We start from the raw sequence: 132468 nt of genomic DNA on the forward strand, positions 1-132468 counted from the left end.
GATTACTTCTTTAATGAATCCAGCCGCGAGGAGTTTAGCTATTTCCCGTTTGATAGCCTCCCGTTTAGCAGGGGCAAAACGACGAAGTCGTTGCTTCTTTGGTACAGCTTGTGGATACACATTAAAACTATGCTCGATCAGCTCCTTGGGCACCCCTTGCATATCCGATGGTTTCCATGCGAATACGTCTCGGTTAGCCCGCAGAAAACTGATGAGCGCGAGTTCCTATTTGTCACCCAAGCCCGCGCCGATGATGGCTGTCTTGGATGAGTCGCCTTCTTGGAGCTGGATCGACTTGAGAGCCACATCGCTTGTCGACTTGACGCCTGATTGGCTCGCCTTCTTCGTCGGGATGTCCAGCTCGGCTTGAGAAAGTTGCTGTGCGGCCGCGAGTACTTCTCCGGAAGCATCTGGCACGCGGGAAGTCGATGCATACTGGATGGCCTCTTGGTTGCAATCATAGGACTTCTTCAAGTCGCCTCGGAGCGTAAGCACGCCGCTGCGTCCTGGCATCTTGAGAAGTAAGTAGACGTAATGCGGCACCGCCATGAACTTAGCGAGCGCCGGCCTCCCCAGTATAGCGTGGTAGTAAGATTCGAAGTTGGCCACCTCGAACTTGATGAACTCGGTTCGGTAGTTCTCCCTCGTCCCGAATGTGACTGGGAGAACGACTGTTCCAAGCGGATGCGCGGCATTGCCAGGGACAATACCGTAAAAAGGAGCCTTGCTTGGAGCAAGCATGTTGGTCAGGTCCAGACCCATCTTCTTCAGCGTACTGGCGAAGATAAGATTAAGTCCGCTCCCGCCATCGATGAGAACCCGAGTGAGCTTAACTTCTGCGACCACGGGATCAAGTACCAGTGGAAACTTCCCAGGCTCGGAAAAGCTGGTCCACTGGTCAGTACGGGAAAATGATATGGGGATCTCCGACCATCGGAGTGGTCGTGGTACCGCCGGCTCAATGGATAGAATTTCCCGTAGCAGCAACTTCTGTTCTCGCTTGGAACAAAAATCTTCATCACCACCGAAGATAACATTGATGGTCTTGGAGGCATCCTGGAACTTGGCTGTCTCAGATTTATCTTCTGGGTCCTCGTCTTCGGGCTCTTTGCCCGTCGACTTGTTCTTCTTGCCATTCCCAGGGGAGCCAAAGGTGCGCTTGAGCTGAAAGCAGTCGATCGCTGCGTGTTTGGAGTTGACGCACCATGGGCACTTCTTCTGCAGAAGCTTTTCAAACTGCTCCTGCGTGGTAGACTTCTTGCCCCACGAAGGATGTTCCACAGCCACGACGAGATCGTCTGGCTTGCGTTTTCGGGAAGAATCCGAAAAGTCCCGCTGGCCTTTGGCAGCCCGGTTGTCGTTGTTGCGCTTCTGGTTGAGGTCGGTGCGTCTTGGAAACCTCTCGCGCATCTTTTCTTCTTGTTCGGACCAATCGTGCATCATGTCGCGTAGTCCTGTAACCGTCTTTGGCCTGTTGCGCCCAAAATCACGATATATACCTGGGTCTGTTAGGCCGTTGTAGAAGCAGTTGATGATGTCCTCCTCCATGATGTTGGCGATGGTGGCCCGCACATCGAAGAAACGGCGGGTGTAAGATCGGAGGAGTTCGTTACGCTCTTGCTTGCACTGAGCGAGGTCGTGTCGGGTTCCTGCACGGGTTATCGCCCCCTGGAAGTTGTCGATGAAGACCTTCTTGAGGCCCTCCCAGGAGTCGTTGGGGAGGCTTTCCAGCCAGGTCAGCGGTGCAGGTTCCAAAGCCATCGGAAAGTAGACGACTTTGGTAGTGTTGGAGTCGCCGGTCACCTCAATGGCGGTGGAGTAACAGCGAAGCCATTGTTGAGGGGTCTGCTTACCGTCATACTTGGTGATGCCGATCGGCTTAAAGCCCTCCGGGTACTTGTAGCCATTGAATCTCGTAGTGAACGCAGGAAAACGATCGATGCCGTCAGCATCGTCCCGCTCAGCTACCTCGCGTTCCCGTCTCCTCGAGTCGATGACGGACCGGACGTCGCGCCCGTCATTGATCTTTCGGCGAAGATCCGGTTGTTGACGTGGGCGGTTGGGCTGCCTCAGGTTGTTCGCTGGAGGTGGCTGCCACCTCCCTCTGGTGACCTGACTCCCAGCCGCACCGTCGTTGTTATTGCTGCGTTGGGGTCGCGGTCGATCGCCTGTTGCTCGACTTGGGGCCTGGCTCCAGCTGTCTCCGACGCGCTCGTCCCCGATGAGTGATGTCGGGGCCTGCTGATCCAGCTGGACATATGCCCGTTGGACGTAGCGGAGCGCTTGTCGAACGTTGGGATCGTTACTTCGCTCGAGTAGCGCTGCTACCCAAGCGATGTTGGCCACAGGAGTCCTGAAGCCTCGGTCATCTGCAGCGGCGAATTCAGCGTCGAGTTCGCGCTGTGCAGAACGTATGCGCTCGTTGGCCCGCCTTCTACGAACCGCACGAGCTCTGTTCCTGGCACGCCGCGCGTCGCGCTTGGCGTCATTCTCGTCGACAGCATCGGCAGTGTCTTCGTCTTCTGATATCCCGTCAAGTGTGCCGATGGGGATGAGGGCATCGTCGTCCCCCTCCTCAGCCATCAGCACCTGGCGGGTTGCGAGTTCTTCAGAGGGGGCTTCGACTAGTTCAGTCGAGCCCTCGGTGATGGTAGCCAACGCCCTGCCTTCCTGAAAAGGCAAAGGTTCAAGGTGGGCTACCAAGCGGTCTTCATGCCCAAGTAGTTCGGACAGATCCATCCCCTTCCAATGAACAATTCGTCCTTTGGAGGTGGTGGTGATCATCAGCCCACAAGTGGCCAGGTGATCCTCAGCCCCCGACATGCAGTGGCATCGGAACCCCCAGCCTGGAGTAGAGAGTCCAAGTCCTTCTCCAACGCGGAGAAAGGAACAGTAGTGACAGACTCTGCCTCGGTTTCCCTAGCAGAATCAAAAAACGGCAACTCGTCGAGATTATCGACAAAGTCATCGAGCCTTGCGGCGAATGTTTTTAGTTTGATGGTGTCGTCGACGATGTGCCAACGGAATCCGCCTACGCCGTTGGCAACGCAGACCCATGAGCCAAAAACGAACGTTGTGCCCTCAGGGAGCACGGGACTGGGGAACTTGAAAAGAGCCATCGAGTTCTCCAGTGGATCTCTGATGCGCTCACCTACCTGGCGCGCCAGCTGTCGGGTTTTATCCAGCTGCCCACCGAGAGGTATACCCAAGGTGGTAGGTTTTGGGTTGGGATGCGCCGAGATCAGGAACTCGAAGGTGCAGACAACACAAGATTTAGACAGGTTCAGGCCGCAATATGCGTAATGCCCTACGTCCTGTATGATGGTTTGTATTGCCTTGATGTTGATCTGGTGATCTCCTATTTTGAGGGGGTCCCTGCCCGCCCTTATATATCCGGGGGGACAGGGTTACATGAATACTAGCCTGATACTAGCTTAGGAATCATACTCAAGTACAACTCGACTAGCTTCCTTCTGTATCGACCAGTTCTACTCCGCATGCGGGTAGAATACAACATAAATAAGGTACAGGACACATCCTATCCCCTAGCCCAATACGGACTCCTTGATGTACACAGCCCCGTGGCCCCGGGTCTGACACCAGCCCAGCCGAGGGTGGCCCGTATAAAGGCCTGGTGGGGGAGCGGTTAGGGTTGACAACCCTAAGCCGCCGCCTCCTCCTCTTGAGCTGCCACCGGTGCCTACCTGATGCCCCACCGCCGGTGTACGCCGTATCGCCCATTGCAGCGCCACCACCACATCTTCCTTTCTGCACCGCTGTCTTCCTCTTCTCCCCTTCTCCTCTTGCCCTGTTGCCTCGGTCTGCCCCCCGTTCGCTGGCTTGCGTCGGCCGCCAGCCTCCGCCGGCTGGTCAGTTCTCGGAGGAGAGGCCCAGGGCGGTAGGGCTCCATGTCCCACGCCGTATTCTTGGCTGGCGGTCGATGGCCGCCACGCGGCCGAGGATGCGGGCGGTGGAGGTGGCGGCGGGGATGCGGGGACTGCGGGCGCCTCTGAGGTCATGGATGCGGCCTCTGCCGGTGGTGCGGTCGTGGAGGGGCCGCTGGCGTTGAAGAATGGGGGCGCATTCCGATGAGCCGCCATTATCCCAATGGTGAAGCTTGGGTGCGCCCCTGGAGCGGCGATTTCGGTGAAGCCGGGTACAGTGGCGGTGCCAGGGCTGGATTGAGGGCTGAAGCCGACGTTGCCGACCGCTGCTGAAGAGTTAGGGTTAGGAATGACCCCGATGCCAAAGGTTGTACAACCCGGACGGCGGAGGCGGAAGACCAGAGGGCGGCGAGAGTGCTCCTCTGGTGGGGTGGGTGTCTGAAGACGCTGTAACACTGCTTGCGTCGCCATTCTGGTACGCTCAGATGAGTCACTGGTGGTGCCTTGTGATGCTGCCGCAGCGGGCGTCGAGGGACCAGGCCACTGGCCTGGGTTCAGTGGTGGTGCCGAGCTTCCTCGTCGACGGCGAGGACTCTGATGGCGAGGCTTCCAGCGGCCTCGTTCACCAGTGAAGAGTCAGCCTCGACCACCATTGATGCGATGGCGACAACGGCAACATCGGCGTCCGCTCATCCAGTGGCGGCGACCATGAAGCGGGAAGATGAGGAAACCATCGTCAGTTGCAAAGAAACCTAAGAGTGCAGGATCCATTCTCACCTAGGGAGCGAGAGGCCTTCCGGCCTCTGTTTCTTGCTTTGCACCCAGTGGAGAGTCGTGTGCGTGATAACGTGTTGGAGTGAAAAGTGAAAGAGAAAATGAATGGAGTGAATTGTTGTATTCCATTGAAGAGGGGGATCACAATTTATATACATGCCCAAGGGGCCAAAGGGACCAAGGGATATACCCCTTCGGGCTGGCCCTTTCATGATTTGTAAGCAACTAGTGATGTCATTAATCACTGACTAATTAATTATAATAAAATTATCACTAATTCTAATTTTATTCATAACACCTTCCTGCTGCAACTGAAACTGTTTGTTTTCTTCTTTCGATCACGATGATGAGACAATTAGCTTGCATTAATTCCAAGATGGGCCTCTCAGCCTCTGTTAAGTCTGCGTGCAAGCAAGAAGAGAACATGAAAGTTAACACTCCATGGAAACTGTTGAATCAGTTCATGCATTAGTAGTTACAGTCGACACACAGAAAATGTTAATGATCTCTTCTGGGCTGCACTCTTGAATGTGCCGTCCTCCTGATGAGACTAACCGAGATCTATCAACACCGCCATCGTATTCACAGTAGCTTCGTACCAATGACACGTGACGACGTTTTCCCTATGCGATCACGTTAAATGTTACGGGAGATCATTGTTGTCGTGTGATCGAACCCGCCCCTTTAATTCCAGGGCTTAATAAACGTGCATGCTCTTCTCAACCCTGATAATTATTAACGCTAACCCCCGCGATTGATGGACAGCCGGCGAGGCCGACGAGCCATATGTAGTAGATCGATCAGCAGCGGGCGGTTGCTGTTGGCAGTTGGATTGGATCCCACGGGTTTAACAATACTGCCTGCATTCACCAAGGATGACGACAACAGTAAAAAAGGAGAGGAATAAAGTGGGGACGACGACACTCGGTGTTCGAGTCCACCCAATCCGTTTAGACTAGCATGATTTTAGTTTGATGTTCCTATCAGCCTCGAAAGAGACTATGTCCATTTTTCTTTGCCATGAGGATATTTCTTGAGTTTATCTAAACCATGATGCATCGTTGTCACAATTCGCTATCAAAATTCAGATCAACTCCTAGTAGTCAAAGAAAAACACTGCAACACTCTGACTTCTACAATTCTTCTAGCTTTTCACTCAAGTTCCCGAAACATAAGCACACATGTACACACTAAATTATTTTCTCGAGGGAAACACAATGCAAAAATGATGGTAGCTGATTGAGGTTTTAAATTTAATCCGTGCACAACTATTTATTTCTGTGACAGTACATACATGTGCAACTAAAGAAAAAAAATGCTTGATCAGTAATCCATCTCCCGTACCAAACTCTAAATTAACGTCTACTCCCTCCCTCCGTCCTAAAATAAGCAATTTTAACAAATTTTAGACATATATTTATCGTGAAAAATGACCATATTACTCCTAATTGCTCATAGTAATTGTGATGAAAGCCGCGGTGTTGGTTTGGTTTTTCTAGATCTTGAATAAATATGCATGCATTAGAACTGAAAAAGAATAATCATAACTTAATCTTAATTAGTATCATTTAATTGGCTCTATAAGCTTATCTACATTTTTTTTATTGGTCTTGATGTTGCTTTAATTAGATGAATACTTATAGGAAAAGAATACTTATTTTAGAGCACAGGCTGTAGTCTAGAAACATGAATCACTCTGCAATTGTAAGTGAAAAGACGAACTCGTCCTTGTCTAAGCTCCAAACTCGCTTTTTTTTTCGTTTCTGAAACTGAAGAAGGTTTATCCTCTTCTCTCTGTTTCTAAGTGCTCTCTGTATTCCCTTTGGTATCCAAGAATTCCCCAGGCAGGCAAGCGTACGCACTTAGCATCAGCACGAATGCACGATGCGGCTCCAAAATAATCCCTTCCCGGCCTCCTCTCCGTCTCCTTTCCCGCGTTGGCCTAGTGCGCTCTACTCCCCAACCAAACTGCTACCCGCGCTCACCAACCATAAATAACCTCCCTGCATCCTCTTCTCATCCACGCCCGCCACCATTTCCGCCATCCGCTCCGCTTCCCGGCGCGCCGAGGTGTCGCGGTTTCTTGGCCGTGCTGCTTTCTTCGCTCAACTTCTCGTTGTTTGTTGGAGAGTTGAGGCGTCGAGTCGGCAATGGGTATCCTCTCGAGCATGACCGGTAAGGCGGGCGCCAGCGGGTTCGGGTCGGCGTCCACGGCGGAGCAGGTCACCGACGGCGTCGACGCCAGCCACCTCACCGTCGTCATCACAGGTAACCCGTTAATCAGCCAGTAGATTATTCCTAAAACAATATTCCTCTTTTACGATGGTGCTTAACCAATGCTGATGCGAACTCGCCGAGCCTTGCGTTGGTGAATGAGTTTTGCTTGCTGCTCTGATGTTCTTTGTAAAAAAAAATGACTGTTTTCCTCTGTACGTGTTGTTGTCACTGGTTTTCTCTCACAACTGAACTGGTCGTCGTTAAGGAGACGTACGTGCATAGGCAGCCTCGTCTCTGAATCTTGCCTGTGCAATGATTATGTTGTTGAAAGCTGACGTCATGATGCTCTGCTTACTGCTGTTGCTTGGAATTCTACTCAATGTACTGATGCTTAGATTTCTACTGAATCTACTGAAGGACCGGATAGGCGACCAGAGGGGGGGTGAATGGGAGCCTTTTAAAAAAAAAATTCTCAAAGAGAACAAGGCCTATATCCTGAATTCAACCCGACGCACCTCTCTTCTAACCGTCACGGTGACACAAGCCAACTCGTGACGAGTTCACCATAGGAACGGTTTGAAAAAGCTCGACGCAAAGCGGAAGCACGCGAAGACCTATTTACTCGAGCTAGGTGCAATAGAAAGCGGAAGTACCGAATATCAGAGCGCTAAAAAGGTTTTTCCAATTAGTCTCGTAAAAGAGGCTTTCTCCAAAAATATTCGATGATTCAAGAACAAACAGTAAGGCTCAAAGCAAACACAAGCAAAGCTTGTTCAAATACTGACCAAACTCCTCACAAGAGAAACTAGAACTAAACACAACGAAAAGGACTAAGACTCTCTCTAGAAAGGCATGTAAAGATCTAGAACCAATTAGCAAGATCAAAAACTAATTAACTCAAGCTAAGCAGGCAGCAAGTAAATTATTTGAATTATCACCGTCACAAAGATCTAGATTAGCAATAGCAATGATTAGGCAATGACTAATGACTATAGCATGAAAATGAAGTTTGCAAGTGACTAAACAAAACTGCAGCCGTGCTCACCTTTGCCTGCTCCATTTAGGCTTGCTGATGCTCCACGCACCATTCAGGCTTGCTGATGCTCCACGCACGCACGCGCTGCCGTCGGCCTGCAATACAACCACGAACACACGCAAGTGCAAATAAAAGAGCTAGTTGGAAATTTTCTCAAACACCTTGTGTGCGTTGCTTGTCTCCAGCTGGTGGCCAAGGATGTGCCTGCTCTGTCTTGCCCGCGCGCGTGCATCTGGTCACATGCGCGATGGGGATGGCGCCCTGGGGCCTCGCTGCCGCTGCCCGCTAGCCACACGCATGCTCCTTCGACTGCCTGGGCCAAGAAACAGAAAGGAAATGAAAATAACAGCAGCAAGACAACACGAATCTCCTCAAATCAAAAACCCCAAGAGGGCATAGGAGAGTAGGGCCTCCATTCCCAGCGAATCCATGGTACAAGGTCTTAAATTTCCATCACAAAATCCTAACCCTAGGGGAGAAGAGGGAGGAAAAGAAAGAACAGAGACAAGGTTACGGGAAGAGCAGAGCACTTTTGTTCTTGCGTCAGGGGGAAAGAAAAACTGGCTGCCTAAGAGGAAGGGGGTGAGGGGTTTTTTAACCCCAACAACTCTCACCCAAAAAGACTACATTACCCCTGGACTCAAATAAACACTAGAAAGCCCGTAGGGGCAAAACCGGAAAAAGATACATGATCTCATCCGACGGTCGAGGTTCTTTCTTCGAGTCGAAGTCTTCTCCGCGATGCCGCCGTGTGGACGAAGATCCGGTCCGCGGTTTTGGAGGGTCCGCGAAACCCGGGTAGGTGGCCGGTTTTGAGAAAACCGCCAAAACTCCACGCGCGGGAAGATTCCTGCCTCCACGCCGTGGCCCTAGACGCCGTTCCCGCCTCGGCCTTCTGACGACCCTAGACGCCGCCCAACGCCCGTCACCTCCTCGCCCGCAGCGAGGCCCTAGATGCCGTCGACGCCCATCGCCTCCGTCAGTCCCGAGACCGACGCCCGTGCCTCCACGACTTGGCGTCTTCAACCGCCGTCAGCTTCCTTGGTTTTGTGGCGCAAACCAAGAAACCCGCCTTCCGTCGCCGCTTGCGTCCTCGATCCAGGAGTGGACGCCACAGCTGCCGCCCGGCCCGAGCTCCTCCACGGCAACTCTCTGTCGACACTCGACGCCCGTGTACCTGCAATCCAAAGACCAAGTGCACGATCACACCGCACGGTTGACAATTCACTCATCACAGGCAGGATAGAGTACTCAACATTCCTCAATCTCCCCCTTGATGAGTGCATTGTCAACACACCACCTGTAACCAAAAAAGTGATAAGATAGAAACAAGAAAGTGAAGAACTCAAGCAAGTGACAAAAAGCTCAGAAAGTCAAGAATAGTCACTTACTCAAGCACAGATCGATTCCCTAAGACAAGAGCAACGGCTCGACGCAATCGATCAAAAGCCAAAACATGACTCCTCAAAGACAGAGGTTACGCTCGACGCAGTCATGCTGGAAGTGGAGGGAAAACGAGGAATACCAGGAGACAGAAACAAAGCAGACACTCCCCAAGCAAAGCTTTTCCCTCTCACAAGTGCAACTCTCACCACATCAAGGCCTTTTGCGCAAAATGTTTCAAAAATCAACCAAGTCTCCCCCTTGGTCGATCACTTCTCCAAAACTTCTCCCCCTTGTTGGCACATGCACACATCAAGCCTAAAAGATGCCTAAAACTCCCCCTGAAATCATGCTATGCAATGAATGTCGTGCAGAGGGTGTACGTGAAACACTCAGGCATACTCAGATATGATCAACTAGTGACAGGCATGTGTGCTTCATAAACAGGAACTGAATCTAGCTCAACAGGATATATCAATCAATTCTAGAGCTAGCTAGTGCAGTTTAGCAAAAATAAAAGCATCACCCATGATCTAGCAACAGCAAGTAGGAGAAAGAAAGCAGTGCTGGTCAAACTCATACAAGGTGATCCAAAGCAGCCAATATATTTTATCATGATTCAATTCTGCATCTTAAACTTATCAAGCAAGTGATTTTGCCAGGGGTTGAAAGCTTGTCATGCTTTACTTAGCAACGAGGCCAAGCCTATGCCAAAGGCAGTCAGAAGCTTAAGGCACTCGCTTCAGTCATGCACAGCCTTGCCCGGGTTCTCACTAGTGCTATGTGAGCCGTCCCGAAAGCTCGATCAGTGCGACAAGCAATCCCACCTGGATCTTTTCATTCCATTTCAGACATATTTTAAACAAATTTAACAACTTTAGCTCATGTCAAAGATGACAAGCCACACTAGCATGAATAAGATAGCAAAGCACATCAACACATCCTATCATGCTAGTAGCCAAGACAGGGTGACAATGTTTTCAGATTTTTAAATCAAAATAGCTTAACTCAGATGATATGATATATACTGAGAAGCAAGCTATACATGATCGAGTCTAAGAAACTACACTAGCAAGCACCAGAAGATCATAACAGTGTATACAAGAATGCCAGTGCAGTGTAGCAATGCAAAATGCAAACATGTACAATGTATATGCACAATGCAACTACCAAACCTAGAAAACGAAGAGACGCAAATAAAACCTACAAAGCTAACCAAAGAAAAGTCAGCGATCAAAAGGGGTACCAAACCCCAAGCTCCCCTCGCAAGCGAGCAAAGGTGTCCTGCTCAAGCGGTTTGGTGAGAATATCTGCGGTTTGCCTCTCTGAAGGAACATGGATCAGGTCTATGTGTCCTCTCTCATGGTTATCTCGCAGGAAATGGAATCGGATATCTATGTGTTTGGTTCTGGAGTGTAGGACAGGGTTCTTTGCAATGCTAATGGCTGACATGTTGTCTACAAAGATGGGAACCCTACCAAAACTCAATCCATAATCCTGCAAGGTTTGTTTCATCCAAAGTATCTGGGAGCAGCAACTAGCAGCGGCAACATACTCAGCTTCTATGGAAGAAAGCGCTACGCTAGCCTGCTTACGAGAGGACCAAGACACCAAAGATGTACCGAGAAATTGACAAGTGCCGGATGTCGACTTGCGATCCAACCGACACCCACCAAAATCGGCATCAGAAAAGCCCACCAAAACCAGAGAAGAATCCGCAGAATACCAAAGACCAAATTCAGGGGTGAATTTCAAATACCTGAAGATGCGTTTCACCACCTGCCTGTGGGAGGTGCGCGGCGAAGCCTGATACCGCGCGCAGAGGCAGACGCCGAACTGGATGTCCGGTCGCGTCGCCGTCAGGTACAGGAGAGAGCCGATCATGCTCCTGTACTCCTTCTGGTCCACCGCCTCGCCGTCCAAGTCCTCATCAAGCGCCGTCGAAGTGCTGATCGGAGTCGGCTGAGGAGACAAGTCGCTCATGCCGAACTTCCGCAGCAAGTCTCTAGTGTACTTGGCTTGATGGACAAAGGTGCCCTGAGAAGTTTGCTTGATCTGCAGCCCAAGGAAGAACTGCAACTCACCCATCATGCTCATCTCGAACTCCCTGGACATCTGCTCAGAAAACTTGGAGACAAGAGCGTGAGAAGAGCCACCAAAGATAATATCATCCACGTATATCTGAACTAAAAGAAAATCAGTGCCAGATCGCATGAGGAACAAAGTTTTATCAACACATCCCATTTTAAAGCCCTGAGCCAGCAAAAAGGTTTTCAATCTATCATACCAAGCTCTAGGTGCCTGTTTCAAACCGTAAAGAGCTTTCTGAAGTTTATAAACACGGTTCGGAAACTTGAAATTTTCGAAACCAGGGGGTTGCTTCACATAAACCTCTTCTTCAATAAAGCCATTCAAGAAGGCAGATTTAACATCCATTTGGAAAACTTTAAAACCCTTGGAAGCAGCAAATGCAAGAAAGATTCGAATAGCTTCCAAACGAGCAACAGGGGCAAAAGTTTCCTCAAAATCAATACCCTCTTTTTGGCAAAACCCTTGGGCAACAAGACGAGCCTTGTTTCGAACAACCAACCCATCCTCACCCTGCTTGTTTTTGAAAACCCACTTCGTCCCGATGGGATTACAAGCAGGTGGAGGCTCGACTAAAACCCAAACTTGGTTTCTTTCAAAATTTTCAAGTTCCTCATGCATGGCATTGACCCAATTAGAATCAGAGAGAGCGTGTCCAATATCCTTGGGCTCAAAAGAGGCAACAAATGCTGAATGAGCAAAGCCAGCGATACTTGTTACCTTGGACCTAGTGACTCGCTCGTTGAGATCACCTAGCATCTGTTGAGGTGGATGGCGGCGCTGAATGTGTCGCGGTGCTTCCCTTGTTGAAGTTGCCTCCTCCTCAACCAACGCTGGTGTCTCCTCAGGTGCATCTGGTGAAGCCTGAGTCACCTGCTCGACCGGCCCCCGGAAAGTAGATGTAGTCGGGTCGGGGCCGTCATCATCGTCTGAGCTCGTGGCGGAAGCAACTGGGTCCACAGCACGCGTGGTAGCCACAGGGTCGCCCTCCGCAGCTTCTTCCTCCTCATCTTCAAAGATGGAGGTGCCGAGCTCATCATCTCCTGCAACTTCAAAGACAGAAGAATTGCACGGTGCAGTCTCGTCGAAAGTGACTTCACAAGTCTCTCTGACGATGTTAGTATCAATAATCAGCACACGGTACGCTCTAGAGTGAGAAGCATAACCGAGAAAGATGCCGTCAGACGAGCGAGACTCAAACTTATCAAGATTTCCATCTTTCAGCACAAAGCACCGGCAACCGAAAACTCTAAGATGGTCAACGCGGGGCTGGCGTCCAAATCGCAACTCATAAGAAGTCCTGTGCATGAAAGCACGCAAGAAAATGCGGTTGGACACGTAACAAGCGGTGTTAACCGCCTCAGCCCAATATTTGCGAGGAGTCCTATGCTCATCGAGCATCGTCCTCGCCATCTCCACCAACGTCCGATTCTTCCGTTCTACAACTCCATTCTGTTGTGGAGTGTAGGGAGAAGAATACTGGTGTTCAAGCCCTTGATCACTGCAAAAGGCGTCAAAACAAGCATTTTTGAATTCTGTGCCATTATCACTGCGAATCGCTCTCATGGCCTGGGGTAGCTCATTTTTCAACCTCAAGATCAAGTCTCGAACAAACTCGAAAGCCTCATCCTTGGTTCTCATGAAAAAGACCCAAGAATAGCGAGAAAAATCATCCACGATCACAAGAACATACCACTTCCCACCAACTGACATCACCCGAGAAGGACCAACTGTGTCCATGTGTAGCAACTCTCCAGGGTGAGCGGTCATCACCTGATTAACAGGCGGATGAGAAGCGGCAATCATCTTCCCGTGGCGACACGGATGGCACACAAGGTCCTTCTCACACTTCAATTTGGGCAATCCTCGGATTAGGCCAAGTGAGCTAAGTCTCGACAACAAATCGAAGCTCAAATGTCCAAGTCTCCTATGCCACTTCCACAAATTGGAAGAAGGACCAGCCAACAAGCAACGAGAAGGGCCAAGAGGAGTTCCAGAAAAGTCAACCAAGAAAACTCGATCGCGAGGTGTAATCCGGCAAACCAAATCTCCTCTGGAATCCAAAACACGCGAACAGCCCTCCTTGAAGCGAACCTCAAACCCCTCATCAAGAAGTTGCGAAACAGAGAGCAAATTAAAACCAAGATTCGAAACCAAAGCAACTTCTCTCAGGGTAAAGCGATCAGAAACTCGAACAGCGCCAAGTCCACGTACCTTTCCTCTTCCATTATCCCCGAACACAATGTACTCCTTTGAGTGCATCGGGGTGAGGCTGGAGAACCATTTGTCATTTCCGGTCATGTGGCGCGAACAACCGGAGTCCATGATCCACCTGTTCTCCAAGCCTCCAACCTGCACATCAGTAGTGAGACAAAGGGTGAGCAAATGTCTCAACACTGGGGTTAGCAAAGTGAGAAGCAAACCAGTGTCGAGCCATTTGCTCTACAGAGGGGTTAGCAAAAACAGACAAAGCGTATCCCCCGTCCCGTCTACCGCGTGACTGACGAACACCACCGTGAGGAAAACGTGGAGCCTCAAAACCTCCTCCAAAGCCTCGGTCCTGTGGTCCATAGCCGTACTGAAAACGACCAGGAGCACGACCGGCAAAGCGACCACTCGCTGGAGCACGGTAACCACCACCGTCTCCCTGACCTCCACCTACACAGCGCGCCCAAGCATCTTGCCTACCACCACACCGAGGAGGACCATGCACCCGAGCAGAGTACATGTCCGCGTTCCGTATCTCCTGCTCACGCCTCACAGCCCGCTTTCTTCTGAAGCAAAACTCCTCCAAGTGACCTTCCCTGTCACAGTACTCACAGTGGTACCTCACCTCACGCTTGGGAGGTGGAGGCCTAGCCTGCGGACGGGGAGAAGCAGCCCCCTTCTTCTGGGCAACCTGGGTTGCGGCAGCAGGGAGCGTATCGAGGGGATTCCTCAGCTCATTGGGTTTTGGAACCCAAACCTGCTTCTGCGGAGGTGCTTTCAGTGGTTCTTTAAGCACACCATCCGCGGGGTCAACAAGCGAAGGCTGCGTGCTAGTACTACCAGTGTTTCCAGCAGCCTTGCCGATCTTACCATACAATTTGTCAAAGTCTGACTTCGTGTATGTGTAACCGACCCCAAACCCATCACCACGCTTGAACTGCTTAATCATCATGCCCAACTGCGGCTCACTAGCAGAAACCCAACTAAGAATCGCCCTAAGATAGGTATTCTCATTCTCCAAGTTAGCTTTCTCTTCCGCAAGATTATCCAAATCAGAGATTAAACCAGGGCAAACAGAGCAGTCAATAGGTGGGCTAGACTCCACGACCTTAGTCTTCCCTAAAGACTTAACCAAGGCATTCTTCTCATCTAGCTCCGACCTAAGCGTGGGACAAAGCTTGCAAGCACCAAGCAGAACTGGCCTAGACTTCATCTCCTCTAGCTCGCACACAACAGTAGCAAACTTGGACTGCAACGAAGCTAGATCGGACTTAAAGATAGGACACCCATCACATTCAAGCACATCGCTAACAATAGGAGCGTCCTTAACCAGTTCTAGTTCATGCTTGGCCTTAGCGAGCTCATGAGACACGTCAGCAAGTGAAGTCTTAGCAACATCTAAGTTCGCGACGTTCTCATCATGCTTGGCACGGAGAGCAACAAGATCATTCATGTGAGATATGCAGCCAGCGCACTCATCCTCACTAGATTTCTCCCTAGCACAAGCCAGCTCAGCCCTAAGCTTTCTACGCTCTCTAGCTGCTTCCTTAAGCAGCCTCTTCTGGTTGTCGAGAGCGGCGTACAACTCCCTAACCTCTGTATCAAGCAGGTCGATCGTGGAGTTTACCTCTGAATCGCTCTCGGATCCAGGAGAAGAGTCGGCGTGCGTCGGTGTAGCATGTCCACCTGAAGACGCACGAGCCCCATCGACATCACCCGCCATGGTGCAGAAACCCTTGCGCCGCCCGGCCGCCAAGCACAGACCGATGAAGCTGGTGGCTTCCTTGTCCCGCTTCTTCTTGTCGTCGTCGTCGGAGGTCGGTGAAGAAGAGCGGTCGGTGTCGGAGCTCTTGTCAAGGTCGCTGAGCTGCGCCAGGAAGGCCTTCTCCCGCTTCTTGGCCTTGTACTGGAAGCGCTTCTTGAGCGACTCCTTGTCGAAGCGTCCTCCCCGATCACGACTGCGGTGCTTGTGGCGCCGACGCTCCTTGTTGGAGCCTCCCTCATCGCGGTCGCGGTGGCGGTAGTTGTCGAAGTGGTTGTTCTGGCCACCGCCGGACTTCTTGGGGCAATCGGCGATGAAGTGGTTCAAATCGCCGCAGTTGTAGCACCCGGGTTCTTCTTCCTCTGCCTGTTGTGGTAGATGCGCTGGAATTTGCTGATGAGGAGGCACAAGTCGTCGTCGCCTAGCATCTCTAGCTGCTCATCTGTAACAGAAGGCAAAGAGGCAAGAGAAAAGCCAAGAGCAGAGTTAGCGTTAGAGCTCGTTCCACCTGGGCCAGTCACAAGAGCGATGCTCTTGGAAAGAGGGGCACCATTGAGCTTGGCTCGTGTCTGGTTATCCACCTCCGTGGCCTTGAGCTTGCTGAAAAGCTCGTTCACGGTCAGAGTCTCATAGCCTGCAGACTCAATGATCGTGTTCACCTTGAGATCCCACACAGAGCGGTCAAGTGCGTAGAGCAACTTGAGGGCCTTCTCGTGCTCCGTGTACTCAAGGGCATCAGCAGATCTGTTCGCATTAACTTTGTTCACAATCGATTGAAACCGACTGAACATATCGCCAATGCTCTCACCCGGCCCCTGTGTGAAGTTCTCGTATTCACGCCGGTGTGTCTCAAACAGTCTAGCCTTCACCTGAGGTGTGCCCTCGTGGTAGTTCTCAAGGCACGTCCAAACTTTGTGGGCTTCCTGAAAACCCTGGACGCGTGAGAACTCCGCACGAGAAACGCCAGCGAACAAGGCATTGACAGCCTTGGCGTTAGCCTCGTGCTCGGACACCTGAAGAGGTGTGGTCCGAACGGCAAGCACCTCGTAAGCCTGGTTCTTGGTAATCTCCCAAACCTCAGCTCCCATGCTTTGCAAGAAGTCCCGCATACGCACCTTCCAATAAGCATAGTCCTCGCCGGCAAACACGGGGATCTTACCAAGACTTGCCATGGTCGCCAAGTGGTTTTCGAACCGGTTAAGGTACTGAAAACCTCAACCAAGCTCTGATACTAATTGAAGGACCGGATAGGCGACCAGAGGGGGGGTGAATGGGAGCCTTTTAAAAAAAAAATTCTCAAAGAGAACAAGGCCTATATCCTGAATTCAACCCGACGCACCTCTCTTCTAACCGTCATGGTGACACAAGCCAACTCGTGACGAGTTCACCATAGGAACGGTTTGAAAAAGCTCGACGCAAAGCGGAAGCACGCGAAGACCTATTTACTCGAGCTAGGTGCAATAGAAAGCGGAAGTACCGAATATCAGAGCGCTAAAAAGGCTTTTCCAATTAGTCTCGTAAAAGAGGCTTTCTCCAAAAATATTCGATGATTCAAGAACAAACAGTAAGGCTCAAAGCAAACACAAGCAAAGCTTGTTCAAATACTGACCAAACTCCTCACAAGAGAAACTAGAACTAAACACAACGAAAAGGACTAAGACTCTCTCTAGAAAGGCATGTAAAGATCTAGAACCAATTAGCAAGATCAAAAACTAATTAACTCAAGCTAAGCAGGCAGCAAGTAAATTATTTGAATTATCACCGTCACAAAGATCTAGATTAGCAATAGCAATGATTAGGCAATGACTAATGACTATAGCATGAAAATGAAGTTTGCAAGTGACTAAACAAAACTGCAGCCGTGCTCACCTTTGCCTGCTCCATTTAGGCTTGCTGATGCTCCACGCACCATTCAGGCTTGCTGATGCTCCACGCACGCACGCGCTGCCGTCGGCCTGCAATACAACCACGAACACACGCAAGTGCAAATAAAAGAGCTAGTTGGAAATTTTCTCAAACACCTTGTGTGCGTTGCTTGTCTCCAGCTGGTGGCCAAGGATGTGCCTGCTCTGTCTTGCCCGCGCGCGTGCATCTGGTCACATGCGCGATGGGGATGGCGCCCTGGGGCCTCGCTGCCGCTGCCCGCTAGCCACACGCATGCTCCTTCGACTGCCTGGGCCAAGAAACAGAAAGGAAATGAAAATAACAGCAGCAAGACAACACGAATCTCCTCAAATCAAAAACCCCAAGAGGGCATAGGAGAGTAGGGCCTCCATTCCCAGCGAATCCATGGTACAAGGTCTTAAATTTCCATCACAAAATCCTAACCCTAGGGGAGAAGAGGGAGGAAAAGAAAGAACAGAGACAAGGTTACGGGAAGAGCAGAGCACTTTTGTTCTTGCGTCAGGGGGAAAGAAAAACTGGCTGCCTAAGAGGAAGGGGGTGAGGGGGTTTTTTAACCCCAACAACTCTCACCCAAAAAGACTACATTACCCCTGGACTCAAATAAACACTAGAAAGTCCGTAGGGGCAAAACCGGAAAAAGATACATGATCTCATCCGACGGTCGAGGTTCTTTCTTCGAGTCGAAGTCTTCTCCGCGATGCCGCCGTGTGGACGAAGATCCGGTCCGCGGTTTTGGAGGGTCCGCGAAACCCGGGTAGGTGGCCGGTTTTGAGAAAACCGCCAAAACTCCACGCGCGGGAAGATTCCTGCCTCCACGCCGTGGCCCTAGACGCCGTTCCCGCCTCGGCCTTCTGACGACCCTAGACGCCGCCCAACGCCCGTCACCTCCTCGCCCGCAGCGAGGCCCTAGATGCCGTCGACGCCCATCGCCTCCGTCAGTCCCGAGACCGACGCCCGTGCCTCCACGACTTGGCGTCTTCAACCGCCGTCAGCTTCCTTGGTTTTGTGGCGCAAACCAAGAAACCCGCCTTCCGTCGCCGCTTGCGTCCTCGATCCAGGAGTGGACGCCACAGCTGCCGCCCGGCCCGAGCTCCTCCACGGCAACTCTCCGTCGACACTCGACGCCCGTGTACCTGCAATCCAAAGACCAAGCGCACGATCACACCGCACGGTTGACAATTCACTCATCACAGGCAGGATAGAGTACTCAACATTCCTCATCTACTGGTGCTGTGAACTTGTTCCTGAAAATACCATGCTTTGCGGTCACCAAGATTTTGCAAAGGTGGGTGTTTGTTCCATGGTTATATTTGTTTGTAATAATCTCTGTGGAATCTTTGCGTGGTTCCCTTTTTTTCTTAATAGAACTTTTTTTAGTCATCGAACATTTAGATAGTTGGGTTTAGAGCTGGATTTTTATAAGTTCTGTGGTATCTTTGTGCATCTGATTGACTGGTAACCACGTGTCGTCATTTCCATCTCTCGTTTTCTGGCAAATATTTTCTCACATCAATGCCCTTCCAAAAATAAAAATCACAGCAATGTTGTTCCATGTAACTCTTAAGCCATGGCAAGTGAAAGAGATCAACAATGCGGGATCCTTTCAGTTAGATGCCTATCATCTTCTATCCTTTTCATTTCACTATACTACCTTGGAGGCTTTAGTTGTTCCCTTAACTTCACAAAAAATGGGAAATTTATCCCTTTTCTAAGGTTGGTTGTATGTTAACTATTGTCATTTATTAAGAATAAATCTGAGTCAGGTTCAGCCTTACCTGGAAGTTTTAAGATTGTATAGGTTAATGTGCTGGTCTTCTAATAAAAAGATAAATACACATGTATGTATGATTGGAAATTTGTTTACTGATGAAGTTGCTAATATAAATAGTTGGTATATGAGGGATGTATGTGAAAGCTTTGATGATAGCAATTTTGACGCCACCTCTGTTCATCTGTGTTGGGATGTATGGAAGGAGAATAATTCTGGAATATGTCTAGGGTGTCGGAGTGGTCAGTAGGTCTAAGGCTGGATCAAGGGGGAAGCTGAATTGACATATTATTAGCCTTGCAGCATTTTCTTTTTCATTTTCTGTTTGATAGTGTTATTTTAGAAGCTTTAGATATTCTTCCTTGTTGGTAGTTTTGTTTTACGATTTTGGCTACAGTTGTTTACTGGTGCTAGGGTTCAGCTCACTAACGCCTTCATTTCGCTTCGTATTGTTAAATATCTTTCAAAGTGTGGTCCTATTGGGTTAGGAGTCCGAAAATCTGTAATTGGGATATTTAATATTGCTTATTCATGAAATATATTCAAGGTATATATATCTGAAATTGCAACCATTCCTCTAGGAGCAGAGTGCAGCTTTTACCACCATCAATTTGTTCGTAAATTTAAGTTAACCACAACAAGCACACGTTTTCAAGATGTCTAAGATCTATTGCTGTCGTAATTTTATTGAAATATGTAATATTTGGTGTTTCTCAGGAGGAGCTAGTGGCATTGGTCTGGAGACATCAAGAGTCTTCGCCCTTAGAGGAATCCATGTCATCATTGCCGCAAGAAACACTGAGGCTGCATCAAAAGCAATGAAGACCATCATGGAAAATAATCCAGCAGCACGAATTGATGTTCTGAAGCTTGACCTCAGCTCCCTCAAGTCTGTCAGGGCTTTTGCGGACCAGTTCAACTCGATGAAATTTCCTCTGAATATCCTGATGTAACCCTCTTCACCTCTCGTTATGCTTGCCTTTCTTTGACATGAAAACTTCCTGTGCTTCAGTTAAATTTATTTTCAGCAATGTATATCACTTGCACACCTATTTTAGCCTTTTCGTCATGTCTATATTACACTGAATTATGACTTAAAGTTTCCTAATCTGTTCTGCAGAAATAACGCAGGTGTGATGTTCTGCCCTTTTCAACTGTCTAAAGATGGAGTCGAGATGCAATTCGCCACCAATCATCTCGGTATTCTCTTACTGCCAACATGTCTTACTAGAAAACAGCTAAAATACTTGTCTCATTGTCTGGCACTGACATTTGTTTTACCAGGACACTTCCTGCTTACCAATCTCCTCCTCGATAATATGAAAGCCACTGCCAAGTCTACGGGTATTGAGGGTCGCATTGTGAACTTGTCATCATATGCCCACCACGTGACATACCCAAAGGGAATTGAGTTTGACAAAATCAACGATGAGAAAAAGTATGTGCCTTTAAGTTATGGTTCTTTGTGGGGATTGACTATCGATTGAACTGCAATGATCTTTTATTGGCAGATACAGTGATAAAATGGCTTATGGACAATCTAAGCTGGCAAACATACTGCATGCAAAGGAGCTTTCTAGACGGCTCAAGGTATTATTTTGTCCTCGTAGTATTCTGCTTTATTTTAATCTTTCGCGAAGGATAGAAACCTGAAGTGAAAACCAGCTGTTCATCATGGCCTATACATTATTATGAGCTGAAGGGGCCACTGGTAAGCAATAGCCAGTGCAAATTTTGGGAGCTAATAACTTTAAATCTTTTGGAACAGTGTTAGATAGCATTAGTCCATTACAGAGATTATTTAGACTACCTCCCTTTGATCTCGATCTGTATCATGCATCATGACCAATCTATATTACTCACAGGAAGAAGGAGCAAACATCACAGTTAATAGTGTTCATCCTGGAATGATCATGACCAATTTGTTTAGGCACTCCTTTGTTCTCATGAGTATGTTCTCTTGTTCTTTTTTTCTCTCAGAGAATCTATTTTTCTGGTCTTATCTAGGAACACTTAACTTCCGACAATGTTCTAAAACACCTTGTTTCTCTTGCAGAGTTGATTCAAGTTGCAACTTACTTGCTGTGGAAGAATGTGCCCCAGGTTGGAACCAGATCTTCGCAATTCATGCTTTTAACCAACTATTCTTCCGATAACAGTAAAAAACATTGTCATTGGGTAAAAGTAATCTAATATAATTTTGCAAATACTGTTCAGAATTCGATTTTATTTTTTATCATTTTATTTTCCAGGGAGCAGCAACTACATGTTATGTGGGACTGAACCCACAGCTGAGGGGAGTGACAGGAAAATACTTTGCTGACTGCAACGTGGCAAAGACGAGCAAACTGGCAAGAAGCGACGAGTTGGCGAAACAGCTCTGGGACTTCAGCGAGGAGCTGACCAAATCTGCGCAATGAGAGCCGTAGGATCTGGATCAGAGGAGTGTTCTGATTGTGCTTGGCATATGGTATTACTAGTGATTACTGGTTAATATAGTAGCAGTGGCTATAGGAACCTGAGCAGTGGTGGAGCTGATGGTGTTCAGAAATAAATCTCCATGCATGCTTTCCTAGATTATTCTGGTGTGGCAAAGATCAACCTGTGTACTCTTGTTAATACCTGTCCAATATATGTGCAGCTGAGTTCTGGTTTGAAGTTGAGATTTGTGTTTGCCTGAAAGATTCGTTTTCCTTCGGTGTTTGAAACTCTGAATTCTTTGTATTGGTGTCTGAATTCTGATGACACGTGTTTGAAACTTCTATACCGTGTTGCGACTGAAACATCAGAAACTATAAGGCAAGATCGACGATTCATATATGTACACCACACCCATTTCTGTTTCATGTAAACAGATCGAGAATCAGAGGCTGCTACACTTGGTCTATGGAAGCCGGCGACAACGGCTCGTCGCTGTGATCATCCTCCCACACCCCGACGGCCGTGGTGAACCAGACGGCGCCGGTGACCACGACGACGGCGAAGACGAGCGGGACGACGGCGTCGGGCCTGGCCCGGCCGAACATGCCGGCGGGCACGCAGACGACGTCCCACGGCGGCCCGTCGAGCGGCAGGCCGACGCTGAAACCCTCGCCCCCGCCGGCGCCGCCCTGGCACGCCCTCGACAGCGGGGTCCCGGGCCCGAGCGCCCAGACGAAGGCGAGCTCCGGCGCGAACGCGGCCACGGCCACGGCGGTGACCGCGACCGCCGTCCACGTGGCCGCGTACGCGAGCAGCGTGCGCCGCGCGAGGAGGCCGGCGAGGGAGGGGAGCGGGAACGCCATGCGGGGTGCCGGCCTGGTCGCCGGTTGCTGGAGGTTTATAGCGGGAGCTGGTGGATGCTGTGGTTTGGGTGAAGAGGATTTGGCGGGAGAGCAGGTGACCGGTGGCACTTGCGCAGTGCGTTCGAGCTGGTTGGTTGGCCGGAGGCTGAGGCTTGGAGGCAGCTGCTCTGCTCCGCAGGCGCGACCGCGCGACGGAAACGGATCGGTTCGGAAGCACGCGAGAGCGGGCATTCCGTGGCCCAGCCCATTGCGAACGCAACAGCCTAGCCCGTTCCCGGCACAGCCCATCCTCCCGTTCCCTTTCTTATCCGGGCTTGGGCCCATCTGCCGAGCAATGTGAGCCCAGCCCCCCCCCCCCCCCCCCCCCCCCCCCCGAGCACGTCTCCCGCGTCTGCTTCGACTTGCAGTGGCGTTCGTGTGTGTGTGTGTGTGTGCGCGCGCGTGCGTGCTGTGCGCCGTCTCGAACGCGCCGGCGGCACGCCGCCCGCACCGGTTCACTTGAAGCACCGCACCAGCTCTGCGAACCACCGAGGCCCCGGCCTCCGCCGCTCCGTGCCTCTGGCCTCCGCCTCCCCCGACTGTACAGTGGCGCACTGCGCTGTTCAATTGGACCGCGCCACAGCAGCGCTGCTACTGCTGTAGCACGATGCCGCCGCCGCGTCTGGGGTGTGCCATCCTCGCCGCCGCCTGCAGGTTCATCAAGCCCATCGCTCGTACGTATCACATCCTCCTCTCATTGCCTTCACATCCTCCTCTCATTGCCTGAATACTCTCCTCTCCTGCGATTCCACTACACGATGCAATCCTCCATCCAACAGCAAACGATTTTTCCCCATTTTTATTAAATTTCTAATGAAAGGGACTAACATAGAAAGGGACTGGCCGCAGGTACTCATGAACCATGTGCAGTACTTAGGAGCCTCGGTGTTCTTGGGTCGTGCCCGCCAGCTGTTCGACACAATGTCTCAGAGGGGCCACCACCCGTGGGCTTGCCCCCATGCTTCCGCCAAGGTGTCCTTTCACGTGGGCACGTGCTTGGGTCTCTGAGATTTTGCCATGCCAGTGCTTCGGAACGTTCCAGCGAGGTCCACGCCAGTGAAATCCTGAGAACTCTCAAGTCCATTGGTGGCAGCGACAATGCTGATCTCGGCGATGCTCTCCGTCAGTTTGCAGAAAAGATGGACGAGGACGTTGTCCTCAAGGTCCTCCAGAAGCAGCGGTCCAACTGGCAGGTCGCGCTGGCGTTCTTCAACTGGGCGGCAGGGCTACCTGGCTACGCCCATGGGTCGAGGGCCTATACTGAGATGCTGGACATTCTCGGGCGGATGAAGAAGGTCAGGCTCATGAGGCAGCTGTTCGATGAGATCCGGGAGGAGCGGCGGGCGGTGGTGGTAACTGACAGGATGTTTGCCGTGCTGTTGAACCGGTATGCGGGTGCACACAAGGTGCAGGAGGCGATAGAGGTGTTCTACTTGAGGAAGGACTATGGTTTTGAGCTCGACTTGGTTGGCTTCCAGATCCTTCTGATGTCGCTGTGTCGGTACAAGCATGTTGAGGAGGCGGAGGCGCTGTTCCACGAGAAGAAAAGCAAGTTCCCGCATGTCATAAAGAGCTGGAACATCATACTGAACGGTTGGTGTGTGAAGGGAAGCTTTAGAGACGCTCAAAGGATTTGGAACGATATCGTTGCATCCAAGGTTGAAAGGGACCTGTTCACCTATGGTACATTCATAAAAGCAATGACCAAAGATGGCAGAATTGGTTCCGCAGTGAAGCTGTTCAATAGAATGTGGGAGAAAGGCATTAATCCTGATGTGGCGATCTGCAACTGTATCATTGACCAGTTGTGCTTCAAGAAAAGGATTCCAGAAGCACTTGAGATTTTTGGAGAGATGAATGACCAGCGTTGTCTGGCAGATGTGGCTACATACAACACTTTAATAAAATACTTATGTAAGATAAACCGGATGGAGAAAGTTTATGAGCTTTTGGATGAAATGGAAGCAAAGGGCTGCCCTCCAAACACTAGGACGTATTCTTACATTCTGAAGACAACTGAAAAACCCAAAGATGTCATAGCTTTGATGCAGAGGATGGAGCAAAGTGGTTGTAAATTGGATTCTGATACATATAACTTAATATTGAACCTTTATATCAATTGGAAATACGAGAAGGGAGTGCAGCAAGTATGGGATGAGATGGAAAGGAGTGGATCTGGTCCAGATCAACGATCATTTACTATTATGGTTCATGGCCTTCATTCCCAAGGAAAGCTTGATGAGGCTCTGCAATATTACACAACAATGAAATCAAGAGGGATGATTCCAGAACCAAGGACCAAGATACTGGTGAAAGCTATATATATGAAGAAAGATGGGGCTGCCACAGAAGATCAGTCTGCAAATATGACAGGGAAGGATCTAAAACTGGATCCACGATCAAGACTATTCCATGTTCATAAATAGTTTGCTGTCAGATCTTGCTTCTATTACCTGAACGGAGGATTGCTGGGCACATATTTTGGGTTGGAAGAATCTCTTCAAATCAGTTTCCAGATCACAATGGCAACATCTTGGGCTTCAATAAATCATCAGCAAAGTGTGTTGGCATTATGGTATCCCAGAAAGTTTTGCTCAGACTTTCAATGCCAGGGTATTTTTTTTGTCTGATATGGATCAATTCCAAGTACTGTATTACATGCTCGTATTGTATAAGATATGTGAAATGTGTACATATGTTTGTTTATTCATATGTTATGCGTGGCTGTGTCTACTTTCTAGTTGTTGCCAACATATGCAGCAGCAGGTAGCTTCAACCGCTCAGAAGCCCAAATGAAGGATGGCCCAGGAACTTGCACCTCCGTTTTGTTCTGTTAAATTTATAGATCATACAGTGCCTGGCTACGCAGGAAGTCATATCTAGTACATAAAGAGTTCTGTTTGGCCATTTTCACAATGCTAGTCCTGAATTGTTCTCAGGTAAGCTATTGTTTGTTGCTAATTTGCTGCCTCTGAACTACTCCCTGCCACTTCTCTTGGCTGTTTGTTCACCGTCCTTTGCATTTTTTTTGATATAGTCAGCTATTCTTATTTGAAAATTACTTGGTTAAAGATAATAATTCTGTTTACACCCTTTAAAGAATTGTGTTGATGAGAAGGAATGGTGGGTTCTTTCTTTTCTAAGAGAATTGTACTGATCAAATCTGAAGTTGGAATGTACTCTAGGAAAATAGGTGGTTATGAGAGATAATCATACTTACAGCAGATACTTTTAGTCCTTCAATTCTTACAGAGAATTTCACTATCAACTGGCGTTCATTTATGCCACACTGCTCAGCTGTCAAAAAGGTGCAAAACGACCAATGTATAAACAAATAAAACCACACAGTTCAGACTGGTGGCATCTGTACGTTCAATGAGGTTAGAACGCCAACAGAACTCAGTTTGATTATGCAACAAGGGGAAAAACAAACTTGCTAACTCATCAGACTAGGAAAATAATATGGTAATGCTCGATATAGCTAGAACATGTTCCTAAACTAGTTTAAAAAATTCCCTGAAACCGGGGAAAAGGTCAAAGCCCAAACCAAACTTGGAAAGCGGCTAGCCTCCATGTCAAAAGTCAAAATCAGAAGCAGACAGCGACATCTCACCTGACCACTAATCAGATGCGATGCATGTGCATGTTGCATATATTTAGTCAATGTGCATACACTTTAGTTTGGCAACCGCACAAGAAGTCTCCGCATTCTTGCCACGATATACGTAGGGATCAGCAAGCTCCAAAAACCATTCCATGGTCATCGATCCCACAAGAAGCATCAGCAAATAAAAGCAACCACCAGCACATGGCGATGCGCCCGGCAAGCTTACTGCTGTTGCTGGTGCTGCTATCCGTCGCCGTCTCCATGTCCATCTCATCGGTACCCGTGGCCGCACAAGCCGGCGACGAGGCCGCGCTGCTGGCGTTCAAGGCCGCGGCGGTCGCCGGCGGCGCCTACGACGGCGACCCGCTTGCCTCGTGGAACAACGCAAGCGGCGCCGGCGGCCGGTTCTGCAGCTGGGAGGGGGTCAGGTGCGGACGAAGACTCCGGCGGGTGGTGGCGCTGAGCCTGCCCTCCCGCGGCCTCACCGGCACCCTGTCCCCAGCCATTGGCAACCTCACGTCCCTGCGAACGCTGAACCTGAGCTCCAATTGGTTCCAGGGAACCATCCCTGCAAGCGTCGGCCGCCTGGCACGTCTGCAGACGCTTGACCTGAGCTACAACACCTTCGACGGAGGGATGCCCGTCAACCTAAGCTTCTGCGCCAGCTTGCTGTTCTTCGACCTCAGCAGCAACCGGCTCCATGGCCGCATTCCTGCTGAGCTCGGCCGCGAGCTCGCAAACCTTCAGAAGCTCTCGCTGGCGAACAACAGCATGACCGGCAGTATCCCAGCATCACTAGCCAACATGTCATCTCTGTACCATCTTGATCTGGGTACTAACCAGCTCGAGGGCCCCGTGCCGCCTGAACTCGGCAGCATTGGAGGCTTGCGCTTCCTCTACCTCAACATGAACAACCTCTCAGGTGTGCTTCCACACTCTCTGTACAATCTGTCCATGCTGCAAGAACTGTCCGTAGTTAACAACTCGCTGTCTGGAACCATTCCTGCAAATGTTGGCGAAAGGTTCCCCAACATCGAAGTTCTTCACTTTTCTGCCAACCAGTTCCATGGAGCTATCCCGGGTTCACTCTCCAACCTCTCTGCTCTCAAGGATCTTCAGCTCGTGCGGAACAGTTTTAGTGGACGCGTTCCTCCTACTCTGGGGAGACTGAAAGGTCTCGTTTCCCTAAACTTGTTTAGCAACAAGCTGGAAGCAGATGACAGGGAGGGGTGGGAATTCATCACTGCGCTGGCAAACTGCAGCCAGCTTGGGTTCTTGGATCTTGACGACAACTCCTTTAGTGGAAAACTTCCTAGTTCAATTGCAAACCTGTCGACGACTCTCCAACTTCTTGGTCTGGGAGACAATAGGATTTCTGGGTCTATTCCATCCAACATCGGTGATCTGGTTGGTCTGCAGTCACTTGGGATGGAGAATACTTCCATATCCGGAGTGATTCCAGAGAGCATTGGTCGGCTAGAGAACATGGCAGTGTTAGAGATTTACAGCACTCGCTTGTCAGGCCTCATACCTTCATCACTAGGAAATCTCACGCAGTTGAATGTGCTTGCTTTATACAATTGCAACTTGGAGGGGCCAATTCCAGCAAGCTTGGGAAACTTGAAGAACATGTTTGTCCTTGATCTCTCAGCAAATCGACTCAACGGATCGGTTCCAAGAGAGATCTTTAAACTTCCTGCACTTTCCTACTACTTAGATTTATCATACAATTTGTTGTCTGGGCCACTTCCTAGTGATGTTGGTAGGTTGGCAAACCTTAACCAACTGATTCTGTCAGGAAACCAGTTTTCTGGCAGCATACCAGATAGTATCGGAAATTGCATATCGTTGGAACGGCTGTTGCTGGACCAAAACTTGTTAGAGGGAAGCATACCACAATCTCTGAAAAATGTAAAAGGTCTTGCTCTATTGAACCTGACAATGAATAAACTGTCTGGCAATATTCCTGATGCCCTTAGTAGTATTGGTGGATTGAAACAGTTATATCTAGCGCACAATAACTTGTCCGGTCTGATACCCTTAGGTTTACAGAATTTGAAATTCTTGTTGAAATTGGATCTGTCCTTCAATGATCTGCAAGGTGAAGTGCCAAAGGGGGGTGTTTTTGCAAATGCAACTTACATGTCGATCCATGGAAATGATCAGCTTTGTGGCGGAATACCTCAACTTCATTTAGCTCCATGCTTCATGTCTAGTGCAGAAAAGAAAAAGAAGAATTTGTTGAAACCCCTTGTGATCACCCTAACATCAATCAGTGCAGTTATATTCTCAGTTTCAGCAGTAGCTCTTATTGTGTTGATTCGTAAGAAGCTTAGGAAAAGGCATGAAAGTCAACTTATATCCACAATTGAGGAACGATATGGAAGAGTTTCTTATCATGCATTGTCAGATGGGACAAATGGATTTTCAGAGGCCAATTTTCTTGGACAAGGAAGCTATGGCATGGTTTATAAATGCATTTTACATGATCAGGGCACTACAGTAGCCGTAAAGGTGTTTAACACACAACAATCTGGGACTACTAGAAGTTTTGTAGCTGAATGTGAGGCACTGAGAAGGGTGCGTCACCGTTGTCTGGTAAAGGTTATCACCTGTTGCTCAAGCATAGATTACCAGGGTCAAGAGTTCAAAGCATTAGTTTTTGAGTTCATGCCAAATGGTAGCCTAAATAATTGGCTTCACCCAGAGTCTGACACGCCCGCTCGGACAAATTCTCTTAGCTTAGAACAAAGGCTACACATTGCTGTTGATATCATGGATGCTTTGGACTATCTTCATAATCACTGTCAGCCACCTATAATTCATTGTGATATCAAGCCAAGCAACATCCTCCTCGCGGAAGACATGAGTGCCCGAGTTGGAGACTTTGGAATATCAAAAATCCTTCCAGAAAGTGCCAGTAAAACCTTGCAAAGTTCGAATAGCATAGCTGGAATAAGAGGCACCATTGGTTATGTTGCTCCAGGTAATTCAAATAGTTATTTTTTTGGTACTTGTACATTATTCCTAGTTCTTATATAAACATGGTATCTGACTTTTGGTTCCTTGCACAAAAATAGAGTATGGTGAAGGTTCTTCTGTCTCAACTCAAGGTGATGTTTATAGCCTCGGCATATTGCTGATAGAGATGTTTACTGGAAGGAGCCCAACGGATGAGATGTTCAATGGTTCTTTGGATTTGCACAAGTTTGCAGAGAATGCACTTCCAGAGAAAATATGGGATATAGTTGATCCGACAATATGGATGCACACAAATGGCTATAACAGCACTATAAGAAGTGGAATTCAGAATTGCTTGGTTTCTGTTGTTTCTCTTGGAATATCATGCTCGAAGAAACAACCTAAAGAGCGGATACTGATACAGGATGCAGCCATTGAGATGCATGCTATTAGAGATTCGTATCTAAAGTTTGCCAATTCTCTTTTGGTGGAGAATGGAGTAATAGCACCAAACCACAATGATTTTCCGCAACAGTGAATACATTGGACTGAAAATGGGCAAGATGCCTGCAGGTGATCAGCTAAGCTTACCTGAAATAACTGAAGATGTACATGACGCTTCAGTTTTATAATTCTTCCCTGCATTTGTTTACATCAGATATATGGAAGAATAAAATAAATTTAAAAAATGTGTCAAAATGGATTAGATCCAGAGGTTTACCTGTTGTCTGTATGACAAATTTTTGTAGAGAATTCAGCAGCATGTATGAGTCAAAATACAACCAATGCTCTGCAAATTCCAGATAGCATGATTGGAATAAAAGCTCCTCCATTGGTTATGTATTTTTTTTCTTGAACATGCGTCCATTGGTTATGTAGCTTCACATAACTCAACTTATTGTGTTGTTCCCTGTAGTTTGCACCATGGTCCAAATGACATTTATGATCTGCTATATGTGTGCATTTTGTAGCATAAGGGGTGGACTCTGAGGTGTTAACTTAGAGGCCTGCTGGATTTGCATGAGTAGTAAGTTTGCCAAGGATGCCCATAGTGGGAAAATACCCTTGGATATAGCAGACCCAACAATCTTGCTGCATGTAGCATCAAAGGATAGAATTACAAGAAGCAGAATCAAGGATTATTTTGTTTTTGTCTTCAGGTTTAACATTCAAGAGAGCATACGGTGATTGGAGAGGCAGAAGCAGAGATGCATGCTGGATTGCTGCTGGAAATTTTTCGTACCTATTCCTTTTCCTGTTAACTTGAGAATATAGTGCTTGTAGTCAATGCAAGAGCAATGATCAGAACTGGTCTCTTGATGTATGTAATTACTTGAAAAAATTGGAGCCATATATGGGATTTGGATTAGATTTTCTTTCAACCTGTTTTCTCCGCCAGTCCAAAAAAGACTAAAATGTATGCAAGTTTTACCTCCTTAAGGTATATTGCCTTAACTGCACATTCTCAGGGCTGAAATCTTACCCGATACAGCCACATGCCCACATCTACAGCTACCAATACAAATCTGACGCAACTACAAGCAGCACAAAATTCAACTCCTCAAACATGAAGGAAAACATGAAAAATGATTGCTTCCAAAAAAATATAAATCAGTTCTTCAAATGACCGTAGACCGAATAACCACTGAATTTGCAGCTTTAACAAAATAACAGGAAAGTTACCACAGAAATTTCAACAATACTCAAGCAATATCCGGAACCCAAACTAAGAGCGCCTTTGGGACGGCTCCGCCCGGAGGGGCTTTAGCTCCGCGCTACAGTAACCGGTACTGTGTGGGACTGTGCTGCACTGAGTTAAAACAATCCCCGAAATGCTACAGCCAACTGCGCAGGGAAGAACCTGGTGGAGCTGGAAAAACGTGGCTCCTCCAGCCCGCACTACATTAGCGCTACAGTCGCAGAGCTGGAGCAGCAGGTAGCCATCCCAAACGAGCTAAACTTAGCTCTAACAACGATAACATTCCGATGAAATCCAGTGATCCTTAGGTGCACGTAGAATTCATGAAAGCTTCCTACTCTGCACCCACCGCTCCCACCGCTGACAGGAGAAAATGCAGAAACAGAGCCTTCAGCCACCACTCCAGCCGATATGATCCTTAGGTAACATGAGCTATATATGGTTATAAGAACTGTTATGTTTCAGCAACTGCAAAATTGTTTCATTAGTTCTTCGTAACTTATATTTTAGAAAAGTTATCTACAAATTTGTTGTATAAGCATTCTGAAATTGTTGTGTATATATGGCTCAGAAAACTTCAAAACACACAAAGCAAGATAAAAATTGTTGCTTTGTATGTTTGTGTTCCTCATCTGACGATTGTTTGGCTGAATATGCACGCTGGAAAGTTTTGTGGTGCTTTTTTTTACGTTTTGCAAATTTCCGAAAATCCGCCTAGCGCAAAATGGGAAAGAAAAAAAAAAGAGCAGCCACCACAGCCACGCAAGACGCCACAACCCACCGCTGCCGCTCCAGCAAGTCCAGCAGCTAGCACCGACGACGCCAGCCGAGAGCGGTCGATCGAGGAGTCGCAGAGGTTCGCCCATGATGCCTGCTCTCCCCATCGATCTTCCTCAAATTTTCCTACTCTGCACCTCCCCAATCCATGCTCGCCGCCACTTACTTCCGCCGGCGGCCGCCCCGTCTGCTGCTGGAGGCGTGCACGCCTCTGCTCCACCGAGCGACTTCATGGCCTAGGTAGCAGCTCAAGCTTCGGCGGCGGCGGTGCCCGGTCGGCAGCTTCATCCAACGACTTGATTGTGCAAGCCCAGATTGTACCCTCCTCAAGACTTGATTTTGCCTCAATCCTCTTCCCCCCCGTCACAGCCCCCAAACTCTCAATCGATACCCTGCTTGGACGGCTATTTTCTTGTTGATTCATTTTCACCACTACTTTTGCATATTATCTTTTCAATGATGCAGAATCTGCCCGCAAAACCATCCCCGGCTACGGATTGATTGTGGATTGGACAACCTTTAGGCGAAATTGGTTGTAATCTGGAGTCTTGAGGCTAATTACAGGTCATCATCTGCTGCCTAACTTTTCTGAGTGCTGAGATGTATGGTTCTGATTGGTTTGCTTCAACTGATTAGCCAGATTGCACCACTGACCCCCAAGCTTTTCATACTCCGATTGACCTGCTAACCTGTAGTTTTTTTATTGTATGCCTGTCATGTACCAATTTCCCCCCAGGTTGCATATGTTCGATTCTTAAATTAAATTCTACATTTTTTTCGTTGGTCTACAATCACTTAGGAAAAACATTTTCTTGCTAACCATTTTGTTAGTCACGTTGGGCTATATGACCACATGGATGAGTATATAACAATAATTCAGTTCTTTCCTTGATGACAATCATAAAGTGGGCAGATATGTGTATGCTAGTGCCCTTATTTTCTGATAGCCTGTACTGGATGTTGCATAGGTTTTCCTTAAAAATAAAATGTTGCATAGGTTCAAGGTATTAAGAGGTTATGGATTCTGTTTGATTTTATTTTTGCCATTTTCTTGCTTGATTGTGCATGTTCTTCCTCTTATTCACCCTTTGCACCCAAGCTGTTTCCTTGTTTCTATATGCTGGAAAGAAAATCTACTGACCCAAGCTCGAGGACAATACGTAATGTTAGTCCTGCTAGAAAGAATCTCCTTGATGGTCCAGCAACCTATTCTATGCTTTCTTTTTCCAGTTAGAGCCATGATTAAAAATGCACGCATCCCGGTCTACTCAATAGTACCTGCTTCCAGCTAAAACCTTTTCTTGTTGGACATAGTAGTGTGTTATTTGAAGGCTGCAGTATGATAGTGTCTTTTTCCTCCGGCAGTCCTCACTGCAATGTGCGGTATTTTTAATGTACTTATATCGCAAGTTCTAGTTCAAGTTGCTGCACCCTACTATGACTCTACTAGTCTACTGAAGTTCTATAAGCTTTAGACTTTTGGGCTGAGGTGAATGTCTCAGTTGGGGTTTTGGGGCGGAAGCTAGATCACTCCAGCTCTTCGTGCAAATCTAAGCTTGATGAAGATACAGACCCTAAAGTCATGGTAAATTGATGCCTGTGTTTGCATATAACATTGGAGCAAAATTTCATGGACATCTTGCTGGAACTTCTTGTCGGATGTCTTTTCTTCAGCTAAAGAGACCGATATGTTTGTGTTTCTCAGCTGAGGCTATTTTTATATTGATTATTTTTTCATGGAAGACCGAACCTTATGTTTCTTTGAATTGAGATTATTTGTTGGAGTAATAATAGGAAAATGATTTTCTTGTTGTGTTCCATAGCATTTCGAAACTTTCAATCATGGAGAAAATCCCTGATGCTCGTTAAATGAAATTTCAACATTTTTCCATCTTCTAATGGCAGGCAGAACAGAACTGAACCTAATATGGCTTCCTTGCCATTGGCCACCGCTGAAGTATGTGACTCCAATGCTGGTTTAATTCTGAATGGCGATCTTCGTGCCCTCCAACCAATCTTCCGTATCTATGGAAGGCGGCAGATTTTTGCTGGCCCTGTTGTGACACTGAAGATCTTCGAGGACAACGTTCTTCTCCGTCAGTTCCTCGAGGAGAAAGGCCACGGCAGGGTCCTGGTGGTTGATGCCGGCGGGAGCATGCGCTGCGCCGTTTTGGGTGGCAACCTCGCTCAGCTAGCGCAGAACAATGGGTGGGCCGGCATTGTGATTAATGGTTGCATCAGGGACGTCGATGAGATCAACGGCTGCGACGTTGGCATCCGCGCTCTAAACTCACACCCAATGAAGTCGAACAAGAAGGGTGTTGGCGAGAAGCATGTCCCTGTGACCTTTGCAGGAACCAGAATTTGCGATGGCGAGTGGCTCTATGCTGATTCTGATGGTATCCTTCTCTCAAATTCGGAATTGACCGTGTAGACCTGTTCAATCCGTATCCAGTGTGTATATGAATCGGGCGCTTAAAAGGAGGGCATGTCCCTTGTCATGTTGGTGTTATATATTGTCTGAACTTTTCGTAACTAGTATTCCTGTTGAATCACATGACTAGTGAGAATAATTTGTGTTGAAGCCATAATTTGTCTGGCTTCCCGGTTTCATATATATTTTTGTTAGCACTGCCACTTTCATTTCCAGGAGTAGGAGTTACAGGATCAAAGGCAAGGCCTTTCCAACGTTTAGCAGACCACAAACTTCCCAGAGTTTCAGACATGACAATGGTCTTGGCTCTTGGAATTCTGAAAAGCTGATGTCTGAGTGATAATAAATAAAGAAATACTAGCCATTTTTTGTGAGAAATACTTAAAAACTCTGGAATGCTGTATTCCATTCAATTTGTGAGTAACGCCAAGATATGCTTTTTATGTCTATCTGTGTTGTGATATGAGAGAGAGTGAATAAGTAGAGTTCAAAATGGCAAGATGCTTGCAGGTGGTCACTTGAAATAATGGAAGATGTATATGACGCTTCAACTCTATTATTCTATCCTTAACAATCTTTATTTCTTTCAGATGTACGCAAGTGATTTGGTTACGTACATACAACCAACGGTACATAAATTGAACAATAGAATTTATCGTTGTCTCCCTGTAGTTGCTTCATCGGTCATTTCATAGAGCAGTGGGGGAATCCACTGAGATCTCAGTGGCTCGTAATGTATAGGCTCAGCTCAGCATGTCACTGTTTGAGAGTTTAGTTTGCAAGGCCCTCGGCTCATTGCAAACAGAGAGTCCGTTCGTTCACACACGTCCCACCCACACTGAAGAATAACATTCTATATAATTCTGTTGAGTTGAAGCTTCCTGTAACATGATTAGTCGTTGAACTTGATATCATCTATCCTGTATGTACGAGACCAGGCTGAGCTGTAGATTGTTCTCAATTTGTTTCTCATTCCCAAATTCGACTAACCAAATACGTACTGGTGGATAAGCTAATGAAGTACAAGGGATAAGGCTAGCCATAGCTCACTGGGTGGGAATGGTTTGGCTTGTATGCCTTCATCAGCAATTTTGGCTCAACCCTCAATCATTAACTCTGAACAATCTTACGCTAACACGCTACTACTCCACTAGTTTGATTGCTAAAGGCCGCCGACCATAAAACATTGGCAATCCATACATAGTGATTGGGCTAATTTGGAAAAGAGAGAGAGAAAAAAAAAGAAGACAGTAAAAAGAGAGAGCAATACAAAATTACAAATTCCAGTCTTAAAGTTGGAGGTTCAAAGGTCTGCATATGTGGGAACAAAAAAGAACTGCTGCAACCGGAAAATATGGAATGCCGGCCGGCGTGTGGAAAATGGCGAGCGGACAATGTCCAAGTCAAGAGTAAACGCGCTACTATGCCGTAACCACTATAATATTTTGCAAGCAAATATACATGTCACGGTAGAACATGGCATCCACTTCTTCTGTAAATACCTCATGAGTCACGAGGTATGGTAGAGAGGATGATACGTGCGAGGTTTGAGGAGTTCGAACCCTGGTTAACGTAAGCGTGCATATTTCGTCAAAAAAATTATACCTATGTAGTAGAGAGGCTTATGGTGGTGGCCGGTTGGTTAGGATATTTTTTTCAATTTTTTTTGCTATTCTTGATTTTTTATAACTTTTTTATTTTCTAAAAATTGATTTATAGGGATGAATCCCGCCGCTAAAAATTTATTTCTATGGACGGGTCGTGCCATGCAAATGCATTTACAGGGACGAACATGTCACATGCTCCTGCAAATAGCTATTTGTAGCTGCGAAAAGTAAATATTATCTGCTCCTGCAAATAGCTATTTGTAGCTGCAAAAAGTAAAAGCGGGTACCGCGTCTGCCCTATAAATATTATTTTACTCAGCCCTAAAAGTCGTTTTTCACAGTGAATGAATGTCGTGTGAAACTTCATGGCCATCGGCAGCCAATCATCCTTCAGGTTTTGAACTTGAGCTCCAACTGGTACATCAGCGGGGACATCCTTGCAGTTTCTATGTAACGCGCACGTGAGTGCGCGCCATCCTGTCGCAGAAGCCATGCTCGGCCCCGGTGTGGAGGCGGATAGCCCACACCTGATGCCGTGTAGAACCGTTCGAACCATGTACAAACAGAACAGATACAATAGCTCATGGACCCACCACCAAAATCAACTCCTAAGTATACCACTATGTTTCTTACAAGGCGATCTCTAAAACTAAATCACACTTGATTATATTTAAATAATATTTTTCGAAACATTTCTATTTATTTTAGAATATTTCATTATATCATTGGGACATCTTGCTTTGTTATCTAATTTAACACCCTCTGTTTTCGATGGAACATTTTGATTTCTTTATTAAGAACAATTTTACGCTCGGAACAGTTTACTTTGTTCGGGAACAATTTATATTGTTGAAATTGTTCTACCTTAACCATCAAATTGTTTCAAAAAAAACTATTCAAATATATTCAAGTGTGGTCCCATATCGAAGATCTCGTTATAGAGAAAAAAAACTATCACTACAATCGATTTAATATCAACACTCGATCTGTAACCAAAGTTTTTTCTCGAATTCGGTTGGCACATGTTCGATCCTATCCTCTACACCACCTTCTTTTTGAATCGACACGTGGGCCGCATAGCCCACTCTCCCGGGCCTGGCCGTAGATACGTATGCGTGGTCCACAAGAACCGTACACACATGCACACACCGACACACGTACCAGCTGCATTATGTACTCAAGCTATGGATCCCGTGCAACCGTTCGCTTGTTTCCTTTTCTTGTTCTTCCCAGGTTTAAGAAATGGTTCGCCGGTAGTTTGCAGTAGATGTGCCAGCGTTTGAGCTGCTGAGCCAGTCCATGTTCCTGGAAAAAGTTAAAACGTCGTCGGCAGTCCACTCTTCTAGCTCCTTGCTTCTGGCCAAGCGGCGGATTAGGCACACGGTGTGTGGAAAGTGGCCTTCCTCAAGTCAATGCGCGCGCACTTTAGTTTGGCAGCCGCGCACACAGTTTCAGTGAAACATGGTGCAAGTCAAGTCAAGTGCATGAGCACCCATGCAAGTTGGTGAAGGCACACTTTATTCAGAACAATTTACTTTGTTTGGGAACAATTAATATTTATGAAATTATTACATGAAATTGTTTTAAAAAGAAAATCATTCAAATATATTAAAGTGCAGTCTTGTATTGAAGATCTCGTTTTAAAAGAAACTAATACTACAGTTGAAATTTAATTTCGACACTTGATTTGGAGTTTTACTATGACTTGTGCTTGCTATGATTTGGAATCTTTACTATGATTTGGACTTCGTTCTTGGGATATAAAATTTTATAAATATTCACTTAACAAACTTATTAATCCCAAATGCTATATTATCACTCAATCATCAAAATCGCAATAATGGTCTAAGAGGGTCATTTTTCTTGCACCCTTTTGCACGGACGGAAAATATCCATACCATTTTCATCCCTACTTTGAAAGAAAAAAAATCATCAAACAGACATATATTTCAAACAGCTAGGGGATCAAAATAACCTACTTAAATGAAAGAACAATAAAGTCTCCACCGAAATTATTTCATCGCTACTCAAGCGTGCAACATCAAGAGCTGAAACCCACAATATAGCAATCTGGGTGCGCAGTTGCCTCGTTTTCTTTTGTCTACTACTGAAGGGCCCGAGTATGAGGCCAAGTCATCCGCAAATGGTGATTTCAAGAAAGCTCTACGGTCACCCAATGAGTATGAGGCCAAAGAATTTTCCACACAAGGTGCCATCAAGCACCACGAGTTGCGGTCTACACGGGGTAGCAAGTGGCTACAACTCGCATCACACACCAGCATGGAAGCAAGCACAGAGCGGTAAGAATCCTGGGTCTGGAGGTGACACATTTCTTGTACCTTCCTGTATGACACGAGAACTATCCCCTGTTTCATGTGGAGGTCGTGGAAGCGGTCGTCGCCCTCGGAGTACCCTCTAGCAGCGCACGGACACGGCATTATTGGTTCCTCATTTGGCAGGTCCCCGAACCTGAACTCTCAGTATTCACTTGAACTCAAGGCTGCTAGCTAGTGAACGCTGGCGTACCGAACACTCTAGTTTTGGCAACCGCATGTCTGCATGTCATGGCAGCACATGATAACATGATCTACTTCTTCTATAAATAGCACCAGCAGCCTACATGTTCTTGCCCATATTCAGTTGTTCATCCATTACGCCCATCAATTCCCCAAAGCCTACAAAAGCAACCAGCACGGCGATGTGCTCGGCGTGCCTGCTGCTGCTGTCTGTTTCCATGTTCTTCTTCACACTCCCGGGCGCCGGTGCCGATGATGAGGCCGCGCTGCTAGCCTTCAAGGCAGCAGCGGTCGGCGGCAGCAGCGACGCGCTCGCTTCCTGGAACAGGAGCACCGATGGTGGATACTGCAGCTGGGAGGGGGTGAGGTGCCGGGGCAGGCACCGTCAAGTGGTGGCGCTGAGCCTGCCATCCCATGGGCTCACCGGCGTTCTCTCGCCTGCCGTCGGAAACCTATCCTCCTTGAGGACTCTTGACCTAAGCTTCAATGAGCTCAGCGAGAACATTCCAGCGAGCCTCGGCCGTCTCCACCGCCTCCATACCCTCAACTTGAGTCACAATTCCTTTTCTGGCTCGATCCCCACCAACTTGAGCTTTTGCACCAGTCTAATGATCATGGCCATCAAGTTCAACAATCTTAGTGGGAATGTGCCCCCTGAGCTCGGCGATAGGTTGAAGCATCTCAAGCTGCTCGACCTGGAGAACAACAATCTTACCGGAGGGATCCCAGTGTCGATGGGCAACTTGACATCATTGAGTGTTCTGGATCTCATGCAAAACCAACTTGAGGGTACTATCCCGTATGACCTTGGCGTTCTCAAGGATCTTTGGTTTTTGGGGCTCGCTTACAATAACCTCTCTGGCGATTTTCCTGTCTCCCTATACAACTTGTCTTCGATGAAAATAATGCAGATTCAGTGGAACAAGCTCAGCGGAAGCATTGCTACTAATATTGGCAGTAGGTTCCCAAGCATACAAATCCTTGGTTTTGCGGTAAACCAGTTCACTGGGCACATCCCTGCTTCAGTCTCCAACCTCACATCACTCCAGGTACTTTACCTCGCAGAAAATAGACTCAGTGGATATGTGCCTCGCACGGTGGGGAAACTACAAGCTCTGCGAGGTCTATTCTTGTGGAGTAACAAGCTAGAAGCTAACGATGGGGAGGGGTGGGAATTTATCACTTCTTTGTCAAACTGCAGCCAGCTCCAGCAATTAGTTATGGACAACAACCCTGCTTTCACTGGGCACCTACCAAGCTCACTTGTGAATCTCTCAACAACCCTTCAATCTCTCACCTTTGACGCCACTGGGATTTCGGGAAGCCTCCCCTCAGCCATTGGCAATCTGGTGGGCCTTCAAGTCCTTTATGCTAGGAATACTTTTATATCCGGAGGAATTCCAGATAGCATTGGCGAGTTAGGAGACTTGACTTGGCTTTATTTGGACAACACTAACCTGTCAGGACAAATCCCTTCATCTATTGGAAATCTCTCAAAGTTAGCTATCCTTCATGCAAATAGTAGCAATCTAGAGGGACCGATTCCAGCAAGCATAGGAAATTTAAAGAGTATACTTTCCCTTGATTTGTCAATGAACCAACTCAACGGTTCGATTCCTAGAGAGATTTTCAAACTACCGTTTTTTTCTTTGAGTTACTTAAACTTGTCGTATAATTCAATATTAGGAGCCCTCCCCTCTGAAGTTGGCAACTTAGGCAACCTAAACTTCATGGTTTTATCAGGAAACCAACTGTCTGGAGAGATACCTGAAAGTATTGGGGAGTGCACTGTGCTGCAAGAACTTCGGTTGGACAATAACTTATTCAATGGAAGCATACCCCGATCTCTAAACAAGGGTCTGGCTGCACTCAACTTGTCCATGAATGAGTTGTCTGGTACTATTCCTGAAGCCATTGGAAATATTCATGGCCTGCAACAGTTGAGTTTAGCACACAACAATTTGTCAGGGCCAATCCCTGCTGTTTTACAGAATCTGGCATCATTGTCGATGTTGGATTTGTCCTTCAACAACCTGCAAGGGGAAGTGCCAAAAGAGGGGATTTTTAGAAATTTGGCTAACCTTTCGATCACCGGAAATAACGACCTTTGTGGAGGAATACCACAGCTTCATTTAGCTCCATGCAAGATAGATTCTGAAAAAAAGAACGGAAGAAGACATTTGAAATATCTTACAATAGCTCTACCAACAACCGGTGCACTCTTACTAATAGCCATCCTTACTGCACTCATTTACTTGATCTATAAGAAGGATAAGCAGAGGAGCCCATTCCAACCATCAATAGTTGAGGAACAGTATGAAAGAATTTCCTACCATGCATTAGAAAATGGAACCAATGGATTCTCAGAAGCAAATTTGCTTGGTAAAGGAAGCTTCGGGGCAGTCTATAAATGTGCTTTGCAAGGTGAGGGGACTATTGTGGCTGTAAAAGTTTTAAACCTTGAACAGACTGGCGCTACTAAAAGTTTCATAGCTGAATGTGAGGCATTGAGAAGGGTGCGCCATCGATGTCTCATAAAGATCATCACCTGCTGCTCAAGCATCAACAAACAAGGTCAAGACTTCAAAGCATTGGTTTTTGAGTTCATGCCGAATGGTAGCTTGCATTCTTGGCTCCATAAAAAGAATGACATGCCCACTCTCAACAATACTCTCAGCCTATCACAAAGGCTGGATATCGCTATCGATGTCATGGATGCTTTGGACTATCTTCATAATCACTGCCAGCCACCAATCGTCCATTGTGACCTCAAGCCAAGCAATATCCTCATTGCAGAAGACATGAGTGTCCGAGTTGGAGATTTTGGCATATCTAGAATCCTTACAGAAAGTGCAAGTAGAACTCTGCAAAATTCCAATAGCACAATTGGAATAAGAGGCTCCATTGGCTATGTTGCACCTGGTAAGTGGTAACTAAAATTGATGTATTCTGTCATCTGTTCATTATTCCGAGTCCTTGTATAAATATGACATGCTGATTGATGTTTTTTTTTCTTTTGCACAAACATAGAGTATAGTGAAGGATCTTCCATCACAACTCTTGGTGATGTTTATAGCCTCGGAATACTGCTGCTCGAGATGTTTACAGGAAAGAGTCCAACAGATGCTATGTTCACAGGTTCATTGGATCTACACAAGTACTCAGAGGATGCTCTTCTGCACAAAATCTGGGAGATAGCCGATACAACAATGTGGCTGCACACAGACACCTATGATGACAGTACAAGAAACAGAACTGAGAATTGTTTGGGCCATGTCATTTCCCTTGGGATATCCTGCTCAAGAAAACATCCTAGAGAGAGGACACTGATACAGGATGCAGCAACTGAGATGCATGCTATCAGAGATTCATACCAGTCTGGTGGTAGAATATGAGGAGTAGCAGCAACTCCCTGGTGGTGGAACATAATGAGCAAGATGGTTGCAGGTAGTCACTTGCCTTAAATAGCTGAAGATGTATATGATGCTTCAATTCTATCATCCATTCATATAACAATCTGCATTTGTTTACATCAGTTTTATGAAAGTCCAGAGGACGTCTAATAATGAGTACTGCATCGATAAGATTAAATTCAGAGTTTAACTCACTTTTATTAGAGAATTCAATAAGATGTATAAGTCAAAATTTAGCCAATCGACTACAAAATTCAAATAGCACGATTGGAATAAGACTCCCTATCCATCCGTTATGTTGCTCCAAAAAAAATAATATTCTCGTGTTGTTTCCCAGTAATTCCCTCCATGGTACAGAGGAATTCTAAGGACAATTATGTTCGCATCTTGCATCTTTGTAGAGTATTGGGGAATGCTCTAAGATGTTATCTCAATGAGCTCTGATTTCCTTCTTAATTCAAAGCGGGAGGCTGTCTGACTCTTCCCTTCAAGTTTTTTTTTTCTCAATGACTAGTGATGTATATAGTCTGAGCATACTATAGCTTGAGATATATATTTACGTGAAGACTGAAGGATGCGTGTAGCAAAAGAACCTTAGTACTGCTGTTTCGACAGTTTGGCTGCACGTGGAATCAAATTATGATTGGTAGAGAGATGCACGAGCATGACATCAGAGATTCATACCTTACAATTTCCTGTTAGCTGGAGAAGACACAGAGTGCAGTCATTTGCAAGAGCAATGGTCAAACAGCAGAAGGTAGATTAGGATACATTGTAGATATAAGTAGTCACCTAAAATAAATGAAGCCATATATGCTGTAAGAACTAATACCTCTTGTTTGGGCCTGTATTTCTTTGCATAAGACTGAAAAGGGAAAATTAAAATGCATGCACATTTACCACCTTAAGATATGAAATGTTTGAACCACCACAACAGTGGGTATATCATTCATTGATTCACATACGGCTTAGTCACATCCTCACACCAATCATGGATCAAGAATATGAAAAAAAAACTGGCTCGAAAAATTAGACACGCACATTCCAAAAGTCTACAGATTCAGAATAACCACTTGAAATGAAAGAACAATAAAATTTCCACAGAAATAAAATCGATAACTAAGCAGGCTACAAATCTAACTGGCCATGTCTATATGGCAATCAGGGTGCACACAGATGAGAGCAGCACAAGATAAAGAAATCCAGAAAATATAGCCGTGCTCTAAGTGATGGCCCAGAGGAAATATAGGGAACCAACGCCTTACGCGGCATATTTAAGTTAGCTAAACATGGAACAACATGCAAGAGGGACAGTAATCACTGCAGAAATTTCACATTTCTGAGCACTATGTGAATTATTCAGTTGAAGCCAAGACATACAAGTAGCAAAGCAAATGACATTTTCATTCCCTCGCGGTTGGATGGACCATCATATAACAGAAACCACAAATCATTGAAGAGGCCACATTAGTCACAAAATCCATTAGGAACAGTGCCCCAAGAGCACCGCCACAAATCTTATGGCAACTTATTTCAAAAAAAATCTTATGGCAACCCAACTACACATCCATCCATTTTCATTCATATTCACTGCTGCTACTGCTATCAGATAAAATGAGCCACGCCAACCACCAGCACCCAACTACCACTACCTAAGCTAAGGGGATGTGAACCTGGTGATAACCTTGGTGGCGATAGAGACGGCGTGCTTCCCGAGCTCACCGGGGAGGACGACGCGCGGACGGTGGTTTGGATGCCGTGGCGCGGGATGTGGTGCTGGGGCTGAGCTTCCTCTTGCTATAGGCTTATTTAGCGATGCAACCTATCGGCTTCCGCGGTCAGCTTCCCCGCATGATCTTTCTTCCTCTCGTCGCCGCCCTTCTCGCACTCCCGCGTCTCCGCCGGCGCCGGCCGCCGCGGCTGCCTCCTCCATGGGCTTACTTGCCGGTGCGTGTGCAGTTTTGGGCCTGCAAACTCTTTCTATGGACGCTGCTGGCCTGAAAGACAGAAAAGTTGGGCCCTCGGCGCATTGCAATAAAAAAGCCCACATCTCTTCCAGGAAAATTGGCAGCAGCAGCCTCTTGCGTTTCAAAAGGTTTTCAGCGCCATGTCAATCAGAGCTTAGATTGACTCGTGTTGCTTTCTTGAAAGCCGTCCAAAAGACTCTTTGCAAACGAGCATCGTGTAAGACCGTGCCACGTGGCAGCGTATCCACTCATAATAGCATTCTGCACAATGTGCCTGACTCGCATTGCTTTGGACGGAGAAATTAAAGATGAAAAAATCAGTGTTGACTGAGCCAATGACTCTGTGCAGTTTCCGGTACTTTGTCCAAAACACAGACCAATGACTTTGACTTCGAGAGGCTTGGCCGGGTCACCTCATCGATCGTGTACTCCACATCGCTGTGTCGGGAGGTGCAGGGCTGCAGGCAAACCGCCGTGCCTTGGCCAACCAGAAGAAGGGGCGGCAACCGGAAGGACGACGCCCAAACTTCACTAAAGAATTGGGCTTGGGCAGCCATGACTCCGCTGCACCATTTGTCCTTGTCCATGTCGAGACCAGAGCATGCATATAACATTGGAGCAAGATTTCATGGACAACTCGCTGGAACTTCTTGTGGGTTGTCTTTTCTTCAGCTAATGAGACCGATATGTTTGTGTTTCTCAGCTGAGGCTATTTTTTTATTGATTATTATTTTCACCGAAGACCGAACCTTATGTTTCTTTGAATTGAAATTATTTGCTGGAGTGATAATAGGAAAATGATTTTCTTGTTGTGCTCCATAGCATTTTGAAACCTTCAATCATGGAGAAAATCCCTGATGCTCGTTAAATGAAATTTCAAAAAAATTTCATCTTCTAATGGCAGGCAGAACAGAACTGAACCTAATATGGCGTCCTTGCCATTGGCCACCGCCGAAGTATGTAACTCCAATGCTGGTTTAATTCTGAATGACGATCTTCGTGCCCTCCAACCGATCTTCCGTATCTATGGAAGGCGGCAGATTTTTGCTGGCCCTGTTGTGACACTGAAGATCTTCGAGGACAACGTTCTGCTCTGTGAGTTTCTGGAGGAGAAAGGTCACGGCAGGGGCCTGGTGGTCGATGGTGGCGGGAGCAAGCGCTGCGCCGTTTTGGGCGGCAACCTTGCTCAGCTAGCGCGGAACAATGGTTGCATCAAGGACGTTGATGAGATCAACAGCTGCGACGTTGGCATCCATGCTCTAAACTCACACCCCATGAAGTCGAACAAGAAGGGAGTCATCGAGAAGCATGTCCCTGTGACCTTTGCAGGAACCATAATTAGTGACGGGGAGTGGCTTTACGCTGATTCTAATGGTATCCTTCTCTCAAATTCAGAATTGACCTTGTAGACCTGTTCCATCCACTGGCGGACCGAAGGCCCGGCTAGCCTGGGCATGTGCCCGGGCTCCTTGCTGCACCGTGCGCCAGTGAGCTTCTTAGTTTCTTGATCCAATAATCTGAAGATAGGTCAGCTGGACCAAATATAATGTGAACTTGTTATGAGGTGCTAGGTTGGTCTAGGCTGTAGAAGAAGTCTGAGTCCACCACTGGTTCCATCCGTGTTCGTGTCTATATGAATTGGGCGCTTAAAAGGAGGGCATATCCCTTGTCATTGTGGTGTTATATATTGTCTGAATTTTTCGTAACTAATATTCCTGTTGAATCACATGACTAGAGGGAATAATTTGTGTTTCCATAGTTAATAAATATTTTCAGTTCGCTATTTGTCTTTTTTTTTTGGCTTACCGCTTTCATATACTTTTTTTAAGAAGGCCACTTTCATTTCTAAGGAGTAGGAGTTGCAGGATCAAAGGCAAGACCTTTCCATGAATTTTGACTAAATTGGGCATCTAGCCATGTTTCAGTGACAATGGTCTTGGCTCTTGGAATTCTGAAAAGCTGATGTCTGAGTGACAATATATAAAGAAATACTAGCCAATTTTGTGAGAAATACTTAAAACTCCGGAATGTTGTATTCCCATTCAATTTGTGAGTAACGTCAAGAGATCCTTTTTTTTATTTCTATGAGAGAGAGTGTGTGTGCGAATAAGTAGAGTTCAAAATCGCAAGATGCTTGCAGGTGGTCACTTGAAATAATGCAAGATGTATACGAAGCTTCAACTATATCATTCTATTTGAGAGGAATTGGTGCTCGTAGTCTAAGAGAGGAAGGGGTGAATTATGCTTTTCTTAAAACCTTAAACCTATGGCTCAAGCTAATTGCACAAAATATAAATCAAAATATGTTGATGTGCAACTATGGTTCTTCTAGTGGAAAACCCTCGTCCTAAAGAGTTTTGCAAGCTATAATCAATCCTATCAAGATTCTACTTTAGAAAAGTAAAGGCCCACAAGATTGAAATATGAAATACGGAAGTTTAAAGGTAGGAGATAAGAGAAAGCAAACTCTTGATGCACAGACTTATCCTGTGGTATCGGTAGGCACCAAGCGACCTCTAGTCCACGTTGTTGAAGCACTCACTAAGAGGAGTATTAAGAGTATTGCTTCCCGGTCACCAGGTCTCTTCCAGAGCTTTTCTTGACTTGCCACCAAAGCTTAGCTACCAAGGCTCTTGCCAAGTCATCAGGTCACCTTGATACCGCTTTCCACTAAGGAGTTTTTCTATGAAGGATGGGGGTCTCCACGTCCCCCGCACAAAACTGTCATCGCCGCTCCACACAAAGCCGGAGGATCGAAGACTTGCCGGCGAGCCACCAAAGCTCCAAAGCACCGGCACACCGAGATACAAGAGTGGTTCACTCAAGAACTAGCACACAAGGCACAACACCTTGCTTTCTCACTCTCTCTAGAGCTAATCCTAACACTAACACTCATAAAGCTTGCGATAAATCCAATGATGTGATCAATGAGCTCTTGGGTGGCTTGGAGAACTTCTTCAGTGTTTTTATAACTTTACACGAACTCCAGCAGCCTCAAATGACCTGGGTGAGGCCTTATATAGGCTAGGATACTCTCCTAGCCGTTACAAGCTTTTACCCTGAAAAGCATAAAACGTCGGTTAAACCGGTCCCAACCGTTAGTTTAACTGGTCACACTGACCCTACCTTCTAGCCGTTGAACTCCAATGTCTCTCTTCTACTGACATCATTGCACCGATGCCTTCAACCAATGCACCGTCAGTTTAACCGATGCTGAAGACTTTGCTCCCAAATCCTTCTGGAGCCAAAACATACGTACTGAGTAATCCCAGCACCAATGCACCGACACCTCTGCTAGACCCGTCGGTGTAACCTATCCTTAGAATTTTGCTTGGAAACTCTTCTAGGGCCAAAACACGGGTACTGGGCAATGCACTGACCAATGCAACGACACCACCGTCAGTTCAACCAGTGCTACTGACTTCTCCCTCAGTTGATTAGCATTGCAACTACTAATGCACCGACGCTTTGTAACCTTGGACCGTCGGTTCAACCGGTCGTCATTTTTCTGCTGTCACTTATCCTATTCGTCGATGCGATCATTTGGACATCTTGACAGCGATTTGGACCATCTTGTATATGCATTGGACTCCATCCATAGGATCTAAAAATCCTACAAACTTGAGCTCACAAACTCGTTAACGAGTTCCACTGATTATGTTATCACACAATCACCAAAATTACAATCATAGCCTAACGAGACTATATTCCTTACACTATCCTTAACAATCTTTATTTCTTTCAGATTTATGCAAGCGATTTGGTTATGTAAGATACAACCAACGGTACATAAATTAAATAACAGAAGTTGTCGTTGTCTCCCTGTAGTTTGCTCCATGGTACGAACTCTTAAGTTATAGGTCATTTCATAGAGTATGGGGGAATCCACTGAGATCTCAGTGGCTCGTAATGTATAGTCTCAGCTCAGCATGTCACTGTTGGAGAGTTTCGTTTGCAAGGCCCTCGGCTCATTGCGAACAGAAAGTCCGTTCGTTCACATCGCACACGTCCCACCCACACTGAAGAATAACACTATATATAATTCTGTTGAAGCTTCCTGTAACATGATTATTAGTCGTTGAACTTGATATCTTTCTATCCTGTATGTACAAGACCAGCAGGCTCATTTGGAGATGTTGTTTCCAATTTGTTTCTCATTCTCAAATTCGACTAACCAAATACTGATTTCAAATTGTATGGCTATATATGATAGACCATGCGACCAGAAGTGTATGTGAAAAATCCATATTCCTGAAAAAAAAATAAGCTAATAAAGTACATGGGATAAGGCTAGCCATTGCTCACTAGGTGGGAATGGTTTGACTTGTATGCCTTCGTCAGTAATTTTGGCTCTACTCCACCAGTGATCGGGCTTGTCTACAGTAATTTGGAAAAGAGAAACAAAAAAGAAGACAATAAGCAAAGAGACCGATACAAAATTACAAATACCAGGCTTGAAGTTGGAGGTCAAAAGGTCTGCATCTGTGGGAACAAAAAAGAACTGCTACAACCGAAAAATATGGAATGCCGGCCGGCGTGTGGAAAATGGCAAGCGGACAATGTCCAAGTCAAGACTAAACGCGCTACTATACGGTAACCACTATAATATTTTGCAAGCAAATGCACGTACATGCCGGCCATGATGGTGCATCAAGGCTTAGCATGTAAAATAGCATCAGCCGGCAGAATTAACTAACCAAGTGGTACCCAAACACCAATCACTGACCTTCGATGGTCCACGCATACGAAAGCAAGTAAGCAACAACCATGCCGGCTTGAAGTTGGAGGCCAAAAGTGTGAGTCTGCATGACTCCATATGTGGGACCAAAAAAGAACCGCTAGAACCAGAAAATATGGAATGCCGGTACGTGGAAAATGGCAAGCGGACAATATTCAAGTCAAGATGCGGGTGCAAGAACCGTCCAATTTAACATTATTTTAAATGAACTGCCGGTCATTATCATTAAGATGAGAGCTAACACGCGCTCACCCGAGAGCGTGCCACGTGTTAACCCACATCTAAGCCATGAATACCGACACGTCATTCACCAAAAATAATATCAAATCCGACAGTCCCGGTATGTGCTCCACCATATATCCAAGATCATACATACACACATACCGTTTACAATCACATATATTACCGATGAACTATAAAGAGCAATTTTAAGTATTTCAAAGGTTCCACAAATAAACATTACAAGTTCAACATAGGAGGGTTCAAATCTGAAATTAAAAGATCAACAACAACATACAAGCTTTGGGCTCACAATTAGCATTTAAAGAGGTATGAATCATAAAGTTTAGTGTTTAACATGACATCCCAAAAGAACGATTGCGCAGCGGATAAGTTGATAAGCACGATAAAGTAATGGAGTCTAGCTCAAGGACACCATCAAAGCCACAACGACCTACTCTTCACCCGCACTGGGATCGGTAGGGTAGAAGTGGCCGAATATAACTTCCAGCTCACCTGCAACTTAGTTTAGAAGGCAACATGAGGTACTCGCAAGACATGCAAATAAATAACCAAGGAGTATGCAAATGAGGGTTCACAAGTTAAGATTTAGAGTTAAGTAAGTTTGCATAGGCATGAGCTCTCTAATTGAACACCTAGCTTTCTAGCCATTTAATTATCTTGCCCAACTCACCTCATAATTTTAGTTGCTTGAACTACTAATCAAGTAAAATTAACATAAGGTAACATGATACATAACCAAACATAAACAATACTTCTACGAAAAATTTATTGGATATTGAGCTTGCTCATAACCAAGAGCGCGGAAATTCGAATTGATTAGTTAACCTTGCAAGGGTGTACTTCTTTACACACACCACACAAGGATCATGCGACTCACCCAACCGATCACATTGGGTAAGGGGATATTCGCATCAACCTTTTCTAACAAGTCTCAACCGTTGAAAATCACACTTAACTTGCACGGAGAGTCACCTAGGTCCACCGGGGATACCCTTAAGCCTCTGTACAAGGCCCTATGGCCACGCATCTAGAACCGTGCATCAAAGATTAGAACTTAGAAGGTATTCGGCTCATCCATATCATGATTAAATATGTGGTAGTACGACAAATTGCTCAAAACCGAGATCATCCACGAACAGTCCTTAACCGATTCAAACGGACTATGCCTCCAAGACTCCTTTCTCTGGGCCCTAAATTCCACCCAAACCACGAAAACACATAACCAACTAGACCGTTCTGATCTTTCCAACATCTCGAAACCGGACAAGTGCGATCAAGGTAAACAAGGCATGTAGTGCACATAGTGATCCTATTCCCAAAATTTCTTTACAAGTTATAGACCAACTCTAAGCATGGCTAAGCATTTATTCAATTAATTAGTTACTAACTACAAGTGGCAAGGACATGGATACAAAACAAGGAAGATAAATGCAAAAAGTAGGATCAATGATGCAATAGATAAATATATAACATAACCACGTATACCCAAGTGAGATAACTAAATTAAATCAAATTAAGTGGGTCAAGGAACATGCTTAGCTGCTTGCCTTGGTTTTCTTCCGGCTCAACAACGAACTCAACTCCGAGCTCAGATTCGACGGTCTCGGCGGGCTCAACGGGCTCGTTCTCTGGCATTTCGGTCACTATAATGCATGAATGAAATGCATGCATTAGCATGATTCTGATGATATGAAAATGATATGATATAAAATAAGGAATGAATAGCACACTTAAGCAAGACAAGCATCACGAACGCTAGCAATAAGATCTCGCTTACTATGCTCTTAAATATAAAGATCTAAAGCGAGGATTGTTTAAAATAAATAATATAGCAAGCATAAATCAAGATTTAATTCTTCCATACAGGGAACATCATAAGAAACTCATGAGAGTTGGATTTTCAGCAAAAAAAATATTTTTATAGAATTACTTATGCATAACACAATTTTCAGCTACTCTAAACAATTTAAATTTTAAAAGATATGCAAATAATTTCCAACATTTCTCAGAAAATTACCAGATGATATAGACATGAAAACAAAGATAACAGAAATGGTTTTACCATTTTATCACTTTTCAAATAAAATTTATGAATTAAACAAGCTTGCAGGAAGAGAACAATTAAACACACTAAAACCCTATCAAACATTATGGATTCATTAGAACAATTTGCACCATTAGATAGCACATTTCACAAGGATTCTAACAAGATTTAGTTTGGCATTTTTAGAGCATCCTATCATTTATTAAGCAATTAACTTACTTTGATTAAGATCAAGCATAACTAAATTTACAGAACATTAACATGCAAAACAACATTTTTTCCATGTAGATCTACAACACAGGAATCCAACAAAATAAGTTTTATAATTTTTGGAGACCTACACAAATTTCTATGGAATTTACAAGTTGATAGCTCAAGTAAAACACGTGAACATTTCTTGGAAAAGGATACGGACACCTGGATCCGTGCTCCCAGGCGCCGACAAGTGGGCCCAGGAGACCAGGCAGGCCCGGGCCGAGTCAAGACTGGCCGCTGGCCTTAACTCGCAGCGGGGGCGCGGCCAGAGTGCGTCCACGACACGGCCCCCGCGCGAATGCGCGCGCGGCGGCGTCGCGGCGGCCGGCAAGGGAACACGGCCAGGGATGCGAGAGGGGCGAGGGCGGCGTGTGCACGGGGATCTAGGCACGGCAGGGATGCTCATCCGCGGCACCTACGGGCGGAACGGTGCGGCGAGCGGTGGCAACGGGCGGAGGTCGGCGTCGAGGAGCACCCGCGGAGGAGGAAGACGGCCGGTGAGAGTGTGAACCGGATGACGGGGTGAGGTCCGGAGGCGGCGAGTCGCGGTGGCCGGCGGAGCGGAGGAAGGAGGAGGCGGCGGCTGCAAGCGGAGGGAGCTAGGGTTTCAGTGGGGGAGGAGGAGGAACAGTGTTTGAATGAGGAGAGGAAGGAAGGCTAGCTTCAGGGGGGCGGGGGAGGTGGCTTTCCTTCCGCGGCCATGCTGGCCCAGCCAGCGGCCGACGGTGCGGTGCCGCCACTCGGGCTGGCTAACAGTCGGGGCGGGAGGTGCGGGGAAGGCGGGGGCTAAGGCTGACGGGTGGGTCCGGGGTGGATGGAAAAAAGGAAAATGATGATTCAACTTCTAAATTCAAAAACTAGTACTTTCCGGGCTCCAAAATCATTAAAAATTTACTGGAGCAAGATCAAACTACCAAGAACACAATGCAATAACAAGAACTCAAAAGGCTATTAAGGATTGCTCACAGAAATTCAAATAAAACAGCAGTTTTCAAAGCTTCCAAGAATTTTATGGCTCAGGCTAAACATCACAAAATTGAGCAAAAATATTTTAACTTCGCCATTTGAAATCTAGTATTCGAATCAAATTTTTGAGGGCACAGTTACTTAGCAAAAATTAGACTTGCTTCACAACCTTCACTCAAACAAAGCAAAGAATTAAGTAAAAACAATCCAATCCATGCATAAATGATGCTCCATTATGACTAGATGATGCTCATGATGCTCGATTATGACTAGATGATGCTCAAACAAAGCAAAGAATTAAGTAAAAACAATCCAATCCAATCCATGCATACATGTTAACATGGTTTTTAAATTTTGGGTTGTGACAGCGGTGACCACTATAATATTTTGCAAGCAAATGTACATGTCACGGTGGAACATGGCATCCACTTCTTCTGTAAATAGCACCAGCACCCTGCCTGTACTTGCACATTTACACTTGTACACCAACTGCAGCCCATCAAATCCCCAAAGCCTACAGCCAAAGAAACCAGCATGGTAATGCGCTCGGCGTGCTTTCTGCTGCTGCTGACCGCCTCCATGTTCTTCTCAACGCTCCTGGACGCGGATGCTGATGATGAGGCGGCGCTGCTGGCCTTCAAGGCGGCAGCAGTTGGCAGCAACACCGACGCCCTTGCTTCCTGGAACGGGAGCACCGATGGCGGATACTGCAGCTGGGAGGGGGTGAGGTGCCGGGGCAGGCACCATCGAGTGGTGGCGCTGAGCCTGCCATCCCATGGGCTTACCGGCATCCTCTCGCCTGTTGTCGGAAACCTGTCCTCCCTGAGGATTCTTAACTTGACCGACAACGGATTTTGCGGGAACATCCCTGCGAGCCTCGGTCGTTTGCGACACCTCCGTATCCTCAGCTTGGGCAAAAATGCCTTCTTTGGCCCGCTGCCCACCAACCTGAGCTCTTGCACGAGCCTAATGATCATGCAGCTCCGCTTCAACCAGCTCAGCGGGCGAGTGCCTTCTGAGTTCGGCAACAAATTGACAAACCTTAGGATTCTCAGCCTTACGAACAACAGCCTCACCGGTTCCATCCCAGCGTCGCTGAGCAACTTGTCATCATTGAGTTTTATGAATCTTGGGTTCAATCAGCTTGAGGGTACTATCCCGCATAATCTTGGCGTTCTCAAGGATCTCCGTTTTCTTGCGCTCGCCTTCAACCACCTCTCCGGCAATCTCCCTGTATCCCTATACAACTTGTCTTCGATGGAAACGATGCAGATTCAGTCCAACATGCTCTCCGGCAGCATCGCTACTGATATTGGTCGTAGGTTCCCTAGCATGCAAATCCTTGGTTTTTGGGGAAACCGGTTTGCCGGGCACATCCCTGCTTCACTCTCCAACCTCACATCACTCCAGGTACTCGACCTCTCACAAAATAGCCTCAGTGGATATGTGCCTCGCACGGTGGGGAGACTACATGATCTGCGAAGTCTATACTTGTACACCACGATGCTAGAAGCTAACGACAGGGAGGGGTGGGAATTTATCACTTCTTTATCAAATTGCAGCCAGCTCCAAAAATTATCTATCGGCGGCAACCCGGCTTTCACTGGGCACCTACCAAGCTCAATAGTGAACCTCTCAACAACCCTGCAAAGTCTCGAATTTTTCGGCACTGAGATTTGGGGAAGTATCCCCGCAGCCATTGGCAACCTGGCGGGCCTTGAAACCCTTAGTGCTCAAGATACTTACATATCCGGAGTAATTCCAGATAGCATCGGCAAGCTAGAAAAGCTGACTAGACTTGGTTTGTTCAATACTAACTTGTCAGGCCAAATACCGTCGTCTATTGGGAATCTCTCAAAGTTAGTTATGTTTTATGCATATCATAGCAATCTAGAGGGACCGATTCCAGCAAGCATTGGGAAGTTAAACAGTATAAGTGCCTTAGATTTGTCAATGAACCGACTGAACAGTTCGATTCCTAGGGAGATTTTCAAACTGCCACTTAGCTCTTTGAGTTACTTAAACTTGTCGTATAATTCACTATTAGGAGCCCTCCCCTCTGAAGTTGGCAACTTAGGCAACCTTAACGTCATGGTTTTATCAGGAAACCAACTGTCTGGAGAGATACCTGAAAGTATGGGGGAGTGCACTGTGCTTGAAGAACTTTGGTTGGACAATAACTTATTTAACGGAAGCATACCCAAATCTCTAAACAAGGGTCTGGTTGTACTCAACTTGTCCATGAATGAGTTGTCTGGTACTATTCCTGAAGCCATTGGAAATATTCACGGCCTGCAACAACTGAGTCTAGCGCACAACAATTTGTCAGGGCCAATCCCTGAAATTCTACAGAATCTAGCATCATTGTCGATGTTGGATTTGTCCTTCAACAACCTGCAAGGGGAAGTGCCAAAAGAGGGGATTTTTAGAAATTTGGCTAACCTTTCGATCACCGGAAATAACGACCTTTGTGGAGGAATACCACAGCTTCATTTAGCTCCATGCAAGATAGATTCTGAAAAAAAGAACGGAAGAAGACATTTGAAATATCTTACAATAGCTCTACCAACAACCGGTGCACTCTTACTAATAGCCATCCTTACTGCACTCATTTACTTGATCTATAAGAAGGATAAGCAGAGGAGCCCATTCCAACCATCAATAGTTGAGGAACAGTATGAAAGAATTTCCTACCATGCATTAGAAAATGGAACCAATGGATTCTCAGAAGCAAATTTGCTTGGTAAAGGAAGCTTCGGGGCAGTCTATAAATGTGCTTTGCAAGGTGAGGGGACTATTGTGGCTGTAAAAGTTTTAAACCTTGAACAGACTGGCGCTACTAAAAGTTTCATAGCTGAATGTGAGGCATTGAGAAGGGTGCGCCATCGATGTCTCATAAAGATCATCACCTGCTGCTCAAGCATCAACAAACAAGGTCAAGACTTCAAAGCATTGGTTTTTGAGTTCATGCCGAATGGTAGCTTGCATTCTTGGCTCCATAAGAAGTCTGACATGCCCACTATCAACAATACTCTCAGCCTAGCACAAAGGCTAGATATCGCTGTCGATATTATGGATGCTTTGGACTATCTTCATAATCACTGCCAGCCACCAATCGTCCACTGTGACCTCAAGCCAAGCAATATCCTCATTGCAGAAGACATGAGTGTCCGGGTTGGAGATTTTGGCATATCTAGAATCCTTACAGAAAGTGCAAGTAGAACTCTGCAAAATTCTAATAGCACAATTGGAATAAGAGGCTCCATTGGCTATGTTGCTCCTGGTAAGTGGTAGCTAAAATGGATGTATTCTGTCATTTGTTCATTATTCCGAGTCCTTGTATAAATATGACATGTTGATTGATGCTTTTTTTTCTTTTGCACAATCATAGAGTATAATGAAGGATCTTCCATCACAACTCTTGGTGATGTTTATAGCCTCGGAATACTGCTGCTCGAGATGTTTACAGGAAAGAGTCCAACAGATGCTATGTTCACAGGTTCATTGGATCTACACAGGTACTCAGAGGATGCTCTTCCACACAAAATCTGGGAGATAGCCGATACAACAATGTGGTTGCACACAGACACCTATGATGACAGTACAAGAAACAGAACTGAGAATTGTTTGGGCCATGTCATTTCCCTTGGGATATCCTGCTCAAGAAAACAACCTAGAGAGAGGACACTGATACAGGATGCAGCAACTGAGATGCATGCTATTAGAGATTCATACCAGTCTGTGGGTAGAATATGAGGAGTAGCAACAACTCCCTGGTGGTGGAACATAATGAGCAAGATGGTTGCAGGTAGTCACTTGCCTTAAATAGCTGAAGATGTATGTGATGCTTCAGTTCTATCATCCATTCATATAACAATCTGCATTTGTTTACGTCAGTTTTATGAAAGTCCAGAGGACGTCTAATACATATTATAGCTTGAGATATATATTTACGTGAAGACTGACAGATGCGCGTAGCAAAAGAACCTTAGTATTGCTGTTTTGACAGTTTGGCCGCACATGGAATCAAATAATATAATTATGATTAGTAGAATCAATTTTTTTTTGGGGGGGGGGGGCGCGTGGTTCTGTCTTCAGTATGCTGCTCAAATCATGTCCAAGGACCAAACAATGATGAGTGATGCACGAGCATGACATCAGAGATTCATACCTTATGATTTCCTGTTAGCTTTGTTAGCTGGAGAAGACACCGAGTGCAGTCATTTGCAAGAGCAATGGTCAAACAACAGAAGGTAGATTAGGATACATTGTAGATATAAGTAGTCACCTAAATAACTAAAGCCAAATATGCTGCAAGAATTAATACCTCTCGTTTGGGCATGTATTTCTTTGCATAAGACTGAAAAGGGAAAATTAAAATGCATGCACATTTACCACCTTAAGATATGAAATGTTTGAACCACCAGAACAGTGGGTATATCATTCACATATGGCTTAGTCACATCCTCAGAACAATCATGGATCAAAAATATGAAAAAGACTGGCTCGAAAAATTAGACTCACACATTCCAAAAGTCTACAGATTCAGAATAACCACTTGAAATGAAAAAAAATCCACAGAAATTAAATCGATAACTAAGCAGGCTACAGATCAAACTGGCCATGTTTATATGGCAATCAGGGTGCACACAGATGATAGCAGCATATTTAAGTTAGCTAAAAATGGAACAACATGCAAGAGGGACAGTAATCACTGCAGAAATTTCAAATTTCAGAGCACTATGTGAATTATTCAATTGAAGTGTTCAAGCCAAGCCATGCGAGTAGCAAAGCAAATGACATTTTCGTTCCCCCGCGGTTGGACCATCATATAACAGAAACCACAAATCATTGAAGAGGCCACATTAGTCACAAAATCCATGAGGAACAGCGCCCCAAGAGCACCGCCACAAATCTTATCGCGACCCAACTACACATCCATCCATTTTCATTCACATTCACTGCTACTGCTATCAGATAAAATGAGCCACGCCACCCACCAGCACCCAACTACCACTACCTAAGCTAAGGGGATGTGAACCTGGTGACAACCTTGGTGCCCACGGAGACGGCGTGCTTCCCGAGCTCACCGGAGAGGACGAGGCGGACGGTGGTCTGGAATCTGGATGCCGCGGCGCGGGATGTGGTGCTAGCTGGGGCTGAGCTTCCTCCTGCTGCAGCGATGCAGCCTGTCAGCCTCCGCGGTCAGCTTCTCGAAGATGCCGTCGATGGAGGAGTTCGTGAAGGACATGGACTTAGAGCCTTGGAGGAGATTCAAATGCCTCGGCCCTCGGCTCGCCGCCTTCTTCTTCCCCGCACGGTCTTCCTTCCCCTCGTCGCCGCTCTTCTCGCACTCCGCGTCTCCGCCGGGCGCCGCGGCTGCCTCCTCCGTGGGCTTACTTGCCGGTGCGTGTGCAGTTTTGGGCCTGCAAACTATCTACGGACGCTGCAGGGCTGAAAGACAGAAAAATTGGGCCCTCGGCGCATTGCAGTAAAAAAAAGCCCACATCTCTCCCAGGAGAATTGGCAGCGGCAGCCTCTTGCGTTTCAAAAGGTTTTCAGGGCCATGTCAATCAGAGCTTAGGTTGACTCGTGTTGCTTTCTTGAAAGCCGTCCAAAAGACTCTTTCCAAAAGAGAGAAAGAAATGAATGCTGTGTGGAAATACGATCGATGTCCTCGCAGGTTAATCACGGTCTTTGGCAGTCATAATCGGCCATGCAAATCCATCCAATATAAAATAGCACAATCGAGCTGTGTGAACTTCCCAGTTCCCAGGCACCGTTCACTATCGTCGATCGCCAACAACACAGCAAAGCCAAGACGATGCGTTCAGTGAGCCGGCTGCTGCTGCTGCTATCGGCCTTCATCTCCATCACGACGCTCTTGCCTGCACAAGCCAACGACGAGGCCGCGCTGCTCGCCTTCACGGCCGCCGCGATCGGCGGTGGCGGCCACGGCGACGCGCTTGCTTCCTGGAACGGCAGCACCGGCAGCACCTCTCTGGTGAACCCCCAAACTCCTTGTACAACCTGTCTTCATTGGAATGGCTGGACCTCCGGGGAAACATGCTCCATGGGAGCATTCCTGCCGATATCGGCAGCAAATTTCCCCACATGAAGTTTCTCAGCTTTGCGACAAATCGATTCACCGGATCCATCCCTGCTTCACTCTCCAACCTCAGTACTCTAAGGATACTCTTCCTCGAGCATAATAGGCTCAGTGGATATGTGCCTCCCCCACTGGGAATGTTGCAAGCTCTGCAGACACTATACCTGCACAACAACATGCTACAAGCATGTTGACAAGGAAGGTTGGGAATTCATCACTTCGTTGTCAAATTGCAGCCAGCTCGAGCAACTGGTTATGCACTCCAATGTCGCTTTCACTGGGCAGATGCCAAGTTCAATTGTGAATCTCTCAAAGACTATGCAAATGCCCAGCTTCGGATCCACTGGGATCTCAGGGAGCCTCCCCTCAGACAATGGCAACCTTGTCAACCTCCGAATTTTTAGTGCAGCGAATGCTTCCATATCCGGTCAGATTCCAGAGAGCATCGGCAAGCTAGGAAACTTAGGCTGGCTCAGTTTTCGCAACACTCACTTTTCTGGGATCATACCTTCATCTATTGGAAACCTTTCACAATTGACTAAACTGTATGCAAACAATGACAACTTAGAGGGTGTGATTCCATCAAGGTTAGGGAAGCTGAAGAGTCTGACACTCCTTGACTTGTCAAGGAACCATCTGAATGGTTCAATTCCCAAAGAACTTTTCAAACCACCAGCCCTTTCTATATACTTAGACTTATCACACAATTCACTATCAGGGCCCCTTCAATCTGAAGTTGGTAACTTGAGAAATCTTAACAGCCTATATCTGTCAGGAAACCTGTTGTCTGGTGAGATACCAGAGAATATCGGGGACTGTACCGTGATACAACAACTTTTGCTGGACAGTAACTCATTCCAGGGATCCATACCGCACACTCTGAAGAATGTAAAGGGTCTGAATGCACTCAACCTATCCATGAATAAATTATCTGGTACTATTCCTGATGCCATTGGAAGTATCCACAACCTGCAAGTGCTGTATCTGGCACACAACAACTTGTCAGGGCCAATCCCTAGACTCCTGCAAAATTTGACATCATTATCAGAACTCGATCTATCCTTCAACAAGTTGCAAGGAGAAGTACCAAAAGATGGTATTTTCAGATATTTGGCTAACTTGTCTCTAACTGGAAATAATAAGCTTTGCGGTGGAATACCTCAGCTTCATTTAGCTCCATGCCACATGAATTCAACCAAAAATAATATAAAAGGGTGGTTTAGATCTATTATGATGGCTCTTGTAACAACCAGTGCACTCTTGTTCTTAGCTTTAGGTATTGCACATATCCAGTTTATCTATAAGAAGCTTACACGAAAGCAAAAGAGACGAATTGCACCACTACTACTTGAGGAAGGGTATGAAAGAGTTTCTTATGATATGTTAGCCAGTGGAACCAATGGATTTTCAGAAGTCAATTTGCTTGGTAAAGGAAGCTTTGGGGTAGTCTATGAGTGCACCTTTTACAACGAGGAAACTGTTGCTGCTGTGAAAGTTTTTAACCTTCAGCAATCTGGATGTGCTAGAAGTTTTGTGGCTGAATATGAGACACTAAGAAGAATCCGTCATCGTTGTCTTGTAAAAGTCATTACATGCTGCTCAAGCATCGATCACTTAGGTCAAGGTTTTAAGGCACTGATTTTTGAGTTCATGCCAAATGGTAGCTTAAATGCTTGGCTTCATCCAAACTTTGACATGCCCAATCGGACAAATACTCTAAGCCTAGAGCAAAGTCTAGACATTGCTATTGATGTCATGGATGCTTTAGACTATCTTCACAATCACTGTCAGACACCAATTGTTCATTGCGATCTGAAACCAAGCAACATCCTTCTCGCAGAAGACATGAGTGCCTGAGTTGGAGACTTTGGCATATCAAGAATCCTTCTGGAAAATGCAAGTAAAACCCTGCAGAATTTGAATAGCACGACTGGAATAAGAGGCTCCATTGGTTATGTTGCTCCAGGTAACTGAAATTCCTTTGTTGTTTCCTTTTAACTTGCTCCATGGCTCCATGCTATAGATGAAACTTATGATCAGGTATGTTTGCAAATTTTGTGGAGTATGGTGAAGGCTCTGCGGTCTCAACTATTGGTGATGTGTATAGTCTTTGTATATTATTACTTGAGATGTTTACTGGAAGGAGCCCCACAGATGACATATTCAGAGAGGTGGATCTGAATCTTGGATATTGCTGATTCGACAATCTGGCTGCATGTAGAGTCAAAAGATAGGATTGTAAGGAGCAGAATCAAGAATTGTTTGGTTTCTTTTTTCAGGCTTGCCATATCCTGCTCAAAGAGAAATCCAAGGGATTGAATGATGATGAGAGATGCAGCAGTAGATATGCACGTAATCAGAGATTCATAACACATGCTGTCCTGCTAGGTTGGGAAGATACGAATTATTGGGTTGCATGAGCAACAATCACAGATGGAGGTAGAACAGGATATGCTGTAGATGTCATAAGTTACCTGAAATAAATTACCTCAGATGAAGCCTTATGTGCTCAGATGTGTAGTTCTTTCTGTTGGTTTGATCTCCTACAACCTCTCGGATCCCAACGGATCCGAGAGGGCCTTCCCTCTCACGCGCCCTGATCGGGGGCGTACCAGCACGATCTAGCTGGTGGGCCCCCCGTCGCGCCGCGCAATATAAAAGGGGGGTGGGGGCCAGCGGCTCGTATCACGAGGTTCGACGCGCCGCCGCCGCCCCACCCACAGTTGACCTAACCGATCTAAGTCAAGCGCGGTAAGCGGCGGGAAGCGCCTCCGGCATCACCGTCGACGCCCCTGCGCCAACGCCTCCGGCCATCGCCCGCGGCACTGCAAGCACGTACGCCTACGGCCGGTCCACCCCGAGCCCCGCACTACACCACCATGGCGGCCACCTCTGCGTCAGCTCCCGGCTTAGGCCACGAAGGTATACTCCGTGATATTCCCTCCTCTCTCTGTCCCTCTAATCATCTCTATCTCTTGATTAAGCCATTAAACAGAGCATATCCTAATCTAATTAACGCATTAGCCGATCCAAATTCTTAACAATGGTATCAGTCGCCTCTAGCTATTTTGCGTTGATTAGAATTGGAAAGTGAATAGAAAAGAACCCTAGAAAAGATCCCCGGAAACATCCCAGTGCAACCCGTGAAACCCTAACCCTAGATGCAAAAGAAAAAGAAGAAAAGAGGCCAACCGGGGCGAAGATACTTACCCTCAGTTGGCTCACCGCCGGTGAGCCCGCCTCCCCGGCCAGATCCGGCGCCGTCACGCCGGAACCGAGCCCGACCCGAGCTTCGGCCCGGGCTAGGGCACCACAGAGAGACACCTCGACGGCGGCCCGTTCACCTTTCGGTGAACGCGCGCGCCGGCGAGGCGCCTCACGGTGGCGCCGCCACCGCGGCAGCCGCCGCCCGCCGGTCACCGACGGCCGCTCACTCGCGCGCTCGCGTGGAGGAGAAGAAGGCGTCGGGGAAAGAACAGAATGAGGCTAGGGTTTGGGGAGCGAGCGGCGAAGGGGGTTTTTGATCGGCCGAGAACCGCGCGCAGCCGTCGATCTTCATCGTGCGGTCGCGATCGAGCAGCGCTCGGTTGGGCTGCTTTTGGCCCATGCGGGCGAGCGAAATGGCGGCCCGGGCCCAGGTTGGCTCGGCCCCGAGCCGCGCGCGCACGCGGAGCCGTGCGCGGGGGGTGCGCGAGGGGACTGGGCCGGGCCTTAGCAGGCCGCGCGCGTATGCGCGCGCGCGCGATGAGCCCGGTTCTCCAGCTGGGCCGCGCGCGAGCGTTTTGGGCTGGCTGTGCTGTTTGCAAAAGGAAAAACAGTGCGTATTTTCTTTTTCCAGAATCATTTTTTCCAATAGAGTTTGATTGAATTTGATACATTTCAAATTCAAACTTGAATGAACTTTGATGCACTGTTTATAAAAGATATATTTCGATACATTTTGATAGAATTACAGTTTTCCGCTGCAAAGATTTAATATTTTATATGTTTTTTGTTTAATTGCCTTGAAATTTAAATTTGAACCAACGGAATAATTTAAATTCTTCGAGGCAAATAGATATTTTTCTGAATTGTAATATTATTATCTTTTGACCAACGTTAACGAGTGATAATATTGCAATTATTATTGAATTACTTTTCATAGATATTTTCATGTATTATTTCTATTTATGCCCAACGGTATTCTAGACTTAATACAAAAAGATATTATGCCTTAATTTTAATAGATAATTTTTCTGTATTAATTCTAATTCTGCCCAACGGTGTTTTAGTTTTAATACACAAGGTTATTGCATATTTCATTTTATGACCAACGTCGTATTTTACATATGCAATAAATTTTATTTGATTTTAATTTAATGTTTTCACCACTCATGGATATTTTTCAGGAGGAGTATCAATGATGTTTTCCATCAACGATATTCCGATATTAAAGGGAGATAATTACAATGAATGGTACAGAAAGCTGGAACTCTATTTCATCATGGGTGAATTAGATTGGGTCCTAGCTACACCGACTCCTACAGAGCCTGTGCTTCCTGAAAGGGAGGACACAGACACAGATGCTTCTTGGAAGCAAACAGAGCTTGCTTTTAAGAAAGTAAGAGCAGAATATGAGAGGCTGTATGCAAAATGGTTCCCTGCCAACAAGAAATGTTTGGCAGTGGTAAAGAACACGATTGAGCCCGCAATCATGGGCTCAATCCCAGATTGTGCCACCGTCGTAGAGTATCTTGAAAAATTAAAGAACCAGTACACTGGTTCTTCAAAGACTTATGCAACCCAGTTGATCAAACAACTGGTTTCAGAGAGATACACTGGCGGTGGCATTAGAGAACACATTCATCGCATGGTCAACCTGAATAACAAGCTAAAGTCGTTGGACCTTGCCTTCAAGGAGGATCACATTGTCCATCTGGTCTTTGCTTCGTTACCAAAAGAGTTTGACACTTTTGTTGTCAATTACAACACCCAACCACAAACTTGGGACATAGAAAAGACCATTGCGATGTGCGTTCAGGAGGAGGAAAGGATCAGGTCCACCACTGGAGGATCCTTAAACTATGTGAACAAGAAGAAGCATGCCAACTTTAAAGGCAATTTTTCATCTTCTTCTTCAAACTCCTCTAAAGGTAAAAACTCTCAACAACACAGACCGCAGCAGGGACAGGCGCTCGTAGATAAAGATCAGTGTCTCTACTGCAAAGAAAGGGGTCACTACAAGAAGAACTGTCACAAATACTTAAAGATGATCATGGAGAAAAGAGGTGAGAACGTTATTTCATTCGTAAATGAATCCTTGTATATAGAATATTCAAAATCTACTTGGTGGATTGACTCAGGAGCAACTGTTCATGTTGCAAATTCTTTACAGGGATTCCGTTCGACGAGAACCACTCAAAGAAGCGAAAAGCAAGTTAGAGTGGCGAATGGAGGTCAGGCAGACGTAGAAGCAGTAGGAGACGTTCATTTGGAACTCGACACTGGCTTCATTATCGTACTTAGAGATGTTTTATTTGTTCCTTCTTTACACAGAAACTTGATTAGTGTGTCTCGCCTGGATACAGATGGTTATTCTTGTCTATTTGGAGATGGGAAATGTTTGATCGAATGTAATGATACAGTAATTTCCACTGCATTTAGAAAGAATGATCTTTATTTGATATCGTTACGCGAAAGCGTTAATTCCGTATGCGATAACAGTGCGAATGTATCCTCGCCTACACTCGCGAATAGAAAACGTAAGAGAACTCACGATACGTCGTCGAAATTATGGCACTGTCGTTTAGGCCATATTTCGAGGGGGAGAATAGAAAGATTAATTAAAAACGAAATTCTTCCTCCATTAGAGTTCTCTGACTTAGAACAATGCATTGAATGCATAAAAGGCAAATTCGTTAAGAAAATAAAGAAAAATGCTAAGAGGAGCACAGGTGTATTAGAAATAATTCACACAGACATCTGTGGTCCGTTTAATGTAAAGAGTGTGGATGGTTATGACTCGTTCATAACATTCACAGACGATTATTCCCGTTATGGATACATTTATCCAATTAAAGAAAGATCGGAGGCTTTGGATAAATTTAAAATATTCAAGGCCGAAGTAGAAAATCAACACGATTTAAAGATTAAAATCGTAAGATCCGATCGTGGAGGGGAATATTACGGTCGACATACCCAATATGGCCAAGTTCCAGGACCTTTTGCGAAGTTCCTGATGGAGCAAGGCATAGTAGCCCAGTACTCGATGCCGGGCGAGCCTCAGCAGAACGGAGTGGCTGAAAGACGCAATCGCACCCTAATGGATATGGTGCGAAGCATGATCAGTTACTCTACGTTGCCAGTGAGTTTATGGATGGAGGCACTAAAAACCGCCATTCACATTCTCAACAGAGTTCCAAGTAAATCGGTGCCGAAAACGCCGTATGAAATGTGGACAGGAAGAGTACCCTCACTAAATCACCTGAGGGTGTGGGGGAGTCCTGCTGAGGCAAAAGTGTTTAACCCGACTATTGCAAAACTAGATTCAAGAACGGTATCTTGCCATTTTATTGGCTATCCAGAAAGGTCAAAGGGTTTTCGTTTCTACTGCCCAGACAGATCGACGAAATTCGTAGAAACGAGGCATGCAGTTTTTCTTGAGGATCAAATGATCCGGGGGAGCGGCACAGCAAGAAAAATTGATCTTGAGGAGAAGAGGGCGTATACACCCAATCCCGTGATTCAGGAATCTTTTTTCTCGCTGCCCGTTGTATCTGCACCGCCAGTGCAAGTCACTGCGATGCCGATACCTGTAATGACTCCTCCTGTGGTGACGATGAATGAGGAAGAGGAACCCATTCCTCAGGCTCCTGTCGAGCCAGTTGCCGCACAAGAAGAGGAGCCCCAGCAGCCCCAAATAGATGAGGCACCGCAGGCTCAGGCTCACGGGAGACCTCAAAGAATAAGGAAGCGCGCTATTTCCAATGACTATGAAGTCTATAATAGCGAAGAGACCCAAATGGAGGATGATCCCACTTCATTTGAAGAAGCCATGAAAAGTGAACATTCGTCGAAATGGCTTGACGCTATGGAAGACGAAATAAAATCGATGAGTACCAACAAAGTGTGGGACCTAGAGGAAATTCCTAAAGGAGCCAAAACAGTAGGCTGCAAATGGGTCTACAAAACCAAATATGACTCCCAAGGGAATATAGATAAATTTAAAGCACGACTCGTGGCAAAAGGATACACACAAAGAGAAGGAATTGATTACAACGAGACTTTTTCCCCAGTCTCTTGTAAAGATTCCTTCAGAATCGTAATGGCTCTCGTAGCTCATTACGATCTAGAATTACATCAGATGGATGTGAAGACAGCATTCCTTAACGGGGACCTAGATGAAACCGTCTACATGGCACAGCCGAAAGGTTTTGTCGTGGAAGGCAAAGAAAATTGGGATGCCGTCTAAGAAAATCGATTTATGGGCTAAAGCAAGCTTCAAGACAGTGGTACTTGAAGTTTGATAAGACAATAAAAGAATTCGGGTTTAAAGAAAATGTCGAGGATAATTGCGTTTACGCAAAGTTCAAGAATGGAAAGTACATCTTTCTAATCTTGTACGTGGATGATATTCTACTGGCAAGTAGCGATGTCAATCTGCTACTAGAGACGAAAAAGTTTTTATCCTCGCATTTCGAGATGAAAGACCTCGGTGAAGCAAGATTTGTTCTAGGAATCGAGATTCATCGAGACAGATTAAAAGGGGTATTAGGACTGTCTCAAAAGACATATATAGAAAAGGTCCTGAAGAAATTTAATATGCACAAATGCAGTGCCTCACCTGCACCTATAGTCAAGGGCGACAGATATGGGGAATTTCAATGCCCCAAGACTCAATATGAGATTGAGCAAATGAAAATGGTACCATATGCTTCCGCTGTGGGAAGCTTACAGTATGCACAAGTGTGCACACGCCCTGACATAGCTTATGTTACCGGGTTGCTTGGCAGATTCCAAAGTAATCCAGGACCAGAACACTGGAAATTGGTAAAGAAAGTTCTGCGCTATTTGCAAGGAACAAAAGGCCTCATGTTAACGTACAGGAGAACAGAATCTCTGCGTATCGTAGGATACTCAGATTCCGATTACGCAGGAGATGACAGAAAATCCACGTCAGGATATGTATTCACCCTAGCCGGGGGAGCAATATCGTGGAAAAGTTGCAAACAAACCGTCACTACATCGTCCACAATGTATGCCGAGTTTGTTGCGTGTTATGAGGCTACAGGACAGGTGAACTGGCTAAAGAAATTCGTACCCGGTCTGAGAATGGTTGATAATATATCTAAACCATTACAGTTGTACTGCGATAACGAGCCCGCAGTAATGTACGCTCACAACAACAAGACAAGTGGTGCTGCCAAACACATAGACATAAAGTACTATGTTGTGAAAGATAAAGTCCGAGATCAGATAATAAATCTTGAACACATAAGCACAGTGAAAATGCTTGCGGATCCGCTAACGAAAGGCTTACCACCCAACGTGTTCAAGGAACACGTAGCTGGCATGGGGTTAAGGGATAGCCTGTGATCTTCGGACTACAAGGGCCCAAAAAGGTTAAAGAATCGTTTTCTGAATAGAGGAGTATATTGTAGCTGTTGAATCTATCGGCGATTGACCGTGACGATAAAGCATGCTCTATGTACAAATCCATGAAGAAGCGAGAAAAGTAAAGGAAAGAAAAACACAGAGTGAGATCAAGGGGGAGACTGTTGGTTTGATCTCCTACAACCTCTCGGATCCCAACGGATCCGAGAGGGCCTTCCCTCTCACGCGCCCTGATCGGGGGCGTACCAGCACGATCTAGCTGGTGGGCCCCCCGTCGCGCCGCGCAATATAAAAGGGGGGTGGGGGCCAGCGGCTCGTATCACGAGGTTCGACGCGCCGCCGCCGCCCCACCCACAGTTGACCTAACCGATCTAAGTCAAGCGCGGTAAGCGGCGGGAAGCGCCTCCGGCATCACCGTCGACGCCCCTGCGCCAACGCCTCCGGCCATCGCCCGCGGCACTGCAAGCACGTACGCCTACGGCCGGTCCACCCCGAGCCCCGCACTACACCACCATGGCGGCCACCTCTGCGTCAGCTCCCGGCTTAGGCCACGAAGGTATACTCCGTGATATTCCCTCCTCTCTCTGTCCCTCTAATCATCTCTATCTCTTGATTAAGCCATTAAACAGAGCATATCCTAATCTAATTAACGCATTAGCCGATCCAAATTCTTAACACTTTCCACAAGAGCGAAAACGAGAGGGTAAGTCAAAGAATAACATTATTTATATAAAAAAAGAATCAAGAAATTTGCTTCCTTTTGCGGGTGTCTGTCTTCAGGTGCCATACCTGCTCACAGCATACCCAGTGACTGAATAATGATGAGAGATGCACCACATCAAAGATCCATACCTCAACTCCTGTTAGCTCAAGAAGACACCAATTGCAGTCATTTGCAAGAACAATGATCACAGCTGAAGGTAGATTAGGATATGGTGTAGATATATGCACTCACCTGAAATAACTGAAGCCGTATTTTCTGTCAGAACTGAAGTCTCTTTTTGGGTCTTAATTTTTTTTCACGAGACTGAAAAAGAAAAGTAATGTAAAATGCATGCAAATTTGTGGAATGTTTGAACCTCCACACCAGTGGACATATCATTCATAGCATACGCCTTTCTCCACATCCACATATCAATCATGGATCAAAATATGAAAATTAATGGCTTGAAAGTTTAGACATGGACCGTTCAAATCGTGGATCAGAAAATGAAAATGAATTGCTTGAAATAATTAGACATAGACCTTTCAAATGACTACATGTTTAGAATAACCACCTCGAACAAAACAACAATAAAGTTTTGACAGGAATTTTAATCAATAACCAAGCAGCACTGGCAACCAGGGCACAGACAGATGAGAGCAGTACAAGATGTAAAAATTCAGAAAACATCCTATTTGGCTTCGGGATCGCTAGCCGAGTGTCCATTTTCATTCACAATTTCACTTCAGCCACTGCCTGCTGCTTGCAGCTAATAAAATGAGCCGCAACAACAGAACCAACAGCTCCGAACAACCACTACAAGTACCACGGGCCCAGAAGGAGGCAGACTAAGGGGATGTGAACCTGGTGACGACCTCGGTGCCCTCAGAGTCGGCGTGCTTGGCGGGCTCGCCGGGGACGACGAGGCGGACGGAGGTCCGGATGCCGCGGAATGCGATGCTGGGCTTCCGGCTATAGCGAGCGACCCAGACTTGCGGCCTCCGCTGCCAACTTCTCGATGGCGTTGATTGAGGGAAATCGTGATGGACATTGTCTAGCCTTCTTCTTCGTCCCTCGCCGCCGCACGCCGCCCTTTCCGCCCTCGCCCGCGGGCCGCGGCGACCGCCCTCCGTGGCCTTCGTTGCCAGCAAGTTCAGTATTTGGGCCTACAAATTATCTATGGCCCGTTCCGATTTCCCACAAGTATTGGGCTGAAAGAGACAAAAATACGGCCCTGGATTGGAAACGCGTTTGCTTTGTACACTGCTGGGCCCAAGCCACAAGGCCCAGTTTGCTCGGTCCTCTGCCCATTCGTTGCAATCGAAAGGTCCGCGTGTCCCCCACAGAACATTTGCAGCAGCAGGCCTCTTGTTTCAGAAAAGGTTTTCAGCGACAATGGGCTGTCCTCGTGTACACGGCATGGAACTTATGGAAGGAGAGAAACAGGAGAGTTTTCAAAGGGTGCGGTTCAGGGCCTGTGGTGCCCCCGCTGTGTCCTAGTTGTTATGCTAGTTACTATGTTAGTTTTTATTCGAGTAATGAGTCTCTCCATCTTCTATGTAATCAAAACCACTCGCATTCTCCTCTAGCTTAAATGACATGGCAGAGCTCCTGCCTTAGTGAAGAAGGATTGAGAGCCAACGCAATCATCTGTATTGTTGATGTACATGAATATATGGTCCTCCCTAGACTAACAGACTCCTTGGTCTATCGCCTCAACGCGTGAGAGCAGGGAGCCGGCCTAAGACTCGGTACAACATGAGTTAGTTACGGATGGATAACATCCTATCGCTAACACTTAGTTTAAAAAAACAATGGGTCGCTCAGTTTCGCAAAAAAGAAAAGGGACAATGGGCCACTGAAACTTCAGCGTCTCCACGCATCAGATTCAGTGTGCTAGCTGAGCCTTTCCATGGTACATGGCTTTGGATGGAGAGAGCATTGACTATTGGTTGGGGAGCGAAGTAGAACGGAGCCATTCCATTCTACTTTTGTAGATGTTTGGTTGCCAGATTTGTGGAGCGGAGCGGCTCCCGATAGGAAATATTCCCGTCAGATGCTGAACGAGCCCGCTCCAAAAAATCGGACGGACGGAGCCGCTCCGCTCCGGACTCGCTCCTGCCTTGCTCTCCTGTCTTTGTGCACAGGTTCGTTCTCCCTTGACTCCTCAACCAAACACAGGATGGAGCCGCTCTGTTCCAGTTCACTCTGCAACCAAACAAAAATAGAGCCGCTCCATTCCAGTTTACCAAACACGGAACAGAGCGGCTCCATTCATAGAATCTGGGATGGAACCGTTCCGTTCCACTTCGCTCCTCAATCAAACGCTACCTAACCTAAGTTCTAACATTAGTCTTGGGTATTTTTGTCTATCCACACATCACCTTTTTCTAATGTGGACGCAAAGTCAACAGACCCTGTCTCCGCGTCATCACCAGTGCCGGACCAACGGAACCAGACCGAGTGCGACACGGGAGAATGGTACTGATCGAGCACGCGAAGTGGCATCAGGCGCCACTACACCTCAACACTGGAGGAACAAGACATCGTTGAAATAAGAGCGGCAGAATCAGCAACCAGAAGAGGACGGAGGAGTTATGCACACCGAACACAACGTAAACCTGTTCCGTGTGAACACGGTCACTGGATGATCGCTTTTGTGCACCAAAAAGTCAAGAACGAGTAACATGGACGAACCAAAACTCCAGGAACCTATGCTTATACAACACCAAACAGAACTAGTAATTATGAGCCAATGAAGATGCTGCATACTGAGTGTTGACTGACCACTCATAGTCCAACAAAATCAAGAAACGGCATGGTGACGCGCACCATGAACTTGCTACCTTCCCTCCTCTCCGCCCTGGTGATCGCCGCAGCGAGCGCCGCCGTCATCAACGACGACGAAGCAGCGCTGCTCGCCTTCAGGGCAGGGCTCAGCGACCACAGCTCCAGCACGCTCGCCTCCTGGAACGGCAGCACCGGCGTCTGCGCATGGGAGGGCGTGGCGTGCAACGGCCGGAGGTCGCCGCGGGTGGTGGCGCTGAGCCTGCCTTTCAACGGGATAGCCGGCACGATCTCTCCAGCCATCGGAAACCTCACGTACCTGCAGACGCTGAACCTGAGCTCCAACAGATTCTCCGGCGAGATAACTCCAAGCTTCGGCCGCCTCATACGCCTGCAGACCCTCGACGTGGGGAACAACTCCCTCTCCGGTATGCTCCCAGCCAACCTGAGTTACTGCACCAGCCTGACAACGCTCATCCTCCACTACAACCGGCTCAGCGGCCGAATCCCGGCCTACATCGGCGACGCCCTGCCGCGTCTTCTGGGGCTGTCACTGATGAACAACACGTTCACGGGGCCAATCCCAGAATCCCTGGGCAACCTTTCATCGCTACAGGCGATGTCCCTCAAGGAGAACTGGCTGCAGGGATGGATACCCGACACCCTCGGCAACCTCAACAGCCTGCAGTTCCTTAATCTCGAGGATAACGGACTCTCAGGAGTGATCCCGCCGTCTCTGTACAATCTGTCATCACTGACTACTTTCGCGGTTGGTGGGAACAACCTGCATGGCCACATTCCTGTGGATATCGGCGAGAGATTTCCCAGAATGGAAGTTTTAAGCTTGGGTGCTAACAAGTTCAGCGGAGCCATCCCTTCTTCCATCACCAATCTTACTGCACTCACAAAGCTATACCTATCACAGAACAGATTTAGTGGATTTGTGCCTCCTAGTATGGGGAAGTTGCAGTCTCTGAACGTTCTTTTCCTACATGATACTGAGGTAGAGTCAAACGACAAGGAGGGTTGGGAGTTCATCACTTCGATGGCAAACTGCAGTCAGCTCGAATTACTGCTTATCGGTAATAACTCTTTCACAGGGCAGCTGCCAAGTTCAGTAGCGAATCTCTCCACAAATCTTGAATCCCTTTACTTAGGTCACAATAACATCAGTGGAAGTATCCCCAGGGACATTGGTAATCTTGTCAGCCTCAGCATACTAGAGATAGAGCACACATTCATGTCCGGAGTTATTCCAGATAGCATTGGAAGGCTAGTGAACTTGGTTCAGTTGGGTTTGGACAACAATAGGTTATCTGGCCTCATACCTCCATCCATAGGAAACCTCACACAGCTTGAATGGCTACTTGCATCCAGAAATAATTTAGAAGGGCCAATTCCAACAAGCCTTGGAAAACTAAAAAACCTTGATATTCTTGATCTGTCTGAGAATTACAACCTGAACGGGTCGATCCCCAGGGAGATTCTGGGATTGACCTTCCTTTCCTCATACATGGACTTATCATACAACTGGCTATCTGGACCTCTTCCAACAGAAGTTGGTGGATTGAACAACCTCAACAAACTTGTTCTGTCAGCAAACCAGTTGTCTGGCGAGATACCTGATAGTATCGGAAACTGCATAGTCTTGGAATTCTTGCTGCTTGATAGGAACTCATTTGAAGGAAGTATGCCTCATTCTCTGAAGAATGTAAAAGGACTCCGCATACTGAACTTGACCATGAACAAGTTGTCTGGTGCAATCCCTGATACTGTTGGTAGCTTAAGCGGACTAGAACAATTGTATCTAGCACACAACTCCTTCTCAGGAGAAATCCCGGCAGTAATACAAAACTTGACATTGTTGTCAAAAATGGATGTCTCCTTCAATAATTTGCAAGGTGAAGTACCAAAAGGAGGCGTTTTCAGAAATCTAACTTATCAATCAATAGTTGGAAATGGCGATTTATGTGGTGGGATACCTCAGCTTCACTTGGTTCCATGTCCCATGGACCAAAAGGGCAATAAAAAGATGCAGTGGTCAAAGTCACTTAAAGTAGCTCTTACAACAACAGGAGCCATATTTTTGCTTGTTTCAGTAATTGTCCTTATTCAGTTGATATGTAAGAAGATCAAAAAAAGACAGAAAGCCCAAGTACCACCTGCAGTAATTGAAGAAACATATCAGAAAGTCTCTTACTATGAATTATCACGAGGAACTAATGGCTTCTCAGAAGAAAACTTACTTGGGAAAGGAAGGTATGGTGTGGTCTATAAATGCACTTTCAATGATGAGCATGCAAATATAACCATGGCTGTGAAGGTGTTTAACCTTCAACAATCAGGATCTTCTAGGAGTTTTGAGGCTGAATGCGAGGCATTGAGCAGTGCACGTCATCGATGCCTTGTAAAGATTATCACATGTTGTTCGAGCATCAACACACAAGGGCAAGAGTTCAAGGCACTGGTTTTTGAGTTCATGCCTAATGGTAGCTTGGATGATTGGCTTCATCCAAAATCAGAAAACTGTATGTCAAGCAATATGCTCAGCCTAGCTCAGAGGCTGGATATTGCTGTGGATATTATGGATGCAATTGACTATCTTCACAACCATTGTGATCCGCAAATCATACATTGTGATCTCAAGCCAAGCAACATTCTTCTTGCGGAGGACATGAGCGCTCGTGTTGGTGATTTTGGCATATCAAAAGTACTTTCTGAGAATACAATCTGTGCTCTGCAAAATTCAAGTAGCACAATTGGAATACGAGGCTCCATTGGTTATGTTGCTCCAGGTAAACGAAATTGTTTCCTTTTAGTTTGCTCCATGCTAAAAATTGAACTTCATGATCATTCTTATTGCATATTTTGTAGAGTACGGGGAAGGCTCCGCGGTCTCAGCTACTGGTGATATGTATAGTCTCGGCATATTATTGCTTGAGATGTTTACTGGACTTAGCCCCACAGATGATATGTTCAGAGACTCATTGGATCTACATAAGTTTGCTGAGGAATCCCTTAGAGAAAGAACCTTGGATATAGCTGATCCGAAAATCTGGCTTCATGTACAGTCAAAGGACACCATTACAATGAGTAGAATCAAAGATTGCCTGGCATCTGTCTTCAGGCTTGCCATATCCTGTTCAAAGCAACATCCCAGGGACCGAATGACGACGAGCGATGCAGCAGTAGAGATGCACACAATCAGAGATTCATACATCAAGTGTTCCAGCGCGCTTGAGATCAAAGACACCACTTTAACTCATTTGTGAAAGCAATGATCACAGGTGAATGTAGGACACGGTATGTTATAGATGTATGCAGGTACCTGAAATAATTACAGCTATATAAGTTGTCTGAATTAGCACTTTATGTCTCAAATGGGTGTTTTCTTTGCACAAGAGCAAAGAAAAAAAAAAGATAAGATGCAAATTTCACCTCATTAGTATGTGCAATGTTTGAAACTTCACTTCAGTGGGCATACAAATTTGTTGTAGCCACCAAATTCTTGGCTTGAGCAAAACAACAGGTAAAGTTCTCAAAGCGTAAAACAGACAATACAACAAGCTGATGCCCTCACTCCTCAGAATCCAACAATAGCAGTAGATCCAGCCATCCACGAATACTTTGGTCTACATTGCAGCTTGGCTCTAAGTGATACCTAGAGAAAGTATACCTGTACTAAATGTAGGCTTGGAATTGCGTGCACTTAAATAACCTGTTAACTGGTAGAATAAGATCAAGAAAATGAAATGACATCACTAGGAGAACAATTGCAGAAAAAAACAATAAGAGCTGCAGGTTGTGCAAGATACACATTTCATGCTTCCTAGCTTGTTTTTTTTCTTAGGTTAGATTGCAAGTAATTTTAGGTGATGGAACAGAGAAGCATGATACAGTGGACATTCAAAACAGCAACAAACAAGCATGCTGTGGTACATGATTCTGAAATAATCAAAGCCACATGAGTTATGTTTCAGTTAGCATAGCTATGTTCACACTGGAACAATAGAAAGTTGTAGGTCGCAAGCAATTTAACGATATGCATCAAAGTCTCAAGCTTCAGAATAGCAGAAAAAACAGTACATAAACTCATAAGCATCCTTAGAATTCTAGAATGCAAATGATACAAAAAAAATTACTGCTAGCCCTCCCAAAGCATTACAGCTGCAAGAGACCAAATCTTCTCCCCTCCAAGCAATTCTAGCACCGCCGGTACTGTAGCAAATCATGAGACCACTAATCATGCCGGGGCTAGCACTGGCGGAGTCGCGCGCGGTTGGGCACGGGATCCGACAAGCAGAGACAGACGGCAGCGCAGGGCGCCGTGCTCCGGGAGGGGATAAGGCCGGCATGCCTCGACCGTGTGAGCTCTAGCGGGAGGTGAATCGCGCGCCAGGTTCCGGCCATTGCTGCGGAAGCACAGCACGAGGCGGTAGGTGGGGAGGGCGGCGGCGCCGGCGCCGGCGGAGTAGGGGCGGCAGGCGGATCCGGAGCCTTTTGAAGAATTATTGAATGGTTTTCGAGAATAAAAGATGATCCAATATTTTGCAAAAGGATTTCTCATTTGGATCGCGATTATTAACCGCGATCCAAATTAGGGGTATATTGCAAATATTCCATCAGAATATTTAAAAAAGATCTCTAGTTTGGATCGCGAGGTCCGCACTTTTTTATAAGGATTTCTAATTTAGATCGCGACTATTAATTGCGATCCAAACCAGGGGGCGTCTCGTAAATATTCAATCCGCACTTTGCATAAAGACCCCTAACCGGGGGTGTCTTGCAAACATTCCGGGCCGGTGCTGGAGCAGCCGGCCCGCCGCCGGCGGCGGCGACCTCCGCCACACACCGGTGATCCCCCGTCGAGATTCGATGCCTACTCCGCGGGAGCCGAACTCAGTCCTTGCTCCTCCACAGATGCTGCCGCGGCGAGCGGTGACCTAGCCTGAGGCGGCGCCCGCGCGTGACCGGTTGTGTGCCTGCGTCGGAGGAGGATGGCGTTGCTCTACCACTGCTCAAAGTGGGAGGGAATGTGACGTCTGATCTGATGGGAGGATTCAGGTGATCAGATCAGGGATCTCGTCGCCACTCCGGCCAGAACTAAGCAGCTCTGATCGAAGATGTTCGGAAGAAAGCTGCGTATCAGTTTGCCTTGAGAAGCTCACCGTGGAGCGGAGAAGCATGGCCTCTGGTTGCAAGGGAGCGGGAGACGGGGGAAGGAAGAAACAGGATGCGTAGTCGAAGAGCTTTTCGGTCGACAGGCTGCGCAACGCATTCTAGATTTCTAGCAATGCCAGAATCAGTGAGCAACTCTGACATAATTCTAGTTCGTCTCTATGGCCGCGGCAGAAGGATGTTCAGCTCCCTTGGTAGACGGTCTCTTTCCTGAAATATGGATTTGGTACATTGTTTTGATAGGTAAATACCAGTAACATTCCCATTTGAAAACAATTTGCACGAATCTTCTCGGTAAAAAGGGATGCTTAGTAAATGTGTCAAATAGAGAAAATACACCACGGATGGCATTTGAAGCTCCACGATAGCACGTCATCACTGGTTGTAGTGTATACAATGGTAATACAGAATATTGCACATTCTCAAAATTCCAGAATTCAAATTATGTCCAAATTTAATGTTCAGACTTCAGAGTCCATAGCAGTGCATCTGCAAAACAAGAATTTATTTGGTCTAGAGTCACTCAACTCTCTAGTTATGACCCAATTGCAATTAGAGTGGCACCTCCTTTAGCAGAATCAACTTATCTTGCATCTGATTTCTCCTGACTCAACAAGCAAATTTTACCATAAATCTCAGTGTTTCAAGCTCCAAGAGACCAGAACAGTTTCTTGCCATTCGGTAGAAGTTGCAAGTTGCAACATCGCATGGCATGGGTAATACGGTTTCTTGCTAATAATGTTTCAGAATGCAAATGTTTCCCAAATTTAAAGCTCGAGTTCCCTAAAGGAGTACACCTGCAAGGAAAAATTTCTCCCCTGCAGACAAAATAGTGTTACTATTTCAGATCCATTAGAGAACAGTAACTCAAAAGTGCTACCAAGACCTCTCTTGCAGATCATTTGCAAAAGCAGTGATCCCAGCTGAAAGTAGGACATAATATATTAATATATTATAGATGTACATAGTTACCTAAATAACTAAAGATATATAAGGTGTCTGAACTAGCATTTATCTGTTGAATCCGTAGCCCCGAAAACAAGGAAAAAAATTCAAGGAAATTACACCTTTTCAAGATATGCAATGTTTGAAGCTCCACTGGCCACTGCAGGGGGGCTACCACACATAGCTTAAGTCTTGCTGCAGATTCCCGTGACTCCAGAGCAAGATTTCTTTGGAATAACTCAAAGGTTAATCTCACTTGACACAGAGCCTGATCTACAGCTACAACTCAAATCTGGAAGAACCGGAACAAGACCCCAAGGCAGAGCTGCCCCATCTGAAGACAGATTGAAAAGATGAACACCCCTAGACATCTCCATGTCAAATAACCACAAATTTGTAGTGGAAACTAGATTTCCAGCTTTAATAAAACAACAGATAAGTTTTCAAAGAGTCAAACAGACAATACAGCAGACTGGATGCACTCAGCTGTAGATGTAATACAATCCAGGAATACCTGAGTTTGCCTTTGGAACTGCCAAGTATACTAGTTCGGATGTAGGCATGGAATAATGGAACTAGATGCAGTAAATAACCAGTTGGCTGATAGGCGAACATCAAGAGAGAGAAACATTAAGAGGATCAAGAAAAAGAAATGACATCACTAGGAGAACTGTTACAGAAATAAACTATAAGAGCTGAAGGTTGTGCAAGATACACATTTCATGCTTCCCAGCTAGTTTTTTTTCATAGGTTAGATTGCAAGTAATTTAGGCGATGGAACGGAGAGAAGCGCAATACAGCAGACATTCAAGACAGCAACAAACAAGCATGCTGGTGGTACATCATACTGAAATAACCAAACCCAAATGAGGTATGTTTCAGTTAGCTTAGCTATGTTCCCTGAAACAATAGAAAATTGCAGGTGGACAGCAATTGAACAATAGGCATCAAAATTTAAAGCTTGAGAATAGCAGAAAAAACAGTGCATAAGCTCATGCGCATCCTCAGAATTTCAGAATGCAAATGATGCCCAAATTTACTGCTAGCGCCCCAAGGCAGTACAGCTGCAAGAGATCAAAACTTCTCCCCTCCAAGAAATTCGGGTACCTCTGCCACTGTCGGTACTGTGCCATAGCAATTCATCAGACCACTAATCATGCCGGGGCTAGCAGCTGCGGAGTCGCGCGCGGTAGCACCACGGGATCCGACAAGCAGAGATGTGCTCCGGGAGGGGACGAGGCCGCTACTCCCGGGCCGCGTGAGCTCTAGCGGGAGGCGAATCGCGCGCTAGCTTCCGGTTGTTGCTGCGGATGCATAGCATGAGACGGCTGGTGGGGAGGACCGGAGGACGCCGGCGCCGGCGGCCGGCGGAGAAGGGGCCTTTTGTCTAAATTCTGGATGGTTTTCTTGAAATATATAATTGACCCAATACTTTGCAAAAGGACCCCTCATTTGGATCGCGATTATTAACCGCGATCCAATTAGGGGGCGTATAGAAAATATTCCTCAGTACTCTTTCATAAGGACCCCTGGTTTGGATGGCGATTCTTAATCGCGATCCAAACCAGGGGGCGTATCATAAGTATTCAATCCGCACTTTGCATAAAGACCCCTAACTGGGGGTGGTTTGCAAATATTCGTGGCCGGCGCTGGAGCAGCCGGCGGCGACGTCCGCCACAAACCGTCGCGACGCACCACGGTGATCCCCCGTCGAGATTCGACACCTATCCAGTGCCCCCGATCTCCGCGGGCACCGAATTCAGTCCCCGCTCCTCCACAGATGCTGCGGCGGCGAGATCATCTTGAAGGCCATCGCTTGCGGGTCTGGAGGTGGGAGGCGGTCACGTGCGGGGGCAAGCACCGGCGACTTTTCGCTGGAGGCGACGATGGGCCCCTACTCCTTGTAGCGGGGGAGATGGGCGACCTCGGCAGCGAGCTTATCGAAGGCAGACACAGAGGCAGCTGCGGAGGTGAGGGAGCCAGAGCCGGGAGAGACGAGACGCGGAGGCGGCGGCAATCGGAGATGATGGCGGCGAAGGGAATTGGGGGTTGGGGATCGAGAATTCGAGGACACGCGTTTACGGATCGTGCAAAATCAAGTTTACGCCTCCCGTGGATTAAGACGGGGTTGCATTGCATCACTCAAATTTCCAAGCGGCGCCAAAACAGACTGGAACTTTGGCAGTTCCACAATTCCAAGCAGAAATCCCGCCAAACATTTCGCCGGCCCACTATCTCCCAAATTTGAACCGAGACGCCGCTAGCCTGCTAGAAAGTAGAAACTAGAGAGACCAAGTTGGTTGTAACTTTCTCTCGAATTGTGGGTACAAATTCAGGTGCCGCCAAACATTTCAGGACTGAACCTCCCGTCTCCCAAATTCACAGAGCAAAATCGAAGGCCTTGCCGTCAAAATTGCGCGTCCAGACCCAGACGGCGCCCGATTCAAACGAATTCTCGAACCCAAGCAGATTGAGCAACAACAGGCAATCCTTTCCGCAACATCATCAAGAGAGGAACTAAATAAGTTGCAAGAACGTAAGGCAATCTAAACAAGCTCGACTCCTGGAGTGTCCCGGCGAATTGAGACCTGACGCTGAATCGAAAACGAGTTACACAAGCACCATTAATATTGCATCAGATAACATTAACTGATTCACTTCGTACAGGAAAAAACATTATCAGGAACCACCAGCACCTAACTACACCATCCTACCAGCCAAATCCAGCACCCTAGCATCACTACAACGAGGAGCACTTTCACACGAGCAGAGCGGAAGGAAGCCTAGCATCTACGACGAGGTGAACTTGGTGACGGCCTTGGTGCCCTCGGAGACGGCGTGCTTTGCGAGCTCGCCGGGGAGGACGAGGCGCACCGAGGTCTGGATCTCGCGGGAGGTGATGGTGGGCTTCTTGTTGTAGCGCGCGAGCTTGGCGGCCTCGCCGGCGAGCTTCTCGAAGATGTCGTTGATGAACGAGTTCATGATGGACATGGCCTTGGAGGAGATGCCGATGTCGGGGTGCACCTGCTTCAGCACCTTGAAGATGTAGATCTTGTAGGTCTCCACCGACTTCTTCGCCTTCTTCTTCCCCTTCTTGCCCTCGCCGCCCTCCTTGCCGGCGGACTTGCCCGCGGGGAGCCGCTTCTCGGCCTTGGGCTTCTTCCCCGCCGGGGCCTTCTCCGCCTTCTCCGCCGCGGGCTCCTCCTCCGCGGGCTTCTTCGCCGCCGGCTTCTTCTCCGCCTTGGGGGCCATCGATGCGGCTGCTGCTCGGGGGGGTGGGGGGGGGGGGGCTTCCGCGGCTGGGATTCGGGGCGGTTGGGGAGCAGAGGAGAGGCTGCGAAGTCACAGGTGGTTGTGGAGAGAAGAGGAGACGGGGGCGATGACTTTATAGAAGGAGCGAGGCGAGCGCTGATTGGTGGAGGGGCAGGTGCCGCGGATCGCTACCTCCGGGCGGCGCGGGCCGTTGATGCTTCTTCGGATGGGCGGCTGCGATGTGCTTTCGACGCGGATCGCTGACGTGGCGAGAACGGGGGCGGGAGGAGGCGGTGGGGAATGATGGTTCTCGGCGCGCGTACGTGACGTCGTTGGCTGGTGGTCCCACTGGTCATTGGACCGGGAGCGGGGATTTTTGTTTCCAGTGCTGACGCGTGGTGACTGGTGACCGGTGAGGGGTAGCAGCGTGGAGCGGTGGAGGTGGAGCCCGCTTGTCGGCTAGCGATCAGTTTGCACACGGGTCCTGTCCCAGCTGTCGGTGAGGAGTTCTAGGCCCCGTTTACATGTATTGCAAATGTTATAATTTTTACACTCTCTCTTCATCACATCAATTTTGGAACACATGCATGGAGCAGTAAATGTATGTAAAAAAAATAACTAATTATACAGTTTAATTGTACATCACGAGACGAATCTTTTAAGCTTAGTTAGATCATGATTAAATAAAATTTGTCAAATACAAACGAAAACACTACAGTAGCAAAAAGTTCCAAATATTATACAAACTTGCGATCTAAACGAGGCCCTAGGCTTGTAGCCCGCCGCCCCAATTGGAACTCAAAGTTCTCAAATAAGTTAAAACGTATCTCTCGGGAGATAATTTCAAATTTGTTGTTGTTATAGACCAAATAATTGGAAATTTTAAAATGGTTTTTAGTTCCAAATTTTGTTTGTGATATACACTCAAGGCAAACACTTCGTTGCTTATTATCAATATCCATCCTAACAAAAGCTAAAAAGGTCATCCTAACAACGTACTCTCCGGTTACAATACTCGATGCTTTGATAAAATATGATTAAAATCTTATAACTTTGACGGTTAAAAGTATTCGAAATAATTAGTTTGGAAGACATAAAACTATTTCTCTATATTTTGTTAGAAGTGCTTTTGATAATGTCGTACTTAGATATTATAATTGTAGTTTTAATAATGAAAATAGCGGTTAGAGTTCAATCCCGAAGACTAAAAAAGTCAACAGGGAGAAATATTATAACTAGAGTTGATACTATTTTTCCTTCAAAATGTACATATCGAGTGTACTGTACTATTCTTGAAGCATCATGGAACCAAACTTGCATCGTCGACCTGATGTGAACTATGCTAGGGTATATATATGGCGGGTATATAGTTTGCATGGATACTTTTATTATGAGCTATGTCAGATCCGGATCCACGAAACTGTACATATAGCGTACATCTTACAGCGTAAAAATGTAACATGGTCAATATTCTACACCAGTCGTAACTACTTGTACTACCGTAGTAGAACTAGTCGGAATACAAGAAAACTATCCGAGTAGTAGTCGGGTACGACTCCTAAGCTCGTATCATGTTAGGATTTCCATATAATTTTATCACCCCAAAGGGCGAGCATCCTGTTAAGATTTTCATATAGCCCTATTATCCCAAAGAGCGAGCAGGGACCTCCTCCAAACAAGACCACCAAGATCAACCCAATCAACACTTAAGGCAATACAAACCACACACAGGAGGACGTAGGATATTACGCTCTCGGCGGCCCGAACTTGTTTAAACTTTGTGTTCCTTCCACCTACAAACTCACCACCTCGGGGTATCCCTCAGTGGGCATGGTGGTAAAACACCGACAACTGGCGCGCCAGGTACGAGTGCTCATCGAAGATCCTCCGGAGAACTCGATGGCATCATTCAACTTCACTAGCACTATACTTGATGAGGGAATGGCATTCACCTTCGGCTCCTGATTCTGCATCACCAACGGTTGTGGTGCTTTAACAGCCACCTCGCTGAAACCATAGAGCCAACAGCATCTGCTCCAGCATCCTGCCGCGACACTGATGACCTCGCTGATGATCTCGACAAAATTTGACTTTCCACTCTAATCGGAAATCGTAAGGATGAGTATGGATCCAACCCAGCTCCTACTCAAGATCGGCTTGACTCCAGCTCGCACCGCAGCGACGACCTCAACGACTCGGCTAGACTCCAGCTCACGCCGCGAGGACGCATGGCGACTCGTCGACGACTACTCCGACTACTTGTCTTCGACAAGAAAACTAGTCAGGAGTGGGTTTCACACGTCAACTGGTCAGAATCGACTCCGACTAGTCAGCTTGATCAACAAACCGTCACTGCTCCATCGACAACTGCTGCGGCTTCATCAAAATCACCCACGAATCAAGCTAAGTCACTTATACCTTTTCCGACTTGTTTTTCACATGATCGGCTACTTATTTGTGTACGTCTCTCGATGGGCATGAAACCTTACAGAGCTACGCTTCGCCGCCTATATTTTGCGCAACGCGCATTCTCTTCACCAGGCTATGTCATGCTCGTTCCCGATTGACTGCACGGTCCGCCCTGCAACACGAGCAGGTTACACCCTATAAATACGCTCTACGAGCGTTCTTTTTTTTCGCGCAGCGCCAACTGCTCTAGTTTTCTCTTAATAGTTGCTAAAATACTCAGATAGCGCACGCTTTAATCCGTGAAATCTCGACTCTTATGTACCCCTATGTTTCTACGCGTGCATGCGGCCACGCTCCCTGATCTACAGCTATCAGAGATCATGTGCTTAAACATAATAGGCTATCTACCTGGGAAAATTATGTGATCCAGCAAGAGCAAAACGCGAAAAATTTTACATGCATTTTACAATGCTGGAATCTGTTCCCAACACGATATCATGTACATTAGTTACAATATATTTTTATATTTTTATGTTTACCTTGCACGGGACCTGACCTGGACCACGCCGCTGGGCGAGTCGGATTCAACTCCGACCAGTTGGCTTCATCAACAATCGCCAACGACTACTTCGACTTCACGAGAACGCTCAGCCCACGCTCTATACCAGTCGTAACTACTTGTACTGTAGTAAAACTATTCATACTGTAGTAGAACTAGTCGGAACAGAATAAAACTACCCGAGTAGTACTCGGGTAGGACTCCTTATCTCATATCCGGTTAGGATTTTCATGTAACCCTGTCCCCTCAAACTATATAAGGGTGGGTAGGGATCCTCTCCAAACAAAACCACCAAGATCAACATCTAAGGCAATACAAACCATACACATGACGTAGGGTATTACGCTCTCGGCGGCCGAACCCATCTAAAGTTTGTGTTCCTTGCACCTTTGAGTTCTTAATCTCGGCGACATCCTACCTACAAACTCATCACCTTAGGGGTATTCTTCAGTGGGCATGGCGGTAAAAGACCGACGTACTAGAATGTTTGTTTATTGATCGATGATCGTGACAAATGGGGAAACGAGATATAAAAATAAAAAGATAATCTTATACCGACAAAAAACATTATGTTTTTAGGGATCCTGACGGGGCACCGTATGACATAAATTGTGAGTTAGTTGGTATAAGTGGTGTAAAAATATGATCGTACACGGATTTTATTTGGTTAAGTGATGTTACGAGCGAACCTCGTTAGGACAGTATCATATAGTCATGATTCTATAGAGAGTCAACAATTAGCATCAAGTAATGCTGATGTATTGATCATTGGACATGTGGTCATCAAATACTATTTCGAATCCGTAGAACACATATGTGATAAAATTCATGATAGTTTAGTCTATTGCGGAAAATAGCTAGGGAGACATTTCTACTCCTTACCGGTAGAGAGAATGTCCACCTCTTAGTTATGCTATAGCTTTTTTTTTACGACCTTTCTAAAATTGTTCTAATAGAGCACATGATTATTTTTTTGGACATTTTTCCATTGTCATCATGCTTGATTGCTAGGAAAATCCCAAAAAGCTTGATAAATCCATTGGCAGAAAGGAAAATCATGGGAAATGTAAAGTTCAATCGACAATATGTTGCAATCTAAATCACAAAGCGTTCATCTCCTAGTAAATGTAGACCAGGAACCATTTCAATCTTCTTAGTCTTTCTAGATGATTTTATTATGTTATAAAAATGAGACGTTTTTGTGATGGTCACTAAACATGATTGAAAATAACTAAAGTGAGACGTTTGCTAGAACAATAGCATTCTCGAGATGTAAAGAAAGATTCATGCAATTAAAAGGGTGGATGTTGCTTACGTGGCAAAAGCAAAAGAATCCCCTTATGAGCGATCGTATTGGATACGTCAGTCCCTTTCTATCTTTTCCATGAATGGGAATTGTTATTTCTGCTATGTGGTTAATTAGCTAGTCATAGAAGAATTACATACATGACTATGTGTGCCTACACGTACATGGTCTTAGATGTTAGTTGCAACGGTTATCTACCACCTTTTTTCTGAAAAAAGGTTTATCCATTGATGTTGCATCGAAAGTGTAAGCCTCCAATCAGATCTCGGTAATCATATTCGAAGGCATGTTATAGTTTTTTTCTACTTTACATGATTGTCAAATTTCAGCCTGACCACCAAAATAGAATTTACCATTAAACCCCCATAACATCAGAAATCTCCATCGGTCAGGTCCATATCTTTCAACTTCCATTAGGTAATTATCCTTCCGGTGAAAGAATATCTAGAAAAAATATATGATAGAGGACCCAAGTACTCCTTGATCTATCTATTTCTAATGTGTTGACCTCCCTTCTTTTTTTTCAACTAAGATTGCCGTAAGCAGATTGTTGTTCTTCTCGCCAGTCCCTCACCATGCTTCTCCTTAATACCGGCACGTCCTCATCATCTCCTTCTATTGTGGTGCGTTGAAGATGTATGCCACTCACGGCAGTCTTTGTTGCCCCGACAGAGAATGATGCCAGGACGTTAAAAGATAGTACTCTCCCGCTTTGGCTTGGCAACGGGCACCTTTTCCGGCAAAACGGGTAGCATTCCCTTGGAGGTAGGAGTACCTAGGACTGCCGCTGACCATGCACAGACTTCGACGGGTGGACTTCCAACCCCTTGTTGGCAAGGTTGCTGGGAGAATGAGCCCCTGGCAGGGGTGCCTCCTAAATACTGCGGGACGTAACACTCTAGTCAAGGCGGTGCTCTCACCGCACGAAGAGCATCTGAAGAGGTGTTCGAGGAAGTGGACTCAAGGCGCAGAAAATTTCTTGGGGCTGGGTGGGAAGGATTTCAGGAGGCAGGTGCAAGGTTAATTGGCGCAGATGTAACAGGCCGACTAAGCAAGGGGGGCTAGGGATTCTTGACGTTAGGAAGCTTGCACGGACACTGCGACTGCCATGGTTGGCACTATTGGAAGAGCGACCCCAAACCATGGGTAGGAACGGAGATCCCATGTGATGAGATTGATCGACAGCTATTCAACGCTTCCACCACAATCACTATCGGGGATGGGAGTAAGGCCCGGCTCTAGCTCTAGCAATCGGCATGGTTGGAAGGCCGCAGCGTTTTGTATCTTTTTTGGCCTAGACCTTGCTACTTTTGTTTCACTCTCCTATATTAATATAAGAACACTTTCAAAAAAAATTTCGAATGGCCTTTACTTGTCGGATTTCGAATCACATTGAGAGGCCGCTCATTCAAAATTTCAAACTTCCTCCTTTTTTTGATTTCCCGAACGCAGATCGGCCCAGTTCAGAATGCAACAAGTACCAGTAATCACGCTAACGGCCACTCGGGATCCACTCAATTTCTCCAGCGACAGCCCAGTTGCCGCTCCCACCCCGACACACCCGCCGGCCGGCGCGACCTCCGGCGATCCCCCTCGCCGACCCAGATGCCGCCTCCGCCACGGCGGCACCCCGCCGGCCACACTAACGCCGCGCCCACCACCTCTGATTCAGGTTTGGTCAAGCTCCTAGCCGACATCCTCCACCATACCGCGCCATCCACCTGGCCGTCCGCCCTCGCCGCGCCGCTGCTCCGCAGCCGCCTCACCCAGGCGCATGTCTCCTCCCTTCTCCTCCTCCCGGCCTCCCTCAGCCGGCCCGATCTCTCCCGCCGCTTCCTCCTCCTGCTGCCGCCCGAGCTCGTCTCCCCGGTCTCCCTCTCCCTCCTCGCCCTCTCCTTCCTCTCCTCCTCGCCCTCCCCCTCATCGTCTGCATCCTCCCCGCACGCCGCCTCCCTCCTCCTCTCCCTCGCGACATCCACTCCGTCCGCGTCGTCCTCATTTTCGTCACTCTCAAATGCTAATTCACTCGCCACCTTCCGACCTGGCACCGCCACCGCTGCCACCACGCTTCTCGCCTCCTCATACCTCCGACTCCGCCGCGCCCGCGACGCCGCTGCCGTCCTACGCCTATCCCTGTCGTCCGGCATTGCTATGAAGCAGTATACCACTTCTCAGATATTGTTCGCTCTCATCAAGATCCGGCAGTTTGCTCTTGCCCGCGAACTGTTCGATGAAATGCTTGGGACAGGTGTTCGCGTGGACGAGTACGTTTACACGGCTGGAATTCGAGCTTATTGCGAGACAAATAATTTGGATGGCGCAAAGGATCTATTGGCAAGGATGGAAAGCAAGGGCATCAATGGCAGTGCTGTGCCATACAATGTGCTGATGTATGGTTTCTGCAAAAACAATCGTGTTCATGAGGCAGTGGAGGTGAAGAATGGCATGGTGGAGAGAGGAGTTACGACTGATGAAGTTACATACCGGACTCTAGTGTATGGGTTTTGTCGGACCGATGAACTTGAAATGGCATTGGAAACGACTGATGACATGCTTAGGCTGGGGTTTGTGCCATCAGAGGCCAGTTGCTCGATTATGCTTGATGGGCTACGGAAGAGAGGGCATGTCGAGGAGGCCTTCAGGTTAGCTTGTCACTTGGGTGAGTTGGGCATGGTACCCAACCTGTTTGCTAGTAATGCATTGATGGATAAACTGTGCAAGGATGGAAGATTTAGTGAGGCAGAAAGGCTATTCACAGGGATGGAAAAGAGGGGTCTTCAGCCAAATGAGGTGACCTATGCTATATTGATACATTCCCTGTGCAAGAGGGGAATGATGAATGATGCACTTCACATGTTTGATAGGATGAGGGAGAAGGGAATCAGAGTGACAGCCTACCCATACAACTCTTTAATTAATGGTTACTGCCAATGTGATGATTTTGACCAGGCATGGCGGTTTCTGAGAGAGATGGTTGAGAAGGGATTATCACCGAATGCAGCATCATATTCCCCCCTTATAGCTGGTTTATGCCGGAAAGGGGATACAGGCAGTGCAGTGGAGCTTCACAATGAGATGGACAGGAATGGTGTTTCAGGGAATATTTATACGCTTACAGCACTTATCAATTGTTTCTGCAACGACAGAAATATGGATGAAGCTGCTAGGTTGTTTGATAAGATGATTGACAGCTCCATAGTACCAAGTGAAGTGACTTTTAATGTCATGATAGAAGGATATTGCCGTGCAGGCAACATCAGGAAGGCATTTGAGTTATATGATCAAATGGTGGATAGGGGTCTAACACCTGATAATTACACTTACAGGTCAATGATTAGTGTACTTTGTTTGACGCTGGGTGCCTTGAAAGCAAAGGAATTTGTTGATGATCTAGAAAACAACTGTGCCGTGCTAAATAGCTTTAGCCTAACAGCACTTATGCATGGATTGTGTAAAGAAGGAAGGTTAACTGAAACATACCATGTTTGGAACGTGATGGGAGCGCAGGGGGTCAAGCTCGATCTTATCAGTTTTACTGCAATTATGAATGGAGCTCTGAAACAGAATGACAATGAAAAAGTAAGCATGTTGATTAGGGAAATGGAAGAAAAAGGTCTGAAGCCTGACATTGTGTTCCATACATGCATGATTGATGCGCATTCGAAGGAAGCAAATATTGCTCAAGCTTTAAACTGCTGGGATAACATGATAGCTGATGGATGTCCTCCAAATGTTATCACATATACAGTTTTAATAAATAATCTCTGCAGGTCTGGGCATTTGAGCAGCGCAGAGATCCTTTGTAAAGAAATGTTAGCTGGGCGCTTTCTTCCTAATAGTTTTACTTATAATTGCTTTCTTGATTATCTGGCAACTGAAGGAGAGCTGGAAAAGGCTAAAGTTCTACATGCAGCCATGCTTGAAGGCTGTTTAGCTAACACAGTGACATTTAACACATTAATCAAAGGGTTCTGTAAGGTTGGGCAGATCCAAGAGGCAATTGACCTTATGCAGAAGATCACTGAAAGCGGTTTCTTTCCTGATTGCATCAGCTATTCTACAATAATAAATGAACTCTGTAAGATGGGCGACACAAATAAAGCATTTGGGCTCTGGAATGAGATGTTGTACAAGGGATTGAAGCCTGACATTGTGGCATACAATATTTTGATACGCTGGTGCAGTATTCATGGCGAATTTGATAAAGGTTTAGGAATTTATAGTGATATGTTTAAGAATGGGGTGCAACCAAACTGGGATACATATAGAGCTCTTTTCATAGGAGCTTCTTTGATGGTCAGGTAGGGAAAAACTTTATTGTTGACCACCTGATGTTAAGGCAATGTTTTTCATGTTCTCATCTACTAGAATGGGCTGATTCGAGACTGGGTTGCTAGATGCAAAATCAATCAGTCGCTGAACTGTTGCTTCATATAGAAGTTCTCAAAACATACATGTGCATATTGACTTTTTCTGATCTTTCAGGTAAGACATCTGAGATCATTACTTTTCTATACAATTTGGTGTTTTGCAAGTTCTCTTGCTAAATCTTGTACTTCTGTTACACTTTGGGTACATATGTTTAACTTGACAATATTGTAGTCCTTGGTCCTTATAATAATTGGTGGTTAGGGTATTGTATTTTTCTCTTTCTTTTCGGCCAGCTTTTGACGTCTGTCCTTTTTAAACATAGCTGAGTTTTGTCGTTGTTTTCCTTTCTCCCATTTTGCATAGTAGGTAATTGACCTGCTTAGCCAAATTAAGCTGATTAGGACAAACTTTACCTTAATAAATTCTTTGTTGATGTCTGTATGGATGAAATTGAGGTCCATGTTCAAACATTTACTTAAATACTCAAGTTGGGATTTATATACTGAACACTTTTTCAATGAAATTTAAGATACATTTTGATCAACATGGTGTCACTTCATGCCATTTAACATTGCAGCAGTGATCCAGCTTGCTTGAGGCCCCAAGCATATCAGAGGGAAACCTGGTGCTTGGAGTCTTGAGTGATTGATGCTTCAACAGGATATTGCCATAGGATAATTTATCCCAGGATATGCTATTTCTCATCTAAGCCCAACAACCACAACCATGGCTTCAGTACCTGCATGGTATATCACTGCATTCTAATCTTTTCCTGTCAGGGCGACATAGCCATCAAAACAAGATAATATATTGTCTGTTGGGTAAAAGAAAACTGAGCGTGTATCGTAACAGGGCTATGCTGTTCGTTGAATGGTACATCTTGCTCCATCCACCACTGAACTTGCCAATTTCCACACATCTTTGCGGTCACTTGTACAGCTGCCGAACTCCCAGGTCCCCGGTGTATTTGTTTCTCCACCGGAAAGCAACTTTCTTGTTTCTTGGGACTGTAAACTTGCTACAGCACAGGTGACATTTGTAGCACCATTTTGTTTACATCAGTTACTTTCACCTTCAATATTTTCCCCATCTGATCAAACAATTTCCCTGCTGCTTGGTATCAGGAATTCTGTTTAGTGATATTATTGTGACTACTCCTTTGTTGTTCGCGTTCATCAGTTCAAGATGGAGGCTCCAGCAGATCTCTTTATTATCTGTACAGATTATTGTTACATGTCGGATCAACTACCATTCTGTAATATTGTACTGTATATGCTTCAACCCATAGAGCCGCGAAACGAGCCCGTAGTTCTCGTGGTAAAATAGGCTATAAGAAGTACATATAAATTAATTTTCTTTCAGGAACCGAACCAATGTTTCAGCGATCAGATGTTCAAAGACACTTGGAATATATGTTTTTTGGTTCATGGAAGGAAGTGCTATTGACAACGCTGGCTACGATGATCGCCATTGTCTGATGGTTCTGTTTTGCCGCTGCATATGTGATCATCACAGATTGACAGATATACTCCTTTTGCCCTTTGCTGCATTGCCTTGTCATCTTCACTGCTGCAGCGTCTTGCATCTTGATTGTCAGTATTGCTAATGTTTTGTGTGGAAATGTGGGCACGGACGGATTACAGACAAGAGGGCCCAAATGTTTGCATCACTGACTCGTGGGCCCAAGGGCATGCCATGCTGTAGTCACCGGCAGCAGGGGCCCGCGGACCCACCCCAAAACCAACCGCCAAAAGGAAGGCAGTCCCGCCAGGCAAATCTATTTATCCGCGCGCGAGTAGGCTCGCGCGTGTTGCAGAAGAACAGTGGTCTTCTTCCTCGTTAAGCTGGCGGTGGCCGGAGTTCAGACCTTCGAGGTGGGGGATGCGGTAACCATCGGTGATCCTAGAAGAGGGGGTCGGGTGGTAGGAAAGACCGACGGTGAAAACGGGTTGCGGGGTAGGCGCCCTCCGTGGATGGCGATTTGACAACCGATGGATTAGGGATCGGACGAGGGTGCGACGTTCACTTGGATGGGCGGCACTGGTGGTGGATCCGACGGTGAAAGCCGCCGGAGACGGAAAAATGGCCGGCGGCGGAGGTGAGTAGCGGGGATTTTTCTATGATAGCTTCCGCGGAAATAGATACCCCCGTCCCGCCCGCTCACCTCTGCGCGCCCAAACCCAGTTTCCCTCCCTCTTCTCCCGCCCACACTCTGACCACGTCATCAATCCTCGTCAAAATCCATCACCCGCCGTCCTCGCGACAGCCCACGACGCATCTCGCCCCTCCACGTCAGCGATCCGCGGCACCAGCCCCTCCACCAATCACCGCCCGCCGCTCCGTGCTATATATGCACGGCACCCCTCGCCTCCCCTCCTTCACAGCCATCGAAATTCCCCGTCCCCAAATCGACCGAGCGAATCCCTCCCGACCTCTAGCCACCGCGAACCCAAGCAGCCGCACCGATGGCCCCCAAGGCGGAGAAGAAGCCGGCGGCGAAGAAGCCTGCGGAGGAGGAGCCCGCGGCGGAGAAGGCGGAGAAGACCCCGGCGGGGAAGAAGCCCAAGGCCGAGAAGCGGCTCCCCGCGGGCAAGTCCGCCGGCAAGGAGGGCGGCGAGGGCAAGAAGGGGAAGAAGAAGGCGAAGAAGTCGGTGGAGACCTACAAGATCTACATCTTCAAGGTGCTGAAGCAGGTGCACCCTGACATCGGCATTTCCTCCAAGGCCATGTCCATCATGAACTCGTTCATCAACGACATCTTCGAGAAGCTCGCCGGCGAGGCCGCCAAGCTCGCGCGCTACAACAAGAAGCCCACCATCACCTCCCGCGAGATCCAGACCTCGGTGCGCCTCGTCCTCCCCGGCGAGCTCGCCAAGCACGCCGTCTCCGAGGGCACCAAGGCCGTCACCAAGTTCACCTCATCTTAGGTTGGTGGTAGTAGTAGCCGAGTGGTGTTGGTAGATGTGGCTCAGTTTATCCGGTAGGGCTAGTAGTAGTTGATGAAGCTACAAACGGATGGATAATGCTCTGTGTGTACTTAATTGCGGAATGAATTGTGTTAATGCTTTTGAAACACTGGGAATGTTCATGGTGTTTGCTCTATATGTGATTTCTGTCAGGATGGGAGGCTCTTACTGTGTTGGCTGACGGTAAGCGCCTGGCAGTGAACTGATAATTATATGCACAAAGTTGTATACCAATTTCTGGATAATTATATGCGCCTGCCAGTTGCTTGTTGAAACATCTTTGACTGCATTGAGATGGGAAATATAGCGCTACTAGGTTGGAATTGCATTATCTATGTTGATAGACACATTCGTCTGGATGGAATGAATCCCAGGCACAGTAAATTTAGGCATTACACTGGAAACTTGAGAATGTGCCTGTGATTCAATGACAGGTTTGGGCTATCTGTTATTGTACAAGGTCCTGATGCTGTTTCAATGTTTCCGAGAGACAACTGTAGTAAAGATATGCTAAAAAAAAAATACCTTGTTTGTTTCTGTTATCTCCGGATCTTGTTCTGCCAGCATGTTTGTTGGTTACTGGTCTGAATTTCAACGGCATGGATGGTTCTCTTTCTTTTTTTTTTCATCTCCCATAACTGGAAAACTACACTTTAAAAGGAGCTGGCGAGGTGTTATTCGTCTCATCCAACCTTTAGATTCACTTCATTGTTGTTTCATTCTGCAGTGATGTCTTCCCTTCCAACTTATGTTCTTATAAATTGTTCCTCAGGCCCGTCCATAGCACTGTTATACTTCATTTGGGGTGTCACTTGGAGCATGATGAGCAAGCCCAATGACTGGATCTAAATTTGCATGTGTTTTAGTGCAAATTTTGTGTTCTGCTTGATTTTTCGGTTCCTGTTAAAGAATATACCCCCTGCTTAGCCTGATGCGTTCATTACAAATACAACTTGTCTCAAATAGATCTCTACTATAGCAGTGTAGCAACTTGTTTTTGCCGTCAGATACGAAGTCTGAAATTTGAAATGGCTATTCTGTAGTTAATTTTTGTTGTCAAGTATATATATTCAGTGATCCGATTTACGTGAATGCACGTTTTTCGTCAGAGCAATTTAAACCCAAGGAATTATATTACCAGATTGAAGAGCATATAAAAGAGAGTATCTGCCAATCAGGAAGGAGAGAGATCTAGTGGCAAGCTCATCCATGATTGCAGAGTCCTTTTTCAAGTGGTTTATGGTCTTCATTTTTATTTGACAAATCCTCTCACACTCAGAACTTAGAATACAGGAAAAGATACTGTAAATATGGTCCAGATCTGCCTATCTTCAAGTCATAGTCTGCATTGTCGTTTCCTTCATAAAGACCAAAATCAATGTTTCAGTTAGATAGCTTCTATTGTTTTACTAGTCTGCTGTTGTGCATTCTAGATCAGCTACCATTTTGACATGTACATCTTAGAACACATAACTAGGAAACATGCATTGCAATTCACAAGTTCCAATTACTTGTTGATCATGAAAGATATGTTCAGTTTTGTAAGTTCCCCTAAAGCATCTGACAGATGCATCTCCATGTTGCAGGCGAGCTGCATTCCTCACAAGAATGCACTGTAATGGAAAAGGGAGGCGCAGGGTAGAATAAGGGGTTAATAGAATAAGTTGAGAACCAGAGGTTGCAGGGCAGATTTGCTCTGGGTCACTAAGCAAAAAACCTCGAGGCAAGAACTGGACCTTTTTCAGTTAGTGCTGGCACTTTTATTAGCAATGAGGGAGAGGAAAAGTAAATCAGGCAAAGGCATGAGGAGCCCCAAATGACAAACACCGTGTGCATGGACTAGGACTATTACACTGGACTACTGGAATGACCATTTGCGTCTAAAACAGGTACTGCTATTCGTCATTTGTTCTTGCTTTCCGTGGAGTACCCGGTCAGAGCATCTCACGCCATTCCACAGTTTACAGTTCATTCTCTCCTCGACCTGCTGTGTGATCTTCCTTTCGAGAGTCCCCAAATGGAGATGCTACTTTCTGCAGTCCTTGGTTAGGCGATCACTAGATCCTTAAACTTGTTCTTCCATAAATCCAAGCTGCAGGAACAGGATTTGGAGGACCGCCTCTGCAGGGTCCTGCTCCAAGCGCAGGTCATCATCGATGAAGCTATGGGACAGCAGATCACAAACCAAGCTATGCTCCTGCAGCTGGACATGCTGAGAAGCGCCATGCACCGGGCGCTTGGAGAGAGAGAGAGAGAGAGAGAGAGAGAGAGAGAGAGAGAGAGAGAGAGAGAGAGAGAGGAAAGAGGGAGGGGGGAAACGCCGTCGACCATGTCGGCGGCATTCTCGGACTTCGGCCCGCTCACGGAGCGGCGCCGCGTCGAGAAGCAGCGGCAGCAGCGCAGGCGCGTCATGTTCGCCGCCGCCGGCGCGTCGGTGGTTCTCATCCTCATTGTCATGGGCGGCGCTGCCGTCGCGTACAACGCTAGCGTCCAGGACGAGGAGTCGGATGACTCGTCGTCCTCCTCTTCCTCCTCGCTCTCTTCCCCTTCCGGCGGCGGCGGCTCGGGGTCGAGCCTGATCAGCGTGTCCAAGAGCGTCAAGGTGGTGTGTGCTCAGACCGACCACAGGGACGCCTGCGAGAAGAGCCTGTCCAAGGCCGCGAACGCCAGCGCGTCGTCGCCCAAGGACATCGTCCGCGCCTCCGTGGCCGTGATCGGGGACGCCGTCGGGAAGGCGTTCGACCGGTCGGCGCTGGCCACCAGCGACAACCCGCGCGTGAAGGCCGCCGTCGCGGACTGCAAGGAGATCTACCAGGACGCCAAGGCCGACCTCGCGCGCACGCTCCGCGGCATCGACGCCGGCGGCATGGACGAGGTCACCAAGCGCGGGTACGAGCTCCGCGTCTGGCTCAGCGCGGTGATCGCGCACATGGAGACGTGCATCGACGGGTTCCCCGACGGGGACCTGAAGAAGAACATGACCGCCACGATGGAATCCGGGAAGGAGCTGACCAGCAACGCGCTGGCCATCATCGAGAAGGCCTCGTCGTTCCTCGCCGCGCTCCACATCACGGCGGCCAGCCACAGGAGGTTGTTCAGCATCCGCGAAGGTGAAGACGTGGAGAAGCAGCCCAAAGTCAACCACTCGGGCACTTTCCTGGGCGAGCGCGGCGACGACAGCCCGGCGCCCGACAGTTACCGGAGGTTGTTCAGCATCCGGGAAGGTGAAGACGTGGAGAAGCAGCCCAAAGTCAACCACTCGGGCACTTTCCTGGGCGAGCGCGACGACAGCCCCGCGCCCGACAGTTACCGGAGGAGGCTGCTCGGCGTCGAGGAAGACACCGCACCGTGGGTGAACGCCCCGGAGAGGAGGCTGCTCAAAGGCAACAACTTCCAGAGCAGGCTGACGCCCAACGTGGTGGTGGCCAAGGACGGCAGCGGCAAGTTCAAGACCATCAACGAGGCGCTCAACGCCATGCCCGCCAAGTACACCGGAAGGTGCCGACGCACGCGCACGCGCGTGCATCCATTCATCCATGCTCTTTTCTTTCGTCAGATCCAGCTATGGAGAAGCTGTTGGGCATACGCCGATGACTCTAGCTTCTGCTCTCTCGTGCGCGGGACAGGTACCTGATCTACGTGAAGCAGGGGGTGTACGAGGAGTACGTGACGATCACCAGGGCCATGGAGAACGTGACCATGTACGGCGACGGCGCCATGAAGACCATCATCACCGGCAGCAGGAACTTCGCCGACGGCCTCACCACCTACAAAACCTCCACCTTCAGTAAGAAGAATTGCAGCCGTTTGGATTTCGCTTTTGCACGCGTGGCCTCATCAACCGCTGACACCAATTTGGACGCATGAAGACGAGCAGGGCGACGGCTTCATCGGCATCGCGCTGGGGTTCCGCAACACGGCCGGCGCGGCGAAGCACCAGGCGGTGGCGCTGCTGGTGCAGTCGGACAGGTCCATCTTCCTCAACTGCCGCATGGACGCGTACCAGGACACGCTGTACGCGCACTCCAAGGCGCAGTTCTACCGCAACTGCGTCATCTCGGGCACCATCGACTTCGTGTTCGGCGACGCGGCCGCCGTGTTCCAGAACTGCATCCTGGTCCTCCGCCGCCCCATGGACAACCAGCAGAACATCGCCACGGCGCAGGGCCGCGCCGACGGCCGCGAGAGCACGGGCTTCGTGTTCCAGTACTGCCGCTTCACCGCCGAGGCGGCGCTCAGGGACGCGTCCCGCCCCGCCATCCGCAGCTACCTCGCCCGCCCCTGGCGCGAGTTCTCGCGCACGCTCATCATGGAGTCCGAGATCCCCGCGTTCATCGACAAGGCCGGCTACCTGCCGTGGAACGGCGACTTCGGGCTCAAGACGCTGTGGTACGCCGAGTACGCGAACCGGGGGCCCGGCGCCGACACCGCTGGCCGCGTCACCTGGCCAGGGTACAAGAAGGTGATCAGCAAGGACGAGGCCGCCAAGTTCACCGTGCAGAGCTTCTTGCACGCCGAGCCGTGGCTCAAGCCCGCCGGCGCGCCGGTGAAGTACGGCTTCTGGGCGTGAGGACGTGCTCGTGGCGCGCATGCATCTGATTCCGAGGAACCTAGAGGACGCGATCCACAGCGACGTATGGAAGCGGAGGTCGGTTACCAAATGTGGCGCTGTTCAGTTGTTGGGAGCATGCTGATCCATGAACGGACCATAATCCTTGTACATTGTATGTGTTGATTTTGATACTGTATGTACATGTATTGGTATATCAGATTTTTGTTTTCAGTGTACCATATTATGAGTTGCAAAAAGAAGAAAAAGATAGGTTGATATCAAATGATACATAGGAATGCTCTCTCTCTCTCTCTCAACTCTCAACTCTCGACGGATACAGGAATGTCACAAACCCCAGGACTTCACATCAGCCTGTAGCATGATGGTTGGGATTTGGTTATACGCGCTTGGAAAATTACTAATTCATTCAGATCATCTCGGTCTTCTTCAGAGGAATTTTGGCCATTTCAGTTTCGGTCAATCTATTAGCAGAGTAGCACAGCTGATTTTACCTGGTAACATACACTGTCCACTGCTGATTTCACCTGGTAACAGAGATGCACTGCTGATTTCAAACAATCCCAATCAAAACCCCAAATTCATCCACCATTTCTTGCACACATTCCCCTCCACAGTCATCATGTAGGACTATTCTGCTAGTATATATAGTATAAGATGACAACACTACTAACTCTACACCCAGAGGCAACGGAGGCCTGATCGAGCCGGCACCGCTGGAGCAGACTCATCAAGAGGTGAGGCCGGCGGTGTACTTGATGCCGGTGGGCGGCAGCCACATGTTGCCCCCAATGAACTGCGCGACGGTGAAGTTGCCGGCCTCCGCGGGGCTGGTCATGACGTGGAACCCCGGCCACCGGACCCGCGAGCCGACGCCGGCGCCGGGGCCGGTGTTCATGTACTCCCCGTAGTAGAGCGTGTCGAGCGCGAACTCCCCGTCCCACGCAAGCCACCCCTCGGGGCGCACCGCGGCGCCGATGTACGACTGCATGAACACCACCCGGGAGTACTGCTTCCACGGCCGGCCGAGGTACGTCTGCGCCCCGGCGGTCCCGTTGCCGCCGCCGGAGGCCGCGAGGAGCTCGCCGTGGGCGGAGACGTTGCAGAACTGGAAGGCGAAGCCCGTGGTCATGTTGGCGTCGAGCCGGCCCTGCGCGGTGACGGAGTTCTTCTGCGCGGGCAGCGGGAGGCGCGCGAGGAGGAGGCAGTTCTGGAACACGGCGGCGGCGTTGCCGAAGACGAAGTCGACGGTGCCCGTGATGCGGCAGTCGCGGTAGAACTGGCGGAGCGAGTGCGCGTACAGCGTGTCCTGGTACCCCTCGAAGGCGCAGCGGTAGAAGACGGAGAGGTCCGAGTCGCACCGGAGCGCCACCGCCTGGTGCTTGGCGGGGCCCGCCGTGTTCTCGAACGTCAGGTCCCGCGCGATGAAGCCCTTGCCGTTCACGGCTGCGGATCGACGGCGAAGCAGATGGAAGAAACTCCGTCAGAATGGTGGCGGTGGCCACTGGCCCGGGGTCTCCATCAGTCATCACAAGTACAGTGTAATAAGAAGGTCAAGATCATGGCATGTGGTCGGCACCTGGCCCTGCCCCTCCAGTACAGAACATGCAGTGAGAGGCAAGCACCCGCACCACAGGTCATGATCGCGAGATGACGTGATGGTCCTCCTCACCACTGTCACCAGTCACCCACCAGACCTCGTCCTCCCCCAGATTCACAGGCCGGCCGGCCGGCTCGCAGTCGCAGCGGGGTGGGCCCCCACGGCAGTGGCACAGCACCGCCGCGTGCCCGCATGCCAGGGCAGCGCCCGTGCCGGGGCGCGGCGGCGCCTGCATGGATGGTTGGATTGGTGGGTGTGGGGTGAGGGTGCACGGGGTTCTCTCTCGGCAGAGGGCCACGCGGAGCCAGCCCCTGCCCATGCATGGATGCACCGCGTTCGCCGTTGGCGCGCGTTGCAACCACCCAAAACCCTGAGCCAGTTTTTAATGCGGCACGTTGCGCGTATTTAAGGCGAGGAGGCAGGTGGTGGGAGTTCGGTGTACTGCACCCTGCTACAGTGCTACTTGGTGGCACATTGTATGGGACAGATGGGGTGTGTACAGGCGCGTGCACCGTGTCGCCGGGAATTTCCGGCTCGCCACCCCAGCAGAAGGGCGTCACTTGAAGCCATTGGCAGGCCAGGGCGCGCCAGGCTCCCCTGGCGCACCAGCCGTGTTGCTTCCTCGACCCACAACTGGTACCGCGGCGGCACGGGCGGCGATCCGCGGCGGTCGGCACCACCCTCGGTGGGTACTCGGTACCGACCGACTGCCCATCATCCCGTGCTGCTGCTGCTCGCCGGTGATCCACGGCATGCTGTTGCCACACCACGCCTGACGCGCACCGCAACGTACGGTCGGTCGGTCGGTCGTAGCCATACCGTGGCCCAATGATGGCACCTTGACCATCTTACGTCTTACTACGTCGACATGGGGTCATTGTTCGTAAAGCTTAGCTGGTAATGTAAGCTTAGTGGGCTTATCCCTGGTGAATCTAGCTTAGCAACGCTAACAAGCTCTGAGCAATTGTTAGTAGTGGTGACAAGGACCTAGTGGTCTTGGCTTTGACCGTGCACTTGCGTAGCGTATCCATTCAGTTTCATGCATGGACCACAACTCTGGTCCTCTGCATACTCCTACTACGACGTGCTATCTGCAATCAAGCTTTCATGAGCTTGTTTGAACGACCGTCTACTCTCTAGTTGTCTCCAGCGAGGTCGAGTTTTCACGAGATTTGGAGCAGAACGTACGGGAGAACAGAGTGGGGACGGGGCGCACTCACCGACGGTGGCGCTGCGGTAGGTGGTGTAGCCGTCGCCGTAGCTGCGGTGGCCGGAGATGACCGTGGCGCCCATCCCGTCGCCGACCAGCATCAGGTTCCACTTCTTCTTCTTCACGTCCACCGTCTCCCTGTACACGCCCTTCTTCACGTAGATCACGAACCGCGCCGCGCTCTCCGCGGGCGCCGCCTCCACGGCCGCGCGCACCGTCGTGAAGTTGCCGCTCCCGTCCTGCGCCACCACGGCGTCCACCGGCAGCCCCCCCGGCCCCACGGGCATCTGCAGCAGCCACCGTTCCCTCGCGCGCAGCCACCGCGGGGGCCGGGCGCCGCCGAGGAGGCCGCGGCGGGAGGACGGCGGATACGCGGCGGCGACCTGGCCGAGGCCGTCGGCGAGGAGCGACGTGACGGCCTGGAGCCCCGTGGCGACGAGCGAGCCGAGGACCGAGCCGGTCGCGTCCAGGCCCTCCTTGCACGTGTCCTGGTTCCCGAGCGCGCCGCTCAGCCAGGACCGGAGGTCGGAGCGGGCGTCGCCGGTGCCGAGGCGGCCGCCTGCGCTGGTGGGCGACGGCGAGGTGGTGGACATGGACCACGAGAGCTCGTCGGAGGAGAGGTCCAGGAGGTCGAGGCAGTCGGCGACGGCGGAGGAGAGGCGGAGGTCGCCGCCGCCGAGAATGCCGCCGATGGGGAACCCCGAGATGATGCCTGCCACGCTCCTGATCGCGTCCAGCGTCTCGCGCAGCGTGGAGAGCAGCCCGGCCGAGATGCCCGTCTCCACTGCCCTCGCCGCCGGCGACGGCATCGTGACGGGGTGCGCATTGGTGAAGGGGAGCACTAGCAGAAGCAGCAACGAGAGCGCGAGGAGGCGCGGAGGAGGAGGTGCTGCGGCGCGCGGAGACGCCGACTCCATGGCTCGTCTCTAGCTTGCGAGAGTGAGAGTGGCGGCTGTGTGCTCCGCTCGGGCCACGGGTGTATATAAGCACGGGTTCGGCCGCGGTTTTCGCACTATTCGAAGAACGCTTAACCTTAACCACGACCGCAGCGAGATGACGGTGAGTCGGTGATGGCAGGAGAACATGGCTGGCGGCGTCAGGGGTTCAGGCAAGGTGTCATGGAGATGGCACCCAAACTGAGCAGTGAGCAGTACCGGCAAACTGTTCTGTGTGACCGACAGTTTTGGTGTGCGCGGTGTCGCTGAACGAAAAAGTGGCTTTGGATGCTTGCTCTGTGGACTAGCTAGCAATTCTAGTTACAGGTGCTTTTCATTTCCAGCCGTCGGTCACTTGCTTCAGCGCCGATCAGTTCTAAAACAGGGGTGAAACATGGCACTTCAGTGTTTTAAGAGGAGGAAAACGCTCGCTTATTCGGTTCTGTAGTTTGCTTGTGGCACGTTTGTCCATCGTTCGATCACCTTACAGCAGGGAATCACACCCATAAGAGTTCCCGGCATCCCCGAACTGTACAGAGGTAGCAAAGTGCCCGAAAGATCGAAGAATCCCTGCACATCCAGCAGGCAGCAGCGCAGGTGCTTTCCAGCCACACTGGTACTAGCACTACCAGTCCAGTGCAGTGCAGAACCCGGATCGGCCGTTCCCCATCCTTCCTCGCTCTCCCAAATACTCCGATATGTGACCCTGACCCCGGTCTCGTAGCTTCGTGGCATGCATGTGCTGCCCCGTCGCCCCGTACACATCAAGAGCTTTCTGACCATTCCCACGTTCTCTCGTGTCATCCCTCATCCGCCTGGCTGCGTGCCGGCGCCGCCGATCCTTCGGCCGGAAGCAAGCAGCTGATGCCGACACCGAGGAGCCCCGAGCGTCGGAGGGTGGAGGTGTCAGGTGTGCCCGGGCGCCCGGCCCCGTCTAGACCGCGGGCCACAGGCCACATTGTGCTGGATGGATATGCAGAGGCCTGCGTCGCGTGCGTGCATGCGCGCGTCCACAGTTCCCCACCGCGTTTTTCGTGTAAAGCAGCGCGCAAAAGCGACCAAAAGACGAGCTGCATTTTGGTGCCACACTGCCACTAGTAGCCTGCTGGACGCGGTGGCGGTGGACTGGAGAAGTGGAGTGGGTTGGGCACCAGTTGGATGGAGATGCTCGCCGCCGGTAGGAGAGCAATCTGTGGCCCTGCCCCTGTGCGATGTGCAGTGTGCTCACTCCACCAGCTCCTGCATGTGTTTTCTTCAAAGAAAACGGATGGAACTACGTAAAGTGAGCTGATTTTTTTTCTAGACAAATGCATCGAAAGCTTTTACATCTTCTTCCGTAGATTACTAGATTATTCTGAATAATAGTGGTGCGAAGGTGCATGAGTATTTAATCTTTTTCAGGGAAAAGGCACAAATTCCTTTTCTTGTGTGAGTACGTGAATGAGTTGCCGATTGGCAAGGTTGCGGCTCCTCCAAAAAGGTTCCAGCTCCTTGGTAGAGCGTCTTCTCTGTTGGAGCTCATACTGTTCTGAAAAACGTTTAGCAAAACAGTTTCACCTTACTTTTCTTATAAATAGAGTGAAGAGGAGGAGCTGGTTGGAGCCACGTTTTGTGGCTCTACCACTACAGTGGAAGCCGTTTGGACTTTATCAACAGCTTCATGCATGAAGCCGCTTCCAAACTAACCTTTTGGTAGGACTTCACCGGAGCCGCTTCCAAACTAACCTTTTGGTAGGACTTCAGCCAGAGCCGGTTTTAGAGTTTTTTTTTTAAGCTTCCTAAAAAGGCTCCAAGTATGGATCCCTGTGAAGGTGCTTGGGCTTCCAAAATAAGTCAAAAGGCAAACCAAAGAAAGTTGCTTCCTCCTAAGTGCTTCCACGAAAGCTGCTTTCCCGTAGTTTATTTTCCACAGCCACTCTCGGCGTGTTTTTAGCGGCTGTGAGCACGATCCTTTCAGCAAAATTACCCGCAATGCCACCGCCCGCTTATGAGCGTTCCGTTTCGTTCTTTCTTTCCCCCAACGCCTCTCTCGCTCCCTCCCCCGACGCGGCACGGCCCTCCAGCGGCGGCGCCCCTCCATCTCCTCCCCTCGAGCCCGCGGCGGCGCCCCTCCCAAACGCCGCCGGCGCCCGTCCCCACCTCCTCCGGTGCCCCTCTCCAACTCCTCCGGCGCCCCTCACCCACTCCGCCTTCTCCTCCCCGGCCCTGGCTGCCTCCCCACCTGGATATCCAGCCCAACGAGCTCGAGCAGGACGGCGAGGCGACGGCCGTGGGGTCCGACAGCGGCAGCGCGAGATCTGGGTTTGGGGCCCTGGCGCTGCTCTGCGTGGCCGCGCACTTCCAAGGCGCCTCCTGCCGCGGCGGCGGTGGTGGCGGCGGCAGGGGCGGTGTGAGGGGTCTGAGGGAGGGGCGGCGGCGGCGGGAGGTTCGCTCTGTCGCGTGGAGGAGGCTGGTCGGGCCTAGGCGTGGGGGACACGTGGCTGCCGGTGGCTCGTCCGCGAGCTCAACATCGTCCTCAACGACGTCGCCATCACCCACCTCGCCTACGGGTCGAGAGGATAGGTAGCAAGAGCAACAGAGGAGCAGCTTGTGTCTTGTGCGGTTAGAAAAAGATAAGGAATGAAAGGGGAATGGATAAGGAAGAAAGTAAACGGAGAAAGAAAATTAAAAAATATTGATTATTGGTTAATCTTATATTCATTAATCATTTTCATTTCATATATCAAATGGTGTTATAAATTGAAGGAAACATAAGTTCACGCAAATCAGCAAACAACATAGTGTTTTATGATCAATTTGCATATCAACATTATCTCAAGCCTAAAATGGTGAATGCAAAAATTAAAACATAATAAGATTCCATACCATTAGTGAACAAATCAATAATTTACGATCAATTTGAATATCAACAGTCCCTCAGCACTTCAGGGATATTACAAAAATTTTGCAGCAAACCTACAGTTCTAAAGCTGTTCCAACTAAAACGGTTTTCAGTTTTTTAACACCTCACAGCAGTTTTTTCCACGGCTCATAGTCTACAATAATTTTTTTCGCACCCACAACCCATGCAGATACACCATAACCCGATACACGAGATCCCATTTTGATCGGGCGCAGCATTTCTTCTGATTGATATCATTTCCAATCGAAATTATCCACCAGGGGGTCAAACCGTCAACGCCACCGTGCACGTATGCATGTAACGGCTTGGTGGAAATGATGATACTGCGGAGGGAGAAATTGGGACCGTTACCGTTTTTCTTTCAAAAAAAAGTTGGGACCGTTTTTCTTTCAAAAAAAAGTTGGGACCGTGTGTCTCGTTTGCAAGTTTACCTTGACCACACACTTTCCACTCTCGCGCAGTAAACTTTACCGACGAAAGGCAAGGAATGAAAACCATGCACAATTTTTCTAAAAATTTGTGAACGCAGTTCACGAATTCAGTTTGCCGCAGAGTGGCCTGAAACTGAAACCGTAACCTGCTCCATGAACCAAACTCTTAACCTTTCTGACCATTGGAAAACCATCTCGCCGACACAAACTAGCAGCACGCCGTCCAGCCGACAGCGATAAACACACGCACACCAGACTAGTAGACGCTCGACGAGAGGCCGCTGTTTCACTGCCCCGCCCACACAACCGCGCGCTGCCGCCACCGCCGCGCGGCGCGCGTCCGTTGGGCGCCGACGTCGCGATCGCAGGGAGACGGCGGAGCCCCCGGAAACGCGAAGGCGAGGCCGGCTGGGCGCTGCATGTGACGTGCTGGGAAAACCAGCCAGAACCCCGCAACCGTGGTCGCCGTCCGGCACCATGCGCCCGCCCAGGCGCCCGCGCGCGCGCGCGCACACGTACGCCCCCGCAGGCACGCATCGACTCGACGTACCAGCTGCCAAGCTGACCCGCGGGCGCCGGCAGGTACACCCAGGCCGCCGGCGCCCATCATCCACCGGTAGCCGCGTGAAATAAATCCCTGCCAATTTGCCATGTTCTGTAGCCCAGCTCGTCAGGGCGCGCGCGGCGCCGAGCTGGAGGACGGCGGCGGCGGCCGCCGGTAGGTGTGCGCGGCCCCGCGGATCTGCGAGCGAACCATCCAGCTTGCTTTATGGATCAGGGACTTGAGGCCACGTTTGGGTGGCACGATTACTCAGCTTGGATTTGGAACTTTACGAACGAACTGATGATTGCAAAGCGCGTTGGTGCACGAGCCTGTCATTGTCAGTCCAGCCCACCCAGAACCATATCCAAAAGGACCAAAAGCCCTCGCACTTTTGTTTGAGAGACGGTAAAACGATGGGTAGGCAGCAGTACACCTTTGTCTCCGAAACAGTACATCTTTGGACTCTATGGTGGGGATTTCCAGTCGGCGAGCGCTCGCCAGGGGCGTTCCCAGCGATCGATCTCCGACAGCCCCCACACTTTTCTTTTTGAAAAGTTTTATTTTCCACAATTTTTCAATTTTAGAAAGTTATCAACTTATATACAGAAGTTTTATGTACAAACTTTTTCAAGACATCTTTTCCGCAAAAATATTGCTAAAGAATTTTCACAAACAACTTTTCTGCATAATTTATACTTATAATTTCTCGTGATAAGTTTCTAGTGATAATTTTACAAATCTTCATCACAAATTCACATGAGAATGTCGTCACGCGCATAACTTTTGCGCAAAAAAACGTTCACAACCAAAAAGTTGGAGATAAAACTTTACTAATTTATCTAACAAAACTATGCACCAAATTTGTTGTACATCAAAAGTTCAAAAGAAGGACAGAAGACGCTGGGCCACAAACAGCCGCTGAGCTCGAGCTGCATCCGACGGCCGCGCGCATCGCGGCGGAGCCCGGGCTGCCTCCCAGCAACAAGGCGCGGCGCCGTAGCCCCCGTCGGCAGTTCGTGTCGAGGCGGAGCCCAAGACCCCTCCCGGCAGCGAGCTCGCGGCATGCACGTGGTGCCATGGACTGTTGGATCGATCGCTAGGAAGAGAGAGAGCGGGCGAACGTAAATTTGGATTTGCGCTCTAGGGTCCTCGCCTAATAAACAGTAATCTAAACATCTCTGCCTCCTCCCATAGGCTAATCTGAAAAAAAAAATCTGAGGTTATATATAGCTCTCAGGTTCAATTCCTCGCATCAACAATAGAAACTCCCTTTTTTTTTGTAATTTCTCTTCCATGACATAAAAAATCACAAAATTATTTCTTGTACAAATCGGGTCATAATTTGGGGTATGCAGCTCAATCACTAGAGCACTGAAACACACATATTTCGAGGCACAAGGTTTGGCCCATTGCATCTCTAACGAAAACTACTTTTTTAAAATTTCCCTTCGCATTAAAAACATGAGTCCATGAAGAGATACTTGCAAATTGTGCCATCGTGTAACTTACCTATTTATTGGAGTAAAAAAGAGTCCATAAAGAAATACTTGCAAGATCCGCAGCAAGGCGCCGGTGGTACATCTAGTTCATATTATAGTACAGCCTTGACAAAAAAAGGAACACAACTTTCTTTTAAATAGTATATATAGCGCTGAGTTTTAAGATGCGTATTCATCTAGTTCATCTAGCTTCATATTAGGCACGACCCACACGCAGTTCAATTCCTCGCATCAACAATAGAAACTCCCTTTCCTTATGCCCACGCGTAGAAGTGCCGGGTGGCGGCTGTCGCGGGGGCGCGAATGGCCCCGGGAGTCCTCCATGGCTGCTGCCGCGGGAGCTTTACGGTGGTGCACAGCCGGAGAAAGGCACATCAGTGCCGGTCACAGGAAACTTTAGTGCCGGTCCCCGTGACCGGCACTAAATGGCCGGCACTAACGTGACAGTCGTTAGAGTGCCGGCTACATTGACCAGCACTAAAGGGCGAGTGTTAATGCCGGTCCGAAATACCAGCCGGCACTAACGTGCCCGACCCCGCCCGGTTCCTGGCAGCAAGGTTAGTGCCGGCTGGTATAACTGGCCGGCACTAAATCTTTTTTCCTATTTATCTTTTGTTTTTCGTTTTTATACGTATGGCTATGCGTATTTCTACCGTATGCGACTATATAATCGTACTTTTTGCATTGCACAGTAATATTAGGACAGCATATTACACTAATATTATATATATATATATTCATCATGTATGGAACACTTAGGAGTTCAAAAGTACTTGAGATATTACAAATTATTAAGAACATCAACTATAGTAATTTATCAGCTTCCCCGTCGTCGGATCTTTTTTGGCGACGCTTGTACGGACATTGCCATAAAATTCGCCCTTAGGATTTATGACTTCATCGAGCAGGAATCCGCATATAGCTTCTTGAATTGCCCTGATCCGAGCCATTTCAATGAGTTCTTCTTTCATTCGCCAATGCTGTCACATTTTTCGATAAAAACATGAGAATAAAAGATAATGAATTAAAATGATGAGCAGATGTGATTGTGCTCACGTACATTGAATGCCTCCATTGTCATTTGCTCTTTTTCACTTGCAAAAGAGTTGATCCACTCGCATACGTAGTATCCACATAAGTTGTTTCCTTGTTCCTGTCTCCAACACTATGGACAAACGTGGGTTAAGATATAGAATTTTCTGATGTTTATTGCGAATGACATTAGTAGCGAGAGTATATTCATACCGGAAAATCAGTCACCCAACAAAGAGACTCGATTTCACCTATGGGCAAGCCTATGTGTTTGCGGAGGTAGCGACGCCATGCAGTATTTACCACCTCGATGAGATCTTGGTACTTTGATTTATCTTGCCTTAACGAGTCGTACACCAAGACCTTGTGCTCGTCAATCCGAATACAAAGCAATATCCAATGAAAGCTGTGCATATACGTACGCATAACCAATTAATGTTGATTATAATAGTTATTAAATAGTATTATTAATACGAAGGGATTGAAAAAAAGAGGCTAACAAAGAACGACTCACTGATGGTTGTATGGCAAGAGAATGAAGGGACACATGCTATCCTTACGCAACCCCCTGTATATAACATTGACTATTTCTTCAGGCTTTTGCTCTACCGTTTTCTCGTGTATAATATTGGGGTCGAAAAACCCGACATTATGGAAGTTCTTCTTTCGGCAAATTTGAATTTTTGACCTACAGGACACAAGAAAAACGGGGATCAGTCAACACACAAGGCTAAAAATAATGAAACGAGAGACAATACTCACATGCACCGTACACTCACGAGGGACTTGTGAAGGGCATCTTGATGGTATAAATCATTAAGTGCTTCAAACTCGATATATACATCATCTGCCCCCGCCAGAAATGCTCATCTTTAATCCGGGCTGGGAACATCTCTAATTCATTAGCTTTAGATTGCACGGCATACCATTTGTGTAACTCGGCCATTCTCGTTGGTAGGAATAGTAGCAACTCTGGCCATATCAAAGGTTCATCAAGTACAAACTTTTTCTTGCCGCGGGCATTCTGTAGGGCCTCCCCAAGCAACTGAGCCCTTGTTAGATCAGTTTGTAATATCATCCCAGCCATGGTCAACGGATCTCTTGATTCATCAGGACATTCTTCACGCGGCACTATCAACGGAGGGATCGATTGTTTGGACTGCTCTCCGAGCTGGGGAACGGTCTTTGCATTGATCCGTCGATTCTTGGGGTTGTTGTAGTACTTTCTGATCAGCCGATCATAATCCGACTCCCTTTCTTTCTCCTTGGTGGGATCTTTAATGAAGTGTTTAATGAAGTGTGCCTTCGTAACCGGATCTATTACTGTCTTCTTATTTGCAGCCTCCCTCAGTAGCTTGCGCTTCAGCAAGAAGGTTTGAAACAATTCTTCTGCCTCTTTCTCTTCTGGAGCCTTCGCTTTCTTCTTTCTTTGCTGCTTATGAGATGGCTGGACCGAAGGTACCATGTATGCCTTCTGTCACTGACTCTGATTCTGTTGTGCGGCTGGTGATGATGCCGAAATTGGCTCGCTTTGTGCGGCTGGTGATGGCGGATCCATGATGGGGTCCCGTGTAGGCGGTGGAGAAGGTGGGCCAACACTAGGATTCCTGTCATCAGCTGGCGTTGGTGATCTTTGCCTTGAGCACTGAGCGGAATCTGTGGCTGCTTGCACAAATCTTATGTCACGCTTTGGCCACGCAATCCATGTGTGTACGGTATGTTGTAGTTCTGTTTCTTCAGGACCTATAGGGATCGGGAGGTCCAAGTCTTTCCAGCGTTCTTCAGTAATTCGGTCAACAAAGGCTCTGGCGAATCCTTCAGGAATTGGCTGGCAATGTATTGTCCTGCCTTCTTCTTGGACTTCCGCATAACCCTCAGCACAAACTTTGAGCTTTTTCCCATAAGGAACCAGAAGCTCACATTGGGTCCTAACGGGGATGTCGTCGATGGGGTCCCTCGTCTTGTCGGCACCCAAAGTAGGGTGCTCTGTGGAAGCAACACTGCTACGACGCTGAGAAGGGGTGCTGAACTCCACATTGGCAGATGGTTGGTCCGAGCGTTGCCCAACTGCTGCCTCAAGTGACATTATCCGGTTTTCTAGGCTACAGATCTTCTCTGCCACTACTGCCTTGCTTCTGCATCGGCTTCGGTAGGTTTCGAGATCTCCGGAAAAGCCATATTTCCATGGAACTACGCCCACGCCTTGGGTCCGTCCAGTGTGTTCCGCATTCCCAAGAGCGTAAGTCAGCTCGTCATTCTCTCTGTTGGGCCGGAAGGTTCCTTCTTCCGTACGTCTCATTGCATCGTCAAGTCTTTGGGCAGCCTCTCTTAGTACGTCGCTAGTCACAAACATCAGTGTCGAGGTCTAGTGTGCCTCCATGAGCATAGAAGTAATACCTTGCTCGTTTGGGCCAACTCAAGGTCTGCGGTATGATTCCTTTTGCAATTAAATTATTTTCCATCTTTTCCCATTTCGGAACAGCAACCTTATACCTCCAGGCCCAAGTCTATGGAAGTTTGTCTTTTTGCTAGCATTCATTTTGCCTTGAATCGAGACTGCCATGCTGTCAGCATTGTGCTTGTAATTCACGAATTCATTCCACCACTCTCGTTGCTTCTTCCAAACTTTATCAAAATCTGGTGTGAGGCCCTTGTTGACAAAGTTTGCCACTAATTTTTTCTTGAACGAGCCGAACTGAATTGTCATCTTCTTAAATGCCCATCCCTTTACTTTGTCAGCTTTGCCTGGGGAAAGTTGAAGTGCAACGACACCTCTTTCCATAACAAATCTTTCTCTGAATCTGGCACGATATCTTCAGGTCGATCAGAGACTTTATTTCTCTTCCAAAGCTTGTACTTTATGGGGACGTTCTCCCTAACAAGATATCCCAATTGATTTACAAAGGTCGTCTTAATTTGACCAGGGCTAGTGGCTCGCCGGTTGCTTCGTTGATCTCCGTGATGGTCGTACATCCTACCATCTTCCTCTTGGAGCCACGTTTCCGTTTAGGCTTCGTCGATCCTGATGCTGAAAGAATCGCAAATTTATCAAGCGGGAGATAAGAATGTGCTGAAGCTGTAACTGAAAACGAGAATCACATGGGTGCACAGCTAATTGAGCATCTTCTACGACTCTATAAATAGCTCAAAGACCTTATGGTTTGCTAAGTGACTGATAACAATTTAGTTTAATAGCTGTAACGTTTGGGAGTATCCAGAGATGAATCTTAAAAGATTTTGATCAGAGCTCGAAAACCTTAATTTACTAAGGAAAAAACTAGTGCTCGCAATCTTCATATTCTTGTCTTATGCTTTTGAAAATCGTAACTAATACGATTCATTTTTTCCTTGGCAGGTTAGAATGGATCCTCGAAACAAAGAAGTTAATCTTGATAGTTTTATGTATGGTACAATTAGTGGGCTAACAGAACAAGAGCTAAAAAAACAAGAAGCGGAATACATCTACCCGTACCGTTACAATGGTGGTGGAGCAACTCAAGTTTGGCTGAGTTCTGGAAGGTGATAATTTTTCTAGTATGCTGCTGTTTTGTGCAACTTGCAAGTTACAAGGAAGCTCCTCCGCTTCTCTATCAAGAAGTCACATTTTCATTCACCATTGGAACTGAAGTAAATTGACCTTGTGGCCACATGGTCAATACAATAATGATTCAAATAGTAATCTCGGGAAAAACATAACCCAGTATTGGCTGCTTCACTTTATAACATTGATACAGTTCGTATTAGCGCTAACAACTCTTATAAGTCTTAAAACCTCTAATTTATACTCTAGCGGCTTCAAGGATAATGCACAAGACGATCATATGGCCCCTTGAGTGTACCCAACTATGTAGAGATAATATTTAGACCACTGTTTTCCTTGATTAATTTATGTAGTTAGGTATTTTGCATATTTAACTGCCCGTTTTTAGAGATCCTCATGAGACCTGATATTTGTAAAATTAGCTGAAATTCAGATTTTATTTTATGCTATTTGGTCATTAACATGTGTTTAACTGATTATGTAAACCTAGAAACTTAGAAATATGCAGGGAGGGAAATAGGATGCAACAACGGTTTCCACTATGCTGCATAAGGTCAAGATTTGAATGAAAAAAAATGACACTGGTTTTATGACTCGTCAAATTGCATGCTATAGATAACTTCTTATGTGTAATCTTATCCAGAAGAAGTGCTTCTTATATAATACTGCCGTACTGTACCATTAATCATTTCACTTTAGAGTTGTTTTCTTTTATCATGCGCTACAATTGCTCAGGCAGCTGGAATAATTATATGTACACTAAATCCCAAATACTCTGGCCTCTGCAGGTTTGTTGTGATAGATCTTTCAGCAGGCCCTTGTACATATGGGAAAATAGAAACCGAAGAAGGCAGTATCAGTTATAGATCAATGCCATGGCTATCTCAAATAATCTTCGCAAGAGGACTTGCTGCCCCTAGTGCTAGTTCAACACAAGATATATTCATTGGGCAGCCTGTAACTGAAACATTCATTTCTTGAGTAATTAGAACCAAATGAGGTTTGCTAAGTGACTGATAACAAAGTTCTGTAACAATCGAGGTGATGCATCTATGGAAACTTGAAAAATGTCCCGTAGAGGATAAGGTGCTCACCGCGAATCCGTTTTTGCGATCGGAGGGCGAGGAGGAGGTCCGGAGGGAGGGGTCGACGGTGGCGGCCGGAGCTTCGGGCGCCGCAGCAATGGCGCGAGGACGCCGAGCAGTGGTGCGAAGACCTCGAGGCGGCAGGGGCAGCCGGGCGGCCGGGCTGCGCGGAACGGGCCGCGCGCAAGGACGACGAGGTGCGCCGCGGCCGGAGCTTCGGGCGGCGGCAGCAATGGCGCGAGGACGCCGAGCAGTGGCGCGAGGACCTCGAGGCGGCAGGGGCAGCCGGGCGGCCGGGCTCCGGGGAACGGGCCGCGTGCGAGGACGACGAGGTGCGCAGCGGCCGGAGCTTCGGGCGGCGGCAGCAATGGCGCGAGGACGCGGAGCAGTGGCGCGAGGACCCCGAGGCGGCAGGGGCAGCCGGGCGGCCGGGCTGCGGAACGGGCCGCGCGCGAGGACGACGAGGTGCGCGGCGGCCGGAGCTTCGGGCGGTGGCAGCAATGGCGCGAGGACGTCGGGGCGGCGGTAAGTTAGGGGCGACGTCGATCTGAATTGGGCGAAGGGGCTAATTTGTTGGGGGGATGGCTCGGTTAGTGCCGGCTGACATTACCAGCCGGCACTAACGCGCCCACGTGACATCAGATGGATAAGTTAGTGCCGGCTAGTGTTACTAGCCGGCACTAACGTGCTCAAGTTAGTGCCGGCTGGTAATACCAGCCAGCACTAACGTGTACCATCCGCGCGGGAATTGGCCACGCCAGTTCCCATTTACACTAAATTTTTAATATTCATAAATTTATTCATAATAGGCTTAATAATTAGAATAATATAACAAAAATTTATATCTTATTTTTAGCTACACAATAATTATAGTAATTATATGTACACAATAATAATAGTAATTGAAGTAAATTAACGAATATGCAACCATTATCAATTATGTGTAGCGTAAAGGGTTTATATGTGTATATGTTTCTGTTATTCATAATAAATCGAAAACATTTCATTTTGATCCATGCAAAATTCTTCAAAAAACTTATTGAAAGTGCATCTAGGCCTAATGATCTATTTTGGTGATTAATAACAACCTAAATGAGTATCTAATGCTTCAATTGAGTATAATGAGCAGGGGTCAAAGAAACCAAAAAGGAGAAAAGAAAAAGGAGTGAATCTTGACGACTATTCAAAGTTGGAGAACGGTACCGGATCAAGAAAAGAGTTGCAAGTGGAGAAATTTATTTGTTTTATGTTTTCTTGAGTATAGGTATACCGTACTATCAAGAGGGATGTGGAAAGTGTGTGGAAGATCACCAATAAATCAAATCCGGAGAGTAAGCCTTGTAGAAATTTATGCAAATCCGAGAGCTCCTGGCGGACAGTCCGCCAGTTCTGGCGGACAGTCCGCCAGGGCGCTTAATCAGCCTAAACCCGAGAGCTCCTGGCGGACAGTCCGCCAGGCCTGGCGGACAGTCCGCCAGGTCACTGGAAACTGCCTAACGGCTAGTTTCCAGTGAGACCATATAAATACCCCACGACCCCCATTCGAGAAAGACACTTGCCTAACCTGTGAAACTGAGTCTCAAGCACATTCTAAGCACTCCAAAGCTTCCCAAAGTGAAACCCTAGCTTCCCAACTCCAAATCTTTGGCCTAGGGTTTGATTTGAGCAAGATCCAAGCAAGATTCAAGTTCTCCCCAAGAGATTCACCTCTCTTGGGCATCTCTTGGCATTCTCCAACACTTTCCACATCTATTACTCTTGGAGCTTAGCTCCTAGACGGTTAGAGGTGCTCAAGAACAACCAACTCGTGGTGTGGTTGGATTGAGAAGTTTGTATTACCCTTGTTGCTAGTGAAAAACTCAAGTTTGACCTTTGTGGTTGCTTGAGAGAGGAAAGGGTTGAGAGGAACCCGGTCCTTTGTGGACTCCTCAACGGGGACGTAGAATCCTTGAGTGGATTCGAACCTCGGGTGAAAATCTTGTGTCTTTTGTGCTTGATTATCTTACTTCATTCTAGTATTTTTGTTATTCCTACCTTCGTCTAGTATTCTTGCCCGATCTACTTGTGTACTTACTTTGAACTAGATTGCTTCCACATTTAGTGTTCCTCACCTGTATTAGAGTCTTTCTATTCAAGTGGAATTTGGTATACAAGTTTTATTTTTCGAAAGATTGCATTCCATTCCCGAGACCTCCCAGCGGACGTTGGAAGTGCCCAGCGGACACTCCCAGCGGACAGTCCGCCAGGCAGCCTCGGGCTGAATTTTTTGTGTGCAGGTTTTAAGCGACGATCGCCTATTCACCCCCCCTCTAGGCGTACTTTCAAGTGGTATCAGAGCCTGGTTCCTCAAATTTGAGTCTAACAACTCGAGGAGATCATGGCCGGAGAAGATTCACACAAGAGTCTTGAGAAGAACAAGGGCAAAGAAGATGAGATACACAAGGAAGACGACAACGCCAAGTTTGATGTATCCGATTGCTCCAAGAAGATTGGAGATCACAAGAAAAAGAGTATGAGCAAGAGCAAGAGCAAGAGGATAGTGATTGAGTCATCCTCATCCTCAACATCAAGTAGTGATGAAGGGTCCATCTACATCAAGAGAAGGAAGAAGAAGAAATCGGTTACTTCAAATTACTCTCGCACTCCATTCAATTATGATAACATGAGTTCCAACAACAATTTTCTTTCCGTTTCTCTTGGAAAACCCCCACACTTTGATGGAACTAACTACTCCCAATGGAGGACTAACATGAGATGGCACTTGTTTTCTCTTCACCCTAGTCTTTGGGAGATTGTTTGTGTAGGTATTGAGCAACCGGATAGCGATGATGAAAGTTTTGGACCAACCATGCAACAATTATTCCACCGCAATGCTCAAGCCGCAACCATCCTCCTTTCATCCTTGAGTAGAGAGGAATTTGATAAAGTGGATGGATTGCAAAGTGCAAAAGAGATATGGGATACTCTCAAAGTGGCACATGAAGGCACCAAGAGTATCCGGAAAGCAAGAATTGAGATGCTTGAAGGAGAACTTGGGAGGTTTGCCATCTTGGATGATGAAACTCCCCAAGAGATGTACACAAGGCTCAAGAAGATGATCAATCAAGTGAGGAACCTTGGAAGTAAGAAGTGGACCGACCATGAAGTGGTCAAGAGGATGATTAGGGCCTTTTCGGTGAGAAACATAACCTTATGTACCATGATAAGGGAAAGCCCTAACTACAAAAGGATGACACCGGAAGAAGTTCTTGGCAAGATCATCAACCATGAGATGATGGAAAGTGAGGCCAAATATGTCAAGAGCTTGTCCAAGGGAACCTCAACCTCAAGAGGACAAGACATTGCCCTCAAGGCAAACAAGAAGGAAAAGAGCAAGAAAGTTGTCCAAGAGTCCTCATCAAGTGACAATGAGAGCGATAGCTCAAGTCTTGATGATGATGACATGGCTCTTCTCATGAAGAACTTTAACAAATTGATGAGAAACCGCAACTACAAGAGCAACAAGAGGCATGAGAGCTCCAAGAGAAGGACAAAGAGAAATTGCTACAATTGTGGCAAGAGTGGGCATTTCATTGCAAATTGCCCATATGAGAAGAAAGAAGACAAGGAAGAGAAGAAGAAGGATAAGAAGGAGAAGAAATACTTCACCAAGGACAAGAAGTTCTTCAAGAAAAAACAAAGTGGTGAAGCACATCTTGGCAAGGAGTGGGACTCCGATGATGAGAGCTCCGACTCGGATGAAGAAGATGTGGCCACACTTGCTTTTAACAAGACTTCTCTCTTCCCCAACCTCAAGGATGGGAAAAACATCACTCACACTTGTCTTATGGCAAGGGGAGGTAAAAGAAAGGTAAAAGCCATCCCATGTTCTTCTCCTAAATATACTACTAGTGATGATGAAAGTATATCTAGTAGCTCAAATGAAAATGATAATGATATTGATATGGTTGCCATGTTCAAGAATTTAGATAAAAATGCTATTGCTAAGTTTAATGAACTCATAGAAGAGCTAAATGAGAAGAATGATCTCCTTGATAAACAAGAGGACTTGCTCATTCTTGAAAAGAAGAGAAACCTTGAACTCAAGGAGATCATAACTAAGCAAGAAGAAAAATGTAAGGCCTTGGACAAAGAACTTGTGGAAAGCAAGGAGACTAATACTAGTCTCAAGAGTGCAAATGTTGCACTTCAAGATGAACTTATTTGCTTAAACAAAAGCCTTGAATTGCAATTTGACACTTTCTTGTCCAATGCCTCAACATCTCAACATGACTCATCAGCTAGTCTTTCCATAGCACAATCATGCATTAGATGCAAGGATATTGATGTTGATGCATGTGCTACTAACATAAAGTTGATTGAAAGCTTGAAAGTTAAGATAACATCCTTAGAAGGTGAGGCACAACAAAAGAAGAAGGATCTTGAGGAGAAAAAGCTCAAATATGCAAGAGGTGCATACTTGAACTCAAGACGCCCCAACATCAAGGATGGTATTGGTTTTCAACATTTTGAAAAGCATAATGCAAGAATCAAGATCAATGGGCATGAGTTCCCTAAGTTTGTAAGGGAAGCAACAAGTGAGAAAATTGCTTCCGGTAATGGGCACCCGAGAGTGCCTGGCGGACAGTCCGCCAGGCCTGGCGGACAGTCCGCCAGGACCTAGCGGACGGTCCGCCAGGAACCCTCGGGTGGTAGAATTTCAGCCTTTCGCCCCACTTCTTCCAATGCATCAAAGCTTCCTACTAATCATTTCTACGACTTTAATGCATCTTATGTGATTATGAGAAACAAGTTTGGAAGAGTGTTTGCTAAATATGTTGGGCCACACCACAAGAGTCCAAAGACTTGTGTGTGGGTGCCCAAATTACTTGTGACTAATGTAAGAGGACCCAAGCAAGTTTGGGTACCTAAAAACAAAGTCTAAATCTGTTTTGCAGGGCTATGCCTCCGGTGGATCAAAGTGGATCATTGATAGTGGATGCACTAACCACATGACCGGAGAAAGAAGCATGTTTTCAACTTATGAAGAGAACGACGACCCTACCGACTTAATCTCTTTTGGTGACAATAGCCAAGGAAGAGTATTGGGTTTCGGTAACATTGCTATATCTTCCGAGCACTTCATTTCAAAAGTTTTTCTTGTTGAAACCTTGGACTACAACTTATTATCCGTATCACAACTTTGCAACATGGGCTATAATTGTATTTTTAATGATGAGGGTGTGGTCGTCTCTAGGAGAAGTGATGGTTCAATTGCGTTTAAAGGGTATATTAAAGGGAAAGCTTTATATAGTGGACTTCACTAAAGATAAAGCTCAACTTGATACATGCTTAATTGCAAAATCCAACATGGGTTGGTTGTGGCATCGCCGCCTAGCCCATGTTGGTATGAGAAATCTTCACAAGCTCCTAAAAGGTGGTCATGTCGTAGGACTAACAAATGTTGTATTTGAGAAAGATAGGCCTTGTGGAGCATGTCAAGCAGGAAAGCAAGTTGGATCTAGCCATCCCACCAAGAACATCATGACAACAAGTAGACCATTGGAACTACTTCATATGGACTTGTTTGGTCCTATTGCCTACATAAGCATCGGCGGTAACAAATATGGCTTAGTCATTGTTGATGATTATACACGTTTCACTTGGGTATTCTTTTTGCATGATAAAAGTGAAACTCAAGGGGTTCTCAAGAAATTCTTAAGGAGAGCTCAAAACGAGTTCAACTTAAGGATCAAGAAGATTAGAAGCGACAACGGGAGTGAGTTCAAGAACACTCAAGTAGATAACTACTTGGATGAAGAAGGAATCAAGCATGAGTTCTCCGCTCCCTATGCATCTCAACAAAATGGGGTGGCGGAGAGGAAGAACCGCACGCTCATTGAGATGGCAAGAACAATGCTTGATGAGTACAAGACTTCCGACCGGTTTTGGGCGGAAGCGGTCAATACCGCTTGTCATGCCATCAACCGACTTTATCTTCATCGTCTACTAAAGAAAACTTCCTATGAGCTTCTCACCGGTAACAAACCCAATGTTTCATATTTTAGAGTTTTTGGGAGCAAATGTTATATTCTCAACAAGAAAGCTAAGAACTCTAAGTTTGCTCCTAAAGCTATGGAAGGTTTTTTACTTGGTTATGATTCAAACTCACGTGCATATCGAGTATTCAACAAAATCTCCGGATGTGTTGAAATCTCATGTGATGTGGTGTTTGATGAGACTAATGGCTCTCAAGGAGAGCAAGTTGATCTTGATGAACTAGATGATGAAGAAGCTCCAATTGAAGCTTTAAGGAACATGTCAATTGGAGATGTACGTCCTCAAGAATCAAGCAATGATCAAGGTCAACAATCTTCAACCAAGGCATCTCCTCCAACTCAAGATGATGATCATCAAGGAGATGGCAATGATCAAGGGGGAAGTGTTGAACAAGATGAAGAAGAGAGAGATGATGAACAAGAGGAGTCAAGAAATCAAGTGCCACATCCTAGAGTGCACCAAAGTGTTCAACGAGATCACCCCGTGGACAACATTCTTGGTGATATTGCAAAGGGAGTAACTACTCGTTCTCGTGTTGCTACTTTTTGTGAACATTACTCCTTTGTTTCTTTTCTTGAACCTCTTAAGGTAGAAGATGCTCTACAAGATGCGGATTGGGTAATGGCCATGCAAGAGGAACTCAACAACTTCAAAAGAAATGAAGTGTGGTCATTGGTGGAGCGACCCAAGCAAAATGTTGTTGGAACCAAATGGGTGTTCCGCAACAAACAAGATGAAAATGGTGTGGTGACAAGAAATAAAGCACGACTTGTGGCAAAAGGTTACTCACAAGTTGAAGGTTTGGATTTTGATCAAACTTTTGCTCCCGTAGCTAGGCTTGAGTCAATTCGTATTCTTGTTGCCTATGCTACTCACCATAATTTTAAGCTCTATCAAATGGATGTCAAAAGTGCATTCTTGAATGGCCCAATCAAGGAAGAGGTATATGTAGAGCAACCACCGGGGTTTGAGGAAGAAGCGTATACTAACCATGTTTACAAACTCCATAAGGCGCTCTATGGGCTTAAGCAAGCACCTAGAGCATGGTATGAATGCCTTAGGGATTTTCTCATTGAAAATGGTTTTAAAATTGGCAAAGCCGACTCTACCTTATTCACTAGAAAAGTTGGTAATGATTTATTTGTTTGCCAAATATATGTTGATGACATTATATTTGGTTCCACTAACAAAGATTGTTGTGATGAGTTTAGTCAAACAATGGTTAAGCGATTTGAGATGTCTATGATGGGAGAGTTGAACTTCTTCCTAGGATTTCAAGTCAAGCAACTCAAGGAAGGGACATTCCTATGCCAAACCAAGTACACTCATGACATACTCAAGAAGTTTAACATGGAAAACGCAAAGCCAATCAAGACCCCCATGGGGACAAACGGGCATCTTGATCTTGACATTGGAGGTAAATCCGTGGATCAAAAGGTATATCGATCCATGATTGGCTCACTACTTTACCTTTGTGCATCTAGACCTGATATTATGCTTAGCGTTTGTTTATGTGCAAGATTTCAATCAAATCCTAAGGAATGCCATTTGAGAGCTGTTAAAAGAATCATGAGATATTTAGTTCATACATCCCACCTAGGTCTTTGGTATCCAAAAGGTTCAAATTTCAAACTAGTTGGCTATTCCGATGCGGATTATGCCGGATGCAAAATTGATAGGAAAAGCACATCCGGGACTTGCCAGTTTTTGGGTAAATCCCTTGTATCATGGGCATCTAAGAAACAAAATTCCGTTGCTCTTTCCACGGCGGAAGCGGAGTATGTTGCAGCTGCACATTGTTGTGCTCAACTTTTGTGGATGCGACAAACTCTAAAGGATTACGGTTACACCTTGAATAGTATTCCACTCCTATGTGACAATGAGAGTGCCATTAAAATAGCCGAAAATCCTTGTGAGCATTCTAGAACCAAACACATAGATATCCGGCATCATTTCTTGAGAGATCATAACCTTAAAGGAGATATAGAAATCTCTCATGTGAGAACAAATGACCAAGTTGCCGATATCTTCACCAAACCCTTAGATGAGAAAAGATTCTGTGCATTAAGGAATGAGCTAAACATCATTGATTCTAGAATTTTGGAATAAAGTGTTGCACACTTGCTTGTCTAGTGGTAAACCTTTTAACAACAAAATGATTTTCAAAATAATGTATTCCTTGTTTGTGAAAATCTTGGATTCTCTTGATCGTTTGAATCGAATTGGTTAACATGGTCTTTTTCGATGATGAGTTATTGCTGCTCCTAGCTTCCGTTTGTCTTTTCTATTTTTGGTGCTTGATGCCAAAGGGGGAGAAAAGATTGTATCTTAGTGTGTTCTTAGAGTCACGGTGAGCTTGAGTGCCGTTAAAAACTTATTTGGATGTATGTGAGACTATGTGTTTATTGTTTATCTAGTATTTGAACTAAGTTGGTTTGTAATAACTTATTTATGGATGATGCTATGCTATGATTGTGAACTCATTGCTTAACCTTGTTTATCTAATCTTGGTTATATTGGTTCATGAATATCTTGTGGATGCAAGGATTAAGGGGGAGCTCTTCACATATATATCTCTTCAAGCTCTATTGAATTTATTGTTTTTATTGGTTCATTTGGGTTGTCATCAATCACCAAAAAGGGGGAGATTGAAAGTGCATCTAGGCCTAATGACCTATTTTGGTGATTAATAACAACCTAAATGAGTATCTAATGCTTCAATTGAGTATAATGAGCAGGGGTCAAAGAAACCAAAAAGGAGAAAAGAAAAAGGAGTGAATCTTGACGACTATTCAAAGTTGGAGAACGGTACCGGATCAAGAAAAGAGTTGCAAGTGGAGAAATTTATTTGTTTTATGTTTTCTTGAGTATAGGTATACCGTACTATCAAGGGGGATGTGGAAAGTGTGTGGAAGATCACCAATAAATCAAATCCGGAGAGTAAGCCTTGTAAAAATTTATGCAAATCCGAGAGCTCCTGGCGGACAGTCCGCCAGGCCTGGCGGACAGTCCGCCAGGTCACTGGAAACTGCCTAACGGCTAGTTTCCAGTGAGACCATATAAATACCCCACGACCCCCATTCGAGAAAGACACTTGCCTAACCTGTGAAACTGAGTCTCAAGCACATTCTAAGCACTCCAAAGCTTCCCAAAGTGAAACCCTAGCTTCCCAACTCCAAATCTTTGGCCTAGGGTTTGATTTGAGCAAGATCCAAGCAAGATTCAAGTTCTCCCCAAGAGATTCACCTCTCTTGGGCATCTCTTGGCATTCTCCAACACTTTCCACATCTATTACTCTTGGAGCTTAGCTCCTAGACGGTTAGAGGTGCTCAAGAACAACCAACTCGTGGTGTGGTTGGATTGAGAAGTTTGTATTACCCTTGTTGCTAGTGAAAAACTCAAGTTTGACCTTTGTGGTTGCTTGAGAGAGGAAAGGGTTGAGAGGAACCCGGTCCTTTGTGGACTCCTCAACGGGGACGTAGAATCCTTGAGTGGATTCGAACCTCGGGTGAAAATCTTGTGTCTTTTGTGCTTGATTATCTTACTTCATTCTAGTATTTTTGTTATTCCTACCTTCGTCTAGTATTCTTGCCCGATCTACTTGTGTACTTACTTTGAACTAGATTGCTTCCACATTTAGTGTTCCTCACCTGTATTAGAGTCTTTCTATTCAAGTGGAATTTGGTATACAAGTTTTATTTTTCGAAAGATTGCATTCCATTCCCGAGACCTCCCAGCGGACGTTGGAAGTGCCCAGCGGACACTCCCAGCGGACAGTCCGCCAGGCAGCCTCGGGCTGAATTTTTTGTGTGCAGGTTTTAAGCGACGATCGCCTATTCACCCCCCCTCTAGGCGTACTTTCACTTTTCAATTGTAGCCTATACAATGATATAATCAATTCGCATATTACTTGATTATTTGTTTGTAATTTAATGTTTCAATGCTTCTAGTAATGCAAAATTAGTGAATGTAAATAATATTTATACCATGCAAAAATATAATATTATCTAAAGATGATATTATGTCATAATTGGAGAAATAGTATCAAGAATTGAGATAAATACGATGCGGTGCGTTACATTACATCACTGATTGAGAGAATTCAATACATAATTTATATAAAACTACTACTCATTATCATTATCTACTGGAACATTGATAATCTTCCTTTTGACGAAAGTGCCTTGAGCATGATCACATCGTAAGTAAGGTGTGTCCTCTTTGGATAAGAAGATGCTAGGGTCAACGTCAACTGAGAATGGAGGAAGGTCATCAATCTGGTCATAATCTTCCGAATTGTCCGAAATATCCTCAACTCCAACAACTTTTCTTTTTCCTGGAAGAACTATGTGCCGTTTCGGCTCATTTCCAGCCTTGTCTGCTTCAGGTGTCTTATCTGACTTCTTCTTTGGTTTGCTCGACATGTCCTTCACATAGAACACTTGTGTCACATCCTTGGCTAGAACAAATGGTTCATCTTTATATCCAATCTTTTTAAAGTCAACTATGGTCATCCCATACCGGTCCTTCGTTACGCCTCCTCCAGCCACCCATTCGCAACGAAATAAAGGAACAACTATGGGTCCATATTCAAGTTCCCATATCTCCTCTATGACACCATAGTAGTTGTTCTTTTCTCCATTACTGTTTACTATACACATACGGACACCACTGTTTTGGTTGGTGCTTTTTTTGTCTTGAGCTCTCGTATAAAATGTATACCCATTGATTTCATACCCTTGGTATTGCTGGACAGTGATTGATGGTCCCCTAGCCAGCCATTGAAGTTCTTGATCAACTGTGTTGTTGCCCAATAATTTTAGTCTGAACCAGCCGTCAAAAGTTTTTATATGTTGGCATGTAATCCAAGCAAGATTCTTTTGTGGATTTTCAGACTGTATAATATTCATGTGCTCATGAATATATGGAGCCATCTTGGATGAATTCTGAAGAACCGTGAAGTTTGCTTGGCTGAATTCACTACAAGGGATGTTCACATTACATTTCTTTTCTAGTGTGCCTTTTCCCTTTAGTCGGCCCTCATGGTATGACATGGGGAGCCCAATCGGATTGAGATCAGGAAGATAGTCAACGCAAAACTCAATGACCTCCTCGGTTCCATAGCCCTTAGCAATGCATCCTTCTGGGCGAGAACGTTTACGCACGTACTTCTTCAATACTGCCATGAACCTCTCGAAAGGAAACATATTGTGTAGAAAAATAGGACCTAGAATAGTTATTTTTGTCACAATATGAACTAGAAGGTGTGTCATAATATTGAAGAAGGAAGGTGGAAAGACCATCTCAAAGCTGACAAGACATTCGACAATGTCTTTCTGCAGCTTTATTAGATTATTTGGATTAATTGCTTTCTGTGAAATTTCATTCATGAATGCACAAAGCTTTACAACTGCCAATCTCACATTTTCCGGTAGAACACCCCTCAGTATAACCGGAAGTAATTGTGTCATCAGAACGTGGCAGTCATAGGACTTCAAGTTTTGGATTTTCTTCTCTTTCACATTTATTATGCCCTGTATATTTGAGGAGTACCCAGACGGGACCTTGATACTGTTCAAGCAATCGAACATGCTTTCCTTCTCCTCTTTACTCAGATTATAGCTGGTAGGTTTTAAATAGTGGTGTCCTTTGTCTCTCTTCTCGGATTGCAAGCCTTGTCGTCCAGCTAGCATCCACATGTCGCGCCTTGCTTCCAATGTGTCTTTTGACTTACCATACACTCCTAGAAAGCCTAGTAGATTGATGCAAAGATTCTTCGACAGATGCATCACATCAATTGCGTTGCGAACTTGTAAGACTTGCCAATAAGGTAGGTTCCACAATATAGACTTCTTCTTCCATATTGGAACATGTCCCTGGTCATCCTTCGGAACAGGTTGGCTACCGGGACCCTTTCCAAATACTACCTTCACATCCTTGATCATCGAGAACACACGCTTTCCATTACGGAACAGAGGCTTACGACGAGTATCGGGCTCTCCTTTGAAATGCTTCCCTTCGGTTCTTAGGGGGTGATCGGTAGGAAGGAATCGGCGATGGCCCATGTATACGCACTTCTTACAGTGTTTCAAATAAATGCTATCGGTTTCATCATAACAGTGGGTGCAGGCCATGTATCCCATGTTCGACTGTCCTGAAAGTTTTGCAAGTGCAGGCCAATCATTGATGCATACAAAAAGCAAAGCTCCGAGGTTGAAAGACTCCTATTTACACTCATCCCACACATGTACACCTTCTTCTTTCCAGAGCAGTAAGAGATCATCCATCAAGGGTTGCAGGAACACATCAATATCGTTGCCAAGTTCTTTTGGCCCTTCTATAAGCACCGGCATCATGAGAAACTTACGCTTCAGGCATAACCAAGGAGGAAGGTTGAACATATATAGGGTCACGGGCCATGTACTATGAGCGCTGCCAAACTCACCGTACGGAATTATTCCATCCGCACTTAGAGCAAATCTTATATTCCTTGGGTCGTTGTCAAATTGAGGATACTCTCGATTAACGTTTATCTACTGGGACCCATCTGCTGGGTGTCTCATCATGTGATCCTCCTTACGGTCTTCTTTGTGCCACCGTATCAACTTAGCGTTGTCCTTGTTTTTGAAAAAGCGCTTCAGACGTGGTATTATAGGGAAGTACCACACCAACTTTGCGGGAACTCTCTTCTTTACCGGCTCCCCATCAACATCACCTGGATCATCTCGCCTGATCTTATACCGCAATGCGCTACAAACAGGACAAGCTTCCAAGTTCTCGTATTCGCCGCGATACAGGATGCAGTCGTTAAGACATGCGTGAATCTTCTGCACGTCCAATCCAAGAGGGCAAACCATCATTTTAGCTTCGTATGTTGTTGACGGCAGTTCATTACCCTCAGGAAGCATGTTCTTTACAATCTTTAATAGCTCACCAAATCTCTTATCGGTGACACCATTAGTTGCCTTCCATTTCAGCATCTCTAGCGTGGTACCCAACTTCTTCTGCTCCGGTTTGCAACTAGGGAACAACGGCCTTTTGTGATCCTCCAACATCTTCTCAAACTTTAATGCCTCCTTCACAGTGTCACTGTCTTTCTATGCATCAAGCAACGCCTGACCTAGCTCGTCAGGTGGCTCCTCTTGTGCAACATTTGCTTCACCCTCGTCAATTGGTTCATCTTGAAAGCCACCTGCTTCATGAACCCATGCCCAATATGGAATATTGTTATCACCATCATCATCTTCTTCATTATCTTCCATCATAACTCCAACTTCGCCGTGCTTAGTCCAAAGGCTATAGTTACTCATAAAACCATTCAAGGCCAGGTGATTCCATAGAGTTTCTCTTTTTCGGAATTCCTTTTTATTTTTGCAAACACTGCATGGACAACACATTAAACCCTTTGACGACCTATTTGTCATTGCTGCCTTGAGAAAAGAATCTAAACCCTGAATCCACGCCGAGGTGCTCCGGCTTCCGTGCATCCATTGCCGGTCCATCTGTACAAATTAAAAAAAAATCATGCTCATTATCCCTAAAAACAGGTTACTATGAAATAATTCAAAAAAAATGTAAATGTGTCATAGGCCACCTATCTAGTAAATTTAAACTAAATAGCAAAATAAATTGGCACAATAACATATACACATGTCACCATGAAATAATTCAAAAAATCATTCTAAATGTGTGATGGTCAAACTATATAGTAATCATTCTCTAAAAAGCAACTAATCAATTCTACCTTGCTCAAATTAATGAACAAATTAATGAATCATGCTCATTGTCCCTCATCCTTAAAATCCCTAAAATTTTGCATAATAACATATACACATGTCCCCGTGAAATAATTCAAAAAAATTACTCTAAATGCGTCATAGTCAAACTATCTAGAAAACCTTCTCTAAAAAGTAACAAATCGATTCTATTTTGCTCAAATTAATGAACAAATCGGAAAATTATGCTCATTTTTCCTTAACCTTAAAATCACTATTTTCTTTATCTAGAAAGCATGAAACAAAGAATAAACACCGTGAAAGAAGAGTGGAAGAAGCTACTAACCTTTGGTGCACTTGGATGGGTGAAATCCTCACAAATTTGGGGAAAAATGGGCAGCACCTCCCCTATAACACGCCATGAGAGTGAGGAAGAGCTCGGTTGGACGGCTCGGGAAGAAGGACTGCCAAATGAAATGGAGGGCTGGGGATGTAGTGGCTGGTATATACGCGTCAAGTTAGTGCCGGCTAGTGGCTTTAGCCGGCACTAACTGTGTACGTTTAGTGCCGGCTAGAGCAGACAGCCGGCACTAACTTGTAATTGACCAAGTTAGTGCCGGCTAGATATTCTGACCGACACTAACGTGCGTTTTGACCGTTGTGGCAGCCGTCTGATTGTTGGGGGGATGGCACGTTAGTGCCGGCTGGAATTTCTAGCCGGCACTAACGTGCCCGCCTTGCACTGTTCAGGCACGTTAGTGCCGGCTCGTTTTTGACCGGCACTAACATGCTGGTACCAATATAACATTCTCCGGCGGTGGTGGACTGGTAGGTTTGGGTGTGGTAGGTGGTGGCGTCGCTCACAAGCCTGACTGCTCCAATTCCTCTCTCTCTCTCTCTCTCGGATTATTACGGTAGTACCCCTGTGTTGTGTTCTGTGAGCCGATGCGTTAATGATGATTGTACACGCAACACCGCAGATTATTACGGCGTTTGTATACGCTTGTCAGGTTGTTTTTTTAAAATAATCAATAGTAAGTGTAGAAAAGGTGAATTTCATGTAGATTTTCCCTTGTTTTGCAATACGCCCTAGTTTTTCAAAGAGACTATTTGTCAAGCTTAGAGCAAGGCCAATAATTTAACTAGCTGTTAGTGTCATCTTAATTAAATCAATCTAATAGCCTGTCCATATGATAGTTGATTGTATGTATGGTACAATCATTAACTACTAGTTCATCTCCACTTAAATATATAATACTTAAGTATAATATGATATGGTACTCTATTTAGCCCGTCTATATCATCCCACTGTACTTGCTCTTGAAAGCCGATCGAGAAGGTGAGTGGTAGCCAATGAAACAAGGTGCTCTATTGAGAAGGATGGCCGCCGGTCCACAACAAGGATGCTGAGGGTTTGGCGATAAAGGAATGCACCGGGACATTGCCTAGATAAAGATGAGGGTCGCAGGAGGAGTGGAGGATATCCGCAGCTAGAACAACATTAGGGCGAGGCAAGGCTGATGATATAGGACAGGGTTGCTAATATGGCTAGATCACTACGTGCCTAGCTAAATCAAAGATATAATAATAAGATCAAGGTCGCAAGTTTAATTTGTATTTCTTCAACATAAAACCGGCCTTTTCCCCAGTTGAGCACAGAAACGTTAAAGATCATCTTGAAACACTATGCAACAATGCTAGAGCCTCTATTTTATCCAACTGAGGGAACAAGGCAAGTATGATCAAGCACAGCTTCAGAAAATATTGAACAGAATCTAGAAGTAGACGGCTAGGGCCGGGTTCGGTGATGATCCAAACAGCAAACTTACGGTGGGTTGGAGGACTTTGATGTCGCAGCAGGATCCATCGCTCGGGCGGCGAGATAGGCTGCCTAGTCTCGCTGGATCTAGGCAGAGTAGATGTCGATCGAGCTGGCGGAGGAGGTCTAGATCGGAGACGTATGCACGTATGTGTGTGTGTGCGCATATGTATGTATGTGTGTGTCTATATCTATATATATATATATATCGACCATGATGGCAAGTCCGTTCGTCCGCCTAGCTGGATCAAGACTCCAATCCGACCGCTCGATCAAATCGTGTAGTTTTGAAATACGTATGTACGTAGTGTATACGTACACGCCGGCCGACTGCAGAGTACGAATCTTTTTTTTCCTTTTTGAAAGGAAGCAGAGTACGAATCCGAATATATATTTCTCGGGTGTAGTCCTAGTTGGATCAAGACTCCAATCTGACCGCTCGATCAAATCGTGTAGTTTTGAAATATGTATGTACGTAGTGTATACATACACACCGGCCGACTGCATAGTACGAATCTTTTTTTTCTTTTTGAAAGGAAGCAGAGTCGTACTCTCTTTTTTTTCTTTTTGAAAGGAAGCAGAGTACGAATCCGAATATAGTGGTGGAACAGATTGATCAGGAGGCAGACCGCTGGCAAGCCAAACCCATCCGCTTGCTGCAGCTTGCTTGCGTAGGCCACAGTTGCATTACAGTAGGGATGCAGGGCTAGGGCTTGTTGTACAGGCCTAGAAGGGCTAGCTAGCTAGCTGGATGGGTACGAACAGGTAGACATATGCACACAGTTCACTGTTCATGAGAGAGAGAGGGGGGGGGGGAGGTATTGGTCAATGGACATGGATGCAATGTACTTAGAAACTGAATCATTTGTCTTGTGAAAATATAACATTTTTTCTCTACGAATATTTTTCACGAACATAGAACAATTTGCTTATACTAATATTCATTGAGAAAATTTACATCAAAAAATATTCATGGAGAAAATAAAGTACAAATATATATACTCGAATGTGGTCTTATGTTCTTGTGTTGACGATATTATCGTCACTTAGAAACTGAACTGGCGCTTCGTAGAACTGAGTGCAAGAGTTTGTTATGATAAAAGTGATTACCTTTAAAATAGTTTTCAGCTATATTTGTACTCTTATAAAATGTTTCACGTATCTTGTCATTTGTAAATCAATATTTGTGTATACAAGATAAAATGACAAGAAACACAAAGAGAAAAGATAGGGAGCACTCAAAAAATCCTTATCCTGCAACTTCTTGTTCCGAGTACTGCTAAACTTTAGCATCTATTAGTACTCGTATCTTTGCTAAAATTTTTAAATCTTGACTAAAATTTAACCCTAAAATTTTTTAAATCTTCACTAAAATTTAATCCACCCTATTAGCTCTCTTTTTTAGATAAATTAGTATTAAAATTTAGCACTGGTAAGCAAGACGCCCCCTAATTTTCTGTGCTCACGCGGCCACGAAACCAGGACATGGACATCTACTCCCACCCAGCGCCGCCGCCGTCCTCCCGCCCGCGCTCGCCGCCGCCCCAGTCCCGCCCGCGCACGCATTTGTGGCGGCGATCGGTGAGCGGCTATCGCGAATCGGCCGTCCTTCTCTCTTCTCCATCGACGCCGGCCGGCTGCAGGCGGCGGCGGCGAGACGATGACGCCGCAGGAGCGGCTGGAGGCCCTGCGCGGCGCCGCGGGGGAGTGCGAGTGCGTCGGCGGGGAGGACGAGCCGCTGCTGCGGCGCGGCCGGCCCCGCCCCGTCTGCCTCGACGGCTTCGAGCCCTCCGCGGCCATGGACCTCGCGCCCCGGGTGAAGATCGTGGTCGCCGACTGGTTCGCGCTCCTCGGCGGGGGGATGGGCGGCGACTGGGGCAGGATCCGGGACGCCGGCCGCCGGAACGTGCAGGTCTGGGAGGCGGCCCTGAGGGCGCTCGGCGTGGGCGCCGGCGAGGTGGAGTTCCTCTGGTCCTCGGACGAGGTCCTCGGCCGCGCCAACGAGTACTGGCGCCCGCTCGTCATGGACATCGCCGAGAAGCACTCGGTCGAGAGGATAGTCAGGTTAGTGGAATTTGATTCAAAAATCAAATTTTTAATTCTGGTAGCTACGCATGCTGTTAGCTGTCGTGGAACAAGAACAGCACCTAATTGATTCGATTTCCCTTGATTGCATTTCTGTGCGTGTTCGTAGGTGTTGCAAGGCGGTGTTCGGCCGGGACGAGGAACAGCTCAGTGCTGGGCAGTACATCATGCAGTGCGCCGATGTTTTCTTCTACCAGGTTAATTAATCCATGCCTGCCCTGAATTCACACAATGCATGCTATATGTAGTATGTACAAGAAGTTATTAAGATTATATATTTCGTTCATGTTGCAACTTAAATTGAGTTTATGCTATTTTCTCTCCTAGTCCATTGACACATACCGCGTGCTCTCTTCCTCTCCGTTGACAGGCAGACATGCCACATGGCCATGGATCAAAGAGAGGTGAATCTGCTTGCGAGAGATTACTGCGAGGCCAGTGGAAGGGACAATAAGTAGGTTTCTGAAATTGTCAGTTTGTCCATTAACGTTAATAATAGATATATGCTACCTGGTCTCAAGAATGGCCAGAAGATCTCAAACAACGATCCATCATCAGCTATATTCATGGGAGATAGCGAGGTTTCTCACTTGATACCTTTTTTTTTGTTTAAGGACAATCTTCAATTCTTGCTTCCCACACTAGTCCGCCATTTTAATTGTCTATCTCTGATAATTAAAGAAAGTATATGCGCTGAAGGTTACTTTCATGCTTATTGGTAAGAACCTGGTATAAAATAAATGTATTCACCAATGGCTATCAAAAAATGTTTGCATTGATGGATCATAATAGCGCTTCGACCCTCGGTCAAGTAAAGGATTTGCATGCGTTTAAACTAATCTGCTGGATTTTATCTCCAAGCCGACGTATATCTCGGATATCCCCAGCAGACACTGTTGAACCAATGCAAGTCAGGTCTACTCCAAGCTGCAGGAGAAGAGGAGAGAATCTCTATACAGAGAAAACCTGTAGCGTTCTCTATTTTAGAGGACCGTTTAGAGAACGCTGCTGGAGCAATAGAGAACGGAATCTTTTCTATATATAGGGTAGAGAACGGTTTAGAGGGCACCGTTGGAGATAGCCTTACATGCTCACTTTCAGGTCCCAATCTCATGATGAGGAGTATACTAAAGATCAAGTCATGGGTCAATCTTTGTCTCTGTTCATAGCAAATTCCTTGAAAGGTTTCTGTTACTCCAATTGGAACACACAGGTTTCGGAACAACTGCAAATGACGTTTCACAATTTGAGTCGATCCTTGATATGGAAGATGTGATCATGTTATTGACCAGCTACCATGCCTGTATCGCCAGCCAAATAGCATGCATCTCCTGCTGGGCAACTGCACGTTTGGTCGTCAGATGGAAGCAGAACTTGCAATCAAATTCCTGTTGGACATGCAACCTCATGGTCTTGAAGAGTTGGAGGTCCTACCAATTGTCGGTCCTAGCAAAATCGGCAAGATCACGCTTGTTGCTCATGTTTGCATGGATAAAAAATTCCGTGATCGTTTTTCAGAAATCTTGTTGTTGCATGACCATTATGACATCCCGGCCCAGCAAGAATGAATTTGAGCCCACTAGTAGTCCAAGTGTGAATAGCATAACATGCGTGGGGAGTTATCCCACCTTGCTAAGTTGAGGGTGAGCCTCACCAACATATAAACCTAAGTGCCAAGTGTATTTCAACCCCCAGGTTAACCCTTTTACGCAAAGCGAGGATGAAAGCGTAAACGGGGTTGGTGCGAGTGCGTGTTTTATTCAACGTGGGAACTAGGACGTTACAATTGGTATCAGAGCCGACCCTCGCGGTTACACGGGCGTGTGCGGTTACTAGACGCATGAATGATGTGTGCTAAGAGAGGAAGTACCAACAAATAAACCCAAGTATTGAATAAAGACAAGAGATTACTAGTTGTTGTTGGTTTGGGCGAGTGGCCGAGTCAAGTGATCAGTTGAGCCATGGCGAGAGAAGCGGCTTAACTAAGTTTTGCTTAGTGCAGTGAAACAAGGTGAGAAGCGCAAAGGGGCTCTGGTGTGCAGTGCCTGGAAATTCTTGTGTGTATCTATTATATTGATGCGTGAGTGATCTTATGTACTTCTGTTAGCTTCTCTTTCAGAATGCAAACTAGTGCGTGTGTGTAGGTGCCTGATCTTGTGGGATTTTCCAACCATGGAGATGGCTAGAATGTTGAACGGTTACATCAATGGCGCAAACATCATATCTTATTTTCTGAGAGAACTTTTAAATCCACTTTTGGTGCAAGATTTTAACCTTCTTGAGAGGGTTCACCTACAAGTATCTCTCCAACTTTGGTGAACATCCACTTGACCTTCTGAGCCAAGATAGATCTATTATGCTCGGAAGAATGACTATACCTTGTGTTTTGCGTCGATATCAATGCTCTCCACGGGAAGATATTCCAAAGATAGGGATGAAAGATCTGATGTTTGGAAGCAATTAATATCGACGCTGGTGCTACTATGGAGGTCTCAGATACCCCTTTCCTACTATAGCAATACTTGTGAGATTCAGGAGTTAAAAACTGCTGGTGCAGAGGAAGCTTTCTATGAAAAAAGTATCACACTTTGTTAATTTTGTCATTATCTGGCTTATGTAGGACTAGGAGGATATCTGAATATGTCTGATATGGTGTAACTATTGCATTGTCATATATTCAAAGTTTCTTTTTACAGAATAAGGCATAATGTTGTGGGATATATTTTTGCAAAGTGATTTTGGTTGTCATTGGTTTTGATTACTCCACGCGCCATAACAGGCAAATTTCCCGCTCCCGTTTCCTATGACCGGTGGGACCACTGGCCAACGACGGCACGTTACTCACGTACGCGCGCGCCAAAGACCACTCATTCCCCACCGCCTCCTCCCGCCCCCGTTCTCGCCACGTCAGCGGTTACACGGGCGTGCACGGTTACTAGACGCATGAACGATGTGTGCTAAGAGAGGAAGTACCAACATATAAACCCAAGTATCAAGTGCATTTCAACTCCCGGGTTAACTCTTTTATCCGAAGCGAGGATGAAAGCGTAAGCGGGATTGGTGTGAGTGCGTGTTTTACTCAACGTGCGAGTAGAACTGAGTCATATTTGGAACTGGGGAGATTACTGGTTGTTGTTGAGTTAGTTGTGGATCTCAATGAAGATGCATGGAATAGGTTGTATTCTACTTCCAGAAGGTGTTTGCCAAGGGGTACTAAAATCATAGTCACAAACCGGTCTGATAAGCCGGTATGATAAGGTTGTAAGATTCGCTCTAACTCTGAAGCATCTTTCCCAAGAGGCGTCCTGGTACTTCTTCAAGGCACTTGCACTGGGAAGGCATGGATCAATCCAAGAATGCAAAAATCATAATCACAAGCCGATCTGATAAGGTTGTAAGGTTCGCTCTAACTCTGAAGCATCTTTTCCAAGAGGCGTACTGGTACTTCTTCAAGACTCTTGCACTTGGAGGCATGGATCAATCCTAGAATGCACCGGAGGTTTGTGCAAGTGGCCATGGATGTTAGATTTAATCTTGCTGTTCACATATTTGTGTGAGCAGTGGTCGTATGTGTAGTGAGCAGGTCAGTAGCATGGGTGAGTTTGTTGATCAGGTGGCCGTGATCTCATCTAGGGAGTTCTGCATGCGCACTTTGGTTTGGGCGAGTGGCCGAATCAAGTGATCAGTTGAGCCATGGCAAGAGAAGCGGCTTAACTAAGTAGTCCATGCATGTGGCTGTTAGTGCCTAGTGGTGATCTGCATGCTAAGAGATGTGCCTTGCATGTTGGAAAGTGAGTTATGATGATAAGCCACGGAGTGCTTGGCCGGATCGGCCAGACGTAGCTTTATCTGTGCGTGCGTGTGTGCTTATTTAAGTTATGTAATCTGTTTTGCTTAGTGCAGTGAAACAAGGTGAGAAGCGCAAAGGGGCTCTGGTTTGCAGTTCCTGGAAATTCTTGTGTGTATCTATTATATTGATGCGTGAGTGATCTTATGTACTTCTGTTAGCTTCTCTTTCAGAATGCAAACTAGTGCGTGTGTGTAGGTGCCTGATCTTGTGGGATTTTCCAACGATGGAGATGGCTAGAATGTTGAACGGTTACATTAATGGCGCAAACATCATATCTTATTTTCTGAGAGAACTTTTAAATCCACTTTTGGTGCAAGATTTTAACCTTCCTGAGAGGGTTCACCCAGAAGTATCTCTCCAACTTTGTTGAACATCCACTTGACCTTCTGAGCCGAGATAGACCTATTATGCTCGGAAGAATGACTATACCTTGTGTTTTGCGTCGATATCAATGCTCTCCACGGGAAGATATTCCAAAGATAGGGATGAAAGATCTGATGTTTGGAAGCAATTAATATCGATGCTGGTGCTACTACGGAGGTCTCAGATACCCCTTTCCTACTATAGCAATACTTGTGAGATTCAGGGGTTAAAAACTGCTGGTGCCAAGAGGAAGCGTTCTATGAAAAAAAGTGTCACACTTTGTTAATTTTGTAAAAAAGTGTCACACTTTGTTAATTTTGTCATTATCTGGCTTATGTAGGACTAGGAGGATATCTGAATATGTCTGATATGGTGTAACTATTGCATTGTCATATATTCAAAGTTTCTTTTTACAGAATAAGGCATATGTTGTGGGGTATATTTTTGCAAAGTGATTTTGGTTGTTATTGGTTTTGATTACTCCACGCGCCAGAAC

General features: G+C 46.8%; 15 protein-coding genes, 1 long non-coding RNA gene and 1 pseudogene across 25 annotated transcripts; 13 read left to right on the top strand and 4 right to left on the bottom strand.

Moving 5' to 3' along the window:
- The first annotated feature begins 6486 nt into the window (after window positions 1-6486).
- LOC112894143 (short-chain dehydrogenase TIC 32, chloroplastic-like) lies at window positions 6487-21707 on the top strand. Its single transcript, XM_025961763.1, has 8 exons — window positions 6487-6926; window positions 19743-19974; window positions 20146-20225; window positions 20310-20463; window positions 20537-20615; window positions 20891-20975; window positions 21082-21128; window positions 21278-21707. The coding sequence occupies exons 1-8, from the start codon at window positions 6809-6811 to the stop codon at window positions 21443-21445; spliced, it is 963 nt and encodes a 320-aa protein (XP_025817548.1). The 5' UTR covers window positions 6487-6808; the 3' UTR covers window positions 21446-21707.
- Window positions 21708-21787: 80 nt separating this feature from the next.
- On the bottom strand, window positions 21788-22309 carry LOC112892821. Its single transcript, XM_025959934.1, has one exon. It carries the CDS (start codon window positions 22307-22309, stop codon window positions 21899-21901), a length of 411 nt encoding a protein of 136 aa, XP_025815719.1. The 3' UTR covers window positions 21788-21898.
- A 447-nt stretch (window positions 22310-22756) lies between these two features.
- On the top strand, window positions 22757-25380 carry LOC112892263 (putative pentatricopeptide repeat-containing protein At3g15200). The gene is made up of 2 exons (XM_025959416.1): window positions 22757-23022; window positions 23198-25380. The coding sequence occupies exons 1-2, from the start codon at window positions 22956-22958 to the stop codon at window positions 24772-24774; spliced, it is 1644 nt and encodes a 547-aa protein (XP_025815201.1). The 5' UTR covers window positions 22757-22955; the 3' UTR covers window positions 24775-25380.
- Window positions 25381-26156: 776 nt separating this feature from the next.
- On the top strand, window positions 26157-30298 carry LOC112892256 (receptor kinase-like protein Xa21). 2 transcript variants are annotated; one of them, XM_025959404.1, is made up of 3 exons: window positions 26157-28941; window positions 29036-29489; window positions 29888-30298. In XM_025959404.1, the coding sequence occupies exons 1-2, from the start codon at window positions 26157-26159 to the stop codon at window positions 29452-29454; spliced, it is 3204 nt and encodes a 1067-aa protein (XP_025815189.1). In that variant the 3' UTR covers window positions 29455-29489; window positions 29888-30298. The 2 variants fall into 2 exon arrangements, with proteins under 2 accessions (XP_025815189.1, XP_025815188.1); XM_025959403.1 differs by having other exon boundaries at window positions 30077-30298.
- Window positions 30299-31340: 1042 nt separating this feature from the next.
- Window positions 31341-33976, top strand: LOC112892266 (putative 4-hydroxy-4-methyl-2-oxoglutarate aldolase 2). 2 transcript variants are annotated; one of them, XM_025959419.1, is made up of 3 exons: window positions 31341-31471; window positions 31858-31956; window positions 33298-33965. In XM_025959419.1, exon 3 carries the CDS (start codon window positions 33320-33322, stop codon window positions 33824-33826), a length of 507 nt encoding a protein of 168 aa, XP_025815204.1. In that variant the 5' UTR covers window positions 31341-31471; window positions 31858-31956; window positions 33298-33319; the 3' UTR covers window positions 33827-33965. The 2 variants fall into 2 exon arrangements, with proteins under 2 accessions (XP_025815204.1, XP_025815205.1); XM_025959420.1 differs by lacking the exon at window positions 31858-31956 and having other exon boundaries at window positions 31384-31471; window positions 33298-33976.
- Window positions 33977-37528: 3552 nt separating this feature from the next.
- On the top strand, window positions 37529-41479 carry LOC112892257 (receptor kinase-like protein Xa21). Of its 3 annotated transcripts, none has more exons than XM_025959405.1 (2): window positions 37529-40871; window positions 40980-41479. In XM_025959405.1, exons 1-2 carry the CDS (start codon window positions 38054-38056, stop codon window positions 41342-41344), a joined length of 3183 nt encoding a protein of 1060 aa, XP_025815190.1. In that variant the 5' UTR covers window positions 37529-38053; the 3' UTR covers window positions 41345-41479. The 3 variants fall into 3 exon arrangements, with proteins under 3 accessions (XP_025815190.1, XP_025815191.1, XP_025815192.1); XM_025959406.1 differs by lacking the exon at window positions 40980-41479 and having other exon boundaries at window positions 37544-39298; window positions 39693-39949; XM_025959407.1 differs by lacking the exon at window positions 40980-41479 and having other exon boundaries at window positions 37544-38998; window positions 39693-39949.
- LOC112892264 (putative 4-hydroxy-4-methyl-2-oxoglutarate aldolase 2) lies at window positions 41265-44968 on the top strand. Of its 2 annotated transcripts, none has more exons than XM_025959418.1 (2): window positions 41265-41396; window positions 44243-44968. In XM_025959418.1, the coding sequence occupies exons 1-2, from the start codon at window positions 41341-41343 to the stop codon at window positions 44736-44738; spliced, it is 552 nt and encodes a 183-aa protein (XP_025815203.1). In that variant the 5' UTR covers window positions 41265-41340; the 3' UTR covers window positions 44739-44968. The 2 variants fall into 2 exon arrangements, with proteins under 2 accessions (XP_025815203.1, XP_025815202.1); XM_025959417.1 differs by having other exon boundaries at window positions 41274-41396; window positions 44234-44968.
- A 7063-nt stretch (window positions 44969-52031) lies between these two features.
- Window positions 52032-55364, top strand: LOC112892259 (probable LRR receptor-like serine/threonine-protein kinase At3g47570). Its single transcript, XM_025959409.1, has 2 exons — window positions 52032-54858; window positions 54967-55364. The coding sequence occupies exons 1-2, from the start codon at window positions 52110-52112 to the stop codon at window positions 55329-55331; spliced, it is 3114 nt and encodes a 1037-aa protein (XP_025815194.1). The 5' UTR covers window positions 52032-52109; the 3' UTR covers window positions 55332-55364.
- Window positions 55053-57249, bottom strand: LOC112892269. Its single transcript, XR_003228694.1, has 4 exons — window positions 56628-57249; window positions 55747-55773; window positions 55311-55453; window positions 55053-55165 (listed from the first exon to the last, which is right to left on the bottom strand). It is a non-coding gene; the product is annotated as an uncharacterized LOC112892269 (long non-coding RNA).
- Window positions 57250-57563: 314 nt separating this feature from the next.
- LOC112892262 lies at window positions 57564-60117 on the top strand (annotated as a pseudogene).
- Window positions 60118-69612: 9495 nt separating this feature from the next.
- On the top strand, window positions 69613-73187 carry LOC112892258 (probable LRR receptor-like serine/threonine-protein kinase At3g47570). Its single transcript, XM_025959408.1, has 2 exons — window positions 69613-72561; window positions 72641-73187. The coding sequence occupies exons 1-2, from the start codon at window positions 69798-69800 to the stop codon at window positions 73036-73038; spliced, it is 3162 nt and encodes a 1053-aa protein (XP_025815193.1). The 5' UTR covers window positions 69613-69797; the 3' UTR covers window positions 73039-73187.
- A 5305-nt stretch (window positions 73188-78492) lies between these two features.
- LOC112892267 (histone H2B.3) lies at window positions 78493-79176 on the bottom strand. Its single transcript, XM_025959421.1, has one exon. The coding sequence runs from the start codon at window positions 79139-79141 to the stop codon at window positions 78680-78682; it is 462 nt and encodes a 153-aa protein (XP_025815206.1). The 5' UTR covers window positions 79142-79176; the 3' UTR covers window positions 78493-78679.
- A 5694-nt stretch (window positions 79177-84870) lies between these two features.
- Window positions 84871-89213, top strand: LOC112892261 (putative pentatricopeptide repeat-containing protein At5g59900). 5 transcript variants are annotated; one of them, XM_025959411.1, is made up of 5 exons: window positions 84871-87716; window positions 87813-87900; window positions 88364-88532; window positions 88639-88815; window positions 88911-89213. In XM_025959411.1, exons 1-2 carry the CDS (start codon window positions 85021-85023, stop codon window positions 87850-87852), a joined length of 2736 nt encoding a protein of 911 aa, XP_025815196.1. In that variant the 5' UTR covers window positions 84871-85020; the 3' UTR covers window positions 87853-87900; window positions 88364-88532; window positions 88639-88815; window positions 88911-89213. The 5 variants fall into 5 exon arrangements, with proteins under 5 accessions (XP_025815196.1, XP_025815197.1, XP_025815198.1 ...); XM_025959412.1 differs by having other exon boundaries at window positions 88367-88532; XM_025959413.1 differs by having other exon boundaries at window positions 84871-87900.
- Window positions 89214-90154: 941 nt separating this feature from the next.
- LOC112893114 (histone H2B.1) lies at window positions 90155-90997 on the top strand. The gene has a single exon (XM_025960282.1). It carries the CDS (start codon window positions 90252-90254, stop codon window positions 90711-90713), a length of 462 nt encoding a protein of 153 aa, XP_025816067.1. The 5' UTR covers window positions 90155-90251; the 3' UTR covers window positions 90714-90997.
- Window positions 90998-93081: 2084 nt separating this feature from the next.
- On the top strand, window positions 93082-95439 carry LOC112893108 (putative pectinesterase/pectinesterase inhibitor 45). The gene is made up of 3 exons (XM_025960276.1): window positions 93082-94250; window positions 94379-94539; window positions 94622-95439. Exons 1-3 carry the CDS (start codon window positions 93082-93084, stop codon window positions 95320-95322), a joined length of 2031 nt encoding a protein of 676 aa, XP_025816061.1. The 3' UTR covers window positions 95323-95439.
- A 367-nt stretch (window positions 95440-95806) lies between these two features.
- On the bottom strand, window positions 95807-99062 carry LOC112893110 (pectinesterase-like). Its single transcript, XM_025960277.1, has 2 exons — window positions 98143-99062; window positions 95807-96768 (listed from the first exon to the last, which is right to left on the bottom strand). Exons 1-2 carry the CDS (start codon window positions 99047-99049, stop codon window positions 96053-96055), a joined length of 1623 nt encoding a protein of 540 aa, XP_025816062.1. The 5' UTR covers window positions 99050-99062; the 3' UTR covers window positions 95807-96052.
- A 28080-nt stretch (window positions 99063-127142) lies between these two features.
- On the top strand, window positions 127143-128526 carry LOC112893112 (tyrosine--tRNA ligase 1, cytoplasmic-like). Its single transcript, XM_025960279.1, has 3 exons — window positions 127143-127738; window positions 127869-127956; window positions 128130-128526. Exons 1-3 carry the CDS (start codon window positions 127335-127337, stop codon window positions 128211-128213), a joined length of 576 nt encoding a protein of 191 aa, XP_025816064.1. The 5' UTR covers window positions 127143-127334; the 3' UTR covers window positions 128214-128526.
- Window positions 128527-132468: the final 3942 nt, after the last annotated feature.

The sequence above is a fragment of the Panicum hallii genome, chromosome 5 (assembly GCF_002211085.1).
Source record: "Panicum hallii strain FIL2 chromosome 5, PHallii_v3.1, whole genome shotgun sequence".
NCBI lineage: Eukaryota > Viridiplantae > Streptophyta > Magnoliopsida > Poales > Poaceae > Panicum > Panicum hallii.

Bases quoted from the DNA above. Each gene is read 5' to 3' on its own strand.
- LOC112892261 (XM_025959410.1), top strand. From the start codon at position 85,021: ATGCCGCCTCCGCCACGGCGGCACCCCGCCGGCCACACTAACGCCGCG. The intron at 87,717-88,363 runs GTAGGGAAAAAC...TTAACATTGCAG, and splicing joins GGAGCTTCTTTGATGGTCAG to CAGTGATCCAGCTTGCTTGA.
- LOC112892263 (XM_025959416.1), top strand. From the start codon at position 22,956: ATGCCGCCGCCGCGTCTGGGGTGTGCCATCCTCGCCGCCGCCTGCAGG. The intron at 23,023-23,197 runs GTACGTATCACA...GACTGGCCGCAG, and splicing joins GTTCATCAAGCCCATCGCTC to GTACTCATGAACCATGTGCA.
- LOC112892266 (XM_025959419.1), top strand. From the start codon at position 33,320: ATGGCTTCCTTGCCATTGGCCACCGCTGAAGTATGTGACTCCAATGCT.
- LOC112892256 (XM_025959404.1), top strand. From the start codon at position 26,157: ATGGCGATGCGCCCGGCAAGCTTACTGCTGTTGCTGGTGCTGCTATCC. The intron at 28,942-29,035 runs GTAATTCAAATA...GCACAAAAATAG, and splicing joins CATTGGTTATGTTGCTCCAG to AGTATGGTGAAGGTTCTTCT.
- LOC112892257 (XM_025959405.1), top strand. From the start codon at position 38,054: ATGTTCTTGCCCATATTCAGTTGTTCATCCATTACGCCCATCAATTCC. The intron at 40,872-40,979 runs GTAAGTGGTAAC...GCACAAACATAG, and splicing joins CATTGGCTATGTTGCACCTG to AGTATAGTGAAGGATCTTCC.
- LOC112892264 (XM_025959417.1), top strand. From the start codon at position 41,341: ATGAGGAGTAGCAGCAACTCCCTGGTGGTGGAACATAATGAGCAAGAT. The intron at 41,397-44,233 runs GTAGTCACTTGC...TTCTAATGGCAG, and splicing joins AATGAGCAAGATGGTTGCAG to GCAGAACAGAACTGAACCTA.
- LOC112893108 (XM_025960276.1), top strand. From the start codon at position 93,082: ATGTCGGCGGCATTCTCGGACTTCGGCCCGCTCACGGAGCGGCGCCGC. The intron at 94,251-94,378 runs GTGCCGACGCAC...TGCGCGGGACAG, and splicing joins CCCGCCAAGTACACCGGAAG to GTACCTGATCTACGTGAAGC. The intron at 94,540-94,621 runs GTAAGAAGAATT...GGACGCATGAAG, and splicing joins CTACAAAACCTCCACCTTCA to ACGAGCAGGGCGACGGCTTC.
- LOC112893110 (XM_025960277.1), bottom strand. From the start codon at position 99,049: ATGGAGTCGGCGTCTCCGCGCGCCGCAGCACCTCCTCCTCCGCGCCTC. The intron at 96,769-98,142 runs GTGAGTGCGCCC...GTCGATCCGCAG, and splicing joins CTACCGCAGCGCCACCGTCG to CCGTGAACGGCAAGGGCTTC.
- LOC112892259 (XM_025959409.1), top strand. From the start codon at position 52,110: ATGGTAATGCGCTCGGCGTGCTTTCTGCTGCTGCTGACCGCCTCCATG. The intron at 54,859-54,966 runs GTAAGTGGTAGC...GCACAATCATAG, and splicing joins CATTGGCTATGTTGCTCCTG to AGTATAATGAAGGATCTTCC.
- LOC112894143 (XM_025961763.1), top strand. From the start codon at position 6,809: ATGGGTATCCTCTCGAGCATGACCGGTAAGGCGGGCGCCAGCGGGTTC. The intron at 20,226-20,309 runs GTATTCTCTTAC...TTGTTTTACCAG, and splicing joins ATTCGCCACCAATCATCTCG to GACACTTCCTGCTTACCAAT. The intron at 20,464-20,536 runs GTATGTGCCTTT...TTTTATTGGCAG, and splicing joins AAAATCAACGATGAGAAAAA to ATACAGTGATAAAATGGCTT.
- LOC112892821 (XM_025959934.1), bottom strand. From the start codon at position 22,309: ATGGCGTTCCCGCTCCCCTCCCTCGCCGGCCTCCTCGCGCGGCGCACG.
- LOC112893114 (XM_025960282.1), top strand. From the start codon at position 90,252: ATGGCCCCCAAGGCGGAGAAGAAGCCGGCGGCGAAGAAGCCTGCGGAG.
- LOC112893112 (XM_025960279.1), top strand. From the start codon at position 127,335: ATGACGCCGCAGGAGCGGCTGGAGGCCCTGCGCGGCGCCGCGGGGGAG. The intron at 127,739-127,868 runs GTTAGTGGAATT...GCGTGTTCGTAG, and splicing joins TCGGTCGAGAGGATAGTCAG to GTGTTGCAAGGCGGTGTTCG. The intron at 127,957-128,129 runs GTTAATTAATCC...CTCCGTTGACAG, and splicing joins CCGATGTTTTCTTCTACCAG to GCAGACATGCCACATGGCCA.
- LOC112892258 (XM_025959408.1), top strand. From the start codon at position 69,798: ATGGTGACGCGCACCATGAACTTGCTACCTTCCCTCCTCTCCGCCCTG. The intron at 72,562-72,640 runs GTAAACGAAATT...CATATTTTGTAG, and splicing joins CATTGGTTATGTTGCTCCAG to AGTACGGGGAAGGCTCCGCG.
- LOC112892267 (XM_025959421.1), bottom strand. From the start codon at position 79,141: ATGGCCCCCAAGGCGGAGAAGAAGCCGGCGGCGAAGAAGCCCGCGGAG.